This window comes from Callithrix jacchus, chromosome 5, assembly GCF_049354715.1.
Source record: "Callithrix jacchus isolate 240 chromosome 5, calJac240_pri, whole genome shotgun sequence".
Taxonomy (NCBI): domain Eukaryota; kingdom Metazoa; phylum Chordata; class Mammalia; order Primates; family Cebidae; genus Callithrix; species Callithrix jacchus.
This window is the reverse complement of record NC_133506.1, coordinates 35,634,588-35,778,766: the sequence shown is the minus strand read 5'-3', so window position 1 is coordinate 35,778,766 and position 144,179 is coordinate 35,634,588. Positions and strand designations below refer to the sequence as shown.

General features: G+C 40.3%; 1 long non-coding RNA gene across 1 annotated transcript; it reads left to right on the top strand.

Moving 5' to 3' along the window:
- The first annotated feature begins 57,296 nt into the window (after nucleotides 1-57,296).
- LOC118153600 (uncharacterized) lies at nucleotides 57,297-114,804 on the top strand. The gene is made up of 3 exons (XR_004742869.3): nucleotides 57,297-57,443; nucleotides 106,988-107,082; nucleotides 112,814-114,804. It is a non-coding gene; the product is annotated as an uncharacterized LOC118153600 (long non-coding RNA).
- Nucleotides 114,805-144,179: the final 29,375 nt, after the last annotated feature.

Genomic DNA, 144,179 nt, shown 5'->3' with positions numbered 1-144,179 from the left:
ATATGAGAAAGGCGTGAAGATTCTGAATATTTCCCTTGGACAAAATGGACTCACATTTGAAAACTTTACAGTGGATTAAGTGAACATGCACTAAATTCTTTTTTTTTTTTTGCCTCCAAATCCCAGAATATGATGAAAGGAAGTCCACACAACAGTTCAATTGGTCTCCCTGCTCTTATCCAAGCCCCCTCTACTCCACTCTTCATATAATATACAGAAGAAAACTTTATTCAATCTAGCCCATATCTCTCTGCTGCTTCAAATGCTTCAATTGTTCCCTTTGCACTTATATGCAAATCTAAACTCTGGTATCATACCCTGTATGTTTGGTGCCTGAATGCCTCTCTAACTCTATTTCCAACACTCATTCTTGCTCAACCTCTCTAGCCACACTGACCTTTTTTATATTCTTTGAATGTGCTCTGTTCTTTTATACCTTAAGGTCTTTGCCTCTGCTGTTTTTGTTTTTGTTTGTTTGCTTTTGCTGGGAATATGTCTCTCCTGGACCTTTGCTTAATCAACTTCTTGTTACCCTTTAATTGGTGCATTTGCTTATATGTCACCTCTTTGGAGAACTCTCTCCTGTTCCTCCTAAATACTACATCCCTCTCCCTTTACAATGCATCACAAGACTTTGTTTCAGTTCTTACCAGAGCTTATTAAAATCTGTAATTATGCTGTTTATGTTTTTCTTATTATGGCTCTGTCCCGTTTCTCCAATGGATTACATACTCTAAAAGTTTGTCTCATTCGTCTATATCCCCAGGGGCTGAGCCAGTGCCTGATACATTGCTCAGTCAATATTTGTTGAGCCAGTGAGTGAGTCCAGTAGCTACTCAATAATTAGTGGTTTCCATTTCCTTCTCTCCTCTATGCAACACTGCCATACACACACACTGGCACACATAACCTAAAGGAACTTGAATAGGACAATGGAAATAACAGCTCAGTGGTTTTATCTAGTGTGTATCAGAAAAACTAGCTAAGCGGTTGAGTTTGCCACTGTCTTATGGTTTGCTTTGTTTAATTTCATGAGGTTTCTTGGTCTCTGATGCTTCTTCTATTCTGGATCTACATACTCATGGAGAAGAGGAGTTTGTATTAATGATGATATTATGATACCTAATGGTAATAAGCATGATATTTGGACAAGCTACTACCAAAAAGATGCCTAGTAGGGTATAATAGAAAAATGATTCTTTTTTTTTTCTGAAAGAGTTTCCAATACATTTTGAAAGTGGGGAGGAATCAGATAGGTATACTTTATGCTTATGGTGCCCTTTCTGAATTCTTAGTCCTCAACAAAATGACAGAAGGTATAGTAGGAGGAGAGTTCTCATGTTTCCCATGTGCTGAATGAGGAAACAGAATCAAAATTGTTAATCCCCAGGAAATGTCCTAAACAAAACTGGAATTTGCTATGCTAATTTGTATTCAGGAATATCTTTTTAATAATAATCCCATTCTATCTTCCAGTCTGGCTGGAAGTATCAGAGGCAAGGGGCTGCTTTTCAAAGCCCCTTTCTTCTTAGAATTAGGAACAAGCAAACCTAAACTTTTCTCTTGGTGATAGTCAGAAGATTTCATGCTCCAAAGAATGGGCTGTGGTTGATACTTATAAATAATTAGCTAATTTTATTACATTTGAAGGAAGAAAGCAGTTACCTTATGTCTCTCTCTCCATCCCTTCTTTGGCTTCTCCCTCCTTTTTTTCTCTTTCCTTGCACCCACTATGTGCTAGGTGCCATGGTGTGGGTAAGAGATAACGTATGAAATATGTCTTACCTCTTAGGTGTTCAGGAATTTGTGGTGGCAAAAAGCAAGTAAAACGTTGTAGCACAAGATGATAACAATTATGGAAGGTTATGCAAATTTCTAGAAACATAAACAGTGGTGTGCTTATAGATACTTAACTGTCTGTAGGTGGGGGAGATCTTGATTTGTAGCATCTGCTGATTCCCATGGTGTAAATGCTTTCGCCTTGGCAGATTTGAAGCTACTAACCTGATGTGGTTGCACATGGAGGTGGGAAGATGTGTGTATACCCTGCTCCCTAGTTTACAGGGGCTGGCTTAGCACATCCCTAAGAACTATACCTCATAGGGCCCATTTAGGAGTGGGGTTGTAATGTCAGGGGCTTTTCCAGGAAGAGATGACAACGGAGTTGCAATTGCTTATTTGGAAATGGGGAGGGCAATAAGGGGAAAGTTATAACTCTTTTTCTCCTGTGTACATTGAAGAAAACAGAAAATGCAGATAAACCAAATGAAAATGAAAATCTTCTATAATTTAAAAACTGATAAATGAACACTTATTATTGTTATTATTCCTTGCATCTTTTTCTCCATTTTTTCTTCATAGATTGAGTTTTTCTTGCTCTTTCATTAGACTTTAAGTTCTGGGGTACATGTGCAGAACTTGCAGAATTGTTGTGTAGGTATACACATGCTATGGTGGTTTTCTGCCTCCATCCTCCCTGTCACCTACATCAGGAATTTCTCCCAATGTTATCCCTCCCCAACCTCCCCACCCCGCTATTCCTCCCCTAGTCCCCAACCCAGCAACAGACCCCAGTATGTGATGCTCCCCTCCCTGTGTCCATGTGTTCTCATTATTCAACACCTACCTGTGAGTGAGAACTTGCAGTGTTTGGTTTTCTGTTCTTGTGTCAGTTTGCTGAGAATCATGGTTTCCAGATTCACTGACATCCCTGCAAAGAACATGAACTCATATTTTTTTATGGCTGAATAGTATTTCATGGTATATATGTGCCACATTTTTTTTTATCCAGTTTATCATTGATGGGCATTTGGGTTGGTTCCAAGTCTTTGCTATTGCAAACCATGCCACAATGAACATATGTGTGCATGTGTCTTTATAATAGAGCAATTTATAATCCTTTGGGTATATATCCAGTAATGGGATTGGTGGGTCAAATGGTATTTCTATTTTTAGATCCTTGCAGAATTGCCACACTGTCTTACACAATGGTTGCTAATTTACACTCCCACCAACAGTGTAAAAGTGTTCCTGTTTCTCCACATCCTCTCCAACATCTGTTGTCTTCAGTTTTTTAAATGATTGCCATTTTAACTGGTGTGAGATGGTATCTCAATGTGGTTTTGATTTGCATTTCTCTAATGACCAGTGATGATGAGCATTTTTTCATGTTTGTTGGCTACATAAATATCTTCTTTTGAAAACTGTCTGTTCTTATCCTTTGCTCACTTTTTGATGTGGTTGTTTGTTTTTTTCTTGTAAATCTGCTTTAGTTCTTTGTAGATTCTGGATATTCACCCTTTATCAGATAGGTAGCCTGCAAAAATTTTTTCCCATTCTGTTGGTTGCCAGTTCATGCTAATGATTGTTTCTTTTGCTCTGCAGAAGCTATGGAGTTTAATTAGATCCCATTTGCCTATTTTGACTTTTGTTGCCATTGTTTTTGGTGTTTTGGTCATGAAGTCCTTGCCTATGCCTATGTCCCAAATAGTGTTGCCTAGGCTTTCTTCTAGGGTTTTTATGGTGTTAGGTCTTATGTTTAAATCTTTAATCCATCTGGAGTTAATTTTTGTGTAAGGTGTAAGGAAGGGGTCCAGTTTCTGCTTTCTGCACATGGCTAGCCAGTTTTCCCAACACCATTTATTAAACAGGGAATCCTTTTCCCATTGCTTGTTTTTGTCAGGTTTTTCAAAGATCAGATGGTTGTAGATGTGTGGCATTACCTCCGAGGCCTCTGTTCTGTTCCATTGGTCTATGTCTCTGTTTTGGTACCAGTACCATGCTGTTTTGATTACTGTGGCCTTGTAGTACAGTTTGAAGTCAGGCAGCATGATGCCCTCAGCTTGGTTCTTTTTGCTTAGGATTGTCTTGGCTATGCGGGCTTTTTTATGGTTCCATATGAAGTTTAAGGTGTTTTTTTCCAGTTCTGTGAAGAAGGTCAATGTAGCTTGATGGGGATAGCTTTGAATCTATAAATTACTTTTGGCAGTATGGCCACTTTCATGATACTGATTCTTCTTAACCATAAGCATGGAATGTTTTTCCATCTGTTTGTGTCCTCTTTTATTTCCTTGAGCAGTGGTTTGTAGTTCTCCTTGAAGAGGTCCTTCACATCCTTTGTTAGTTGTATTCCCAGGTGTTTTATTCTCTTTGTAGCAATTGTGAATGAGAGTTCACTCATGATTTGGCTCTCTGTTTGTCTGTTATTGGTGTATAGGAATGCTTGTGGTTTCCGCACATTGATTTTGTATCCTGAGACTTTGCTGAAGTTTCTTATCAGTTTAAGGAGATTTTGGGCTGAGATGATGGGGTCTTCTAAATATACCATCATGTTGTCTGAAAATAGAGACAATTTGACTTCTTTTCCTAATTCAATACACTTTATTTCTTTTTCTTGCCTGATTGCTCTGGTTAGAACTTCCAATACTATGTTGAATAGGAATGGTCAGAGAGGGCACCCTTGTTTGGTGCCAGTTTTCAAAGGGAAGGCTTCCAGATTTTGCCCATTCAGTATGACATTGGCTGTGGATTTGCTGTAAATAGCTTTTCTTATTTGAAAGTGGACTTTTCTAATCAAGTTAATATTTTGTCTGATAGAAGTAGTGTGACAATTATTTACTTTTAAATTTCACTTTAACTGATAATTTTTAGGGCTATTTACATTTTTATTCTGATTGAATTTAAGAATGTTTGTTTTCAGATATTTTATGGATATATCTAGAGTATAACTGTTGTGTTCATTCTTCTATCACCTTGATTTAAAATTTATTTTAACATGCCCTTACCTTTTCCTTAGTTTTCTTGCTTTTGTAGGGTGTTTTCAATATCTTTATATTCTTTATTATTGTTTTATAATTTATGTATCCAGCATGAAACTTAGCTCTTCCTGCTTAAGAATTTTATCATACTCTTGCTTTCTTCTCTACCATTTTCCTCTTCCACATTGCAGTATTTTAACAAGTTCCATAATTTTAGATACAAAATATTGGTATATAATTCACATTGTTGTTGTTTTGTTGTTATTACTTTAATTACTGACTTTCTCCAAAATTTTGACTTTGGCACATGATATTACAACAAATATTAAAATAACAATTTAATCTTACCTGCATTGTAATTGATTTCAGTGTTCCCTAGCAGACTTTTTACATCAGTTTTTAGTTCTGGTTTTAGCTTCATCTTTCAACTGGGCGGAGTGCATATTCTTGTAACTTTTCCATAAAGAAGACGCCAGCAATCTATTAGAGAATCCCTTGGATGCTTCAAATGAAATGCGGTTTTGTTAACATACCTCACAAATGGAAATTTAACTGATTGAAGGTAAAAAACCTAATTCAGTCAAGGATCGTAAAAGAAATAACTGATGACTAAAAGCCTTGACACTTTACTATGAGTATGACTCTTTTTTTTTGAGATGAAGTCTCACTCTGATGCCCAGGCTGGAGTGCAGTGGTGAGATATCGGCTCACTGCAACGTCCACCTCCCAGGTTCAAGTGATTCTCCTGCCTCAGCCTCCCGAGTAGCTGGGACTACAGGCACATGTCACCATGCCTGGCTTTTTTTTTTTTTTAAATAGATACTGGGTTTCACTGTGATATTCTGGCTTCGTTAGCCACCTGCCTCAGCCTCCCAAAATGCTGGGATGACAGGGGTGAGCCATCGTGCCCAGCCTATGAGTGTGACTCCTAAAACACAAGTCCCATTTTCTATTCGAACAGATGCGGTTTTGAGCCCGGGCATGGATCTTTATATCTCTCCTTGCTACAGTGCATCATCACATGCTGTCTTGCATGCCACAGGGTCACAGGTCACAAGTCCATCCTAGGCCAGGTCCAGGCATGGCTGCTGTGGGCTTGGGGTGCTTGTTGGGCAAAATCAGGGCCACCCGATCCTGGGCACAAGCCAGAAGAGAAAGTTGGTGATGCAATGGCAGGTGGATCCCTCAGGTGCCAACCCCTGGAAAGCTGCTAGCCCATCTTCTTAGCACCCCTGATGTCTGCCAGCATCCTCGAGGGTTTTGCCTGCTTATGCCTTCTTCTGGGCTGTCTGAGAAGATGGCAAGCCTATCACTAAGACATATATGCAGCAAGTAACCTCTCTGGTTGCTATGATTAACCCCACATGTCTTCATGTTAATAATGCTTTAGGACTTGTGTGTTCAACTCAGTATTTATGTAGTAATTTGCCATACCATTCTCCTGGGTCCTTCTTTACAGAGTGTGAGTTGCTTTGCATTGACAAACTCATGCATGCATCTTAGTATCTCATTATCCCCACGTACAGATGAGGAAGCAGGCTGAGAGAGGTCAGGGCACTTGCTCAGGGCCCTTAACAAGTAAGCATCAAAGCCCATATCAGAACACAGCACTCTGGCTTAGTTTTTGTGGTCTCTCCCCAACTCCATACTGCCTTTTTCCTCATAAGGGCCTCTGACTGGAGAGTTTCCCAAGGTTCCTCTTGAGCCCCAAGGCTGCCTCCAGCCTCTCTGAGATCTGCCCTTCTCTGCTTTTTACATATAAGCTGAAGAGGTGCAGGCTTTTTGGGTTTCCAGCAGTCCAGCTCTATGGGTTCTCCCTTTACTTCCCTCCCATTGAGGATGGAGCAGGGAAGGAGGCTGTCTGGCCTCACCCTGGGTTTCAGCCTCAGGCTGGAAGGAAACCCACCCTCACCCCATGGGTCCCAGAGCTCACCTCCCTTCAGCTTTTATTACCTTGGAAAGAGGGATTGAGGAACTGTTTATAGGCCTGGGAGGAGCAGTAAAAGTTTGCAAGCATTTCTGTCTCTTACTTAATAAACCTTAACGTGCCCTTCATGTACCCATTCACTTAAAAAACCCACATAGATAAATGGGGTGGGGTGGAGGTGAGGTTCAGGTGTTGTCATGAAGCTAAAAATGTCATGAATTCCACGTGAAACTTGACCCAACCTAAGGGGACTATTAATGGGAGGAGAGTGTGTGTTGCAGGAAGGCCTCTCTGTGTGCTTTCCTAAGGCCCAGGACTCTGAAAAGGGGCCTCAGAGGCTTGCTAGGTGCTCTAGTGATGCTGCATTTCCCAAACTCCTGGGCGTGCTCAGAAAGTTCCCAAGTTCTTCGAGATTTGGAAAGATGAGACAGTGGGCAGTAAGAGGTAGGGGAGCGAACTAGCCTTAGCCCAAATAGCAGGCTGTGCCTAGAGAGTCAAGCAACATGACAAAGTATCTGCTGTATGCCTGAGGGATTGAAACCTTGGTTCTTGGCTTGAGAAGCTGAAATTTCATGTAGAGCAAACTTATTTAGATGACATAATACCAGTTACACTTTTTGAGCCTTCTAAACTTTACGTGTGTCCACAAAATCCTTTCAAAATAAGTACTACTATTGTTCCCATCTGAAAGATGGGGAAGAAGCAGGTATTCAGAGAGGTGAAGTAACTTACCTAAGGTTACACAGCTAGTAAAGATAGAGCTGGTATTCAAGTGAAAACGTGTTGGCTTCCAGATCCTGTGATCTGGAGACTCTGTGGTACAGTGTTTCCTGGTCGGAAACTGGCACAGGACCCCAAGGCACTGACCTTGGCTTGGTGGAGCCAGGCATTATGATCTAGGGAATTCAGATAACATGGAGAAGACAAAGAGGGAAAGGAAACTTGCAAGAACTAAGCCCCTCTGTGTGTCGGGTGGCTTTTACTTATAGATCCCCTTCAACATTCACAATGTTGTTCTTTGAGACAGAGGCTATAATGTCCTTTGTGCGGTAAGGAAGACAAGTTCAAGGAGATTAAAGTCATTTCTTTGTAAATGATAAAGGGGCTGCCACACCTCAAAAACATCAATATCAGGTTGTCTTCAAGGAAGAAGTAATTTGTACTTATCATGGATAGGGAGACAAAGGCATTAATTCATTCAATAATTCATACATTAATTCATCCAATACTTGTTGCTAAGCTTTCATCTCATATATCTTCCTGGGAAGCTAAAGTATTCAAAACCCTAAAGCTACAAAGCTATACAAAATTGAGATTGTCTTAGACCGTGTGGATTCTGGTCCTCAATCCTGAAAAGCTCCAGTGCATGCTCTTTGAGGATTCCCGAACAAGCTGTGGTTTCCCATGCCTCTGACAGCCACAACACCTCTCCTTGCTCTTGCTTTAGTTGTTATTAGACTCCGAAACATAAGCTGACTTTCCTAAAAAAAAAAAAAAAAAAAGAGGTCATTTGTATGTTTGTGTGGAAATTTGAGTGGGAGAATTGTCTTGCATATGGAAGGATTTTTCTTGGTAACCTTCCTTAAACTGTCAATGCATTAAGAAAGTATGAAGAAAACTCAAGTCATTTACTTGGAGAAGATCAGGGGTCATTTGTGAAGGATGATGAGCCCTGTGGAAGGCTGGGGTTGTGGATGGAAGGGCGGGTATTTTACAGTCAGGACAGCCAGTGTGAATACCTGTTTTATATCTCTCTGACCTCTTGCACTAATGGCCTTGCTGGAGGTAAGTTTTCTGCTCCTGTTATGTTTTCAAACCTGCACTGATTCCTGGGGGGTGTATGTTAACATCCGTTCCCAATAGTCGTGAAACATGCTCCATGTCTTTGGGAAACAAAGGGCTAAGGTCTGATTTTTTTCATTCTTGGAGAGAGTAGGAGAAGTGGGACAGAAATTAAGATTAAAATTACTAATAGGCTAGGATGACTAGCTCTTCAAGAGACTCATGAATCTGAAAAAAAGCAAAACAAAACAAGACTCACATACCACCGCAAAGCTCATGTTAGAATTTATACTGGGGCATTAAATGATCATAGGTGGAGGTGAATCGACATGTTATCTTTGAAACATGAAGATGGGGAAGAAGCAGCTACATTTTCATAACCCAAATCAGGGCTTTTTTTTTCTTACTAAGAATGTTTTTCTGGCTTATAGATTTGTCTTACAAGGAAAAGTTAAGGGAAAGAATGCTAAAATGTGGGACAACCTACTGGTTGCTGAAGATTGTTGAATATATGACCTTGGCTCTTTAAATAATAGGGTATACTATTCTTGTCATTTTCCTTCATATTTTTGGTGCGGCCTAGGAGATGTCATTTTGGTTTTCTCTCCCACAGTTCCATTTCAAATTTTTTTCTAGCCTTTTAGAAATGGAAAATTTAATCAGGTTTGAAGAATAAATACAGAAGGGTCTAAGAGACACAGTATTCAGTAGTGACAAAGAGCACAGGCTCGGGAATCAGACTGAGTCTGAATTTTGGTTCTTTTTAGTTACATGGCATTGGACAAGTGAGTTAAACTTTCTGAGCCCCAGTTTCCCCATATGTAAAATAGGGGGAATTCTAGAAACCTCTTAGAAACACTCCCCGATGCAGAAAGTGGTGCCCTGACTTGCATACTTCATGATGGACATGAGTTGCCTGCTTTGTGAGAACTCTTGGTCAATGTTCTGTTGAATGTTAGAATGAAGATTTTAGAATCTCAAGACCCAAAAGTGACTTTGAGGGAGCTTGGCCATCTCTCTTATTTTGAAAATGAAAACAGGCTTAGCCTGTGTTCTTGAGAAAACAGAGCCTGAGGCAAGAACTGAGAGTCTTATGCCTTTGACTTGGAAGATGCGAATCAGAAGAAGGAGTAGATGAGGAAAGGAAAGTAGGGCAAGGAATCCTGCGAAGCAATGGGAAGTGAGGTGTCCTCAGGGGTGCTCCTTCAGAATAGGCCAGGTCACCTCAGAGAAAGAACTTTGGTGGATAGGCTGCAGAAGAAATGGAGTAGTCTGCAGGATGGGAAAGGGGAAATTTATCTGCTTGGCTCCCTTCCATCTCCTTTTTCCCATGAGTCAAGATTCAGCCCATGGACAGTTAATTTCCTGATTTCTGGGACATGTCATCTGACCCTTTTGGTGTTTTGTTTGCCAGATGCCAGCAAGGCAGGTGGTGTTTCTGCTAAGTTTGGAAGTGGAGGAGGAGCCAGAAACTCTGGGCATGTGGCTGGTTGGCTCAGCTGGCAGGGGAAGCCCAGGCCCAGGGCTCAGTGTTCCCAGGGTCTAAGAGACACAGTATTCAGTAGTGACAAAGAGCACAGGCTCGGGAATCAGACTGAGTCTGAATTTTGGTTCTTTTTAGTTACCAAAAAGAAAGGGATTGTGTCCACCCATCAGTGACAGCACAATATGGGAGCAGAAGCCACTGGGAAGGATTCTGGGGAGGCATTTAATGTTTGCAGTGGGTGTTCTCAGAGAGGGGAAGGGATTGGTCTTAGTTGTATAGTAAGTCAAAATATAGAATAGAACCCGGATTTCTGCTGTATAAGACTGTACAGGGTAATGGCCAGTTAATCCTTGTCAACATCGGGCTTCCAGATAAAACCAGGTCCCAGATGATGTAGAAGTCCCAGATGATACCTGCCAGTTACATTTCTGGTCACCCCTAGGAGACAGCCCTGATTCCATCTTAATGCTTCTTGCAGGAACATGGCATTCTCACATCTTTATGTTTTTGTACAGAGTGCCTCCAGTGCCTGCGATGCCTTCTTTCTTACCACAAGTTCTACTTTATTTTTTCCCTATAAGACCCAAGCTCAATGTGCTATCCTCTTTGAAGCCTTCACCTTTCCTGTGTTCTTGAAGCCCTGGATATGCATCTTTTATTTTATTGATTATGACTTGGTTATTTGGGTTCTATGAGATCTTTGACAGCTGTTCTCTTTGCCTTCTTATTCCTCAGTGCCCAGCACAGTGCCTGATGCTTCACAGAGGTTTAGTTGAGGAGGGAAAAACAAATAATTACATGCTAGGTATAAAAGATTTGAGTTAAGAAGGGCTTCTAGGGCCGAAATGCTCATAAAGGAGGGAAGCCAGAGATGAGACTTTATACTGACAAAGTGATGCAGAATGTAGGGAGTTGGCATTTACTAGAGAAAAAAATTCACCTGGCCTTCTGGCTATATTCTAGAGGACCACGCACTCCAAAGGAGCTAACTGTTAGCATAGCCAGCCATGTTTAGGATGGAGGAATCTGATCAGTATCTCAGTGCTTCCTATTAATTTCTAGGCTGTTAATTAATTGATTTTTCCTCATAGAAACCCCATAGCAGTAAATAGCCTGTATGTAAATATGACCAGAATGCTGGGGTGATAAAAATATGCTGTGGTCATGTTGTAGTATTATCAATGATCTTATCATCAATGAAATTGCAAGTTTTTTTTAAAAAAGAAAAAGCCTTAAACTTAGCTTGTGCATGTGTCTGAGATCATCTTGTTTGCCTTAGAAAAGTTGCTGATTCTAAAGATTTTTTTCTTTCTTTGTGTTGCAACTTGAGCTTCTTTTGATGTTTGCCTCTTTGGATACTACTTAAATAATTAAAGCAGCTATTTTTGACCTACTTTAAATAGAGAAAGTTTAATTTTTATCATAGAATTAGAACATTATTTGGTGCTACCATATTAAATTGGGAAAAGATGGATATGTAGATAAGTAGATAGAGATTGATCCTGGATTGTTTTATTAAAAATATGGATACTGTAAAATCTAGATGGACATTCAGCCCCACTGTGATTCTCTGCAGCCTCCAGGTGCTGACTCCCACTAACTTCAAAGGGAATTGAGTAGGAAGAAAGCACACTGTGTTGGGAATACACCCCAGGCCTTTGCTACCTGATGAAAAGTAGGTTGCAATGCCCATGTAATTTATTTCTATTTAAGGACACTATGCAAAAGATCATCTGCCTTCATGGGTAGACCCCAGAGCCAGTTCTGTGAGTTAAGAAGCATGGCCACAAACAGAAGCCACCTTTGAGTCTTGGTTCTATCATTTAGCAGCTGGGCAAGTCACCTAGCCTCTCTGAGCTTCTGTTTTCTTATTTATAACATAGAGATTATGAAATTGAACTTTCAGAACTGTTTTAAAGGGAAACAGTTAAAGGGAAAGTTTTAAAGTATGTAACACATAATAGATGCTCGGTGAGTGATATTTAATATCACTATGATTATTGTGCATGAGTGGGAACTCTTGTCTTCCCATCTGAGATCCACAAGTGTCCTTCTCTTTAACCTACTCATGAAATCCAAGCTTTTCCACAATCAGCCTCTCAGCCCAGCTGTCCTATGCTATAGCAGTCTGGAAGAGATCCACATGACTGAATCCAATGTCACTAGCAAAATGGGTCTCCTTAAAGTGTAAAAGATGTTTTGTCACTGATCTTACCCTTTTCTTACTAATTTTCAAAAAATATAGCTTGCCTCACTCAACATACTTTTAACTCTCTTAACATTAGGATATCATTGAAAGATGTTTAAGAGAAGCAACCATGTACTGCAAACATTTCCAATCATTATCCAGAATGGGACCCAGGAAATGTCACGCTAGCTTTTATGGTTGGAGAAGAGGTCCTCTACCCATTTGGAAGGAGTGATCTTCATCCTCACTATCCGTTTTCAGTTTCTTTTTCTTTTGTGTAGTAGACTGGATACTTATCTTGAAGTCCTCTTTAGTTTTCCTCCCCAAATGAAATTTTAGGCAGCCTATCTTCCTAGGCTATGGTGTTCTAGATGTAAGTAATCCACTTCCATTCTTATCTGTGCATTTATTCAACAACCTGCTATTGAGACTGTATTCAACAGACACAGCTCTAGTCTCCAAATAAATCCATGAAAAAAAAGGAATAATAAAAGGGAATAGAAAAGACATTATTCCTACCCTCCGTCAGATATTGATCAAAGATATGACATTACAATTAAGTTAAAGAGATATGAAGAAGTTATACATGATGCCATTAAAGTAAATAATAAGGGGAATTGATTTGGTCCAGGAATAAAGGAAGGCTTCTCTAAGGCAATGATCCCTAAGCTTCTATCTGAAAGATGAGTGCATTAAGTAGATGAAACAAAGGCAAAGACAGAAGTGGGAGATTATTTCAGGTAGATGGAATGCATGTTAAAATGCCCAATATAAGAGGTTATATGGTGTGTGCAATTGAATTCTCCAGAAAATGAGGAGAAGATGCAGGAGACAAGCACGCAGCATCCAGATTGTGGAAGAATTTGTAGGACTGCTTAAATATTTCAGTCGTTTGCCCAATAGCAACGAGAAGCCACTGAAGTGATGTAACTGATTGGAAGAGAATATGATCAAATTGGGACTTTCAGAAAGATGTTATTGGGTCCTTTGTTAATTAGATATCAAACATCTTTACAGATATACTTCCAAGACCAGCCTCTTGGCTGCCTCTGAGACAGGGAACCAGGAGGAAGCATGAGTCAGGGGCTCCCTATAATAGGATGTCTCTAACCTCTGCTGTCCTGTTGGTGATGAATTGAGTGTATCATGATTTCATTGCTATCTTTATCTTGGCCTTTGATGCCAAAGAGTTTTCAGCATATCCAGCTTCCCTCTACTAGGAAGGCAAGAAAATCAACATCCTTGATGCTAGAATAAAAGGGATCCAAATACTGAGTTTGGCCTGATGAAAGGTCAAAGTCATTGGTGAGTTAGTCCCTATTAAAAACTTTGGCAATTTTGAATTTTTTCTCTCTTTTATGTATTAGCAGTAAAACAACTTTTTAATAACTAAACCATATGTTCCATGAAAAATAGGAATCTTTTCTTTACCATTTTATCTTTATCCTGCTGTACAGTAGTTGCTCAATAAATATTTGTTATATAGACATGTATATTCAATTAGCTTTTAATCACATAATTCTAGTTTATAAATAATTTAGACATTGTTTCCAATATTTTCTTATCATAAATATGTGAGTCAAACTCTTAAGTAGTCAGATGGATCATCCTGGGTGTATGCTTTTGGACCCAAGGGATACACACAGCAGTATATAAACAGAAATGTGTACGTTTGAAGCAGTAACACTATAAATGGACAGGGACCAATTTTCTCCAGACAGAGGAAAGAAGGTACAACACACTTTCAAGAGAAGAAAGAAGAAAAGAACAAAGTTTTAGGAATCGTAAATGAACTGAATGTTCAAAATTTTAAATTATTTAAAGCTTTGAGCTGGCTTGAAAAAGGAAACGTTTTTCAGGGACATTAGAGCTTTCAGCTGATTTGATATAGGAAAGTATATGTAGTATCCCTGTTAATGACCCTGGGGAAGCTCTATCTTAGATAAAGAAGAAACCCCTAAAAAGAAGGATTCATTAAAATTCATTATAGTGAGGGGACATACTGATCAGGAAAGAGATTTCAAACTTTTTTTGACTGAAATCATTAGTAAGACATATAGTTTACATTGTGACTTATTATACTTATATATGTGTATGTATAGGTAGATAAGTGGATAGATAGATAAATAGATGGATAGATGGATGGATGGATGGGTGGATGGATGTATAAATGGATGAATAGACAGATCAACAGGTGAATGGATGGATAAACAGACAGATTCAGAAGTATAACAAAACAGATACAGGAGTATCTGTATCTGTTCAGAAATAAGAAAAATAAGAACACTTTTTATAAATTATGTTTACATCAAGAAAACATTTGTATCCTGATATCAAAACAAAATATACCTTTGCTATGTGCAATGCATTTTGATATTTTGTATTCTCTTCTATTTCATTTTTTGAAATTTTTTATTAACCTCAACTTATCATCACAATAGTAGATAGCATTCCACAATTTATAAAACATTAAGATGTAGATATCGCTTAATGTAATAAAGATTCTACTTAGAGTCGTGAAGGAGCAATTTGCTGGGAATGGGTATGAGTATGAGAGGAATGTGTGGGTAATGAGTTTGAATTCATGCAATTGAAAGACTGGTCCTTTAGACCTTGTTGAGATCAGAAGAGGAAATTATCTGGGTTCAGGGACTGCTACAACAGGAAGACATATGTTGAGAGTGTAAGATAGGGCTTAAGTATAATATAGAATGAGTTAGGGTTAGGGATCTAACCTATAACCCATAAAGATATGGGGCCAGGCTGAGGCCGTCAAGGTCTCTTTCATCTTGAGAAAACTAGTGCTTTCAGTGTGGCAGAGCCCAAGGCCATCAGACCAGTGTGGTCTCTGTACTGGTTAAGGTATCGCTAGTTGCCATGATGGAAAAAACCCAAAATCTCACTATGTGACATAAAAGAAACATATTTCTTACTCACATAAAGTATAATTGTGGCAGAACTTGGGCTCTTCATGGGTAATTAGGTCATTTGGGCATTGACACTAGCCATTATATTGAAAGAAGGAGAGAGCTGAGGAAGTGTGTAAGGCTCCAATCGGCCTGGAAGTAGAACAGATTATTTCTGCCTACATTCCACAACTTGGAGCCATGGATGGGTACAAAGGAGCCTGGGAAATGTAGTCTCTTGCTGGGTAACTGCTCTTCAGCTGTCACTTATTGATACGGAAGTGGGCAGGAGTCTTTGGCTGACCATTGATCTCTTCCACCCCAGCTACCTGACAGTGCTGTGGTTGTGAGTCTGGCTGATGCCAAAAAATCCTCAGGGCTTAGAAATAAGAATACTGTTCACAAATTATGTTTACATCAAGAAAACATTTATATCCTGATGTCTTAGTCACCCTTTCCTAACTAGGCTCTCCTTTAGCACTACTTTTTCATTCAAAGTTGACATTGGTGCCCATTTTCATCTGACAAATAAGTTTGGATAAGGAGTCAGAAGAAGTGATGGGGAGAATGCTTTGTTTAGTCTTTCATCCCTTGGGATGGTCTGGGTTTTCCATCCCTTATCTCTTTAGACTCAGTACAGGAGTCAGAGATAATATAACACATTGATTTAAGGTACTGAACTTGGAGTGCCACAGACTTTGGGCAACTACTATAGCATTTTTGAGCCTTGATTTACTTATCTTTGAGATAAGGATACATGTATCTATTTCCTCCGAGGCTGACATGTGAATTAAGTGAGATTATATATACAAAGTACTTAGTGTAGTACTGTATTAGTCCATTTTCATACTGCTATGAAGAAACACCCAAGATTGAGTAATTTATAAAGGAAAGAGGTTTAATTGACTCACAGTTTTGCATGGCTAGAGAGGCCTCAGGAAACTTACAATCATGCTGGAAGGAGAAGCAAACACATCCTTCTTTGCTGGTGGTAGGAACGAGAAATGCAGATCAAAGGGGGAAGAGCTCCTTATAACACCATTGAATCTCATGACAACTCACTTTCTATCATGAGAACAGCACGGGGGAACCACCCCCATGCCGATTACCTCCCGCTAAGTTCCTTCCCAAATACGTAAGCATTATATTTCAAGATGAGATTTGTATGGGGACAAAGAGCCAGACCATATCAAGTTCCTAACTCATTACTATCCTATAACTATTGTGATTACTGTTATTCTTATTGGCCACTTGACACCAACATAAGTGGGGGGTCTTAATCACATAAGAAGAGGAAATATATAGAAAAAAGTGGCTTTGAGAGAAACTTGCTCCCTGAATTTCCAATATATGTCCAAGTCGATGCCTCAGGTGAGAAAGATCTATTCTGGCTTTTGCATCCTGACTCAGATCAAGAACAAAGCTTGTGTTATTAAAAAGTCAAAAACAAAAGATACTGGTAAGGCTGCAGAGAAAAGGGAATGCTTATACACTGTTGGTAGGAATATAAATTAGTTCAGCCACTGTAGAAAGCTGTTTGAAGATTTCTCAAAGAACTTAGAACTATTATTCAACCCAGTAATCCCATTACTGGGAATATATGGAAAAGAAAACCAATTGTTCCACCAAATAGACACATGCACTCACATGTTTATTGCAACACTATTCACAACAGAAAAGACATTGAATCTACCAAGGCTCCCATCCATGGTGGATTGGATAAAGAAAATATGATACATACATACCATGGAATATTACACAGTCACAAAAAGAATAAACTCATGTCCTTTGCAGCGACATGGATGGAGCTGGAGGTCCTGATCCTAAGTGAATTAACACAAGAACAGAAAACCAAATACCACATATTCTCACTTATAAGTGGGAGCTAAATATTAGGTATACATGGACATAAAGATGGCAACAGTAGACACTGGGGCCAACTAGAGGGACAGTCAGGGAGGGGAGCAAAAATTGAAAAACTAACTTTTGGGTATTGTGCTCAGTATCTGGATGACAGGATCAGTCACACCCCTAACCTTATCATCATACAATGATATCAAGTAACAAAACTACACATGTACCCCGTGAATCTAATATAAAAGTTGAGGGCCGGACGCGGTGGCTCAAGCCTGTAATCCCAGCACTGTGGGAGGCCAAGGCGGGTGGATCACGAGGTCAAGAGATAGAGACCATCCTGGTCAACATGGTGAAACCCCGTCTCTACTAAAGATACAAAAAATTAGCTGGGCATGGTGGCGCATGCCTGTAATCCCAGCTACTCAGGAGGCTGAGGCAGGAGAATTGCCTGAACCCAGGAGGCGGAGGTTGCGGTGAGCCAAGATTGTGCCATTGCACTCCAGCCTGGGTAACAAGCGTGAAACTCCATCTTAAAAAAAAAAAAGTTGAAGTTATTTTAAAAAACGAACAAAGTGTGGTACCCATGAGTAATCCACTAACTTGGTGGGAGCTGCAGCCAGAAACTAAGCTCCTTCAAACCTAAGACTGACCCATGGATGTGAATGGGGTACTGGGGGCATTCCTGTTTTAGGAGCAAGGGATGTGTTTTTTGGTGAAGATTTTTGTGAAACTGAACCCTTCCAGTGGGGCTGAGGTCTCGGCTCACTGAGAAGGAAGCCATGCAAGCTAGAGGGCTCAGAGGTGGGGAGCCCAGACAAGACAAGGAGCTATTTTCCTTGATTGACATTTATTTCACTCCATTGTTTTGTCTCCCTCTTACATAGGATCATTGTCACTAGAGTTGGGGATGGACAAAAGATTCTCAGTTGGTCTTAAAGCCAACACAGTGGGAGGTGGGCTGCTGGTAGATTAGAGTAAGGGTGCCTGGTGGATGGTGATGATGAGAGATGTCTCCCCTACAGCCAGGTCCTACCTGCACAGCATCTTTGGTCTGAGATTGCTTCTTCAAGCAAAGCCTGAGAAATAAGAGGCTCTCAGTTTCCACTAGAACAGCCCACCCTGTTCATTGGCAAGTCACAGCTCTGGCCCTGATGTTCATTCTTCAACTAAAGGGGCAAGGAAAATCTGTTTCCTCCTCTGGAAGCTTCTGCCATAGGACAGGGTAATACAGAGGTATCTCCTAGAGTGGGAAATGGACAGATGGTGGTGATGCTTTAGTGTACCGGCTCACTTTCCAGTTATGTCCTCTTTCTCTGGGAGAGGGAGAGAGGGAGAAAGAGAGAGACCGGGGTTGAGGGAGAAAAAAGAGGTTGATGACATGCAGCATGAGCTGTGTACGAGTTCCAGAGAATACAACTACTTATTGGTCTATGGCAAATTCTAAATTAAAAAACAGTCAGGGCTGGATGTGGGGACTCATGCCTGTCATCCCAGCACTTTGAGAGGCTGAAGTGGGAGGATCATTTGAGGCCAGGAGTTCTTGACCAGTCTTGCCAACAAAGTGAGACCCATCTCTATAAAGTACATATATATATATACATGTAGCTGGGAGTGATGGCACATGTCTGTAATCCCAGCTACTCAGGGGACTGAGGCAGGAGGATTGCTTGAGCCTGGTTCTAGGTTAGAGTGAACTAGGATCACATTATTACACTTGAGAGTGAGATCCTGTCACTAAGAAAAATAAAAATAACCCCTCCAAATCTCTTTTGAAAACTTGTTTTATGCCACAAATAAATTGTGAAATGCTATTCCATATGACAGTAATTCAGAAAATTAGATCCCTAAATAAACAACAAAAAATCCAGTTGGTTACTAATTTTAGAAAAAGAGAGTGAAATTTTCTACCCTTATGTCCATGCCCTGCAGTTTCACATCACACAATGATCTGAAATTCTAAGAAATTCTCCTTTCAAGGAACCACTTTACATTTTTTAAAGCAAGTGTTTCTGCAGTTGAATTTGGCAGAAAAGATTTTTTTTCCCCCTAAATGCCTCACTTTGTAGGAAAGGTGGGAAGAAGAACTCATTAGTACTGTGGGGTGACAGGCAGTTCCTCACCTGCACTCCACACCTCCAAGAGTAGAATATCTGGTTTTCCTAGTTGAATTTTGAAATTGCACCATACCCTTCAGGCTTCCTCTGCCAGCCACTCCCTTGGGCCTCTGGATTGTGGACTGGAGAGGAAGGTAGAAATAATATCCCATCATCATCAAGGTTTGCAGGATAGGAAAGCAGACAGCTCCAAATTTATGTCAAAAAGATTCTATAATGAGGTCCATGGAACTATGAGAAGAAGATGAACAAGACACTCGTCTCCTGGACATCTGTCCACCTATTTATCCACTTCGATTCCTTCTTTCCATGGTAATTATTGAGCCTCCAAGAATTAAGGTGTTAGCTGAAAATTAAATACATCCTGTTCTTATTTTTAAGGTACCCATGATCTAGAGGGGGTCGTAGGTAAATAAGCAAGCCATTTTGCTTACTTGGGTTAGATGCATGGTGGAGAGAGAAAGGGCCTTGGGTGTGACAAATGCAGAGGGTTGTAGCCTACACAATCTAAAATGTTGAAGGAAGAGCCAAGAAGACTTTCCCAAGGATGAGCAGCCAAGGTGAGTACTGAATGATCAAGGAGCCAGCTCAGGGAAAGGAGAGGAGATCAGGGAGTCTCTGGCAGATGCTTTTCCTGTGGCTTCTTCGAAAACTCTAGCGACAATGGCAATTCTGAACCAAGGAGGCCACTCTGACTGCGGTGAGAATTGCTGTTGCTTCAGAAAACTCAGTTTTCCTGCCCGCAAAAGTGCCAGATTTAGAGAGCCCTTATAGCCAGTTTCAGTTGGGTCCCTGATGAGGGAGGCAGTAACCTTCTTAATGGGAATGTCTCCAACAGCAGGGGTCAGGGGCACCCAGCACTTTTCTCGTGTAAAATTAAGCTCCAAGGTCAGGAGGTGATGAGTAGGCTCATTAGAACAAATGATTTCTGCTTGAATAAAAATGGCTTTGGGGTTCTTTCCAGATCTTGCCTAAATTCAGTGATTTTGTGTGCCCCATGCTTTAAGCAAACACAGCAGTAAAATAAGTGTGTTTAGAGATAAGGGAAGGGGTGAGAGGAGTCTCAGCTGAGCTGGGTTGGGTTTTCATTTCAGCTGGGGCTTGCAGAAGGGCTAGGCTCATGATTCTCTGGCTGGATTTCTTGGAGGCGTGCTGTGAGCAGAGATATGTCCATTCTAGGAATTATGAGCTGTGAACTGAGACTTGTGCATAGAAGCTTTCAGGAAATGTTTGCTGTCTTCATTATCATCGTCGTAGTGGAAACTGCGGCTATCTTTCCAACATCCATTTTTATAAAAACCTTAATTTGTTATTTAGATCAACACCTCTCCAATTCAAATTCATGTGTTTTGTGAGAAGAAGACTGAACTCTTGTACATGGTTCAGGGCTATTTTAATTAGCAAAACCACATTTTTTTTTTTTTTTTTTGCTACAGTGATTGGTTCAGGGCTGAGCACACAGTCCCACATGGACACATAAAATGTGAAGGCATGATTTCTAGGAGTTTTTTGGACTTCTACTTCCTCATTTTTCTTAGAGAGCTTTTCATGATAACTTGTTCCCCCCGTCTCTTGTCATGGCCTGAGGAAGCGTGAACCTTTCTTGGTTGTTAGAAGACATCAGAATCATGAAGTACAACCAGCCTTTGGATGGAACTAACACCATGCCAAACAGAAGGGAGAGAGAAATGATGACAGTATTGAAGTGCCGACCCAACCAATACTATCCCACATCAAAACCTTCGTTATGCACCCATATATCCTCTTTTTAGTAAATATTACTTTGAGTTAAGTTTGTTCATTATTTACAACTGAAGGCATCTCATAGATATGGGACAGAGAGCTTGATTCCAGAAAGGAGGACACTGTTAGTAACAAACCCTGAAGTATGGAATTAGTTGAGGTGACACAAGGGCGCTAGAGAGGACTCTGGGTGGTGAGTCGGCTGCTCATACACCTTGGGAAAGGGATCATCAAGGCTGTAGCATTAGGAGACTGGGTTGAAAACATAGGGGTATTGCTGCATGAATATGAAGGTTCTGTTAGAGAAACATTTAGGCTGCAGATGACCTTCCCGAACACAGAAAGAGAGGAAAATACAACGATGTTCCAAGAGACCACTTCTGAGAAGCAATATCCCCTTATTTAAGCCAATTTGAATTGGGTTGCATGCTCCTCGCAACAGATTACATGCGAATCATAGCAATCATCAAAGTGTCTTGTGCATCCTTCTATAGAAGCACTTAAAAATAAATATTTGCTTGTATTTCCATTTACTCTGAAATGTTTCCACTGGCATGAATCATATATACTTATCTCAACATTTGCAACATCGAGTATAGTGCCTGACACATAATAGATGCACATATATGCTTGAAGAATGAATGACAGTCATTTAATGACCTGAAGACATCAAAGTAGAGGTCAATACCTGAAATATCAAAATGGCTCACTCAGACAACATGTATTAGCGAACATTTTATATGTGCAGAATTCTGTGACAGATAATGATTCTCCACAGAACTATCCTTCTGGTGGATTTTCTTTTACTCCCTGCTCTTTATTTTTTGCTAAATCACACTCATTAGGAGTAACAGAACCCCTTTTACACCATTCTCTCAATACTATCTGGCATTAATACAAGAGACAGGTGTATCTTTGAAGATATCCTTTGAAGGCTTTTTATAATGAATTGAGATGCTAGAATAACCTTCAATGCCCTTTGGAGCCAACCCTGCAGAATGTAACCACTTTCTCCAGAGAGTTGATCCTCTGCCCAAAGTGCAGGAATCTACTTGAATTGCAAAAGCCTCTGGAGAAGATCAAACTGTGTGGCAGCCATGTAAATGCACTTCCCATATTTCCTTTCAAGAAAGAACCTGGGCCAGGCGCAGTGGCTCACGCCTGTAATCCCAGCACTTTGAGAGGCCGAGGCGGGTGGATCACAGGTCAAAAGATTGAGACTATCCTGGTCAACATGGTGAAACCCCGTCTCTACTAAGAATACAAAAAATAAGCTGGGCATGGTGGCACGTGCCTGTAATCCCAGCTATTCAGGAGGCTGAGGCAGGAGAATTGCCTGAACCCAGGAGGCAGAGGTTGCAGTGAGCCGAGATCGCGCCATTGCACTCCAGCCTGGGGAACAAGAGTGAAACTCCGTCTAAAAAAAAAAAAAAAAGCTGCTGTGAGGAGTGTAGTGAGCACACAGATGACAGTTGCTGAAATTTGTGATCCACTCCTTCCTTCTTTCCTCTTCTGTCTTTAGAGGTATCAGACCTGGTGTCAAGCGTCAGATCTGCATTGCAGTCTGGAGGTTCTCTCCAGTCTTCCGCTTTCTGTTCCTTTTATTCTTTACACAAACTTCAGCAAATAAATCTCTTGTGCATCTATTTCCATTTTGATCCCACTTCCCAGAAGATCTAAACTGATGCACAATGCCCGGGCCGTTTGAGGGCTGGATTGGCAAACTAGGGTATGTAAGCGCAATGCTTGATATACCTTATCCCATGTTCAGAAAAGTCCAAGAGCTGCCCTTCTTGGGATTTATTTCCAGTGGAGGAATTTTCTTGAGCAAATTTGAAGAATGGGAGAGGACAAAAACCAGCTGTGGGAAGTACTTGAGAGAAGGAAAGACAGCAGCAAACAGTTGTGAAAAGAAAATAGCAAGTTTCCTCCTTTTAAATTAAGTTACAAAATAAAAGAGTTTACAGGATGTGCTTTTTTTCTTGTAGAGACAGGATCTCACTACATTGCCCAGTCTGGTCTTGAATTCCTGGCTTTGAGCAATCCTCTCACCTTGGCTTCCCAAAGTGCAGAGATTACAGGTGTGAGCCACTGTGCCCATCCTCTACTCTGTGCTTTTAACAGAGAATGGATATGCTGGGAAAACTTTGAGCTAATAAAAGCTTTAGGTTCCCTGGGCTTTGTCCCTGTAGACACCCCTTGTTTTAGACTAATTTCTTATTCTGGCTTTGTTTTCTATTGCCCACTGTCAAAGCTGGCTATGTGCCACAGCAGAAGGAAGGTTAAATGGAAAATAATACTGATCTGGATTCTCAACTGGCTTTTGCTGTGTGACTTTAAGCCAGAGACTTAATTTCGCAGAGTTTGTTTTCTCAGCATGAGATGATAATCCTGTATTACAGGGTTGTTGAGAAGATGAAACATCACAACATAGGCATTGAAGGTCTAGCACAACTGCAGGCACAGGGTATGTGCTAGGTGATATTCATCAGTGTTCACTGGGGTAAGTTTCAGAGGATGAGGAATAGTGGGGAGCATAAAGTACTCCTGCTCTGCAGTTCGAGAAGGTAAGATGGATCAGGGCTGGAAGAGCCATGGGTTCTGTGGCCATTGGTGTCTTCCTTTAAGTCTCTGGGTTATTTTGCCCAAGATTAACATAACTGCATTTGCTTTAAATTCCTTTCTTTCTCCTTATTTTTGGAGCACTATGGTGAGTATTTTATCATATACGTGGAATTTAATGAAGGATGAGGTGAGGTATTGGAGCTAAAGACAGTTTAACCCAGCATGCTCCATAGAGCATCTACAGGGGAGGAAACTGAGGCCCAGGGTTGAGGAATGGCTTGCTCAAGGCTTTGGTACATCTGGAAGGACTCCTGGTTTTCTGTCTTAAATACACCTGCATCATTCAAGACTTGACTACATCTTTTGGAATGTTTTATCTGGCTGTTTTGAATGGGAACCCTGGTTTTGAGGGCCCTTGTATCCTACTCCTCTGATGCCTTTATGATCTTTTTCACAGTGTGAATTGCTTCTGACAATTTACCTTGTGCATTGTCCTGTTACACCCCTCAATGTCTCTATCTTTCCTTTTCATTCATGGTTAAGGCCATGTTCTGCTTAGATCAGTGTCCTAATGCCTGGGAAAGATGAGAGTGTTAAATGCCCACTTGCTAAATTTGTTGAATTTATATATTTTTATAGTGATGGGTAGTCAGAGGGAGAATTGAACATCAGGAATGAGGACAGGGGCAAAGTATAATTACATTATTTCTCTTATTTTGGGAAAGGCTTCCTGGTCGTATATACATTCCTAAGATCTTTAGCCAGCAGGAATGAGATGCAAAGAGCGTATTGGTCAAGAACATGGACTTTGGAGTTAATCTGCCTGGATTTGAATCCTGACTTTGCAATATAATAGCCATGAGACCCACCCAAAGCAAGTTATTTAATTTCTCTGTGTTTTTCCCAGGGGGAGGATCCAGAACTACTATTCAGGCGACTGAGATGTAGGCAGATGTTTATGTTAGCATGCATATAAATGCATGCGTATATGTAGACTTGCATAGGTATATGTGGCTGTGCATTTATATGTAGGCTGGCACCTACAATTCTCTTACATTCTCACTTCAAAGTTTCTTGGTGAGTTTTGTGACATCGATCATTCACTCAATGAATAAACATGGAGTAAGCACCTAGAAGGTGGCAGACCCCATTAGGAGCTGAGGAATGAGGCATGAATTAAACATGTTCCCTCACTTGAGGTATGCAGTCTCTCACTAGTGAATAACTGCAATCCTGCACGTTAAGGATGGGGCAGAGTCCTCTCCTCTGGAAGCACAGAGCAAAGCGTGAACAATTCTCTTGGAGAGTGGAGGGAGGCCATGACAGGCAAGGAGATTCTTAAGCTGTGTGTCGAGGACAGGAGCTGTGAGTAGGGATGGAGCTGGGAGGATGCTTCAGGTAGAGAGGTATGGAAAACAAAGATGAGGCCGATTGGAGACCAGATGATTAGGTGATTGGAGAATTTCTTTGAATGTATGTGAGTTATTCTTTCAATAGCTGCTGAGTTGTTAAGATATAAATACTGAGTGTTTTGGACCTAACTACCTAATAAAAGGATCAGGTTTCGCTTTTGGCCTAGGCTTGCCAGGAGAATATTACGGAGACACTAAATGTGTAAGAAACTGAAGAAATGTGAGAAATTATAACCTAGACATTAACATGAAGACACTTCCAGGATTTAAAAAAAATATTTGTTTGCCTTTTTTTTTTTTTCTGTACTGAAAGGCTTGTTATCAACTGTATTTACATGTAGTATCAAGATTGTAACAATGCTATTTTTCACCAAGAGGGAAGGTCAGATGATCACAGTTGTGTGTGCAGGTGCACACCACACCTACACATACACACACATACGTAGACAGGCAGAGCGATTAGGCCATAATGGCACCTTCAGAGGGTAATTAACTTTGAGAAATGAAAATGATTAAAAATCAATTAAGACATAATTTCTAGGGAAACGAGGGGAATCAGGATCAGAAATTTCCGGGGAGGGATGATTTCCTTAGCAATGTGGCCTTCCCTTGAGGAAAAGATTTCAAGCTTTCCTGGCCAGTGGATGAGTTGTATCATCATGGTGAATGGAGTGCATGCAGGAATCCTACATACTGACACTTCCAGGGTCTCACACCTTTGTAATCTCATCAGCTTTCCCAACGAGTCCACGATGTTTTTCCAGAGTTAGATTACATTATCCTAGCTTTGTGCTTAGTTTCATCTGTTCTGATTCCTGCCAATGCCCCCAACCTTCCTCCATTGAACAAGACAAACTTGCAATGCTTTAAGACTCAACACAACTGTCCGTCTTCCTACTTTTGTTTTCTGTCAAACATCTTTGCGGTCATCATTGTTTCAAAAACTGGCTCTGGATCTGTCATTAAGTGGCCTTCAAAAACTGTAGACAGGAAAGCATGACTGATGAATAGCATCAACAAAATCACCTGTTGGAACATATTTTCCTCTGCTTTTGGAGTGGTTCATGCCTTAGCTTGCTCACCTTATCTACCACTCTGTATTTATGGATCTGAAAGCTCAACTCTTAATGGAAATATTGACCAAAAATTCCACCTTATTCTACAGCATTTCTTGGCCCCAATCTAGTTGGTGTTGTGACCACAGTGTATATCTAGTCCTGACTTGAGTTTTGGAAGTAATTACCTACCTCTTTCTGAAACATCATCATCTGATTTCTGGAAAGTCTAACATTCCTGATTATCATGCTGTTTCTCTGAGTGCTTCTCTCAGGCTTTCAGTGACCCTTCTCTACTCTCTTTACGTCCTTTCCCTCTTGTGGATCTGAACCATGACCACCGTGGAGACTGATTGAGAGACTGTATCTCAAACCTCTGATTTTCCTCCGAAGGTTTTGAATATGTCACACCATCACACCTGAAAGTTCATCATTTCTTTTGCCCAAATCTGCTCCTTTTCCTGGATTGCTGTCTCTGTTAATGGTAACTCCATCTTCTCCATCTCAGAGCTTTAAAAGTTCAGTTATCTCTCATTTCTTTCTTTACCTTCTCCCTTATTTCCAATATATTAACACAGCATCTGTATGACACTAAGGAATAGAACTAATCTACCTCCTTTCTGTCTCTCTCTGTCTTTCTCTCTCTCCTCCAACTTCCCCCTCCCTCCTTTCAGACTTTCACTAAGCTCTCACTTATGCAACAGACTCTTAGCTGATCCTCCTATCTCTACAAACTATTTTCCCACCTGCTGCCAGATTATTTTCCCAATGCCCAGTTAGAATATTTTACTTCCCTATTTTTTTTTTTTTCCAAGATGGAGTTCTGCTCTTGTTACCCAGGCTGGAGTGCAATGGCGCGATCTCGGCTCACCGCAACCTCCGCCTCCTGGGTTCAGGCAATTCTCCGGCCTCAGCCTCCTGAGTACTTCCCTATTTTTAACACTTTGTAGATTCCCCCTCAGGAATGTCTCCTCCTGCCTTCAAAGCTCTCAGCAATAGAGTCTGTATTGACTTTGCAATGTGTCAACTTGGCTAGGCTGGACTACATTTCCATGGGGCCTCTTTTTATGTTTCCAGTTAAGGTGAGCCACAAGGGAAGTTCTTGTGAGACTGGGAGGGCAGAAGAAAAATGGCAGCCATTTTGCAGTGTGCATGGTTCGGAATCTGCTGATTCATCTTGTTGGCATTAAGCAGCATCTGGGCCTCAATTGCTCTACTTGCCCCTGGATTCTCCTTTAGATTCTCTGGCTCCTAGACTGGCATGTGCATTTAGCTCCCTGATAAAGAGACCTCACTTCTGCAGGACTCTTTCCTCACCAAGGTCAGAAGCGAAAAGAATGGATTTTACTCCATCCTCATGGGGTTCCAGCTCATTTCTGCTTTTTTTTTAATTAAAAAAACCCCAGTATTTTGATATAATCCACATACCATACATTTTGCACATGTAAAATGTATAGTTTATTAGTCTTAAGTATATTCACAGAGTTGTGCAACTATTACCACAATCAAATTTAGAACATTTCATCACCCCAAAAGGAAACTTCATACCCATTAACAGTCACTCTCTATTTCTACCCCCTCTCCCACCCCTTCCCCACCTCCAATCCTAGGCAGCTACCAATCTATTTTCTGTTTCTTCTATGAATTTGTTTATTCTTAACATTTTATATAAATGAAATCATACAATATGTAGCCTTTGCTACCTAGCTTCTTTGTCTTAGCAATTTTTCAAAGTTCATCCATGTTGTAGGTACTTGATTCCTTTTGATTGACAAATAATATCCAATTATGTGAATATACCATGTTGTGTTTACTCTTTTATTTGCATGGTTTCTACTTTCTGGCTATAATGAATAACAGTGCTATGAACATCTGTGAAGAAGTTTTGTGTGGAAATGTGTTTTCTCTTCTCATGGATATATACCTAGGAGTGGAATTGCTGAGTCATATGATAACTCATTTTAAGACACTGCCAAATGTTTTTCAAGGTGACTGTCCTATTGCCTGGTAAGCAAGGCAATAGGATTCTAATGGGTCTACAACCTTGCCAACACTGGTTGTTATCTGCGTTTTTGATTGTCGACATCCCAGTGGGTATGGAGGGGTATCTCATTATGGTTTTGATTTGTATTCCCTAGTGGCTACTGGTGGTGAACATCTTTCATGTGCTTATTGATTATTTATTTATTCTCTCTGGAGAGATGTCTACTCAGATAATTTATCCATTTAAAAATTGTGTTATTTTCTTTTATTGTTGAGTTCTAAGAGTTCTAATCCTTTCTTCTTCTTCGCTTCCTGACTGCCTGCCACTGAGGATTTGAGCTCCAGCATCAGATGCAAAGAAAACCAGCCTTGCAGAGACTGCTTACCCAGCTTCCATAATTGTGTAAAGTTACTTCCAGGTAGCAAGTCCATATATTTTTTACTGGTTCTACTGCTTGGTTGAATCCTTACTGATAGAGCATCAGGCTCACATTCTAATCTCATCTCCCATGACTTTCTACACACACAGCTCTTCTCCAGCCAAATTGTGCCCCAGTGAGCATCCTGTTTTATCATTTTTTTAACCTTATACTTGCTTGTTTTATAGTATGAGTTTTTCCTTTTTCCACTTAAAATTTTACCTATCCTTTGAAACTGCCTCATATTCTCTGTCATCCATAGAAACTTTTCCAATCCCATCACCTTCCTCCTTTGAACATTATAATATAGTTTATCTCCTTGATATCATTTTCTGTAGTCCCACAGGACAGTTGAGGGGAATAATGAAAATTACACGTGGAAGATATCTTTATAGAGTATCCGGCACATGACAGGTGATAAGTTATAGTTAGTTCCATTCATTTTCCATCCCAAGAGCACCTGCAGAGCTCTGTAAATACTGCTCTACATTTTCCAGTTTTGTAGATCTGAAAATGAGGACAGGAGTCTCAGATGATTCATGTTTTTATGGATTTTCTTCTTTTCTGTGGCTTAGGAATCCTTCTGGGACAACTTGCTCTTTGTGCTCTGGGTTCCAGTGCTGGACACACCTTTTCTGTAAAGGTCTGTATTTGTGAGATGATAGTACTGATGATTTCCAGCCATAAAATATTTCCTTTTATCCATCTAATAATTTGAGGAGGTTGTAGATTCAATAAATAGCAATGGGTCTAATTAATAGCATTGGATCTAATTTATAGCCATGTCTCATGTTTGCAACAAGCTTCAGAGCTTCCAACGTCGTTTTTCTCTTTAAGTCCACACAACAGCCCTTGCTGTGAGATAGGCAGGATGGTTGAGCATTTTGAGGCATGGATGGCTTAAGTCATCTAAAGGTCAAGGTGAATAATTAAAACACACAGGTCCTGACTCTCAGGCTAGTACCTCTTTCTCTGCACGCTCCAACAAGCAAAGTGGAAAGGAAAAATGGAGCTATTGCTCTAGTGCCAAACCCAGTTGATCGTGGGTGGTTTCAGTGGAATCTTGAAACTTTGCCTGTTTGATCTTACCCCATCCATCCTTGCACCTCTATTGGTTCCCTCTCTATTATTCCTTGGAATCCAGGATGCTAATCACATGGGTCAGAAACAAGAAACACATTATGTTTGCTAGTTGCTCTATTTTTCTATTCCTGTATAACAAACCACCTTAAAACTTGATGACTTAAAACAACCACAATTTATTTTTGTTATGATTCTGTGGGTTGGCTGGTCACTTCTTCTACTGGCTTCAACTAGGCTCACACAAGTGACTACTTCAGCTGGAGGGTCAGCTGGGCTGGGAGATCCAAGATGGAACATTCTGGCAGGGCACCGTGGCTTATGCCTGTAATCCCAACATTTTGGAAGACCAAGGCAGGTGGATTACTGGAGGTCAGGAGTTCAAGACCAGTCTGGCCAACATAGTGAAACCCAATTTCTACTAAAAATACAAAATTAGCTGGGGCATGCTGGTGTGTGCCTGTAATTTCAGCTACTCAGGAGATTGAAGTCAAGAGAATCATCTGAACCTGGGAGGTGGAAGTTGCAGTGAGCCAAGATCATGCCATTGTACTCCAGCCTGGGCAAAAAGAGTGAAACTCATTAAAAAAAAAAGATGGAACATTCTTAATCCTGGCAGTTGGTGTCAACTGTCATCTGGTATGACTTGGTTTACCTCCATGTGGACTCTCACCTCTAGTAGGCTAGCCTGGTGGTCTATGTAGGGACTGTTGAACATTCTCTTGGACATTCTTAGGTGGTCTCATGGTGGTGGTCCCAAGTCACAAAGCCAGAAGACACAAGGCCTATTGAGACTTGGGCTGGGATCATGCACAATATCACTTCCACCAACACTCTATTGGTCAAAGCCATTGCAAAGCCAGCCTTACTCAAGGGTAGGGGAAATAGACTTCACCTCTTGGTAGGAGGAACCTCACATTCATATAGTAAACACACAGGATGAATTGTTGAGGTTATCTTTGGAAACAATGGTGCATAGAATCATCATATACGAAATGAGGTAGAGAAAGTGGACACAGCTTTCTCACTCTTATCTATATTAGATGTTTTTGTTAGGAGCATCTGCTGTCTTTATATGAGAAGAAGCTTGGTGTTCTCACCCTCACAGCTTTCTCTTCCTCTGTCTCTTACCTGGCAGCCAGACAGCACCACTGCCTCTATCCACCCTGGACTAACTCAGCAGTAGGCAACAGGGACTGAGGAACATTCTCTTGGACATTCTCAGGTGTACTGGTCACTTTTTTTTGGTATTCCACTGACATGTTTAGGTGTGAAACCAATTGGAGCTAATCATTTCTAAAAACGTTTTATCTATCTGACTCTGCAAACGATAATGTAGTTATTCGTTTTATAGTTTGAAGCAAAGTCTCATCATGAAGTGTGTTTCCTATGTACTGCTGTGATCCCAAGCACTCGCTCATTAGTGAACCTAAAGGAAGAGATGTTTTATCAGGTTAAGTATCCAAATACTTTCAAGTTCCCTTTCCATAACGCCATCAAAGAGCTCCCTATTTCACCAACCTCTCTAATATCCGAATATGATTTTTAAGTAACTCTTTTCTTATCTTTAAGTGAGTGCAACTATCTTTATTTTCTGTCTCTTGCTTCTAATCCACAGGACCTCTTTTGATGGAAGAGGCTTAATCTTGTCATCTAAAGATATTAAAAGTACACAATCTGTTTAGACCCTAATCTCTCTCTCTGTGTCTCTCTCTGTCTCTCTCTGTCTCTCTCTCTGTCTCTCTGTCTCTCTCTCTCTGTCTCTCTGTCTCTCTCTGTCTTTGTCTCTCTCTGGCTCTGTCTCTCTCTCTGTCTCTGTCTCTCTCTGGCTCTCTGTCTCTCTGTCTCTCTCTCTGTCTCTCTGTCTCTCTCTCTCTCTCTCTGTCTCTCTCTGGCTCTCTGTCTCTCTCTCTCTGTCTCTCTGTCTCTCTCTCTCTTTGTCTCTCTCTCTCTGCCTCTCTCTCTCTGTCTCTCTCTCTGCCTCTCTCTCTCTGTCTCTCTGTCTGTCTCTGTCTGTCTCTCTCTCTCTGTATCTCTGTCTCTCTCTCTCTCTGTCTCTCTCTGTCTGTCTCTCTCTCTCTCTCTCTCTCTCTCTCTCTCTCTCTCTCTCTCTCTCTGGTTAGTGACTCAGACATCCTTTTTTTCACCTTACATCTAGTGTTTTACCTCTCCTACCTCACTTCCTTGCTGGGATAGCATATAGATACAACAGAGTATGTGCATCCTGTGGTATTGCGAGAGTGACATCTGGTATACTCATTTGAGTGTTTAACTTCTGCCCATTTTGGGGGGCCCACTCTAGCCCACTAGAACTGGAGAGGGAGGTGCTGGTCCTTAACCCTTTGCTCTATTTTCTTTTGCTGTCCTCCAGCAAGGGATGGTTTAAGCCTTCCTGTGTGGAGACATTATCACTTATATGTCCTCCACTTATCCATGTCTGTCCTTGTCTATGATTATTTTTTTCTAAGCTTCACTTCCTAAATGGAAACATATAGTTTAAGGAGGTCTGAGAAGACCTTTTTCTTTGCCTTGAAAGCCTTGGTTTCAAGACTCTTTTCTGTGAACTTCTACGTCTAGATTAAAACTCATAGCTGAACACTGAAGGCTGCCCTTCCTTTCATTGGAGCAGTAAGCCAGCAGAGAGATGATCTGAATCCCCAAATCAGTTGACATTTCACCACCTTTCATAGCTTTTAAAAATTATTGCATTCAGATAGCACTTCACTTTTCTCTAAGTTGTCACACACATTTACTTTGATAGAACGATTTTTCTCATTCCTTTTCATACATTTTGTTAATGACATTTACTTAGCTATACTAATTACTTCCTATTTGTACCTCACCACATCTCAAGATTGTTAGCAGAAGCATGCCTAACACTGACACAAACACACTGAAGTCACTCAGTAAATGTTTAAAGAAACCACTGTGAGCTGTTCAAAGTGATAGAGTGCAGTTTCGTTCCCTTGTGTTCTCCAGGACGTAGCTCTCTGCACTTACATGATTGACAGACTTATGCAGAAATACATGAGCTCTGTTTACATTCAGTGCAATGAATGCATCAGGATTAGCTTGCTTTGTGAGAACATGGGCTTTTAAGAGAGTCAATCAAGTAGCCTGACTATGGGATGATCAACTGTACATCTCGATTCTATTTTGGGTTCTCCCTCTACCTGGAGTCTGCTTGCTTGCCTGTATACCTGCCTGATGGATTTAGCCCATCTCATGGTCTCACTCTGGGGGATTGCTTCCCAGTACAGTGTGATCTCCTTGGGGATTTCAATTGCTTTTGAATTAGTTATAGGCTTAGAAATGAGGAACTCCCATGATTACAATGCAGGTTTTAATATGACTCCATTTCAAGTTGCCAGCCAGCTAGGCAGCATGAACCCATTGTCAGATAATTCTACATGGTCACGAAGAGGATTGACTTTTCAAAAAACAAAGCAGAAAAGCACAAATATGTTCCAGGAGTGAAGGAAATGACCTTTGAAATGCCTTCCATGTATGAAAGCCGTGCCTTATCTGTTTTACCATTTATGAAATGGAGGCAAAACTTCTGATCTCTCTTTTTAAAAGTGAGTTGGGGAGTAGTCAGTGATTACGCTATGTAAAACAATTCACTGAGCATAGTATTCCACTGCATTCTCCAAATTCATGAAGTTACACCAAATTATGTATACTAAATCTTGTGCATACACAAAATGGCCTTATGTCAAATATCAAAAAACTGTGTCTGAAATAAATCGCATTTAAGGAATTGTTTCTGGCATATTCTCTTTTCACTTGTCTTAAAAAATAGACAGAAAAAAAGGATGAGAGAGAGAGAGAGCAGAAAGACTGGAGAAAAATATACCACAAATATCAAAATGTTAACTGTGTCTTACATGGTGATTTCTATTTTTTATTTTTGGCTTTTTCCATATTTTGAAAATATTCCAGGATATGCTTTTTTAATCAAGCCAAATGCTTTTAATTAAAATACAGATGTAATCAAAGAATACCACAAAACATATAACTATAAAACAATAATGAAGATAATAGCCGTCATACTTCGGCTACCCCAAGAGTTGACTCTGAGACTAGGTACAAGTAGTTTATTTGGGAATTAAATCTAGGAAGTGCAAATAGGAAAAGTAGCAAAATGAGAGAGAAGGGAAGTAAGCCAATACAAATGTATGAATGTACACCCATGTACGTTCGTATACCCATGTACCTCCATGGGAAACGGGTTTATTTCTGGGAACCTCTGGAAGATGGTGTAGAACACACCATAGAGTTGTCCCATCCTAGGTCAGGAAAAGCGGGTCTTTGTCCAGCAAATAAACAGGAAAAGCACTGCTGTCTTTCTCTATGTTCAGACCAAGGCTGGTCCTGCAGCCAGAAAAGTCCTTAGGTGAAAACTGAATTTCAATTGCTGGTGGTATGAATAACATTGAGTACCAAAAGAACACGAGCCAGGCATTGACAAAAATCTGCTGTGCCAATGAATCTATTGCCAAAATCCAGGAGAAGATTTAGTTAACTACGAAACTATGACACCAACTTGAGAATCACAACTAGCAGGCAGCCCACCTTGACCTGCTTACAACACAGAAAATCTCATGACTGAAATAAAGTAGAAACTTCGGCCTTGCCGTTTTGCTTGACTCCTGTGTTGCATGTTACATGACTCTTTAAGGTGGTCACACACAAGTATCGGTAGAACTATCAATTACACTGGTTTGTATTAAACAACTTCTGAAAGACACTAGAAACACATAGAGGAAATAGCCTCGGAGTTCGACTTTGGAAACTGGGAGACTGCCTTCGTTTAGATGTCTAATCGTCAAGGCTAAAAATCTTGATTTTACCATCTCCTACTTGACTCCAAGTTTTTTCACCTCAGTAAATAGCATTAAATCCCTCCTCTCAGTTACTTAAGCTCAAATATAGTCAATATTCTTGGTTCCTCAAGTGTCTTCAACTTTCATATTTCTGTAAACTCAAATCCATTTATTTCTCTTTCTTCACCACTACTATACTGCAAACCATATCACAATTATTTTCCGCTTAGATTACTACAATAGCCTTTCTTTCAGTCTCTTCATCTTTCAAAACCATAAATCAGATCATGGACCTTTCCATGTTAAAACTCTCCCACTGGTCTTGTTGTATTGCTGAGAAAAGCCAAACTCCTGCCATGACTTACAAAGTCCATTGTCATCTGATTCCTTCTTTTTTTTTTCTTTGACACAGTTTCACTCTTGTCACTCAGCCTGGAGTGCAATGGCAATATCTTGGCTCACTGCAGCCTCCGCCAACCAGATTCAAGCGATTCTCCCGCCTCAGGTTCCTGAGTAGCTGGGACTACTGGCGCCTGCCACCATGTCTGGCTAATTTTTTTTTTTTTGTATTTGTAGTAGAGATGAGGTTTTCACTATGTTGGCCAGGCTGGTCTCTAACTCCTGACCTCAGGTAATCCGCTCGCCTCAGCCTCCCAAAGTGCTGGGATTACAAGCATGAGCCACTGTGTCCAGCGGATTCCTTCTTATTTATTTGGCTTTGTCTCCCACTGTCCTCCATGCTCCAGCCACACTGGCCTTCTCTCTGATCCTTGAATATATAAATATATATAAATGTCCACTTAAAGACATTTGCACTTTTGTTCCTTGCAGTTGGTCAGTTCTTTCCCCAGATTTTCACATGGTGGCTCCTTCTAATCATTTAAATCTCATTTCAGCAGCTATATCATTGGTCTTTTCTTCAACATCACCTCCTTAAAATTAGTTCATTTGCAGCTAACACATTGGCTTGATATATAATATCCTTAGTACTCAGGGAGATGCTTGGCTCCTGGGAGACTCTCAACAACTAATTGCTGGTGGATGAATTTAGGATTTAATCCTATAAATTGCCAGACAGGGAAGGAGACTCAGGGTGGAGACCCATGCTGGCAGGCTATTTTTCCATGGGTTCCATTGGTCCAGAGTAGGAAAACATCATGCATAATCCAGAAGAGCCATATGGTTTTGGTGCTTTTTAGGCCTTTAGAACTGGACTAAAGCTCTTTTGCTATGGAACTAAGAGTTCAATTTTTTTCACAACCAAGGAGACTTTTGGCAGGTCCAGAGCTGAGTTGTAGTTCTGATTATTATGAAATGTGGTTGTGAATTGTTTTTTTCCTTCTTCAGTGATAATAAACTAGACAAACAATCAAGCAAACAATTCACACACACACACACAAACACACACACATATATTTATTTATATTTATATATATGTGTGTGTGTATTTAAAATTTGGGGAAATGATAGACTATAGGAAATGTTGAGGTTTCTTTCATAGAATATAAAGTATTGATTCTGTTAAATAAAAGTGGAGAGCATTAAAAAGTAAATTATGCTGAGACCAAAAAAAGCAGGAAGAAAGACAAAAAGAAGTTGATTAAAAAATGCTAAGAATGTTTATGAAAAAAATTCATCTTATAGTCAAAATTATCAGAGAGGTAGTAAAAACATAATCAACATGCAAAAAATATAGAAAATATATCCCTAAGAGTAATTAAAAATATGAAGAAAAAGACAAATTGATAAATTGGCTCAGAGGTCAACAATTACAGCCCTCAGGACTGACTCCCACCTGTTTTTATAAATAAAGTCTTATTAGAACACCATCACAGTGGTTGCTTTAAGTATCATCTGTGGCTGATACAAGCGACACTGGCAAATATAATGGTTGTAACAGACCGTATATGATCCACAAAGCCTAAACTGTTTACTCGCTGGTTCTTTAGAGAAAAAGTTTTTGGCCACTGAACCATGTAAAAGAAAATAGTTATGGTGGTAAGAGAATAAAGATTCAATTTTCCAGTGTTTGATATTTTTGGCAAAAGAAATAATAACAAATGTCCTAATGAGATTTATTACAGAAAGAAGGAGCACTTTCCTTATTGGGCAAAGGCTTACATATAAGATAGAACTGAACATATGTATAAAATTATTTAAGCTGTCTATGAGCATATGAACATAATATAACAGTAATCTGAGGTAATACTTAAACTATACTAAATAAAAGTTTATTATAACTAAAAGAGACATGGGAACACACTACAATTATCTCGTTTTATACATATAGTAACTATTCATTTCTGGCGCCTCCTTTCTCTGTCAAATGTCACAGTTTGGATGATAAGTTTATATGATTACTCCTTTCACAGAGGTTATCACTAAGTAATGGGCAAAACCAACTTTAGTAATATGATAAGTTGTATTTTAGCTAAGGTTTTTGGATAAATATTAATGAAAGATGATATTTTGATCAATGAAACGAGAAAAATACCTTCACAACTACCTGATAAGATGAAGGTAAACAAAGTACAGTTTGTATAAATTTTAAAAAGCAGAAAAAAGAGGAGGCTATCAGGAATAAAATAGGACACAGAAATATGATTAACATTTTCATACAACAACAAATGTAAATGTTTAAAACACCACTTTGTAGAAAATCAAGTCTCTTGGTTGTATTAAAAATAATCTTCATTTATATGTTTCTTTGAAGAAAATAACCTGAAACAAAATTACAAAAAAAAAAAAAGAAGGGAGAGAGAGAAAAAAAACAGGCTATGGAACAATTGAGGAGGAAAATATGAAAGAACAGTAAAAAATGATCAGCAAATTAATTTCAGAAAATATGAAAGAACAGTAAAAAATGAACAGCAAATTAAGATCCAAGTCAAAATGCAGTGAATAAGAAAAGGAATCATTTTACAATGATAAGATAAAGAACCTGGTAGCATAAGACATATCTAGAACCCATGTAAGTAGACATTAGGAAAAAAACAGTTCATGTAAGCAAAAATAAAGTAGGGTGGTAATGATTGTCATGATACAGCACATGTGAATATGTATATTTAACCCTCTCCATATAGAATTTTTAATATATCACATAGAATGCCTCTTTTCAAACACAATAATTATTCAATATTATATCAAAATACAAGCCTCTAAATTTCTCACAGAAGAAATTTTATATGCTATTTTTGGATTATAATGCACTAACAATTGAAATTAATTGTTTGAATTTAAACATATCTTCCCATCTACCCACTCTTCAAAATAATTGGGAACTTAAATAAGGAAAAACAACCATATGCTGCAGAAATTTCAGTGCATAGTCATAAAACTGAAGTAAAAACTATTTACAAAATAAAAAAGAATACCATGTTTCATAGGTTATGAGATGCTGTTAAATCTGATTTGAGGGACAAATTCCATATTTGAATCAAATGATAATTCTACTTAACAGTTATAGAATGGAATACAATGTAGCAAATAAAAACAATGAATGAGAGTTCTATACACAAACATAGAAAGGTCTTTAATACCTATTTTAAATGGCAAACACAATAAGGTTTGCAATAATATATTTCACATGATGGCTGTTAAGTTAAAATACAATAAAATTTTATATATGTCTAGAATTTTTAAAAATGGTGATTTGGAAAGATACACACTAAATTGGAAACAGTGTTTACCTCTAGGGAGAGGAAGAAGGGAAAATAGCTGTAAAATGGGACTTTTGCTCTTTGGGAATTTTTGTAATTAGAATAAGTTCACATCCTGTCACAAGGCATATACAAAAATTCTCACGCTAGCTTTGTTCATAAGAACCAGAACCTAGAAATAACCCAGATGTCCGGAAACAGTAGAATGGGTGGATACATTGTGGCATATGCATACAATGGAATACCATCTAGCAAAGACCATCATAAATGCAACAACATGGCTTAATCTGTCAGACATGATTTTGAATAAAAGAAAATGCAAAAAGTTACTTTCAGTGTGATTTTATTTGTAAAAGTTTAAAGACAGATTAATCTGATGAATGATGCCTTAGGTCAGCATAGTGGTTATCTTTGGAAATTAGAAAGGTGTACTCCAAATCATAGACCAATTGGGTGAAAGCTCAGGGAAGCCCTCTGGAGTGCTGAAAAGTTCGACTTGATTTATGTAGTAATTACGTGCATAGTAGCCACATAAGAATTCAGTGAGTCACACACTTAAGATTTGTGTACTCTATAAGTTATATCTCCATAAAAAGAATATACTCATATTATAGAATAAACTGAATAAATAACAAGAAAACTAAAACAAAAGGATTTAAAGACAAAATGTAAAGTCTTCCTGAAAAAGTCTACAAATATGTGCTTTTCTGTTTTGTGTAGCCCCAGATCCACTGAGTTAAAAAAAAATCTATGAAAATTGGCCTAAATGACCATATACCCCTATTCTACTGAAAGGAAGCACAATAGAAAGGATCTCCCTAAAATCAAATGGCAGGGTTACTATGATGAAAATCTATCTGAAGATAACTACAGTATCAAAAATTACAAAAGTACATATACCACCAATAGTAAATATTAGAGCACAAATTGAGATAATAGAGTCATGGTAATATAAAATACCCATGTGTAAGATAACTAAAAGCATATGTAGTATAGGAATAAATATACTATTAAGATCGAGGGACTGAATAAAAGGATAGACTAAATTGTAATAGAATCAAATAAAATTTTTAGCAATAAAAATTTGGGGTTTGAAATTATATCCTCAACACAATAAACAATATATTTGGGAAAAAAAACAAAAGAAAATTAGATAACTGGGAGATATATGTAAGTACCTCAAAGATAAAATAAAGCTATTTAAAACAACTGGGGATAAGGGGGTTGTTCATAAAAGAAAGAATCATACTGACAGCAAACTTTTTAACAGCAATCATAAATTCCAAAACATTGCCTTATAGTACCCTCAATGGGATGAGAGAAAATTACCATCATCCCAGAATCTTATATCCAGCTGAAGTAACATTTTGGTATGATGGTGAATTATGGTGAATTATTTTGGTATGATGGTGAATTATAGTCATAGAAACAAAGACTGAGTGAATTTACTACTTACAGATGTTCCCTGGAAGAGATACAAAAGATTACATTTCAGGAAAAATAAGAATTGAATCCATAAGGAAAGAGAGGACCAGAAGCAGCACTGGTAATCATTGACATTAGTAATCATTTATTTAAGTTAATTTACTTTTTATTGAGACAGGGTCTCACTCTGTCACCCAGGCTGGAGTGCAGTGATACTGTCTTGGCTCACTCAACCTCTGCCTCCAGGGCTCAAGTGATCCTCTCACCTCAGCCTCCCGATTAGCTAGGACCAGAGGAGTGTGCATCCATGCCCAGCTAAGTTTTGTATTTTGTAGAGATGGGGTTTCACCATGTTGCCCAAGTTGGTCTTCTAGGCTCAAGCAATCCACCTGCCTCATCCTCCAAAAGTGTTGGGATTATAGGCATGAGTCACCATGCCCAGCCTATGTTAATTAACTTATAACTAGATCTATAGAAGCACTGATAGTATAAAACAAAAATAACAATGACCACATTGAGTTCTACAAATAGCAGGTGAAATAGAATGGGACACTTGGAGCTGGAGGATTCCAAGTTTTTAAATTGTTTTGGATAAGTGTTGAGATACTAATTGATTACTGTATCATTCCTAAGCCACTTGTTCATATGAAATATTTGAAGTATCCATTCAAAATTAGTAAAAGAAATTACTTTTCCAAATCAATCAGAGGGTAGGAAGACATTGAGAAAGAGATAAAGAAAACCCAATGAAAGGTAAGAAGAAAGGGAAAAGGGAAGCAAAGAAAAAAACATAGTAAATGGAACAAAATAAAATTATAGAAATAAATGGATATATGAGTCACCACAATAAATATAGCAGATAAACTTGTTAGAATGGAGACTCACAAATTGAATTAAAAATTACAAAATTCAGCTAATTGTTATTTATAAGAAAAACACCTAAAATATGATATAGAAAGCTTGAAAGTGAAGGCAAATAAAAATAGTGTGAATATATTAATACAGAAAAAAGTATATTTCAAGACGAAATGCAGTTTATGAATAAATGGAGTAATGACATAAAGATAAAAGTAGAAAACAATGGTATGTAAAAATTTGCTTTTGAGAGCAAATTGAAATATGTAGTAATTTTGAACATGCACATATACTTGTAATTTCACTTTGAGATATATTTTGTAGAGAAGCTATTGTATACGTCCTGAGTAAATATAAGGATATTCTCTACAATGTTTGCATTCTAATAGCTAAGAAGGAGAAATACATCCTTTATTAGTGGTAGAATAGAATAGTTGTGGTTTGTATAGACATTGAAATTCTGTAAAACAATTAAATAATATGGCAAATCTCAAAAATATGACATTAAGTAGAAAAAAGAAGTTGCAGTAGATTACTGTATTGGTTTTACCAAAAACTTGGTGACTTAAAATAACACACATTTAATTATATCAAAGTTTCTATAGGTGAGAAATCTTGGCATAGCTTAACTGGACTCTGTGCTTCAGCATCTTACCAAGTTACATTCCAGGTGACAACCAAGGTTGTGGTCTCATCAGAGGCACCACTGGGGAAGGAATTACTTCAAATATCCTTCAGTCTGTTGGGATAATTATGTTCTTATGGCTGCACAACAATACCTGGCATGCACAGCCATCCTCTAATTTCTTTCAAGAAATCATCTGCAGTTCCTAGAGGTCACTCAAAGTTCCTTGCCACATGAATTTTTCTAATATGACTACTTCCTTCATGGCATATTGCTTCTTCAAAATCAGCAAGGGAGAAAGAGACTCTAGCAAGATGATGATACATGCTTAACATAATCACATGAACAAATCACATACATAGCATCACTTTTGCCTCATTACATGGATCAGAAGAAAATTAGAGGTCCTGCTCACACTCAAGGGGATTACACAAATGTATAAATACTAGAAAGTCTTGATCATGGAAATCATTTTAAAATCTGTCCCTCACAATTACATATATCATTTATATAAATGTGTCAAAACATAAAAATAAAACCAGTAACTAATTTGAATTTCTAGGATATGCTGAGTGAAAAAAATTTTCAAAAGGTGTATAATGTATTATTCCATATATAAAACATTCCTATGATGATAACATTACAGAAACATAGAAGAGATTAATGGTTTCCAAGATTCAGATACAAAGGGAGGCCAAAGGAGGGGGACAGAGGTGAGTGTATCAAACAACAGCAAGAAGTATGCAGAACTACTCTGCATCTTGACTGTATCAATGTCAATAACCTGGTTGTGAACCCTGCACTGTGATTTTGCAAGATGTTAACATTAAAATTCTGGGGAAAACTGGGTAAAGGTTACCTGGATTTCTCTGTATTATTACTTAAAACTGCATGTGATCTACAATTATACAAAAAAAGTTTAATCAAAAGCAAAAAAGAAAGTACAAAAAAATTTCACAAACTAAAACCCAAAAGGCAGAGTACAAATTCTGAATGGTAAACAGAAAGCTGTAAGACAATAATAGATGAAGGAAAAACCGGCCAAGATCTGGTTGACATAAGGAAGCTAATTTTCAAGGAGATAATTAAAACCATTATTGGAGGGAGTAGGGGGTAGAATTTCTCTGCAGAAAATGAAGTCAGTAACTTGAAGGTCAAGGTTGAGGGACTTTCAAAATATAGAAGAAAGGAACTCATTGAATGACTTAATGAGTACACGTCAACCATTAGTCTTCTGTTTATATTACCTTACATAGAAAACTTGTGAATACAAATACAAGTATTGTGCCATATGTATTTTTTTAAATAAATTACTATATATTTTTTTTGAGATGGAGTTTCGCTCTTGTTACCCAGGCTAGAGTGCAATGGCGCGATCTTGGCTCACCGCAACCTCTGCATCCTGGGTTCAGGCAATTCTCCTGCCTCAGCCTCCTGAGTAGCTGGGATTACAGGCACACGCCACCGTGTCCAGCTAATTTTTTGTATTTTTAGTAGAGGCGGGGTTTCACCATGTTGACCAGAATGGTCTCAATCTCTTGACCTCGTGATCCACCCGCCTCGGCCTCCCAAAGTGCTGGGATTACAGGCGTGAGCCACTGTATTGTGTCATATGTATTATGTGATATATATTGACATATATGCATAATATGAGATGCATATTCTCTGACTACTTTTCAAAGAAGACATGAATACTATTCTATAAGGTAATATACAGTTATTAAAATGTATTTTCTTTGAATTACTACTATTATTTAAATTTTCTATTTTATGTTTTTAGATATGTAATTTTCTATCATGAGTATAAATTCTAGATGCAAAATAATGAATGATTAAAATCAGTATAGTTTTGTGCATATTGCACATCTGCAATTATGTAAAAATATATACAATCAAAAAAACTGGAAGGAAGTATTGTATACCAAATGTAACAGTGATTCTGGCTGGGGGACTGGGTTTTAGTTGTTTTTAATTTCTCCACATAATACTGTATAGTTTCCAGATTTTATACAGTGATCAGATGTTCATTTTATAATCATACAAATAAACTTAAAATTAGTATATAAAATTTTATTGGTACTATATGACAGCAAATATATAAAAATAGGCACTGCAAATTGATGGGAGGGAATACAACAGAAGTTCAGAATATTAGAGACAACTTTCTAAATTCTTTTAGGTTTCATGTACTTTTAAAACTTGCATCATGAGCATGTATTATTTTGGTAATGGAAATACCCCTAAAGAAAATGAAAGATTTTGATTAACTAATTTAAGCGTGGAAAAATATTTTCTAAGCATAAAACAATAAAAACATTATGAAAAGAAGGAGCCATCCAAATAGCCAATTACAGGTGGGTGCAAAAGTAATTGAGGTTTTTGCCAATGGAAGTAGTGGTAAAACCACAATTACTTTTGCACCAACCTAATAAAACATGGAAACATATTTTACTCCCCTAAATGCAATTTCCAAACTGAATTTTTTTGGACATGCGCATTCATTTTCTTCTTTTCTATTATATTTAAGTCAAATTTTAGATGATCTGATGGAATATTATGCATGTGTTAAAGATCTTATTTGAGAAAATATGTAGTAAAATGGGAAAATATAATCTTTGGAAAAAAGAAAAAGTATTGTGTTTGCATTTTCTTTTGAACTTATCTAAACATATATTTTTATGAATGAAGAAAACAAACCAAAATGTTCACCATAGTTATATTTTAGGGTTGGGATTTCAGGAGACTTTAATTTTCTTTGTAAATGCCTGTATTTTCCAAATATCTAAAATCAAACCATAAAATAATTAGATGAAATACTAGATATATTAAAATGATATCAAGAGCCAACATATATAAGTTTAAAAGATTATGTTCTTAGCACTGCAATTTCACTAACATAGAGTTTTCTAGAATGTCTTATAAGATTCACTCATTCAACAATTACTTATTGAATGTCTACCATCTGTCAAGGACTATAATAGGTGTCTGGAATAATACAGGAAATCCTGTATGTTATGAACAAATTGAAGATCTTTCCCCCATACAGCTTACCTTCAAAGATGGAATTTGGAAAACCATCTACTTCAAGCCCCGCTTGTGCATAGTTATTGAAGACCCAGCCTAGGCCAAGCACTAGGCTAGTGCAGGGAATCAAAGGGAGCAAGACTGACACAGTCCCCATCCTAATTGAATCTGAGTGCAAAAGAATGTTTCTGACAGCATGGTTTGGTATGCCGGAAAGACATATGGTCATACTGTGAAGTTCAGGAACCTGCATTTCTATGGTTCTTCAGATGATTTGGATGCACAATGCAGTTTGAGAACCACTGTGCTAGTACAGCTTCAATGTCAAAAAGATGGATAATGCATGCCCAGAAGTTTCAGAGAGTGTATTAGTTTGCTAAGGCTGCCCTAACAGAATACCACAGATTGGGTGGCTTAAATAATTTACTTCCTCATAGTTGTAGAGACAGGGTTGGTTTCCTCGGAGGCTTCTCTCATTGGCTTGCAGATGGCGGCTCCCTCGCTGCCTCTTCTCATGGACAACCCTCTGTGCATGCTCACTCTCAGTGTCTGTTTCTCGTCTTATAAAGACATCAGTCATATTGGACTAGGGCTCCAACCTAAAATTCTCATTTTAACTTAATCACTTCTTTAAAAACCTTATTCTCATATGTGATTACATTCTGGATACTGCGGGATCAGGACTTCAGTATATGAAATTTAGGGGGGACCACACTCTATTCTTTAATCATCTTGAGCGACCTCTCATATTCTTCTCTGCTGTCTGTTTGCATACCTCCAGCGATGAGGAATGCAACTGTCTGTAGGCAGAAAGAATCTAAATCTGTCTCTCATAGACCGCAAGGCCCAGACATTTCCAGCGGAACGTGGTTGAGCTCTTCAGCCCTCTCTCTTCCCCTTCTAAGGTGCCTGTGACATTTTTTATTCTCAAAAGGGATTTCTTACCTTCGTTATTACTATTATTTTGTATTTTAACTGACCAAACAGAAAACTTCCTGGTCCCTTTGGGGAGGAATTACAAAGGCAGTTTTCTTAAATCAGAACAACTCAAAAAACTCCTTTCTCTGGCAGCCAGATTTTCACTCCTGGGTCACATGTCACTTCTAATTGTAGGCATGATGCTCCAGTTCCCCTTGGGCCTAAATTTCACCCGAGTAAATACTCTCCTTCAGCAGCTGCAGAACTGTGTCAGGGAGAGTGATCTTCAGGCACACACTTCTGCAGAAGAGAGCAGCTGAGCCTGGCATGAACCCCCGGAGTCAGTCATCTTCCATAGACCTGTTATCGACTCTGACATGGCCTCCCTCAGCCAGACACTAACAAACAGAGACCAATGGGTATAAGAGAAGGAGCTGGAGTCCTGGGGATGGGGTTTTGTTTTCATTTTTAAATAATGGTGAGTGTTTCCAAGAGAGAAAATGCTGAAATGGCTGGGGTAATGAAAAATATCCTGAGTAGAATTCTCTCTGGTTGTATACAGTTTGGTCAAATGTTTTTTGGGGGTCTTGTGATAGATGAATTGATTCTCTAGAAAGCCTCAAAGGTAATTTGCACACCCTGAGGTCTAAAATATCCTCAGGGAACCTCAGACTCCTTTCTAGTGTGCAGCCCTTGGATAGTTATGTGAACCAGAAGCTCCTTTTTACCTCAGCATTTTGTTATGAAAAATTTCTAATACAGAAAAATTGAAAGGAATTTACAGTGAAGACTTGTATACTCACCACCTGGATTCTACCATTAACTTTTACTCTACCTGCTTTATCTCATATCAGTGTATCTCTCTGACCAGTCATCAATCCCTTTTAATTTTTGGATGCATTTCAAGGCAAATTGCAGACATCATTACATTACCTCTAAATACTACTGAATGTAGACAGAGTTCAGTATTTATTTACTTTTTTTCCTCTTAAGAGGTACAATCTGCTTCCAATGAAACACACAAATCTCATGTGCGTTTATTGACTTCTGACAAATGCACGCACCTATCCAACCTAAATTACTATCAATATAGAACAATGTCATCACCCAGAAAGGTCTCTCATCCCCCTTTCCAGTCAATTTCCATTACCTTCCATTTCCCAGAAAAACTTTGTTTTTAAGTTTTTGTACCCCATATTAGTTTTGTGTATTCAGATGTGCACAAAACTGGAGTGATATATTATGTACTCTTTCTTGCATGTTTTCTGTTGCTCAGCACAGTATTTTTGAAGTTTATCCATCCTGTGCATACTACATCAGTAGTTTGTTCCTTCTTATTGCTAGGTAGAATTCCTTTGGGTTAATATACCAGTTTGTTTATCCATTTTTTAATTGTGGATAAATTGGCTTTTTAAAGCTGTGGCAAATATGAATAAAGTGACTATGACTATTCTTTTTTCTTTGAGATGGAGTCTCGCTCTGTCACCAGGCTGGAGTGCAGTGGTGTGATCTAGGCTCACTGCAACCTCTCTCTCCTGGGTTTAAGCAATTCTCTTGCCTCAGCCTCCCGAGTAGCTAGGACTACAGGTGTGTGCCACCATGCCTAGCTAACTTTTTTGTATTTTTAGTAGAGATGGGGTTTCACCATGTTGGACAGGATTGTCTCAATCTCCTGACCTCGTGATCCACCCACCTTGGCCTCCCAAAGTGCTGGGACTACAGGCGTGAGCCACTGTGCCCTGCCCACTATGACCAATCTGATACAAGTATAAGAGCCAACTTTTTGCCTCTCCATATGCACAACATAATATTTTCAACCATATCATCCATCCATCCATCCTTCCATCCATCCATTCATTCTCCCTCTCTTCCATCCATTCAAGCATCCATTGTGTATTCATTGCATACCAGGCACTGTTCTACCACTGGCAATACAAAGTCAGAAAATACTTCCATGTTCTTTAAAGAATCTGGTGGAAGAACTCTGCAGATAAACAGACAATTACGGAATCATGGAATTAGAGCTAAAATGGAGACTTGCAGAGAAAGAAGCAGTTAACCAGGTGAAGAAGAATTAGACAAGACTTCCAGATAGGTCAAGACTGAGGGAGAGAAACAGACTACAGGATCTCCAATAACATTACATGGAAATTTTAGTAATGAGTGTTGTGATGCTCTGTCTTCAATAAAAGTCTTAGCCCTCACGATAGAACTTATTTCAATGGAGGTGATTTCACAAGGGGCCTTAGTGAATTAATTTGCTCCTTGAAATCAATTCTCCTAGAGCTTACAATCTTTATTTGCATACCTCCTGCAGGTCTGTCTCAAATTTTCATCTCATTTGACTTGAAACTTTCAGAGGAAAGACAGTAGTTTGCATTAGGAGGTTATTTTATTCTCAAGTTTATGAAGTTCTTCTGGAAAGCTCTGTGGAGCTGACTCATAGAATTAGCCAGGTTTCTTAAGTGCAACAATTCCAGAATGTACTCATTCTGAAATATAGGTTTCATTTTAGTCACTGATAGGGTTTCCAAATAACATACAGGACACTGAGGTAAATTTAAATTTCAAAAATGATGTTTTAGCATAATTATTTCTCAACTATCGCATGGGGCATAAGTGTGTTCTAAATATTGGATGTGATATATTTATATTAAAAAACGATTAGTTGATTAGTTGTTTCACTGAAATTCAAATTTAATTGGGCATCCTGTATTTTTACTTGCTACATCTGACAAGCCTAGTCCTTGGGGAAAGAGGCTTTCTGCCCAAGTGAATTCTACCCATGTTAAAAACCAATCCTATAAAAGACCAAAAAATAATTATGGAGAAAATTTTCAATTGTACTGTACGTCTCCAAGTCTTTTAATTAGAATATAAAGGCCCAACATAAATTTCTTGATCATCTGAAGTCATTAGTATTAACATCAATTTTTGTGATGTGTGATGTCCTCTAAGGTACTTGGGGTATTATGGGCTGCCTGTCTGTATGCCCCAGACATTTGTGACTTTAGAATTTTGAATCTGACTTTTTAAAATCGTAGCTTTAAATTATAAGACTATCAGTTAAACCTGCTTGTGGCAATCAATATTTATTTGCTCAGAATCTAGAAACACTAAACTTTTCTCCTATCTAAACTAATGTTAAAAAAAAGATCTGAATCTTGCTTAAAATATATAGGTTTATGTATGCTTAAAATATAGAGGTTTATGTAAACTGCTATAGCTTCAGAATTTTATAAAATAATATTTATAATTAGTCATTAGAAACATATATCTTTAAAGATATGTCTTTAAAGGGCTTTAAAGGGTTAGAGGATGATTAGAAACTGAAGGTTAGGCCAGGCTCAGTGGCTCATGCCTGTAATCCCAGCACTTTGGGAGGCTGAGGCGGCTGGATCACCTGAGGTTGAGAGTTCAAGACCAACCTGATCAGTGTGGAGAAACCCCTTCTCTACTAAAAATACAAAATTAGCTGGGTGTGGTGGCACATGCCTGTAATACCAGCCACTCTGAAGGCTGAGGCAGGAGGATTGCTTGAACTGGAGAGGCAGAGGTTGTGGTGAGTTGAAATTGTGCTGTTGCACTCAAGGCTGGGCAAGAAGAGCAAAACTCCATCTCAAAACAAAAAAACAAAGAAACAAAAAAACTGAAAGTTGCCGTAGGAATATTTTATATCCTCCAAACAGTGCATTCATTTAATTCACCTAATTGCATAAATCCACTAAGTAGATTTCTACCTGGCTTCAGGTAACCATGCTAAGCATGGTTAGCTTCAACATTTAAAGTGTGATTTAAATGTTGAAAGCACAGTTCTCTCTCATCTAGATCTTTCTTGAGTGAGTTCTCAGGATACACATTAGATCTAAACTTCTTCTATACATTTAAGTTTGATCTCCTTTCAACCAAACAGAGAAAAAAACAATTTTTTTAGCTACATATTTCAAGACGAGGACTCAGCTTCTAGCTGAGCTGAGCCTAATCCTCAGCAGTACATGGTCTCTTTCTCTGGGAATCCTTGTGCTAAAGAGTCTAAGTCCTCATGACATTTGCCAGGGCACACAGAAGTCACTGCTGGCAGATATTCATAGAAGTTGGGGTTAACATTCTTACATCAAAATTCTTGAAAACGTATCTAGTAGATTACCCAAAGGATATATTCTGCTATAAACATCTGCCAAAGTCTGCTGTAAAGATGCTGCTTTCTGTAAAGGAAATAACCTCACTAGTTCAGTGATAACTCAGACCCGCATATGAATCAGGGAAGAACAATAATTACGCCACGGAATTGTGCATAATGATCAGTCTACCTCCATCAGACTGAACTATTGCTCACTCTTGACCTGGATTCCTGACTTGGGACAATAATATTTACCTGCCATGCTATTTCTGGGCAATGAATTATCCATCTTTTTTTTTGACATAAAAGCTCTGCTAGTACAGTGGTTCTCAAATGGCAATGTGTATGTAAGTTACCTGGAAAGCTGTTGAAAATGTGGGTTCTTGGGCCTTACGCTATAACAATAAGCCAGACTCTCTGGCATATTGAGCCATGCTTTTAGAAACATTCTTCTCTATCTAAGTTCCCTAAGGATGGGAACTGCATCAGTCTTGCTCCTTTTAATCCCCTGTGTTAGCCTAGTGCTTGCTTGGCTCAGGGTAGGCCTTCAACAAATATTTGGTCAATGAAGAAATCAAGAAAGGCTAAAAATGGTAGATGGCGGAGTAGCCCCAGTGAGTAGTTTAAGAAGAAGTTTAGGTGAAGGCATTCCTATTAAAATGAGGGATCAGTTGAAGAGAGTTTTTCTGAAGCTTCATTTTTTCTTTTGAATTTTTAATAAATATCACTTTTTGTGTTAAAGTATAAAACGTACTATGCAGGATGTAAAATATGGTTTCACTGCAATACATTATCCTCTCTCATTCTTCTTACCTCTCTCGCTTCCTTCCTTCCTTCCTCTCTCCTTCCTTCCTTCCTTCCTTCCTTCCTTCCTTCCTTCCCTCCTTCCCTCTCTCCCTCCCTCCTTCCTTCCTCCCTTCCTTCCTTCTTTCTTAAATTTAAAGAATGTTCTAGAATAATGTTTGCTCAATGCTAATTTTTTGAGTAGTAAAGTTTTAGGCATTTTTTCTACTTTTCCATATTACACAACTTTTTTTGTAATAAGTTCATATTATCAAAAGAAATTAAAGTCAATAATAATTTAAACTTTAAAAAAAACCATGCCTTTTGCCAGGCTGGACGTTAGAGTCAATCTACACATTTGATCTCAGAACCCACAAAGGTGAGTCAGAAGACAGAGTGTAGGCATCAAGTCTAGTTGCAATGGCCTGCATCTTCTTCTAAAGAGTTCTCTGTGAAAGCCTTCAATCTATATTTTAGACCACGCCTCTATAGGTCTCAAAAGCTCCCTTCTCTGAACCCATCATCTAGGATTTGCTTGGAAATTACCTGTGCTCGTGACTGATGGACTGTATATTTCAAGCCTTCCATGTGCACACTAAGGGAGCAGTTTTCATGAGGCTCAGGCTGGTAGTGAAAGCTCTTGCATCAAAGAGTAAGCCCTGGATTCACCTGAAGATCTTTAGGTTTCTGACATTGGGGTCTCTCTGGACATAAAAAAGAAAATGGAAAGACCAGCTCATGTTTTTAAATAGGTCAAATCATCCTTTGTAGGAACTTCTCTGGGGACTTATCCCTTTTGCAGGGAATGGAGGCCAAGTGTGTACTATTCAGGAAAGAACTAGCTCCAGTGGAATAGTCCAGCTTGTACCCCAACCGACTCCAAGACCAACTTTCCACTTCTCTTTTCGCAACCCTCCTCCACAAATATCATAGCTCTGCCATTAGTTTTTCTGTCTGATTTCCAAAGATACTTTTCTTGAAAGGCTCTGTTCTTCCTGGTGCTCCCATTGAGGAACAGCCCACCATGTACTTTCAAAGCTAGATCTTCATTCCTTTCCCATGACATGCTTTTCTTCTTGCTCCGTGATAAATCCTATTGTGGCATAACCAATACTGTAATCAAACACACTTCCATTCTCCTTTGAGAATACAGAAAAGTTACATTTCCTAGCTTCGTTTGTCATTTAGTCGAGCCATGAGGCTATTTCTAGCTAGTGTGGTATGGATAGCAGTGATATAAGGCAATTCTTGGCTGACTCTTAAAACCTCTTGAGAGATTTATATTCTGTGTCATTCCTCATTGTGAAGATGAAGGCAATCCACCAAAGATTCAGAAGAATTCTGAGGTCCTAAGGAATCATAGAACCCCTAAATTGATGTGGATGAGGATTCTAAATTACTATGTGAGCAACAGCTATTCAGTAGAGCTGCCTAACTATGAACAACTGAATTGGACTTTGCATAAGCAGGAAATGAACTTTGATTGTTCTAATCCATTTAGATTTAATTACTTTTTATTCCTATAGAATAATATAGCCAACCTTAATGTTAACACTTACTCATACTTCAAAATCTACTTAAGGCATTTCTGTCTCTGTCTAGCTCTCCTGAGTACTGTACACAGATGAGGTTAACCCAGATTAATGTCTCTCTTGGAAATGTCCTTATTATAATGTATCATAAACATTTTCCCACATCCCTTTCTCTCCCACTAGACTACAAGTAGTGCAAGAGCAGGGCATTGACTTGTTCATTTGTGTAAATTTACTGCTGATCATTGCATCTAAAACATTCCAGGCTCTGCTGTAAAAGGGTGGAATCTATACTAGAAGAAAAATCTGTTTCACCAAAATGTGTGTTCTTGTATATTGCTTCTCAGATAGAGCAAGAAAGGGAAAGCAGCCTAGACCCAGTGGATCTGAAGGGCAGGTTCAATTCTCAGCAGTCTCCTCTGGGCAGTAAGAAGGCTTAATATCCTTATGGAAGTATTTGTATTTTTTTTTCCTCTTTACAGTCTCCTGTGAGCATGATTATAGACAAATGGCCAAAGATGGCCAAAGATGAGTACAAACCCTTTGAAGGCATAGCTTGTCTTTCCAGAGATGCTGTCCTTCCTGGATACCACACTGCGGAAGTGACAGTGATCTTCATCTCTGACCCAAGACCAGGCATTAAGCAGTCATAACAGAGATTCCCTGCCCAGTAATTTCTGTTCAAGAACAAAATGCCTTTGGAGCAGCCCAGAAAAGATGGAAGTCCAATGCCCAGCTGCAGAGCTGGAAGGGAGCACATAGCAGTGGCCTAGGAGGATCTGTTCCATGATGCTGCCTTTTCTGGGAAATGCATTGTATGCTTTGCATGGCTTTCTTGGGGTGGAGGGCTCTAATGCACAAATGTGTGCACACAGCAGTTTCTGAGATGTGGGTTTTCTCTCTTTTTACGGTAACTCAAGGAAAGTCAATGCATTTAGAAACCAGGGTGGTTTTCTTCAGATGTTCAAGTTACATTTTTACTTCCCCAGTAAGCTCTCAATCTCCTCATCTAATTGGTCATGAACTTGTGAAAACAAAAAAAGAGAAGGATTATCCTGAATCATTTACCATGAACTGGGACTGAGTCTAAAAAAGTTGAAGATAAATGTAACTGTTAAGAAATCAGAGAGTGGTGGAATTATCATAATATTGCTCCACAGAGCTACAACCGTTCATAAAATGCAAAGACTGGCTCCATGGCGCATGAAGACTGCAAGCACCAGTGAATATTTGCAACGAGCTCCATACAATGAGTCCCTGAAACACACTGTACACACTTATGTAATCTCTTATATTCTGTTTTAGGAGAAGGATGAAAATAGTTACAGTTTATAAAGTATCTACTGTATTCTGGTTACTATTAATTCCTTAACAACTATTTACTAAGTGCTTTCCATAAACTGGCAACTGCAATGTACAAAGTTGAGGAAGATTTGATTCTTGACCATAAGGAGATCACATTATTCAAACTGAAACTTGAAAAAGTTATTTTGCACTGGAGGTTGCAAGATAAGATGACTTGAGAGTAGAAGAGGGGATGAGGGATGTTCTTACCAAGAAATGGGATTTACTAATAGGTTTAGGTGGGGTCTAAGAAACCCAGGGCACTAAGAAATGAAAAAAGCTTGAGACATTCTCCAGCTACTGTGTTTTCTGCAGCATGTTCCACAGAATGCCAATCAGCAGGGTGCTCTGGGTACAAGTGCTCTGTGATCAAATGTGTTTGGGAAAACTTGTATATCATATTATGGGAATTTATTAAAAGACTTGCATGACACAATAAGGACTCTAAGAAGTTTTTTAGGCAACAAAATGAATTACATCTCCTCTCCACCTACCACAATCCAGGGCATTTCAGAAGTATTCTACAATATATTATTTTGTCACTTATAATATTTATTCATAGTTCATGAATTTGGTATTTTTGTCATCTTACTTTTTCTTTTCTTTTTTTTTTTTTAATTTTTTATTGGATTATAGGTTTTGGGGTACATGAGCAGAGCATGCAAGACAGTTGCGTAGGTACACACATAGCAGTGTGCTTTGCTTTTCTTCTCCACTTCACCCACATTTGGCATTTCTCCCCAGGCTATCCCTCCCCACCTCCCCCTCCCACTGGCCCTCCCCTTTTCCCCCCAATAGACCCCAGTGTTTAGTACTCCCCTTTCTGTGTCCATGTGTTCTCATTTACAATCACCCACCTATGAGTGAGAATATGCGGTGTTTCATTTTCTGTTCTTGTGTCAGTTTGCTGAGGATGATGTTTTCCAGATTCATCCATGTCCCTACAAACGACACGAACTCATCATTTCTGATTGCTGCATAATATTCCATGGTGTATATGTGCCACATTTTTCCAATCCAGTCTATTATCAATGGGCATTTGGGTTGATTCCAGGTCTTTGCTATTGTAAACAGTGCTGCAATGAACATTCGTGTACATGTGTCCTTATAGTAGAACGATTTATAGTCTTTTGGATATATACCCAGTAATGGGATTGCTGGGTCAAATGGAATTTCTATTTCTAAGGCCTTGAGGAATCGCCACACTGTCTTCCACAATGGTTGAACTAATTTACACTCCCACCAACAGTGAAAAAGTGTTCCTTTTTCTCCACATCCTCTCCAGCATCTGTTGTCTCCAGATTTTTTAATGATCGCCATTCTAACTGGCGTGAGTCATCTTACTTTTTAAAACACTGAAACAGTTTAACCTGGAACTTAGCACTACCTAAAAAAGACTTTCAGTAATCAAATATGCATTTCATAATGACAATTATTATTAATCACATATATATTTACTTGGGGCTATAAATCACTCATTATGAACTTCTTATCACTAACTCTCAAATATATTGTTATGTTGTATTACAAGACATACCATAGGTGCCATATCAACTCATATGATCATATCATGTGTAATGGGGTGAAAATATGTATTAACAGCTTGCCACCAACATTCCATTTAGGGAATAAAAAAGATCTGGAGAAGTTTCTGGGAGAGAAGATTACACTTAAATATCTAGGTCATCAGGCACCAAAGCAATTTAATCAAGGAACAGATCAATAATTTGGTTTGGACAGAGAGAACGAAGAGCTATGCAGCCCTACTCTGGGACTAGCAAGCCAAATGTTCACTAACAGGGTTTGAGAGAAGTGACTCAAAAGCATGGAGATGGAAGGAGACATCAGTGTCTGGAGTCCACTGTGAAGGGGCTGCAAAGAGCCAAGTAATGATCATAGGTTGCATTCTGCTGGCTAGAAGAATGGAGGCAGTGGCCGTCCTGTTTTGCTCTAGGCTAGCTTGTTCATCCCTCTTCTGCACTTATGCTTCAGGGGCTTGGTCATCAGCAGTTTCCAGAGTGACTGTATAGAAGTTCAGATCTGACCATGTTAGTTCCTCCTTTAAAACCATCCAGTGGCTTCCCATTGCATGAGGAATAAAATGTCCCCTCTTCCTCCTAGTTTATAAGACCCCTCATGCCCTTCTCTTCTTCAGTTCTTTCCCTTGTGCCATGCTTTCTGCCTGAAATGTTCTCCCTTTCCTAATTTCCTTCCTGGTCCAGTTGACGCCTATTAATCTTTTGTACCTCAGTTAGATGTCACTGTTCCAGTTAAGCATTTCTTGACCTCCCAGACCAAGCTGTGCTATCCATTCTCATTCCATCCTCTCTGTTCTCTTCCTGGTGTTTAATTCTCAAAGGAGAACTCACCCCGCACTGGCATATGGTATGAAAAATCTTGGAGGGAGCTCTTCACCCTGAAAGTGTTGGGTGTTCATAACATCCACCAAGATGGCCTCTCTCCCACATTGGAAGAGGGGGTCAACATGTTGGACAAAAACCAAAGATATTGTCAGTCTTTAGAGGTAATTAAAGACTGATATGATTCTCAAAGCCAGTGGTCTTCAAACTGGGGTATATATTCCCTGAAGATTTACAAGTATTTTCTGAGAGCTATGTAAAGAAATTTGGTTTTGGATTATAAACTTCCATATGAACTTTTCCCAAAATGTGCTAACTGATAAAAACCCCACAATTTCTCCTCATTATTTAATAATCTCCCATTTCCCATAAAAAACACAAAAGACCATATCTTTAATCATTGAGAGTCTCATTACTGTGCATTGGACTATCATACAAAACTTCCAGGACACCAAAAGGATAATTCAAAACATTAAAAAATATTTTTGATGTTTTTGTTTCATAACTCAGTTGCAATAATGATTTGAATGACAATGTTTTAAAAAGAAGCTTCCATTTCTATGTAGCTAACTTTGTGAACAAATTTTCTGGGCATTTAATGTCCATAAAAACAAATATAAAGAGAAATAAAATCAATACTGAATCCTCTTTCTTTCATGTAATTTGTCATATTCATCTTCATTAATAGATTAATTTATAATACAATTGAATTATTTCTGCTTAATAAATATTTGTCAAAATTTGTAATGTATGTATCTCACCTTAATCCATGTCTTAGTAATAATAATTATATATCCATATAGAAGAAATTCTTTTTAATACTTGAACCATATAGTCCTAGGTTTAAACAAAATTTAAAATTTAAACATCAATTTAAAAGTCAATTTATGTACATATTGTAGCAGATAGGTACAATCAATTAACGCTTTTATTTTTTTTAACTAATTTAAAGTTCAAGGGTACATGTGCAGATTTGTTTCATAGGTAAACTTGTGTCATGAGGATTTGTCGTACAGATTATTTTGTCACCTAGGTATTAAGCCTATATCCATTAATTATTTTTTCTGATCCTCTCCACATTCTTATGTATGCTCATTGAAGGAGTATGCACAATAGCAAAGACATGGAATCAACCTAAATGCCCATCAGTGATAGACTGGATAAGGAAATTGTGGTACATATGCACCATGGAATACTATCCAGCCAGAAAAAAGAACAATTAAAGATTTTCAAGCATCAAAATATATTACATGAGCTTAAAATTCTGTGAGGGATGTAAAATATCTGACTGTTACAGGAGAGCTTGCTCATGTTTAAATGGGTGATGGTAGGTATGAAATTACTATGCTTACTATTGATTACATTTTAAAGAGTGATAGTTTCGTTTAACACATTCAACATTTGCCATATTAAAAATGATATCCTTTGCCAAGAGACACCAAACTTTTAGAAATTATTCTGGCAAACAAGCAAGTGGAAAGTCTAAGAATTACTGCACTCAGCTACTGCTCCTAGAAAACTGGACTGTCAGCCCAGCTCTGCTTCTTGGCAAAGCATGTCACCTATCATATGTGGAATGTGTGACACCCCAGGAGGGTGACATATCCTACTCCCAATGCCATGCGTATCAATTGCCTCATATCATGAACACTCTCACATTGGAGAATCTTCCTTTATGGTTAGGGTCCTTCAGGTTCTTTCCTTAGGAAATATCTCTCTACCCAGTCCTGGCCAGATCCAGTGAAATTCCTCTGACAAACGTTCTCAGAGCCCCCACACTGTTTCCTCAGCTCACTTATTCTGTTTCATAATTATACATTAAAAAGGCCATGACAAAGTCCAGACCTGCCACTGGAATGTAAGCTCTCTGAGGATAGGGCCTTGCCTATCTTGGTTTATATATTTTTCTTTAGCATCTAGCACAGGGTTGAGAGCTTCATAGAAGCTCAATAATTATTTGTTGAATGAATACATGAACTAAATAAAAAGTTCTTCATTAAAACATAAGTACCATGAGAATAACAACACTTTCAGATTATTTTTAGGTATGTGTGTATTATTCATTCATTTATTGTTTGTTTGCTTATTGTCAAGATTAATCTGAAAGATTATACACTTATCGTGCTGTGTATTAGCTGTGTAACTTGAAGATACAGGCAGGAAAGAGTTAAAAATTTACCCAGTGGCACTGGGAGCATTAATGGCATTCATCTTTGGATGTCACAGTAGCTACAGTGCAGCTGTCTTGCTGTAGAGCCAAGGGAACACCCCTGGGAAGGTGCTGGGTTGTTGGTGACATAGTACAAAGGATTCCTCTATGGACACCAATCCAGAAAACTCTTCTGAATCTAGGAAGGCTTCAGATGACACTTTCCAGACTGGCAGACATTGGGGTTGAGAGAAAAGACCTGGAATTGCCCCAAATTGTGCAAGTACAAATACAAAGAAGGAATAAAGATGAACTGAGAGATAGAAGCTTCTGCAGCAGCAGCAGCAGCAAATAACTATGCTTCTTGGGGTGGTGCTATCTCTTTCTTTGCATAGGGAAGTTGACTAAACAAGAGGGCTCTTTGGAGCACTGATATGCAGCAAGTCAGCTTGGGTCTCTCCAGACAGAGAAAAGTAACATAAAACAAAACTATTCAAAAAGAACATGAAGTGAAGTGCTGGTGGCCAGAAGAAAGACATCTGAGTACAAGTGAGTGAAACTGGTGTTTGAACACTGACTCTGCAATTTCCAGCTGCGTAACTTTGACAAATGACTTAACTTCTCTGAGTCTCAGCTTCCTCATTAGTAAAACGGGATTTTGCAATACTCCCTAAATGAGAGAATAGATATGAAAGTGTTGACTTCATAAGAGGTTTTCTGGTAAATATTTGTCAAAACTTTTTTAAACTAGAGATTTCAAAAATGAGATTATGGCCTAGTACCTGGATATCTTGATCAGAGATTAGAGACTTGGCTAGCCAAGATGATCTTGGGATTCTATGTCATGGATGTGTGTGTAAATGTGTAAGTTTCTGGGTCTAGAACAAGAGTTTACAATCTTGGTACTATTGACATATTGGGCTAGAAAACTTTTCGTAGTGGGTGATAAAGTGGGATGTATTGCAAGATATTTAGCAACATTCCTGGTCTCTACTTACTGGATGCCAGCAGCTCCCCCACCCCAAGTTGTGACAATTTAAAATGTCTCCAGACTTTGCCAATGTCTCCTGGGGGGCAAAATTGCCCCTGGCTAAGAACCAGAAGTCTAGGAGATATACTCACATATAGGAGACTCTGGGGGATTTGTGTGTATGTGTGTGCACATGCATGTGCACGTTTGTGTATGTGTGTGTGAAGAAATGTCTTTTTTATTAGAAGCTAATCACTCACAAATCAAGTGAAAAATAAAGCACAGATGGTTAAAGCACCTTAATTCCCTCTCCTACTTCTCTCCCAGCCCATCCACTGTGTGTGTGCATTTTAACACACACTTTTACAAAACTTCCCACAAACACCTTGGGGAGAGCATCCTCTAGAGACCTATGAATTCCATGATGTGTTGTTAGCTATAACTAGCATTTCCCAGTCATGCTCATTCATTCATTCATTCATTCATTTCATAAATTAAATATACGTATGGGGCTTCCACTATGTATTAGACACTATGTTAACATTGGGGACAAGATAGATAAGGACACAGAGCTTGCATTCTGGTGGGAGGGGACAGAAAATAAGTAACTAATACATAAATTAGATAAGACCTAGGAAATAGCATGGGCGATGACATAGGGAAGTAACTGAGAATGAGAAGAGCTATATCAATTGAAGTGATCAGGGAAGACTGGTGTGGTGAGGTGATGTTTAGGCTGAGGTGCTCCGAGTGAAGTTCCTGGGGAGGATGATTGTGATGCAAACTGGTTCAGGCCATTGAATATCCCAGGTTCAGAGCTTAATACTACATCTGTGTCTTGCTGCTGTCCTAAAGAGCCGCTCCTGGCTGTGAATATGTGACTACCAAGAGAAGTAGTTCTAAAATTCTTAGAGAATTGGTAAAAGTTTTGGACTCTCTCGACAGAAAGGTATGAACCCATGTGCTTGGGAATACTTACAATTTCAGGGGGTTAATGACACTTTCAATGAAGTTTTCTTCTAGACTATTGATTTAGAATCCCAACTACAAAGATTAGTCATAGTCTTCATGGCTTATGTGAATTCCTGGTGTGGATTTGTGGAAGGGAGCTGGGGAAGAATGGAGGATTACTTGCTACACACTTCAGGTGTATTGGTAGTGTAGTAGGTTAGATAACTGTTCCCAATGCTCCACTCTCCCTAGTAGTGGTGTCTAGCCACACCCTTGCTACAGTCTTATGGTGGGCAGAATGTACCTTCTCACTCTTGACATTGGCCTTGTGACATTATTGGGCCACTGCTGGGGCATTGCGTTTGTGCAGTTGGGCTTTCCCTCTGCATTTCTGCCACCACCTGAAAAGAGCATACCCTAGGTGCCTGCTGCCCTTTCAGCCTGGTCTCAGGATGAGGCTGGATCCACACCTGTTTGTCCTGCAGCTTTAAGCAGAACCACCCAAGGGAACCAATTCTAGGTCAGATGAACACAGGCAGCCTGTACATCTATGTATGTGAAATTAAAGGAGAGTTGGAAGACACCGAGTTTGGGGTTGGTGTGTTACACAGCATCTTTGTGGCAAGAACTCCTATCACAGGTTTACATGTAACAACCATATATATCACCAGAAACATATTAAGCATGTGTGGAGTTCTGAACTTAAATGGTGCCTATAAATGGCCCAAGGGATCTCACATGAACACAACTGTCTGATTTAAGTCATCTTCATTTCATAATGCTAGAATAATGTCTGCACTTTTTATATTCCTTGTAAAATTTCTATTGCACAAATTACAGGATGAAAAAAATAAAGTGGGAGAGGAAAGTGAGGGGTGAAAGAGAGATCAAAGTGGTTCCATACTGCAGAAAGTTTGGAAAGGCTAAGGCCTGAGATAAAAGCGTTGGCTACTGTGGAAAAGGGAAGAACATGCATTAAAAAGGGAAATTGAACTAATGTTTTGAGTGCCACATATCATGCCAAATGCTTTACATATGGTGCTTGACTGAATTCTGTTTAAAAACAACAAATAAACTAATAAATTCTTATATTACATCATTTCACAGATGAAAAAACTGAGACTCAGAAAGTTTAAATAAATTTTTCTTGGTCCCTCTGATGTGGAGCCTAGGTTTCAAATCTAGCTCTTGTCTTCAAAAGTCATTCTCTGCTCATGAGTTGATATCATTTCCCCATGAGAATGAGCAGCTTAGCATTTTGTTTGTGGCAGAGTACACACCAAATTTCATGGGGCTAAGAAGGGACAGGGCGGTATAGATGCAAACTATTCTTAGAGTTGAAACCTTTGAAGGGGAAGAGAAAGATAGTGGGTGGATGGTAGTTTGAGCCCATAGGCACTGGAATTCAGATTTAATTAACTGAGCATATCCAAAAATATTGAATTGTTACAGTAACTACCTTCAGATGTGACACTGAGTTACCGATTACTTTCTTTTCTATTTTGATCTATACACTTGTCTTATCCCTCAGACTTGAAGACAAGGGTCATTAACTTTTCTCAAATAGGCAATATGTGCAAAGGGTAACAAAATCGGATAGTATAATAAGCTGTAGTGAAAAATAAGTCTCCCTTCTCCTTCTGTTCCTAAGTTTCACATCTTGAGTTAACCACTATTATCAGGTAAGGGGGATTTTAAACTTTTCATGTAAGTTTGAAAATTTAGAAGCCTTGTTACTTTAAAGAATCTACTGTACCTGTCTAAGCCTCATTCATGCATTAACTAAACACATACTTAGTACATGTCTATTCGGGGCCAGGACTTAGTTTTCCCATCTGTATTGGTTTCCTATTAACACAACAAATTACTATACACTTAGTGGCTTAAAACAACAAAAATTCATTATCTTCGAGTTCTAGTGGTCACAAGTCTGAAATGAATGGCCAGGGCTGGGTTCTGTCTGAAGTCGTAGGGGAGAACATTTCATTGCATTTTCTGAATTCTAGAAGCCACCTGCTTCCCTTGACTCCTGGTCCCCTCCTTCATCTTCAAAGCCAGCAGCAAAGCATCTTCAAATTGATCTTATTTGACCCAGACTCTCTTGACTTCCTGTTTCCCTTGTGATTAGATTGGGCCAAGCTGGATAATCCAGGATAATTTCCCCATCTCAAGGTTTTTGACTTAACTACATCTTCATGATCTCTTCTGCCATATAAAATAACATATTCACAGATTCCAGGAATTAGGATGTGGACATCTTTGGGAGGCCATTACTCAGTCTACCACAACACCTAAAATTGAAATAATTTATATGTCCATGTTTTATTTTAAATGGTATCTCCTAAATAAGTCACAATCCATCCAGATTCTCTCTATTCCACTGACAACACATAGATGTGCCTTTCATTATCTTTGTCTCAGGTCAATGCAAAGCCTTCTCAACAGGGTCCCCTGACACCTAGATCACCCCTCCCATGAATTATTTACACTGCAGCCAGGTGAGCCTTTCTAAACATCCATTTTTTTCCATGCCTTTACCTTCTAAAAATACCTCAATGGTATCCTATAGAGCTCAATCTGATGTAATACCTACTTTGCTTAGTTAATGAGACTTTTCTTAATGTAGCAACTGCTCCCTTGTAGTCACCCTGAACTTCTTCAGATTCCTTAGATTCAGGCCCTAGCCTTTTGCACATGTTTTTACTCACCTTCCACATCTCAGCTTAGGTGTTATCCTCTCCGGGAAGGCATTCCTTCTTCCCAACAGTTAGGCTAGATTAGATGCCTGTCTCTGTGGCCCAACAGTAATTCTGCATCCCCTATTATAACCCTCATGGTGCTGAATAGATGTTCTTGCTCACCTGTGGTGTTTAATAAATATTTGTTGCCTTAGTAACTGCATGAATAAATGAATGAATGAACCATACGGTCACTGTACAAACAGGCACTATTTTGGTCTCCACACACCCTGATATTTATTATCAACCTTGATTCTCTGAGAGCAAGATATATTTGGGAAGACAGTCACTGCTATAGAGGGCTGTGAGTATCAGCTTCTCGTAAAAAGCTATCAATATATAGGTATCTGGCATGTATTTTTTTGGAGGGAGGTTGTGTCCCAGGGCCTTTTAACTGAGCTTTAAGATTTGAAGCCCTGCCATCCTCTCCAGACAGATCAATTAGGAAGAGCTGGAAATCATCACCAGCTAGAAGTGTAAGAGTTCAACAAGAAGTGTTTGCCAGCGTAGACTTTTCTACAAATATGCTGTGTACTCACAAGGTTTTTATGGTCCAGTATTCAGAGACTGGTGTTCTCTGCACCAACATGCATTCTATCTTCCTTAACTTTCTGCTTCCATGGAATATTCCTGGTCATCCTGAAAGCAAGGTACAAGGTTTCATGAGATAAAATTTTCCAGAGAAGAGAAGAGAGTGAAACTGGGGAGTCTGGCAGGAGGACCCCTTCTTCCTGCTCCCGGACATTCCAGGGAAGGCAGTGAACCACACATGAGCTTGTTTTGCTGGAAACAGCAGACCCAGCACAATGTGGTGGCATCTCTCTGGGGTTGGGGGGGGCGTTTGCAGCTTACAAGATTCCACTATTCTAATGCCAACCTGGCAGCCAAAATGGCAAGGCTGGCTTTACTTCCAGAAGAAATCTCTGCTTCACACAGGGGGTGGATTACAGGAAGGATATGGATGTTCAACAGTTCATATCAGGAATTCCTCAGCAGGAGAGAGCAGACAAGGTTGTTTGTCAGCAGAACTTGCCAAGTAAATAGAGAACATTTGATACAGGCTGGTAGCTCACCCCAGCTCTAGGGAAAACTATTTCCTTCCTCTCCTTATCCTAACTTCTCTGGGTCTGCCTGTTTATTAACCTGTCTCATCAGCCATGATACCTGAGCAGGGAAAGTGACCAGACACTTCCTTGTACAGGCACAAGCTCATATCTCTAGTTCCTGAGAGAGACCATCTTCCAAGATAGAGTCAGTCCACAGTTGATATTCCATTCTACTGAATCTTGTCCCAAACTACATGATCTGGCCATGTATGGACAGGGAACCCCAAAGTCTGTTATTTTCAGAGAAAAGCAAAGTGGACTTAACTTGCTTTTTGTCTGGGGGTGGGTCTTTGTACCTAATTCCCAGCCCAACCAGTAGAACTCTCAAGGCCTAGGGGTCTCACAGTTAATGAACCTAACAGTCACGGAGAATATTTGTTAAGCTCTTGGGGCTTTCCCAACCCCTGTGAATCAGAGCATCTTGGAGGTAAGTCTTAAGAATTTGCATGATGCAGGGGGTTAGAGGCAGGGTGGAAGTTCATTGTGAGCACATTTGCCCTAGCATTTAAGATTACAATGCAATATGTGGATGAATTGGTTTGACTTCAGATAGCTCTAGATAAGAATCTTGTTTCTCCTACTTACTAAGCATTTGACCTTGGGAAAATTACTTCTCTCTTAGTTTCAGCTTTCTCAGTGGTAAAAGGGGGATAGTAACAGTATCTCCGTATCTGGGCTGCTGTGTGAGTATAAATTGAGGTTGTTTAGGTGAAGTGCCTGACGCTTGGTAAGTGCTCCAAATGGTACTTGGCGCTGATGGTGTGGTTTTGGGTAGCTATGTTTTTATGTGGAGGAAGGATCTCCCATTTCCTATAGGCCAAATACCCAATTTTACTCTAGGAATGATTGGGTTCCTGGAGTCTACTGGAGTATGTCCCTGTGAGGTAAGTTTGAGGTAATTGACTAGAACACTGAAGTCTAAATCATGGAAGGAAAGCAGGAGGTGACAGACAGATCTGGGTTTGTATCTTGCCTCCAACTCTGGGATTTTGGGCAAAGCTTTCTATCCTTCTCTGCCTCCTTTATTTTAACAATAAAAATCATATGTGTCTTGAAAATTTGTTAGAGATATCAGGTAAAGCATCTACCTATTAAATTATTTAGGGTAACATTTTTTTCATTTTTATTTTGCCCTAGCTTCATTCAGGTATTATTGGCAAATAAAAATTGTGTATATTTACAGTGTACAATGCAATGTTTTGATAGATGTATACATACATTGTTAAATGGTTAGATAAAGCTAATTCACATATCCATCATCTCACATACTTTTTACAGCATGAACATTTAAAATTTACTCTTTTAGCAATTTTCAAGTGCATAATAGATTATTTTCAACTATAACCACCATGCTGTTCAATAGATCTCCAGAATGTTTTTATCCTAACTCAAACTTTATACCCTTTAACAAACGTCTCTCCATTTCTGCTCCCTTTGACCTGCCTCTGAAACCACTATTCTACTGTCTCTGCTTCTGAGTGTGATGTTTTCTAGATTTACATATAAGTAAGATAATAATGTATTTGCCTTTAAAAATTTTTTATTTTAAATTATTGTGAGTACATAGTAGGTGTATATATTTATGGGGTACATAATATTAGATATTATATCTAATATTCACATCAGGGCAAATGGGGTATTCATCATCTCAATTATTTATCCTTTGTGATTCAAACAGTCCAATTATACTCATTTAGTTATTTTAAAATGTACACTTAAATTATTTTTTACTATAGCCACTCTGCTGTGCTAGCTAATACTAGGTCTTATTAATCATTTCTTTTTGTATCTATTAACCATCCCTACTTACTCCTCACCCCCACATTCTTCCTAGTTGCTGATAACCATCCTGCTACCCTCTCTCTCCATGAGTTCAATTGTTTTATTTTTTTAGCTCCCACAAATAAGCGAGAATGTGCAATGTTTGTCTTTCTGTGCTTTTTTTCTTTTTTCTTAATATAATGAAAATTGTTCCATTCATGTTATTGCAAATGACAGGATCTCATTCTTTTTTATGGCGAAATAGTACTTCATTGTGTATATGTACCACATGTTCTTTATCCATTTATCTATTGATAGACAATAGGTTGTTTCCAAATTATGACTACCGTGACTAGTGTTGCCACAAATATGTGACTGCAGATATCTCTCTGGTATACAGATTCACTTTCCTTTGGGTATATACCCAGAAGTGGGATTGCTGGATTATATGGTAGCTCTATTTTAGTTTTTAAGGACACTCCAAACTGTTCTCCATAGTGGTTGTACTAATCTATATCCCACCAGCAGTGGGGCTTCCCTTTTCTCCACATTCTTGGCAGCATTTACTATTGCTTGTCCTCTAGATAAAAGCCATTTTAACTGGGGTGAGATGATATCTCATTGTAATTTTTATTTTTCTTTCTCTGGTGATTAATGATGTTGAGTACCTTTTCATATACCTGTTTGCCATTCGTATATCTTTTTTTGAGAAGTATCTACTCAAATCTTTTGTCCATTTCTTAATAACATGATTAATTTTTTTCCCTATAGAGTTACTTGAGCTCCTTATGTATTCTGGTTATTAATCCCTTGTCATATGGGTAGCATGCAAATATTTTCTCCCATTCTGTGGGTCATCTCTTTGCTGTGATGATTGCATCCTTTGCTGGGCAGAAACTTGTTAACTCGTGTGATCACATTAATCCATCTTTGCTTTCGTTGCCTGTGCCTATGGGTTATAACTCAACTCTTCTTTGCCCACTCCAATACCCTGGAGATTCCCCAATGTTTACTTTCAATAGTTATGTAGTTTGAGGTCTTGGATTTATGTCTTCAATCAGTTTTTATTTGATTTCTATATATGGTGAGAGATAGGGCTCTAGTTTCATTCTTCTGCATGCATATGGATATCCAGTTTTACCAGCACCATTTATTGAAGAGACTGTTCTTTCCCCAACGTGTGTTCTTAAAAATTTTGTTGAAAATGTGCTTACTGTAGATGTATGGATTTATTTCCGGGTTCTCTATTCTGTTAAATTGGCCCATGTGCCTGTTTGTGTACTAGTACCATGCTAACTTGAATACTATAGTTCTGTAGCATGAATTGAAGTCAGGTAATGTTATTAATGTTATTCCTTCAGTTTTGTACTTTTGTTGAGGATAGCTTTGATTATTCTGCGTCTTTTGTGGTTTCATATAAATTAAAAAAATTTTTTTCTATTTCTGTGAAGAATGTCATTGATATTTTGATAGGGTTTGCATTTAATCTGTAGATTGCTTTGGGAAGATTTGTTTGTATCATTTTCAAAATTCCTCCTGGTGACTTCTAGTTTTATTCCATTGTTATCAGAGAAGATGCTTGATATTATCTCAGTGTTTTTGAATGTGTTAAGACTAGTTTTGTGACCTAACATATGTTCCATCCTTGAGAATGATCCATGTGCTGAGGAAAAGAATGTGTATTTTGCAGTAGTTGAATAAATTGCTCCGTAAATATACATTAGGTCAATTCGTCTATAGTGCAGATTAAGTTTGATGTTTCTTTTTTGGTTTCCTGTCTGGAAAATCTGTCTAATACTGAAAGTGGGGTTTTGAAGTCTCCAGCTATTGTTCTCCTGGGGTCTATCTCTCTCTTTAGGTCCAATAATGCTTTATATATCTGGGTGCTCTGGTGTTGGGGGCATATGTATTTACAATAGTTATATCCTCTTGCTGAATTGATCCCTTTATTATTAAATAGTGACCTTATTTGTCTCTTCTTATAGTTTTTGTCTTGAAATCTATTTTGTCTGATATAAATGTAATTACTTCTGCTCTTTTTGGTTTCTATTAGCATGGAATATCCTTTTCTATCTGTTTATTTCAGTCTCTGTGTGTCTTTATAAGTACAGTATGTTTTTTGTAGGCAACAGACCACTAGATCTTGTATCTTATCCATTCAGCAACTTATGTCTTTTGATTTGATAGTTTTGTCCATTTACATTCAATATTATTATTGATAAATATTCCTGACATTTTGTTATTTGTTTTCTGACTGTTTTGTGGTCTTTAGCTCTCCCTCCCTCCCTCCCTCTTTCTTTCTTCCTTCCTTCCTTCCTTCCTTCCTTCCTTCCTTCCTTCCTTCCTTCCTTCCTTCCTTCCTTTCCCTTTCTTTCTTTCTTTCTTTCTTTCTTTCTTTCTTTCTTTCTTTCTTTCTTTCTTTCTTTCTTTCTTTCTTCTATCTTTCTTTCTTCCCTCCCTCCCTCCCTCCCTCCGTCCCTTCCTTCCCTTCCCTTCCCTTCCCTTCCCTTCCCTTCCCTTTCCTTCCTTGCTTCTTTTCCTTTTACCCTTCCCTCCCCTTCCCCTTCTCCTTCCCTTTCCCTTTCCCTTCCTTTCTTCTCTTTCTTATATGTGAAGATGACTTTCTCTGGTAGTTTGATTTAATGTCTTGCTTTTTACTTTTTCTGTTGTATTTTGTTTTATTTGAAGTTACTATGGGACTTGCAAATACTATCTTATAATCTATTATTTTAACCTGATAAAAATATCACACTGTTTGAATAAATAAACAAATAAGCAAAAAGGAAACTGATAAAAACTATAAACTTTAACTTTATTCCCCCACTTTTTAACTTTTTGTTCTATTTATATATTATTGTACTGTCTATATCTTGAAAAGTTACTGTATTACAGTTATTAGTTTTTATTTGTTCATCTTTTAATGTTTCTACTTAAGATGAGTTTAAATACCACAGTTACAGTGTTATGATAGTCTGTGTTTTTTCTATGTACTTACTTTACCAGTGAGTTTTGTACCTTCAGATAAATTCTTATTGCTCATTAATGTCCTTTGCTTTCTGATTGAAGTACTCCCTTTAACATTTCTTGTAGGACATATCTGGTGTTAAGTTCTTCAGCTTTTGTTTATCTGAGCAAGTCTTTATTTCTCGTTCACATTTGAAGGATGTTTTCACCAGATATACTATTCTAGAGTAAATGTTTTTTCCTTCATCATTTTAAATATGTCATGCCACTGTCTCCTGGTTCATAAGGTTTCTACTGAATAGTCTGCTACCAGATGCATTGGAGCTTCATTGTCATGTTACTCATTTCTTTTTTCTTGCTGCCTTTAGGATCCTCTCCTTATCCTTAACCTTTGGGAATTTGATTATTAAATGCCAGGAGGTAATCATCTTTGGGTTAAATCTGCTTGGTGTTCTCTAACCATCTTTTATTCGATATTGATACCTTTCTCTAGATTCGAGAAATTCTCTGTTATTATCCCTTTGAATAAGCTTTCTACCCCTATCTCTTTCTCTACCTCTTTTAAAGGTCAACAACTCTTAGATTTGCCCTTTTGTGGCTGTTTTCTAGATTTTTGTAGGCTTGCTTCTTTCTTTTTTATTCCTTTTTCTCTCTTCTGACTATGCATTTTGAATTAGCTATTCATCTCCCCATATTTTGTGTTACTGATATCACAATGTAAGTCTTTTATATATTTAATATTTTATATATTGTGTATCCATTACCAAATTATTTAACGACTGCAAGTTTTAATACTTTAATTATTTTAGCTTTTATCTTAGACTTAAAAAGTGATTTATGCATCACCCTTACAGTATTAGAGTATTCTAAACTTCACTATATTCTTATTTTTACAGTGAGTTTTATATTTTCAAATGTTTTCATGTTGCTAGTTATCACCCTTTTGTTTCAGTTGGAAAAACTGACTTTAACATTTTTTGTAAGGCAGCTCTACTAATGATGAACTCTTACAACTACTGTTTGTCTGGAAACATTCTTATCTCTTCTTCGTTTCTGAGGACTTACTGAGTATAGCAGCTGACAGCTGTTTTCTTTCAGCACTTTGTATATATCATCCCACTCTCTCCTGGCCTGCAAGGTGTCTGCTAAGAAATCTGCTAGTGATCTTATTAAAATTCCCTTGTATGTGACAAGTTTTCTTCCTTTTGTTGCTTCTCAATTTCTCTCTTTGTCTTTGACTTTTGAGAATTTGATTATGTTTGAGTGAAGATCTCTTTATATTTAATTTATTTCAAGTTCTTTAGGCTTCAAGAGTCTAGATATTTATTTTCCTCTTCAGATTGGGAAACTTTCTAGTTTTTTTATTTTATTTTTATTTATTTATTTATTTATTTTTAGCTTTCTTCCCCTTTCTCTTTCTGTGCTCTTTTGCTCTTTGTGAGAAAGAATTCTATAATGTGTGTATTGGTTCACTTGATGATGTTTCATAATTTTTGTAGGCTTTCTTTATTCTTTTTCTTTTTTATTTCTTGTTTATCTTACTAGTTAATTTTAAATGATATGTTTTTATCTCACTTATTTTTTTCTGCTGCTTGAAGGAGTTTGCTCTTGAAGCTGTCTATGGAATTTTCCTATTAACATATTATATTCTTCAGCACCAGAATTTTTGTTTGGTTCACTTTTATGGTTTATTTTTTTCATTTATTTATTGATTTACTTATTTATTTATTTTTATTATACTTTAAGTTCTGGGGTACATGTGCAGATCTTGCAGGAGTGTTACATAGGTATACACATGCCATGGTGGTTTGCTGCCTCCATCCCCCCATCACCTACATTAGGTATTTCTCCTAATGTTATCCCTCCTCAATCTCCCCACCCCTGCTATCCCTCCCCTAGCCACTCACCCGCCAACAGACCCCAGTGTGTGGTGTTCACCTCCCTATGTTCATGTGTTCTCATTGTTCAACACCCACCTATGAGTGAGAACATATGGTATTTGGTTTTCTGTTCTGTCAGTTTGCTGAGAATGATGGTTTCCAGATTTATCCATGTCTCTGGAAAGGGCACAAACTCATCCTTTTTTGTGGCTGCATAGTATTCCATGGTGTATATGTGCCGCATTTTGTTTATCCAGTCTATCATTGATGGGCATTTGGGTTGGTTCCAAGTCTTTGCTATTGTAAACAGCACCATAATGAACATACATGTGCGTGTGTCTTTATTATAGAATAATTTATAATCCTTTGGGTATATATCCAGTAATGGGATTGCTGGGTCATATGGTATTTCTATTTTTAGATCCTCGAGGGATCACCACACTGTCTTCCACAATGGTTTAACTAACTTACACTCCCACTGCTGAACTTCAAATTTTGCTCAGGTATTGTTTTTATGATTACATTTAGTTGTCTGTGTTTTCTTGTTTCAGTGAAGATCTCTTTGTATTTAATTAAGCTCACTGAGCTTCGAGACAATTATTTTGAATTCTGTGTCAGGCAGTCATATAATTCCATCTCTTTAGGGTTAGTTACTAGTGCTTTATCATGTTCATTTGGTGGTGTCTTGTTTCACAGATTATTTGTTATCCTTCTGGCCATGTGCTTATGATTGCACATTTGAAGAAGTAACCACCTATTCCAGTTTTTATACATTGGCTTTGGCAGGGAAAACCCTCCAGTCTGTCCAGAGATTCCATTTTGTAAGTGCCAGTGGTGGGTTTGCTGCTACAGTCCTAGAGTAGGCTGGCCTAGTGTCTGGGTCAGAATGTGGAAGGGCCTGATACCTGGGTCCATAGGGACCTGATTAAAGCTGAGTCTGTGGGGGTTGGGCCTGGATCCTGGGTCCATAAGAGCTGTCCTTGTGCTGGGATGGGCCTTGAGCCTGAGTCCTCAAGGGAATAGACTTGCCACCTGGGTTCATGGATATAGTCCTGGAGCTTGAGTCTTTCAGGGCTGGCTTGATACTAGGGTGGACCTAGAAAGTTAGTCTGCAGCAGTTAACTGGGGGTAGTTGCTGCAGGTCTAGTGTTTGGGGCTCCTGGGGCCAGCCTGGAGTCTGGGGCTGTGGGGGCTGACCTGGAGCCTGGGGTTGTGGCAGCTGGCCTAGAGCCTGGGGCTGCTGGAACCAGCCAGATGTCTGAGGCTTCATGGGCCAGCCTAGAACTGGGATCTGCAGGTGCTGTCCTGGAACTGAGGAAGTCCTGGAAGGTGAGTCCTTGGGTGTCAACCTGGAGTACGGGGTGTGGAGAATGGTCTGAAGCCTGTGGCCATGGGGGCTGGCCTGACAGTAGGGTAGGCCTGGAGGCATAATCCATGGGTGCTGACCTAGAATCTGGGGCTGTGGAGGCTGGCCTAGTGCTGAATTTCATTAAAGCAGGCCTGGTGCTGGGGTTTGTGGCTTATTTCACTTTCTTTCCCACATGTGGAGGATATCTCAACATGTGCTGCCCAGGCTTAAGGGAGGCGTGACTCAGATAATGTGAAACCATCCTTCCTACCCTCTTCAGTGGGTCTTTTCTTATTTCTGTGCTAATCCCAAGTTCTGTAATCTCTCAACTGGGTTTCCTTAGCTCTGGTGAAATTATTTTTGTGCAAGGATAATTCATTCAAATTGATGTTTCTTCAAGGAGTTGAGCACTGGAAGTCCTATTCTGTCATCTTGCTGATGTCACTCTCCCTATACATTTTAGTTTCTTCATTTTTTAGATAATTTCTTGTTCCAAATGATATACCTCTCTGCTCATAGATTACACATGATTAATAATGTTTAGAGAAAGCAAGTAATTTGATAGCATTAAAATCTTATTTATTGAAGAAGTACATTTTGGCTATGCAAAGTTTTAGGAACATTTGCTGGTGTTTGGGGGACAGACATTATTCATTCATTCATAGTGCAATGCATGGCAAATAAGAAGTACTTATTTAAAAGTACCTTTAAAATTATTATTAATATTGTTAATATAACATATTAATAGTAATAATCACACTGGACTACTATATGAAGAATGTGAGATGTAAGGAAGTCATCACTGGGTTCGTGTTCTAGCAGTTAGAAACAGTCTCTCACTAAGGTACTAAGTTTCTCCAAATCTGAATTGTGTCATCTGTAGGAACAGAAGATTAGACCTATCTTGCTAGTGTGTATGAAAATTAAAATGATACACCATGGTTCAAAGGCATGCAGTAGGCATTCAATACATACATATATTAAACACATATCTTTCTACTTTTCCTAAAATCCTATTTTTTTTAGTTAAGTCTTTCTTATTTTTTCATACAGATAAATTCACCTGCAAGTAGGGAGAATTTTAGCTTTGCTTGATTGCTAGTAAAACATCTTGTTTTTCCTTATCTCATTGTGGGTAGTAGGATTCGTAGAACAATAATAAAGCATAATGATGCCAGTCTACTGTTTCTGCTGTTTCGCCTCATTGGGAATGATTTTATTATTTTAAAAAAAGGTATGATTTTTGTTGTCAAACTCTAGTAGCATTACCATATTCAACATTTTTTCCTATTTTTACTTTAAAAAGGTTTGTTTATCTTTTTGTTTTCTAATCAGGAATGGATATTGAGTAGTTATCTGTTTTTCCATCAGTTTCCAAAATAGCTCTGTTTTTTTCTTATTCTTTCTTTCTTTTTTTTCCCCCTACCAAACTGTATAATTGAAACTGCTAATTCATAAGTATTTTTGAATTATTGGTGGCAACTGTACCTGTTCTATTTGTTAATAATAAACATAAAATGGTTATTCTCCTTATCTTCTAGCCACTGTTCTTACAGCAGCAGTCCATCGGTCTTCTCTCTCTGATGTCTGCATCTCATATTTTTTTGTATAGTGTTTTTAGGGGGAGGGAGAAAATGGCAAGGTATGCCTGCTTGCAAGTGCACACCGAGAGAGATTGCCGCAGGACTAGCTGAGCATTTGAAGAGATAAACCCAGGAGTTCCTGGTCCCTGTTACTGGGAGGTTTGGAGGCCTCTGGAGTCTGTTCTCTAATGCCATTCTGTCCCCTGCAAATTGCTGCTGCAGCAGCCTCTGACCAGCTGCCAGGCACCTGACTTCATGTCCCTCTGACCACAGAGGACCAAAGCCATATCTGCCCAAAGCTGTTTCCATAGAAATGAAAATACATAGCAAGAGCTTCCTCTTCAGACCACCTTATTCCTCTCTTCCCTTTTTGTTTCTAAATGTTTTAAGACAGTAGCTTGGATTTCACAACAGGGAGATGTGTCACACAGTCATGCAGTTCCCTATAAATAAATAGGTTTTCTATTCTCTCTATTATGTTTTGAAAAAATGCAAAAAATAATGACAGATAAACCTTAGAGTCTTCATAAAGAGGTCATGTGCATTTCTATAGGGGTAAGGAGGAAAAACAGGGGCGAAACCTAGTGAGGTCCATGCAGATGGGTCTGGAGTTGGTCAGAAGAAGGGGAGCTTTCATGGAAAGATGGCCTCAATCTTGCATCAGCCTCCAAAGGCAATTAAGACCCCAGTCTTCTGACCCTTAGTGTAGGGTATAAGATTTTTGCCCCTTGGAAGAGAGGCACATCTCCTTCCACTTTCTAGCCTGCTTCCACCAAGTTCAAAGATGGTCAGCTCAAAATATGTATAATCGTCAGGGAGAGGGGAAAACATACTTTTAAGCTTCAAGTTGTGTTAATTTTGAGTTGAGTTGTTTGTATTCAACTTTCTGGAAGACCAGGTTTTGGCAGGGCAGGATGTAAGCAATGAAACACTAAAGACAGAAAGTGTGTTTTGGGTCCAACTGTCCAGAAACAAATTCTGAGATAAGGATTCATTTACAGTTAACTTATGAAGGGAAAGCTGGTAAGGGAGGTGAAAATCAGACTGAGAAGAGTTGGAAGCCAAGCAACGGTCTGATCTCAGGCTCAGACCTGTGGAATTGACTTCAGTCTGATCCCACAGGGAAACTGGAGTGTAAATTAAACCTCAGAAGTGTCTTGATCTGAAATAAGGGAGTTGAGTTTTCCTAAAACTTCACTTGAATCTCAATAGTTAAAAATTTCTAGCAGAACATAATTTCCTAGGAACTTCTGGATGTTTGTATATATGGTCAAGGTAGCACAAGGCTCAAATAACACGAAGGTGGTCCCCTAAAAAAATCACAGGCCCCAAGACACACACAAAAAATAATAAAGGGATCTGCAGGAAGCTGAATGGGCTACTAAAATGGTCCTTCCATGAAGGGATTACTCATGCAGTGGACCTAGGTTAAGTCAGATTCCCAAGTCTCAGTCCGGCCCATGAAATCAGTGTTTTTGGGGGTGGAGCCCACTGCAAAAATCAACATTTCTTGGGGGTAAATCCCAGAAACCTGCACGTTTGTTCAGCTCTGTGTGATTCTGATACCTTCTAATGGTGGAGAACCACGGTTTCATGTGTTGCAGACCAGTGCAAACAGGAAGCTGAGGGCAAAGGTGACCAGAAGCATAGCTCTTGAAGTAAGAAGAGAGAGAGTATGTGAAGCTGAAAATAATGCAGGCTGTGCAGCCAAAACGTCTTCAATTCCTATCCCGGTGATTCTGTGATTTGGAGAAATCTACCTGACTTCTTGGAGGCTTAGTGTCTTTGTTGATATGAATCACAGAGTCCTACACTTAATTCTTAGGTCATATACTTAATTCATGGAGCTCTGAAGACTTCACTTGTTCACTTATTCATTTGACAGATATGAATAGACTGAGCACCTATGTGTTTCACCAGCAATTTTCCTGGGCCCTGGGGACACAGAGATGGGAATGAATAAGGAAGATAGTATTCCTGCCTACTTGGAGCTCAGGGGCTAGACTATCACATGCCTGCCCTGTGAAATCAAAGCCCCACTTTCTTCTCAGACTCTCTTAACATCCTCTCAATCTCCACCTGTGGCTTTTCCACATTCCTAAATTCCTCCAGGTCTGTAGGGTACAGGGACACATACAAAATGGCAGAGATGTTACAATAAGTTTCTTCAAAAAATGCTGCTATAGAAAACCCACTGATATAAAAAAATAGAATAATATAAGACAGAGAGAATTATCTCAGAATGAAGAAGGTGTTTGGAGAGTCTGATTATATGCAAAATGTTAAAGGCACTAAGACATCTAGTATCAAAAAAAAAAAAAAAAAGATGGAAGTTACCCGGATTTGTCAAAAGATATTTTATATTACAGTGGAAAAGACCTTGACATAAAAGTAATTCATTCATTCTTAATTTTTTATTTTTAAATAAAAGATTGTCAGCCTCCCTGTCCCTTGGGATTGGGATAAGATGGCCTCAAATATCCATTTCTGTGGCTCTTCTCCAGGATCTCCCTGAATTTTTGTAATTTTTCTGACTCATGGCCTCCTGGTCTCTGATATACAATCCTTGTGAACCACACTGATTAAGATGTCAGATACAGCCTCTTCATGTCTTTCTACCAAACAAAATCAACTGACATACAAGCCAAAACAAGCACAAGGAAAACACAGCCATGTGCCTCAGTCAGACTCAGAATGGAGGAAGGGTTTCCGTCACAGGAACAAACTAATTTAAAAGAATAAGAACATAACCAGTTTCCAAATGATTGGTACACATTGCACTGCTTCACTAGCTGTGGATCCACTGGGCTGTCTCTTCTTCCCTCTTGCTATATTTTTCCTTCTCTCACTTTCTTCTCTAGTCTTTTTCCCTCTTCAATGTTGTGGGGGGGAAGTCAATACATTCCTCTTTTACCCCAAGCAAGACAACTCCTTACCTTAAGGAGCTGTCTGGACCTACAAGGGACTTATCATGGGTTTCTCACACCAAAACAGTCCCTCCCTCAGGGGAATTTTGACTTCAACTGGCTGGATCATGCAGTTATTTCCATCTCGCTGGGATCCTCTGAATACAGTGAACACTCTTGGGTCCCCTTGGTTAGGGTTTATATTCCCACCCCTAAGAACTGATTTGGAATTTACTTGATCTATTGGGACAGGTTTTCTCATTATCAAATGCAATCTTTCCCAATTCTGGGGCTTTTTGGAATGTGAAGTCACATATATATGGGTACTTTGCACACTCCCAAGAACCAGATGAGTAAGCAAATTGGTCATCAATTTTTTGAATGTGGGCCACTTATTAGGATTCATTTCTATGAGGATTATAGCCCAGCTCCCAGCATAACCTCTTCTCCATAACTTTACTTGATTCCTCACCCATTTCTTAACAAAATAAATTGTCCCATTTTCAGGGCAACTAGAGTTTTAGATACTTCTCCAGAATAACATGTTCTCCCTGGCCTGCTGTTATTAATGCAGCTGGAGGGTTTCTTGAGATACTCCATTTTGCCTTTTTTTATTCTAGGAAACCAGGATTAGTGACAAGGTAATTTTAGCTTTTCTTCCTGCTGAAAGGACAATCAAATCCATACTCTTGGAGGTGCAAGCTCCCCATTATTCTGGGAAGAACTGGAAATGGAGGGTCAGTGAGACTGGCTTGGTAGAGAGTAACTCCCTTTGGAGCCAAGTGCCAGGAGTTGTGGCATTTTGTAGCTGCAGCACTGAAAGATGGCGTGACCTCTGCTGGGGGTGCCTATCTGCTTAGTGGACAGCAGCTAGTTTAGGCTGATCAGTATTTACTTCCCTGCTTCGGGGAACAGAATTTCTCCCCTAGTTATATGGGGAACCATCTCTCCCCTACTTTAAGTCAATGAATTTTTCCAGAGATAGATGCTACTATCACTTCTAAGGATAGTTATGTGACGATGTGGCCGATCAGAGTGTATTTCACACTTCTGGCCTCAGGTTCAGGGATGCGTGTGGAACAGAAGCCAGATTAATGAGGCTCAGTTTCTCACACTAAGAAAATTCAATTCATCCATTAAGATCAGGAACTTTAGCCGCTCTGCACTTTCTGCTCTCACACAGCTACCCCATCATGGAACCCATCACTTGGGACTGTGGCTCTCCTTCCTTAGCTGCCTTCCTTCGGGGCTGTAAAGTGTAGGGGCAAAGACTGGTTTCAAGTCATTGCCAGTACGTAATGGGGAAATGAGCCCATAGTAGATACTTAGTCAATCTTTATCCAATGGGGAGGGTATTGAGGGACGAGGGTTCAATCTCGGCAGCTGGGAGGGTCAGATTGAGTAAGGACAGGGCTGAGGGCTCTGGGTTTTGGCGAGATCACACTTCAGATCTGATCTCCAAAGAGCTTTATTAAGAAAAGAGCAAAACTGAGAATTGCAGTGATGTCTCCAGCAAACCTCTCAGTCCCCATTAATGACTCCTATAATAGCTTTTCATTGCCTCCTCGTTCCTTAAGAAAGTCTCACATTGTCATCCAGGCCTGTTAAACGTTCTGTGGGCCCATTATCAAAATAGCATTTTCAGCTTCACTGAACACATGTAGGAAATGTTGTCGTGTTTAAAGGAAAAAAAAAAAACACAACTCTGAGAATAAGCACAGATTGTATTGGGGTAATTATCTCCTTTCCAACAGCCTTTTTGAAAAAGAGGATATTTCTAATTTTTGGAAAGCCAAGCTGTACATCTAAAAGGGTAAGTTGTCACTGATTAGATTAGTAACTCAACAATTGAAACCTGACATCAAATTAATTTCTCCTCCTCCACCTCCCCCAAGCTTCTCTGCCAACCCTCTCTTCCTCATAATAAAGACAAATTGCACACAGATTTCTGATGGATGCCCAGTGTGAGGGTCATTTTCTGACTGCGTTTCTGTGGGAGTATAAAGCAGGTCTGTACATTTAAAGGAAGAATGGCTCCCACGCTTATGACGGTGACACTGGGCTTTAGACCAGAATCACCCTGGGTCAAAGGCTTGACTCCTAGTCACGTATGGGCTGCATGCAGAGAGGGCAGCTCAGGGACTGAACATGCACAGCAGAAGAATCAGGGTCTTAGTTTGTCATCAGCTCTTTTATGACCACTGTCTCCATCTCTCAGAGTGATGCCTTAATGGTGTCTCTGCAATCCAGAGGAGCTGAAGTGCAGGTCCAGCTCTGCTGTTTATCAGCAGCGCAGATTGTGCTTTGCAAGCCTCGGTGTCCTCGCCTGTTAGAACCTCAATGGCAGTTCAAGCCTCTTAGGTTGGTAGGAAAGAGCAAAGTCACTGATGAATGTGAACGTGTGTAGTGGATGATCAGGAAGGGCCACCTTCTTTTCAGGCCATTATTGGCCCTTCTCCCCACCCTCCCATTTCATCTGATGTGGAAAACCCTGTCTAGATGGCTGTAGATTCCCAAGTCACAGAGGAAGTTGAAATACATCCCACAATGAAAAGCAGATTGCTATAAGTACACAGAGGATGGCATGAGCAGCTCAGCTTTGTGGAACCCAGGAAGGCTTCCTGGAGAAGGTGGCAAGTGAGCTGTACCAGGAAGGAAGGGCAGACATTTCCTAGAGGATAGAAGAGAGAGGTCCTGGGCAGCAAGCTCAAGTGGCATTTCAAGAGCACTTAGGGAAGATGAGGCTGGAAAAGACAGTGGCCCTCAGTCCCCAAGGTGGATCATGCCATATCCCATGATATGTCTTATGTGTTAGTGGATCTCAGACTTCATGGACCTCAAGGACTTGTGAATCATCTAGTGAGTTTGTTAAAAATGTAGCATCCTGAATCATCAGGAATACAAATCAAAACTACAGTGAGATACTGCCTCACACCTGTTCGAGTGGCTATGATAAAAAAGACAAGAGGTAGCAAGTTTTAACAAGGACGTGGAGAAAAGAGAGTCCTTATATACTGTTGGTGGGAAAGTAGATTGGTACAGCTGCCATGGAAAACAATATAGAGGTTCCTAAAAAAGTTAGAAATAGAATTATTATATAACCCAGCAATCCTTCTTTTGGGTATACACCCAAATAAAATAAATAGAATCAGCACCTTGTAAAGATATCTGTGCCCCATGTTCCTGGCAGCATTATTCATAATAACTAAGATAGGGAAACAACCTAAGTGTCCATCAATGGATGAATGAGTGAGGACGCTGTGATTATATTATATATATATATATATATATACAATCACGTATATTATATATATAATATAATCACATATAATATATATATAATATACGTGATTATATATATATATGTCCCCCAAATACACAGAAATATTCAGCTATTAAAAAGGAAATTGTGCCATTTGCAACAACATGGATGAAACTAGAGGACATCATGCTTAAGTGAAATAAGCCAGATAAACCAAGAAGAATATTACATGATCTTACTTATATGTGGAATCTTAACAACAACAAAACACTTAAACAGAAACCGAGACTGGTGGCTGCGAAGGGCTGGGGGTGGTGTGGAATGTGGAGATGGTGGTCACAGGGTACAGTTTTAGTTATGCAGGATAAGTAAGTCTAGAGATAAAATGTATAGCATAAGGACACTATAGTCAATAATATTATATTAAAGACTGGACATTTCCTAGGAGAGTAGGTTTTAGGTTTTTAAAGAATAACTGTGCAGGGTGATGGATATGTTGATTCGCTTGACTGTAGAAACCATTTCACTGTGTGTGTGTGTGTATATATATATATATATATAATATTATGTTGTACACCTTAAGTATATACCATAAAAAAGCATTCTGGAGCAGGGTCCAGGAAACTTTCTTCCCACCAGCTCCTGAGTGACACGGCACAGGTGATAGAAGGAGAAAAGAGACACAGGGATACAGGTGATGGGAGTGAGTGCAGGGCAAGGCAAGGCCCAAACAGTGTCCTCCCCCAGGCAGGGAAGCAGAGTCTGGGGTCTCAGGGTCTTGCTAGACCATGGGCCCTGCATTAGCATACGTGAGAAGCAAATGGGAATACCAGGTTGATTATTACAACTTTGTTAGGAGTGACCATGGGCGCGGTAGAAGGGGAAGGTTCAGTTTCAAGGGTTTCATTTAAGAGACACATGCTGGAGAGAATAGGAAAGGTCAGAATGGGAGGTACAAGCAGCAATCACCAGGAGAAACTTCTCTCTTGAAACCTCCATCCGGGGTGGACTGAAAATGGTGAGGCTGAAGGCAGGGAGGTCAGAGGGGGCTGGGACACTAGCCCAGATAAAAACCACTGCAGTCTGAGCTAGGGCATAGGGCAAAGGCAAGGGGAGAAAGAATCAGATGGGAAATGTCTTGAAGATGGAGAGGACAGTACCTAGTAATGGCCTTGGAGGCCCCTGAGTGGGGGCCTACTCTGGAAGTCATTTTCTCTTCAGTGTAGTCTGGGAGGTCTTTGGTGGAATGATATGGACACTAAATTCACAGCTCGGGATATAGAAGAAAAAGTCTTCTGGAGAGGAGATTGAGCCTGCTCTCTCACATGTAGCCAAGGTTGGGAGGTAAACCCCGAGCATCTGGACACTGCAGCCCCCTGCAACTCTCCTGGAGCCTGGTGCTCAGGTTTGCAGCCTCATTCCCAAAATAGAGCCTCTCTAGCCCAGACCCAACATTTCCTTCAAAGGCCAACACCCAGGCAAAGCACAGTTCTGTTGCCTTTTGACCATATAAGCTTAAGCAAGCTGTTTCCTGTCTCTGAGCAACAGTTTTCCCATCTGTTAGGTGGGCATCACAGTGAACTACGGATTAGCTGGATGTTTCACAAGGCTGCTGGAGTGAAAGCATTGTCTGTGCAGGTGAGGGTGGGAATCATTACCTTTCTTCCAGGGCAAGCTTCTCTAGGTCCTGGGATGCAAGAGCCCCTTTAATTCACAGGGGAGGGCTCTTCTGTTGGCCAGCAAGGTGATGATACTGCCTATAGATGGGAAATATACTAATTGGGAGAATCCACTGCAAATTCCTGGTAATTTACAGCATGATCAATGTTGAAGAAGCTTAAAAGCTGAAAGAGAAGTGTTCTGGGTGTGTGTCTGTGCTGTGTGTGAAGTCACAGTGAATAATAATTGGCTGCTTCGGAGTGTTTTTCACCCTGGATGACAACCAAGGAGGTGGGGGCAGCCAGTCAATATCAGAGACAGCCCACAAACTTCTGCCACTGTCTCAGAGCGAGCACAAGCCCACACCCAGCCCTGCAAGTTCCCTCATCAGCTGGCAATGATTGCGAGTAACACCAACGGGTTGAGTGCTGTCAAGAGACCAGGGAGAAGCGGGAGCATGATCCAGACAGGGCTGCAGAGACTGTAGGGGCCTCGACGGCCTCAGAAGCCTTATTAAGGATTTAGGTGTTTATTCCAAGCACAGTGGGAATTCTTCGAAGTGTTTTCAGCAAGGGGGTTATACAGTTAGTTCTGGGTTTCATAAAGCTCACACAGGCTGCTATGTGGAGAATGTCTTCAACAAGGTAATCCACGTTAAGGTCTTTGCTCTGGCCTGGGCTATAGTAATTGCTCAGGAAACATTATCCAGTCGCTGTTAGTAATCTGACAGTTGCCAAGCCGCCTGGTGGGAATGAATGGTAGCTCAGCAAATGGACCTTGGGCACTTCCCTTCTCCAATAAAGCATTGGGCTGGTTCCAGGCTCAACGCGCCAACTTCGGCTTAGCCTGGCAGGCTTCCATGTGTAGCTGCGGACACTCAAAAGTGGGGCACAGCCAAGACTGTGATAGGAGCAAGTAGAAGCTACCAGTGTGGAGTTCCAGTGATTGTTCCTGAGCAGCAAGGATGGCCCTGTTGGCACAAAGCCCCAGCAAGGAGGATGGTGCCCCATGGAGAGTGGAGGGGGATTCTTGCTTGTTGAATTTGCCCTAGGATCCCCACTTCACAGGCCACATACTGATCTGCGCTACTTGACTGCCTATGCTGCTGGGTTTCCAGGGGGATCTTCTGGGTTCTCAGACCTGAAGAAGGAGAGACAGGGATACCACACAGGGACAAAATAGGCCCTCCCAGGGCAGGAGCTCAGCAGGACTATAATCCTATACAGGCCTCCCTACAGGCCTCTTGAGTTGATTAGAAACTCCAGTGGGGAAATGGATGTGATCCCGCATCCTGAAATCTCTGGCATCTCTCTGATCCTCCTTTAGGAATTTGAATAGCAGGCAGCCTGCAACTGTAGCAGCCATCTACTAGACTTCCTTCTACACAGGGGCACTGCAGCAGGGGCCAGGAGGCCAGAATTCCAGCAGCAGTGCTGCGAGCCCCTTGCTAGTCTCCTTTCTATCCTCAAAGCTGATGGATCCCATGTCTTATCCCTGTAGGAGTTCTCTGTCCAATATGGCAGCCACCAAGCCATGTGCCTATGAGCACTTGAAATGTGGCTTAACTTGAAACATGGTGTAAGTATAAAGCGCACTCTGAATTTCAAAGACAAGCACAAAATGTTAATTATCTCATTATTGATTTTTGTATTGGTGACATGTTGAAATGACAATATTTCGAATACAATGGGTTAAATCAAACATATTATTGAATTTGATGTTACCTGTTTCTATTTGCAATTTTAAAAATGTGTGCACTAGGAAATTTAAGTGTACATGTTTAGCTGGCATTATATTTCTATTGACTTTATCTAGCTTTAACTAGGTGAAGCTGGTTCAACGGAATAAAGAGTAAACATGAATGCTTTTAATGTCCTCTGAGGTATAAATAGATGAGAAGGGCACAATAAATCTCAGTGACTGTAAGAGAGTCATACAAATATACAGAGTCTTGAGGAGATAGAGTGGAAATAAGTGCCAGCCTGGGCATCAGAGCGTCATGGATTCATAACTCAGCCCTGCTACTTCTTCCAGTGGGATTATACATATGTCACTTATCCTCTCTGAATCAGGGTAGGCTCCTTTGAGCAAAAGGTGGGGACATACACCTCACAGAGTTGTCAGGAGGAGATTAAATGAAAGACTGTGCATAAGTATCCCAGATGGAATTCTTGACACTCAAAGAGAAGGCATCAGTATTCTTTAGTTTTTTTCTGAACAAAATGTGAGAAGACCATCCCATCTGAAATTTCAGAACTGGAAGGCTTCTTCTGAAAACAAAAATGATGGTCCTTCAGGTTCTTTAAATTTATTCATTCATTCATTGATTCATTCATTGATTCATTCAATAACTATTCTTTGAGATGGTTAGAGTGGAAAATGAGGTGGATGAGGTCCCTGCCATCGCAGATAAGGAATACTCTTATAACCAGGAGTGGTATTTGTGTGTATGAAGGGGCTGGAGGTGGGTGATGTGCTTTCTTAACAAATGCCAGGAGATCTTTATCTCTTTCTGGTCGATCTCTTAGCTCCTCTTCAGCTCATTCAGGCTCTCCCGTCCACACTGGAAGCAGCTGAACCCCTCCCCAACCCACTCACTCATAACCAGTCCTCTTGTCAAGGTCCGTGAAGCTCGGTCTCCACAAAGCCAGGCTGAAGGCAGCCAGTTAGTGAGAGCTGCCTCCCCAGCACACCTCATTCTGTCTCCAGCTGTTGAAACCCACTTAATGCTCTGCTGGATACTCCCCTGGGATTTCTGTCAATTCATGCTGATCCCCAAGCGATGAGGACCTCTTGTCTGGCCATGTGCCTTCCTGCTGAGAAATTCTGAGCTTCAAGGGAAAGCAAAGACAAGAGAAAGCAGATGATGAGGTTCTGCAGAAATGCACAGGGTACCCTGGCTTGGAGATTCTTTGAGCACAGACAGAAGTATGGCTGGGTGTGAATGTTAGGGTGGGGGCCACAAAGCCCACCATCATCCTCGTGATACTTTGTGCTGAGCACACTGCATGTACCATCTGTCTGAATTTCTCTAACACCCTTTTGGATAGATCCCATATTATCTGTATCTCACTTGACTCACTCAAAGTCTCACATACAAACAGTGATAGAAATTTGTTTTAAACTCAAGTTTGTCTTTGTCAAGAACCCAGCACCATAACTTTTATACCATATACTCTACATGTAGTGGCAGAAGTTTGATAAGAAAATTCTTTTTCATTATCTGACGATTTCATTTGTCAAAGACACAGGCTCACAGGCTGAAATGAGAGTTCAGGGGATAATATCTGAGTCCTTTTGTGCCCAGTCAACCCACATCACTGTGGGAGAATTTCTTTCTTCTCCGCCCTTTGTTCATACTGGATGGATCGATCCACAGGGTCAATCTCTGGGGTACAGGATATGTACACAACAGAGCTATTTGTGTTGCTTTCCACCTTCAAACTATATAGAAAGAAGAAATGCCTTATAGAGTTCATTTTTGTTCAGTGCAGTTGTTGGAAGAATTAAATTTAAAATATTTGGACCTGTGCAAATTATACCAGTGCACCAATTAATAACACAATCACTTTCAAAGAGACGTTGTATGCAAAATGTGCTCACAGAATGCCCAGTTATAGAAGGTATTCATTAAATTCGCAGGAAGGATAGGCTATTATCAATTAGCGTCATCTTAGCAAGAATGGGTTCTATAGTTCTTAATCGTGAGTCAATGAGGGGCTTTGTGGAAATGTGGCCTCCATTTTTAGGCCTTCCTCCCCATTCTGATTCAGAATATGAGTGGGGCCTTAGGCACTGCATTTTTAATAAGCTGTCTAAGTGATTCTGATATGGGTGTTCCCTTTGGGTTATTTTTTAAGATTTGCTGGGCTGGGTTGGTGGATTATATGGCAATTAGACCAGAGATTAGGAGACACATGCTAAGTAACTCATATTGGGGTAGGTATCCAGTGTAAGAAGCATAAGTCTGGATCATGGGATAGAAGCATAGAGGGTATTCCAAGAAATGGAGTGTGAGTAAGGGAAAGGATGGTCTCAGGAGTGGGAAGAAGGCACTTCAAGGGGGAATTGCTGGTAGGAGAATGCACACACCTCTGAGATTTCACGTTTTTCTGATTGGGCCTCTATGTGCCTTGTGTATACTATCTCACTGCTCTGCTGAAATAAATTTTAAGGGTCAGTTCAGCTGTGACCTCTGCTAGCAATCCTGCTATCAGCCTCTAAGGTAATTTAGTTACTCCACGTTTTCAGCACAAGATGATTTCTTTCATTTCTGTATCCTCAATGACAAAAACAGGGCTGGCATATAAGAGAAACTTAATCAGAGGTGGTGATAGCTTATGCCTTTTCCAGAATACCTACTAGAAGCTTTGAGGAGTTAAGCATTGCCAGACTTATTTATTGATTGATTGATTTTTTTGGTGTAAGGTTGCTTAGGGAATTTCACTCTCATTGTGGTTTGCTGATTTTGTAGATTTGGAACTGGGGGTCAGTACATGGGCTCAGTATCCTCAGTGACCTTGCTCTGGGGCAAGGGATGAAGTACTCCTGTCCAAGGGGAAATTTTATGAGCATGGGCCAACAGGGAAAGCAGAGAAAGAAAGAATGAGAAGACTAACCAGTGTGAAGAAAGGAAAAAGGAAGAAAGTGAGGAAAAGAGGAAGAAAGATTGAAGGAGAATGGGAGAGGGGGAGGAGAGAGAGGGCGTTGATGCTATTATTCTTTATTCTGTGTCTAAAACTTTATTTTCACAACATAATGAGAGCAGCCACTGCTCATAAAAATAAGTGGTTCAAGATCCAGTGCTGCACCTTCCATTAAGGGGCAGAGTCAGAATTTGAATCCAACTCTTTGGACTCCAAGGCTGGTTCTCTCTCCCCCACACCATGGAAAGCAAAGTGAGTAGCATATTTTGTTTGTTGCAAATTTCTCTCACGTAGCCGTATCAATTTTCACCAGTAAATCACAACATGCTTTTGTTTGTTTGTTTTTTTGCCATTGAATCTTAAGTAGGACCTTGGACTCTTTCAGTACCATGCGTCTGGAACATACACATTTTTATTGTATTTCACATTTAAGATCAGACCTTCTTGTTACTCTAAGACTGGCATGTTCCAGAGCTCTAGGGAATTTCCTTTCAATGGTTATTTCCATGGAAAACCCTGGGATTTTGACTGTATTTACTAGGGGATTAAAGAAAACATGACAACAACTATAGGGTTAAGTAGTGTCTGATTCCCTAAATCCTGTTATGAGGAAAAAGTAGGTAGGCTATATTGGCAGGGGGAACTGTTAATGATAATAATGAATCATAAATAATAGTACTTGCTATTATTTATTGAATGCTTACTATGAGCCAAAGACTTAAGTAAGTGCAAACATGAATCATTTGCACATTATAATAACTTTAGGAGATTTATGGATGAGGAAACTGAGGTATAGAAAGGGTCACTTTGCCCCAGGTCATACACCCGGAAAAGGTAGTGCCAGAATTCTAAACCAGCTTCCAGAGCTGAGGTCTTCAGCAGAAGACTATACCATGTACAGGTTTTGAAGAAATTGGCATTTTTAGCTACCTCAGATATACTTGACCTGGTCGTCATTTCCCCTCCACCTTCACTCATAAGAGGTCAGGGAGCTATGGGATGGGGTGGAGGCCCCAATCTGGTCATCCCCAAGGTTTATTCAGAAGTTAGTCACTATTTTGTTTCAGCCCTGACTACTCCCTGCTCTGCTGTCATGAGTAAGAAGCCTTATAACTGGGCTTCATGGAGAGGAAGTTGGCACATGCAGGAAATGAGTGGGCAGTGGATCTCGGGGACCCCAGGACGGGTGATTTTAGGTTTCTGTCATCCCTTCCTTCTGATTCCACTGTAGAGTGGAGGAAAAATGAATTGGCATTGAGTGGCTCCCTCCAGGGGCCCTTCAGAACAGTTTCCCCCTAGATGGACTCTCCCATCAGCTCTGAAGTGGTCTGGACAATATCCTGTCTTAATGCAAGCAAGCTAGGGTGTAAGGAGACAGCAGCGATGCAAACTTGTTTTTGTTTGACTCACATTGAGTCTCCACAAGGACAACGTGGGCCTTAGCATCAATGATGAAAAACCAATGAAGAATCAGTCAACGGAGACCATGAAGGCCAATGTGTTTCATGAAATAATTTTGGAGCTTGGGGCCGATTTTGGATGGAACTTTCTGGGACCTCTGTTTCTTCACTTTCCCTATTGGCTTGTAGCAAGGGTTAAATGCAATTGCATGTACATAAAGCCTTTCCCCCACTTTCTGCCATAATCAGGTCTATTGTGAAATTACAAAATCTTTATTTCCCTAGTACTATAGCTTTTCATAAAGATATATGTGGAGCAGAAATTTGATTGGTGTGGCTGCCAATATAAGAGAACACAAATGCATTTATAAGCCCTTACTTTTTGTTCATGAAGAAGGCAGCTTTCTACAATACAATGAAGGCGTAAGAGTTAATTTTTATTTGTCTTCGATGATTTTCTGTATTGCCTTAGACAGAGAAGCATTACAAGTGGCCTTCTGGCTGGAACACACATGCTTCTGGATAAGCAATTATCCTCTTTCCACAGGGATCATGTAGATTCTTGATACCCAAGCTGTGGTAAGGGGACCAACATCAGCATCATTGTGTGGTACCCTGTTAGACATGTAGAATCTCAAATCCCATCCAGGGACCTACTGAATCAGACTGCATTTTAACAAGATCCCCAGGTGATCTGATGCATGTTATAGTTTGGGACATGTTGAGGCAGATGACTTTTTCTTTTTCTGATCCTTTAGTCTCAAGTGAACAATTTTTAAAATTAGATGACAAGCCTATTAGGAGACTACCTGCTAGTACAACATTACAGAGATTAGGGACTGATCACACTGATTGCCAAAGGTTTGAGTGGGAGAGGAATTTCCAACTTTCATTGCTGTGACTTTCAATCTTTTTTTTTGCTACATTAGAAACTTGGTCAGATGTTTCTTGGGCAGAAGGGGGCCTTCTCTAAGATGGAAGAAAAATATCTTCACTCCAGGAATGTGGGTTAGTCAGTTATTGTTACTGATATAATCATTATTGGAACAGCAGCTCCAAATTTTGATGAAGGGGAATCAGTTTGGGCTCAGATTTTGAGGATTAACTAGTCTTTTCCTTGTGACTGAAAGGCCACAGAAAGAAAAGAAGAGAATTGGCCTTTGATATGGGTGGAAGGCAGACAGACTGGAGAAGAAAGGGAATCTAGAGGGCAGAGTCTAAATGGCCGAGACCCAGAGTAGACAAGAAGTAGAGAGGGAGGTGTTTGTCTGGGGAGGTGCCAGGGGAGAAGGCTGACACAGAGACCTCTGGGGAAGAGGGTCTTTTTGGTGGCCAATAGTTGTATTTGGTTAGATTTACAGTCTTCTGAGCTCTGGTTTTCATTACAAGTGGACACTTAGATCACCTACCCCCAGAGCCTTCACACAAGAGGGAATGTGGCTGCTTTTTCCAGTTGCCCTCTCTAGCTAGTGGGAACACTGCCAAATGCATGCTGTGGGTTCTTCCTTCCATAAAACCTTTCCATAGGACTCAACCTACAGGTCTACTGAGGGTAAAACTTTGTGCTCCCAAAAGATATGTTCAAATCTAAACCTATGGCATGGGTGAAGATGACTGAATTAGGAAATAGGGTCTTTGCAGATGTGTTCAAGTTCATGGGACCTCACACTGGACTAGAGTGAACCCTGACCCAATGACTGGTATCCCTACATGAAGAGGTGATTTGGACACAGAGACCTGCAGGGAGAAGAACACATGATGGTAGAGAAAGAGGATGGAGTGATGTTAGCTGCAAACCAAGGAATACCAGAGATTGCTGCCACTATTAGTAACTGGGGAAAGAATGGGTACGAAAATACAGTTAGAATAAGTAAGATCGACTGTCTGATAGCACAACAGGGCAACTACAGGCAGTAATAACTTAATTGTACATTTTAAACTAAGTAAAAGTACAATTGAACTGTTTGTAATACAAAGGATAAATGCTTGAGGTGATGGTGCCCCATTTTTCATGATGTGATTATTACACATTGCATGCCTGTGTCAAAAATTCTCATATACCCCGTAAGTATATATATACCTACTCAACACCCACAAAAAATGGAAATAAAAACTTTAAAAAGAAGAAACTAGAAAAAGACAAGGAAGGATCTTTCTCGAGAACCTTGAGTGAAAGCATGGCCTGCCCACACCTTGATTTTGGACTCAGGGGACCTCTGAATACCTAGCAAATGGTGGCAAGTGCCCCCATGTCTATATTGTGGGAGAGGGTGTCAAATGGAGGACACTCCAGTGCTCAGAAGCACTACCCCTATAGGACAGCTACATAGTTGGTGGTCATAGGGGACCCTAACCACAAAGCAGATATTTGATTTATCCAATTCTTGTGTTTAATCTCTCCACCTCATTATTTCGTATATCTAATCTTGCACATATCTCACAAAGCTCATCGTGATTATTTGTTATTTTAAAAGCTCAGTCTCTAACTTTCTCTAAGGCTTTGGTCATCTCTGTAACTGGTCATAGGAACCCTCTGGGGCCAAAAGTTAGTTTTGGTTTTCCAGCAATTTCCCCTATTCATGATTTTGCAATTGCAGAATGCAGCTTGCTGTACATTTACATAAGCCACTTCATCCTTTTTCTTTCAGGCTCTGTAAGCTACCCAGTACCCTCCACACATGAGTCACACACCACAGCGGCCCTTAGGGTTGAGGTGCCTTCTGCAGCTCCCACACCCTCGCTGACAGACCTTCCTTTCCTCTCTGGAGCTGTGCTTCATTTGCTGCTGGGCAAAACTCAGTCTTGCTGCAAATTCGGCGCCTGCCTGCGTGTGTGTAATTGGGTTGGATTTACATTAAGAGGGTTCCCTGTGGTGAAAACCACACTGCTATTTTCAATCTGAAGCTGCATAAAACATTCAATTTTCTAAGTATCAGTCAGCTGTTAGCAGTGTGGAAAACGTAGTCTGCCTGGATGGAAGAGAGGCTCCCATTCAGTCCTGTAAACCCTCCGCTTATTTGTGCCAAAGGAGGGGATAATATTATATGGTTATGGATAATGTAGCGTTATTCATCTAAGTATCCACTCATTCATTCAAGGAACACATTTGAGAAACTGGCATGTGCCAGGCACTGTTCTGAGTGTCTAATCAGATCACATCTCTCCTTTAAAAGCCCTTCAAACCGGCTTCTTGTTGCATAATCTAAAGCAGGGGCCAGCAAACTTTTTTTTTTTTTTTTTGTGAAGGGCCAGATGAAACATAGTTTAGGATTTTGGGCCATGAGGTGTCTGTATTCAACTCTGCCGTCGGACCTTGAAAGCAGCCATAGACAATGTGTCTATGAATGGGTGTGGCTGTGTATTAATAAAACACTATTTACAAAAATAGGCATGATTTGTAAAAACAGAGAGCTACAGTTTGCTGATGCCTAGTCTAAACATCTGATCTTGTCCTTCTGAGCTCTGTGACTTACTCCTTGTCTCATTCCTTATGTTTACCAGATGTGGCTCTCTTTGGCATTTACTCCCCTCTGATATAGAAACTTCTTTACAGCTCCCAAATCTGAGCTCTTACCTGCCTCAGGATCTTTGCATGTGCTATTCCCTCTGCTTGAAGAAATTCTCTTCTCCTGACTTTCAGGAAAGATGGTTCGTCTTCATTCCTCATGTCATCCATTTGTCTTATGTGATAGCCTCCATGAATTGAGGCTCTTTTGAAAGCTTGTCCTGCCTAAAGTGACTTCCTCCAGTTTCTCTCAGGTTTCTGTCCTTGTAAGGACACGTTAGACACATTAATTATCTTACCATTTACTTACATTTTGGTTTTGGTTTTTCTCCCACAAAGGACAGGTTTTAAGTCCTCAGAGGATAGATTCTTTTTTGTCCCATTCTCTCCTCAGTCGTATACCTTGGCACTGTGCTTGGTGTGCAGGGGTCGCTCAATTTATTTAACAAGCAAATATTTAAAACCTCTGATTAAAATGTTATTTAATCAGTAACAGACAGCCCCCAACTTCGGAGAGCTTGCGGTCAAGTAGGGTGGTCAGACAGACAAAAAAAATCACAAGAAATATGAAGAGGTGGCTCATGCCTGTAATCCCAGGCTGAGGCAGGCAGATCACTTGAGGTCAGGAGTTCAAGACCAGCCTGGCCAACATGGTGAAACCGTGTCTCTGCTTAAAAAAAAAAATTAGCCTGGCATGGTAGTGTGCATCTGTAATCCCAGTTATTCAGGAGGCTGAGGCAGGAGAATCATTTGAACTCAGGAGGCAAAGGTTGCAGTGAGCCAAGACTGCACCATTGCACCCTAGCCTGGGTGACAGAGTGAAACTCCATCTCAAAAAAAAAAAAAAAAATTGAGGAGGATTACAACAGCTACCTGCCCTAGAGAGAAGAAAATATTATTGAGCAAGAAGGCAGCCAGAGATAAGCAGCCTCACCACAGATGGAGGATAAAGTAAGATATCACAGGGACAGACACACAGAATTGTGAGGAAAGGTAGGCAGGCAAACAGTTGCAAGTTGTGCAGACAAATAGGAAAAGAAGGGAGAAGGTAACTGATACTTGGGGTGCACCTGATCCTAGGTGTCAGCTGCTAAAGTGCTTTTAGGCACTTTTGCATACTTTCCTTACAATGTGAATAGCCTGATTGTTCCTATTTTACAGAGGTAGAAATTGAGAATCCAAGAGGGTAAGTGACCAGGCCAAGGACACACAGCTATGAAGTCAGGATTCACACCTAATTCTTCTTTGGTCTATTTCATGTTATCCGAGATGCAGGGGTAAGGAATAAGATATTTGTCAGTTTTCTTTTCTTCAGGAAGATGTTTCCTTCTCTTCAAAGCCTGCCCTAGATTTAATTATCTTTCTTTTCATCTTTCTAATAAGCTGGTAAAATCCCTGCGGCTACTGCTTGCCTCTTCTAGATACCCCTTTCTCGGGCTCAGAAAGTCGGACTCCCTGTTATGCTGAATGAGAGAAAGGAAAGGGTCCTTCCATGAGCGTCTTATCAACTGGATACCTGTGATTCCATTTAATCTTCACACAACCATGTCAGGACAAAATCTGCTGTCTCATTTTACAGAGGAGTTCACTATGGCTCCATGGTATTAATTGCCCACTGTCATCCAGCTACCAAGAGCTGAACTTCTGATCCCCTGCTCTGTGGCTCCCACCAAACCTCCCCGCTTCACAGAAGAGACTCCACTCAGCACCCTGAAGACTGGTCCAATTTCTAGCTGAGTGGGATACAGGGCTCAGAGAGGGTGACGAGGGAGCTGGCTTCAGCTGGCCCTTGTGAGTGGTGCAACTCCCTCCGAAGCTGAGACTCTGAGGGGGAAAAATGAGAGCACACCTGTCTAAGCAGGGACATCAAATTGCCTGAGGAGAAGCTATTAGATATATGAGGAGATTCTTAGTCGATTCTACCAGAAAAAAAAAGTGCTTAGCGTTTTTTCTTCCCCCAACTGAGTGTTCATATAAACCTTATAGGCAATGGAGACGAGAGGATGCTGCCTCTGAAAGCCAGCCCATCTCCTTCTCCCTAGGGGGATTGGGAATGATTTGATTCTGCCGGCTAACGTTGTTCGAGGCCGACTTCATCTCCCCCAGCACTCATCAGATCTGCTAATAGGCCCTTCAGAGCTCATAAAGAGATGACCAAATCTGGGGCTGGGGGGACTCCAGCTCATTTATCTTCCGCAGGCCGATCAGATCTGATTTTGTACCCTGACGGCTCGATGCTCAAGTGTGGTCTGGCTCACTTCTCAGACACCTGCTCAGCATGACTGGGCCTGAGGACCTGCAGGAGGGGCTGAGGTCATCTGACCCGCAAGGGTCTCACTGTCCTGATGTGGCAGACACTTACCTGCCAGCCATATCGATCTGTGGACGAGAAAATAAAAGCATTTAGGCTTGGAAGGGAATGACGAAGCTGACTAATGGGAGCGTCAGTTACCACTTAGGGTACTTCACATACTGCAGAAGCTGTGAGTGCATGCATGTATACATACACACAATCCCTTTCCCCCTTGTAATGCATCTGCCAATCATTTTGCAAACATATGCATGGAGAAGAATGTAAAGCAAACATGAAGTCACAGATGCACATAGATACCAGCCCCTCCCACTACAGAAGCACTTACCAAACCTGTTTCTGCACCTTTTAAAGAACTGATGAAATTCTGAAACCTTATAGACAGATTATTTTTAGTTAAGAGTTGAGCTCATCTTTTTCATCAATATGTCTTATTCATCTAATTAGGAGAGACAGTTTGCACAACAATTAACTAGGAGATTTTCATCACAAAGATTTAACTCATATGTTCTTCAATGAAATGAAATGAAGGTGATGATAGTAATACTCACCAGCGTCTGAGTGATTACGGTATACTCAGTGCACAGCAATTATTTACTCCTCAGAGTCTCTATAGGCAGGCACCATTCCTGGCACCATTTCACAGATAGAGAACTGAGGCTTAGAGAATGTTCAAGTTGGCTATGGCTGTGTCACAAGCAATTATGCAACTTACAGCATAAAACATCTATTTTAGTAAGCTTTGTATTTGGAGGATCCGGAACTTGGTAAGGGCACAGAAGTGCAGTTTTTCCTCACATGATGTCCGGGGCCTTGGCTGGAATTTCATGAATGGCTGGGATAACTTTAACAGTCAGATTGGAAACAGTTGAACTGGAGGATCCACTTATAAGATGCTTCTTTGCTCCTGTGCTTGATGTCTGGGCTGGGATGACTGAAGGACAAGCTCAGCTGGCGCTGCTGCTGAAACATGTACCCATGACCACTCCAGCATGCTGGTCTCAGGATAGGCAGTCCTCTTACATGGTGGCCCAGGACTCCAAGTGTCATAGTTTGGCTCTGTGTCCCCAATCAAATCTCATCTCGAACTGTCATCTCCACATGTCAAGGGAGAGAGCTGGTGGGAGGTGATTGGATCCTGGGGGTCATTTGCCCCATGCTGTTACTGTGAGACTGCATAAATTCTCATGAGATCTGATGGTCTTATAAGGCAGTTTTCCCTGCTCTCCCTCCATCTCTTTCCTGCCACCTTGTGAAGAGGTACCTACTTCCCCTTTGTCTTCCATCATGATTGTAAGTTTCCTGAGGTCTCCCCAGCCATGCAAAACTGCGATTCAATTGAACTTTTTTATTTATTTTTATTTTTTATTTTTTAAAATTTTTTATTGGATTTTAGGTTTTGGGGTACATGAGCAGAGCATGCAAGACAGTTGCGTAGGTACACACATGGCAGTGTGCTTTGCTTTCCTTTTCCCCTTCACCCACGTTTGGCATTTCTCCCCTAGTTATCCCTCCCCACCTCCCCCTCCCACTGGCCCTCCCCTTTTCCCCCCTATAGACCCCAGTGTTTAGTACTCCCCTTTCTGTGTCCATGTGTTCTCATTTTTCATCACCCGCCTATGAGTGAGAATATGCGGTGTTTCAATTTCTGTTCTTGTGTCAGTTTGCTGAGGATGATGTTCTCCAGATTCATCCATGTCCCTACAAACGACACAAACTCATCAATTGAACTTTTTAAAATGAATTACCCATTTTCTGCCTGGGCATGCTGGCTCTGCCTGTAATCCCAGCACTTTGGGAGGGTGAGGCGGGCGATTCACCTGAGGTCAGGAGTTAAAGACCAGCCTGACCAACATGGAGAAACACTGTCTCTACTAAAAATGCAAAATTAGCTGGGCATGGTGGTGCATGCCTGTAATCCAAGCTACTTGGGAGGCTGAGGCAGGAGAATCGCTTGAAGCCAGGAGATGGAGGTTGAGGCGAGCTGAGATCATGCCATTGCACTCCAGCCTGGGCAACAAGATCAAGACTCCATCTCAATAAATAAATAAATAACCCAGCCTCAGGTATTTCTTTATAGTGTTATGAAAATGGACTAATACACCAAGTGTGAGTGTTCCCAGAGAACCAGGCAGAAGTTGCATGGCCTTTTATAACTGAGCCTTAGAAGAAGTCACATAGCGTCCCTTCTACTGAATTCTATGGGTTCAGAGTTAGAGACAGCACAGATTTGCAGTAAGATAATATGACACCAGAGCCTACTCTCTTAGTGACTATGTGATATACTTCAAGTAGCACATTGCTGGACATGTAGTAGATACTAAATTTGTGTGAGTCAAATATGATCCCTGTTTAACGTATGCTGATAGTCTATATGTAGATAAAGAAATGGACAAGGAACATTCTTTAGGGAGTGGTGAGAATCTGGAAGCTGGCTGTGAGAGGGAAGTGTCAGGGTCTTTGCTTTCAGGAGGTTTTTATTACCCGAATTAAAGCTGAGATGCCTTTAGAACACACAAGAATTGAAGAGTTTTCTTTTCACCTAAGTCTTTGCCTTTACTCTGTGAAAATGTTTTTGCCCTTATAGCTGAAAATGCTCAGAGTGACCAAAGCCAGCCAGTTGGCTCAAAGAGTTTTGTGGCTCTGCTTTCACTAACACTAGGGAAATCCAGGAGACCTGAGGCTGGAGGTTGCCTGGAACTTAGGCGATTCTGTAGTTCCCGTGTCTGCAGGTGCGCAACATGGAAACAGCCTTAGGGCTGGCCAAGGGAATGTAGCGTGTTCTCCCAGGACATCTGGGCTGGGATCAGTTTGTGAACTTTGAAACCTGCCTGCAAAATGGAAAGGTCTTTGCTGGGGATAATCCCCTGGAACTCTGCTTATGGGAGATAAATTTTATAGAGTGACTTCAGAGGATGCAAAATGAGTATCAGGCAAAAGATCTACAGGCAGATTTATGGCTGTTGCTTGTGTCCAGTTGAGGTTCTTAATTCAATTTTTGGACTAAGTGCCCCAGCTTTGCCTTTGATTGGCATCTGTAACAATGGAGCAATCACCAGCCAGACCTGTTCTGGGCAGAGCAAGGAGGCTTCTACCCCACCTGAAGAGACAGGCTTATTCCCCAATCTTGCAGACTGCTTCGCTGGAGGCTGAGGAGTTGTGCCAGAAAGGAACACTTTGGTGGTGTCCCTCAGTAGTTTCCGGGCCCACAGCACAAGGAGGCAACTTGGCTAGTAAAACATGCAGGCAGGGCAGCAATTTACTGGCAGGCCTGGGCTGATCATTCTGTGTGATGGACGGCATGTTCCTTTTGTTAGTGTTTGGGTGGCATAGTGAAGTCTTTCCCACTGAGATGAGGTCAGGTTTCTCCCATAACAATAATAGCTCAGTCATTGAATACTGAAGATTTACAAAAAACCTGGAACTATGCTGAGAATTTTGTCTTAGGGTGTGTTCTCTAAGAAATAGATCCTAAGGCCAAGATTATGGCTCAAGTAGTTTATTTGGGATGTCTAACACACTTGTGGAAGTGGGGAAATTATACAAGGAAATGAAAGCAGCAGTAATGAGTTTGGTATCAAGCCAGCTATTGTAGTGATGATTAAAACTAATTTCTCTGAGGACGTTGTGGAATACTGTGCAATACACATGCTTTGGAATTATCCCACCTGAGGTGTGAGGGAGTTGGGGTATTTATACAACCTGTACCATGATCACTGGTTGGACCCTGCTCCTAGCTGATGTAACTCTTTAGCACTTTTGGTTTTCTGTGTGTTTGCATGTGCAAGTGTGCACAGAGAAAGAGAGGCAACAGGATTTTCTGCAGTTGTGACTCAAAATTTAAAAACAGACAAACATGCACACATTCAGGAATATTGATGCAGGTATGCAAGCTGGAAATCAGCTTCAACTTTTAAAAATTTCAAGGGGCTGAGTGGAAGATTGATTGCATCATCTTACTTAATCTTCGTAGCAACCCTAGGAGGAAGGGACTATTTGGTACCCACTTAATAGATAAGGACACTGAGATTCAGAAAGGAGAAGTCACTTTGATTGAAGTTGCACTTAAGTGGCATTGCTGAGGTTTGAACTAGCAACATGACCCATGAGTTAGGAGACCATGGTTTTCACATTGAGATACCATCTCACGCCAGTTAGAATGGTGATCATTAAAAATTCTGGAGGTGGAGGGATAGCCTGGGGAGGAATGCCAAATGTGGGTGAAGGGGAGAAAGCAAACAAAACACACTGCCATGTGTGTACCTATGCAACTGTATTGCATGCTCTGCACATGTACCCCCAAACCTAAAATGCAATAAAAAATAAAAAAAATAAATAAATAAAAAGAGAGAAACAAACCTCAAAAAAAAAAAAATTCTGGAGGCAACAGATACTGGAGAGGATTTGGAGAAATGGGAATGCTTTTACACTGTTGGTGGGAGTTTAAATTAGTTCAACCACTGTGGAAGACAGTGTGGCGATTCCTCAAGGATCTAGAAATAGAAATACCATTTGACCCAGCAATCCCATTACTGGGTATATATCCAAAGGATTATAAATAGATTTATTATAAAGACACAAGACATGTATGTTCACTGCAGCAGTTTACAATAGCAAAGATGTGGAACCAACCCAAATGTCCATCAAAGATAGACTAGATATACAAAATGTGGCACATATACACCATGGAATAAAAAAGGATGAATTCATGTCCTTTGCAAGGACATGGGTGAATCTGGAAACCATCATTCTCAGCAAACTGACACAAGAACAGAAAACCAAACACTGCATGTTCTCACTCATAGGTGGGTGTTGTACAATGAGAACACATGGACACAGGAAGGGGAGCATCACGCACTGGGGTCTGTTGTGGGGTGGGGGCTAGGGAAGGGATAGCAGGGGGTGGGGAGATTGGGGAGGAATAACATTAGGAGAAATACCTAATGTAGGTGACAGGGGAAGGGAGGCAGCAAACCACCATGGCATATGTATACCTATGTAACAATCCTTCAAGATCTGCACATGTACCCCAGAACTTAAAGTAAAATTAAAAAAAAAAAGACAGACCATGGTTTTAACTAAGAAGCTATACTCCCTCCCTAAAAACAAAGTCATACAAGTTAACAGAGACTGGCCCTCAAATTCCCCCTCTCAGACCTGAGCAGACCTGACTAGAGTACAAATCACAGGACAAAGATTATTTGATTCCTGGAGAAAGAGTTTGGGTTAAGGGACCCTCCTAAAAAGTATCTCAAAAGGGAGAACCAAAGGTCAGAGCATACTGGGCTAGAGGTAGATAAGGACCCTGGGCTCTAGCATAAGCAAACCAGCTTTACAAGTAGGGGCAGGAATGGGAGGCAGACAAGATTGGAGATTTGAGCCAGACATTGATAGGAATGGGGACAAAGAAGGTAAGAAATTAAGAACATCAATGCTTGTGAGTTTTACTGGAGGTGTGATGGTTTGTCAGCCTAGCTAGAGAAAGAGGACAAGGTGACCTTCTGTCCCACCCGTCCCTGGGCCATTTGTTGTGAGCCTTGGTTGAATATCAGATCATCGTCACCTTCATTCCAACTCTTCTCTTGCTCATCTAAAACCATTCTCAGATTTCCTTGATCAAGGAAAGGTCCCTGAAGGCCTTCCAAATATTTCTTTTAGCCCCTTAGTGTGCTATATTCAGTTTGAAAATCCTCCTTCCCTCCCCTGCCTCCCTTACTACAGTCTAAAATACAGATGTTGCCTCAAATTAAACTTAGACACATCAAGCCCTTGAGAAAAGTGTGGTTCAGACTGCAGGCCACACACTCTAATAAGCAACCTTTAATTGTCCTCAGCATGCCCTTCTCAACTCTTTCCAACTCATACCCCCATTGACCACTATTGCCATCCCAGCATATCTGACAGCCTAGAACCCCTCGGGGGTTGGCATTAGTTCTATACAGAAAGATGGAGGCTGAAGACTACTTACTAGGCCTTCTTTTTCATTTTTTCATTCATTCATTCATCCATCCATCCATCCATCCATCCATTACCATATTTATCCAGCCATTCAGCCTACAGCATGACAAGTATTGCCATATTAAGTTGAGACTTACCTAAGTGATAGCAAGAAGCTATTCATGTGAAGAAAGGAGAAGAACATTCCAGAAGGTGGAACTCCATGGATGTGGGCCTGGAGGTGTGAAATAACTGGACAAGGTCAGGAGCAGAAGTCCAACCCAGCTGGATTCTAGTGAGCAAAAGGGAAGGTGGCATCAACTGAGGTTGTAAAAGTGCAAAAAAAATTGGTCATGTAGGGCTTTAGGGCCCTTGGATACTAAGAAACTTGGATCACATTGAAGGCAACATGAAAAACTGCTGGAGAATTTTCAGTGTGGTGGTGACATAATGTTCATTTTTTTTTTTTTTTTTTTGAGACGGAGTTTCGCTCTTGTTACCCAGGCTGGAGTGCAATGGCGCAATCTTGGCTCACCGCAACCTCCGCCTCCTGGGTTCAGGCAATTCTCCTGCCTCAGCCTCCTGAGCAGCTGGGATTACAGGCACGCACCACCATGCCCAGCTAATTTTTTGTAATTTTAGTAGAGACGGGGTTTCACCATGTTGACCAAGATGGTCTCGATCTGTTGACCTCGTGATCCACCCGCCTCGGCCTCCCAAAGTGCTGGGATTACAGGCTTGAGCCACCATGCCCGGCCCATAATGTTCATTTTAAAAAGTATCACTCAAGATACTCTATGAAAATTAGGTTGCAGCAAGGAAAGGGTGAACAAAAGAGGCCTCCTTGAAGTCTTTGGCATTTGTTCTGGTGAGAGATGATCGGGAGGCTTGGTGGCCAGGGGCTTGGTGATGGAGATGGAGACACATGACAAATTTGAGATGTATTTTGGAAGGAGAAATAGCAGGATTTTCTGAAAGACTGCCTAGGAAAAAGCTCTATTCTTTGCCAAAAACTGGGAGTCAGGCTTGTTTAGTTCCCAGGCTTCTGAACAATAAGTTGGAAACATGTTGATTCAATGTGATCTGGTGAATAGACAGAAAACAACTAGAGAAACCTTCAAACTTAAATCATACACAAGCTCTCCAAAAAACAAAGGACCATTTCCCTGGAAAACTCACATGTAGACTTACAAAATACTTTGGCATACAATTTCAAGTGACTCCTGGATTCCAAAACACTTTCCGTGGACACCCCCTACTCCACCCACAGCAGACTAGGAGGGTCCTATGTGTCTGGATCCAAGATTAAAAAACCCGTGAACTAGAGATGCATACTGATTCTCCTTATCCTGGAAAACTACACCTTCAAGAGTGGACAATGGCCAGCTCTCTTTCTAGTTTATGTTCTAGTTTATGTTCTCCAGGGACAGGTGTTCTATACATATCCTTCAAGAGCCCCTGCAGTGTTCTGCCATAGTTCAAATGCAGTCAAGTCCTGTTTTCATTCATGAAGTCTCCTGGGAAAGGAAATGGGCCAGTCAAACTGAAGCCTCAAAGGAACATGGGAATATGAACACGTGGTTGTTAGGCTGTTGGTATTCTGGGTCATTCTTTTCCAACTTTGAGTTTGCAGTTTTGCTAGTAGAACATTGCCTGAGCAATACATTTAAGAAAGAACTTGAAACAGTCTGGATGCCGGAAATTATCCCTATTATTAGCTTGAAGGAACAAACACACTACAACAACACTGTATATTCAAAAACAATCAGTAAATCTTTGATTTTTCACCAGTAGATTAATTTTTTCCCATGCATAATTTTTAGTGTGTCTGTTTCCCACATATCTTTCAAGTGGAGAAAGCGAAAGCAAAACCACACATTCCAATACCTGTGAGATGTACTTACCTTATACTTAAACCACCAGAACTTACCACCCTTTCCAAGATGTGTGAGGGCCGTGCCATGACTCCGCACTCTACGTATACTGTTCCCTCATTCTAGAATGCCCTTCCCACCATGTCTTCTTGGGAAACTTACACGTGTTTTTTAAGGTCCATCTGTGAAGTCGCCTCTTAGAGCCTTTTTGACTCCACAGACAGAGGCACTCTTTTTTTTCTCTGCTCCAGTATCCTCTTATCCATCCTGCTATCGTACTACTAGTCATATTTTGGTTTTAATTATTTGTTTCCATGTCTGTTTCTCACTCTGGTTTGTTGTGGGGAGGGGTGGTAGTTTATTTATCTTTTAATCACAGAATTCAGCCAAAATTTTGCACATAGTCTAAGCCCAATAAATTTATACCAAACGTATGGAACAATTCTTATAAGAGGCTCTGTGGTGTGGATGCAGAAGGTATATCATATCCTGGCCCTAGCATATGAGACCCTTACTAATAATTCCAGCATTGTGTTGCTGTTATGAAGAGAAGTTCTGACTAATGAAGCAGAGTCCACTCTCACTGCCTACTCCCCAGTGACTGTTCTCCCAGGCCACCTCTATATTCAAGACTGAGACTGCCTCCTATAGACCTTTGGTCCCAAGTCATAACCTTATCTGTGTTCCTTCTTTTTCATAGCACAGAAATAAAAGGAAAGACCTTTTGTTTCAATTCTTCATGTCCATTATTAGATACATTAGCTGAGAGCTTACTTTCTGTCAGACGCTTACTAATTACATAAATTAACTCATTTTTACAAGAGCTGTATTCATTTATTCCTTATATATTTATGTACTTCAGAAATATTGAGTGTCTATTTTGTGTAGCTATTGTGATGGGGACTGTGACGTAACTAAACAGATGAATAAAGCCCCTGCCTTCTTTGAGCTTCAAGTCTGCATGGGACATGGAAAATGATCTGGTAGTAATGAAAAGAAGATATTTCCAGATGGTGACAAATATCATAAGTGAAGCAAAGATAGTGGCATGACAGAGATTAAAGTAATTGGTATGGCCAGGATCGGAGGCAGAGGAAGAGGGGGCTGGAGGATGGTGCAGCCTGGATGGCTGGATACACCTCACTTCCACTTACATTTCAGTAGCTCAGAATCAGTCACATGATAAAATCTAATGTCAAGCAGGCCAGAAAGTACATTTCCTGGGTGAACCAGATGAAGGATATGAACAAGGATTTTGGAAATACTTCATACAGTATAGTTTCTGACATTTGAGTTGAGGCTGTAGAGATGAGATGGAAGGGTGCTGAAGACAGAAAGGATCCCACATGGAAAGGCTATGAGCTGGGGAAAAACACCTTGCCCATTTGGTGACTAAAAGGGTGTCATTATGTCTGGCACATAATAAGCAGGGAATGGCACACTATAAGATATATTAGGGGAGGCTGGCAAGAGACAGGCCATTTAGGATTTTATTCTGAAAGCGGTGAGAAGCCACCAAAAGGTTTTAAGCCAGGGAGAGTCAAGATCATTTTTAAAAGCTTGTCTTAAGTATAGTGTGGATAAGTCTATAAGGGGGACAATTGGGGGAGAGAGCCCAATTATTAGGTTGTTACAGAATGCCTGGAATAGATGGTAGGGTCAGAGATTTTATTCTCTTTTAAGAAATCACTAAGGTAACAAAATGGATGCTTCAAGCTGGAATCCACTGAAATCCGTCAGGGCTTGGAAGATTGGAGAAGCCACAGGAAACGTGGAACATGCTGAGACTCCAGAGTCGGTGTCTTTATTTCCTGTCTGGGAAGTGGCCTCATGTGATCTACTTTGGGTTTTGCAGAAGGGTTTTAAATTCTAACTAAAATGGCACAGACATTTAAGTCGAGTAGAAATGGATCTAAATCCAGACTTCAACACTTATAAGTGGTGTGAGCATGGGAAAGATGTCTCCCCCAGCTTCAGTCAGTCATTTGTAAAATACCTCATTTGTATCCATCAGCTGAGCTGCAGTAACAAACACCCCCAAGATCTCATTGACTTACAACTTTCATTTGTCACTCAGCTGCAGGTCGACTGCTATGCTGCTGCTCATGCGATTTCTTATCCGAAGATCCAGGCTATGAGCTGAGAGACTTGCAAGCCTCTGAGAGTTTCTCTTAAGACATGGCAAGCAGCACATCTGTTCTCATGTCATTGGGCCAAGCAAGTCACATGGCCCATCTGATCATTAGGGTAGGAAAGTATATTCTGCCTACAGGGCAATACTATAAGTCATAAAACAATGAGCAGGAGTGCATGAAATTTTACAGGGAAGAGAGTGAATAGCTGGGAACAATAATGTAATACAATCTGCCACATCAAGCTTACTGAGTTACTGTAGGAATTAAGTGGATGATACCTACAAAACACTTAGTGTTTGACACAATAAACGCTCTGTAAAGGTATATTTTTATTAAGTAGTTCAATTTTAATACATATATTTGCCAACACAAGATTAAAATGTGTCAGTCTTTGCCTTTTACTCTCCTCTCAACAACCAGCTTCCATACACATTTACATGCATAAACAGTGGTGAACTTGTACCAAATGCACAGCTTTTAGTGGCATGTAGACCTCAGTTTGAAACTCAGTTATGCTGCTTACTCAGTTTGACTGTCTGTGATCACTGTCCTCTCTCAGTCTCAGTCTCCTCATCTGTAAAATAGGAGAAAGCCCACACCATTGGAATGATGTGAGCATTGAAACTCAGAACATTTGACTTCTCTTTCCTCCATAGATTATCCCCAGTCTCTGGCAAGTTCTTATAATTAAAGTGTATTCCAAATATGCCAATTTGAGGCAAGCAGAGGACGTCTTCATGCCAGGGACTTAGAAAATGCAAACTTTGAGGATTTCTACAATAATTAGTAATTATTGCCACTCCCTTCACTAAAAGGATATGTGAGGCTCTTCCCTAACTGAAATGCATAGGCTCTCTTGAGGATGTCTCTACCTGAAATGCCTTTCTTTCACAAATGAAATTGTTTTGGTGAACATTCTAAGATCACCATCCCCACCCGACCATGAGAATTCGGTAAGTGAGTACTCTTGACTCAGTGATTTAAAATTTGGCTTACCTGCTCACATCTGGTAGTATATGTTAGTGGACTAGCATGCTAATCCTTGGTATTACTTGGGTCAAAGTCCAGTCTTCTTGCTTAGCTTGAGAAACCCAGTTGGGATCTTCCTTGGGCCACCCAGTATGAAGTAAGTAGGGGACAGTTTGCTATGAAGAAAGTGCTAAGCACTGCCCAGGTCATCCAGAGATATCCAAAAAACTGTCTGGTGTCAGGTAAAAAAGTGGCACCGTTACATTTGTGTTTTAGAATGATGTCTCTGATGGCTGTGAGAATAGACCGGAAGACAGCAAGACGAGGGAACAGCACAATTGTTCTTACAAGAGATGGTGCCCTCGTTTTTCAAGAAACATTCCTGGGCAATACCGCGTTCCTTCGCTGTGTTTCTTTGTGTGCTAACTGTTGGGTTTGGACAGTGCCAGGATCTTCAGTAGAGTGACTCTCTTTCGATGCATTGCTATGAGAACAAGCCTTTGTAAGACCTCACAAGAATTTAACATCCAAGTGCACTGTCATTCTTTTCTTGTGACTCATTTCAATTTTAGTTATAAATGTATCAGTAGGTAATGGAATGGAATGAAAACAAACGACACTAACATGAAAGCAGCCCTCAGTCAGAGTCCAGGAAGCCCTACCACTGAGCCCCACAGGGAACAGCCTTCTTTGTTTCTTTGCTGGGGTAGGATGATGTTAACTATTTTCCTGGATTTTGATGAAATTAAACTACACCCAAGTTGGATTCCAGGTACTTCTAAATTTTTACTCTGAGGCTGTTTTCTGGGCTAGGATACCCAATTTTTCGCTGATTACAAAACTGTCAACTTTTTATTGGGATGGTGAGGGGTATTTAAATGTTTAACCCCACATTCACACACACATCTCTTCTCTCTCTCTCTTTTATTTAAATTAGTAGACTCTTTTTAGAGCAGTTTTAAGTTTACAGAAAATTTGAGTGGAAAATAAAGACTCCTTTTCCCTGCCACACACAGTACCCCATTATCAACAGCTTCATTAGAGGGGTACTTTTGTTTAATCAATGAGCATATATATATATAAATATATATATCACACACACATATATTAGACACAGTCTTGCTCTGTTGCCCAGGCTAGAGTGCAATGGCCCAATCTTGGCTCACTAGAACCTCTGCCTCAGCCTCCTGAGTAGCTGGGTTTACAGGTGTGCACCACCACACCCAGTTAATGTTGTATTTTTAGCAGAGATGTGGTTTCACCATGTTGGCCAGGCTGGTCTCAGACTTCTGACTTCAATGATCCACCCACCTCGGCCTCCCAGAGTGCTGGGATCACAGGCATGAGTCACTGCGCCTGGCCTGATGAGCCAATATTAACATATCATTATTAATTGAAGCCCATACTTTAGGGCTCACTCTGTGTTGTACATTCTAGGTGTTTGAACAATGTATAATGACGTGTACCCTGCATTACAGTATCATGCAATAGAGTTTCACTGTTCTAAAAATTCTCTGAGCTCCACCCATTCATCTTTCCCTCTCTGTCCCTGAACCCTTGGCAACAGCTGATATTTTTACTGTTTTCACAGTTTTACCTTTTCCAGAATGTCATAAAGTTAGAATCAGATAGGAGGTAGCATTTTTGATGTCTCTTGCACACTTTTCCTTCATGTTTTCATGTCCTTTCTAGCTTATCTCACACACACACACTCATTTACACATGCACACACAGGCGCACTTCCAAAACTGAATCGAAAGTTGAGAAAAACCCATATCTAACTTGGTTCACAAAATTGTTAAGTATGAGAGGGCATTTGGGGGGCCATTTTCTCTCTCTCCCTGCCTTCCTATCGGGAAGTAAACACTGACATTCACCCATCTCACAAGACCCAGGTCTCTCCTCCTGGCTTGGTCTGTTCACTTGTTTCCCTGAAAGCAAAGGCCGCTTTGCCTGTGCTGTGTCTGGGCGGTAATTACCTTGTGTCTGTTCAGTTGCTTTCAAATTATTTTCCCCACCTTCAGAGCAATTGCCTCCTACTTCTTATCTCTACTGTGATCTTCTACAGGGCACAAGGGACCTGTCTTTTGACTCTCATATTTTTGCTTCTGATGTTAAAAAGTCCCCTTGAACTTGCATTTTACAGACACCAGCAAAGCCCAAGTGTCTTCACATAACCTGACACTTCCCGGGGGCAGGGTGTTTGCAATTATAGCCTGAGCTGGCAGCGGGATCAGAGAGTTGCCCAGGCCCAGTGAGGCCTGGCCTGCAGAGCACCTTTGATGAGTGATGGGGTTATTATTATGAATGCTATGTGAGGATTGGTAAAGCCCCATGGCAGAAGGGCTTTTCTCCCTTCGTCTTGCCTTAGCTGTAAAGACAGACAGACATATATATATATATACATATATGCATATACTGGGAGGCAGGCTGGCTAGGGAGAGATGAAGTTAGAGGAAATTCTGACACATTTTGGAATGATCTTTCTCCCATGCCTCTGTCTTCCCAGAGACTCCTCTTTCTCACTGACAGGACATCCTCTCTTAAGGGCCATGAGTATAGTTTACTCCCAAATTGAAGAGCCAACCTCTTTTCCCAGCTTTTGCATTCCAACATCCTTCCTTCCCTTTATTCTTTTCTGTGGAGGCTTAGGATTTCTTTCTTTAGAGGCATTTTCTGCCACTTTGTCTCTTGCAGAGAAAATAAAAAATACATAAGTAGGAGGATACTGATCCTAGCTATTTGCATAGATAGAGTGCTTCTCTAGGGAAACAATTTTTTTTTCCCACTCTTCCATTGTTTGTGTCTATGTTCCGTGCTGCAGATCGTTGATCATTGTTCATTTTGCCTCTGTGGTAAATCTATATCCCTGTGGGTGGGCCCAGCATTCCCTAAAAGAGAGAGGCACACCCAGTGTTAAATGTCTGGGGAGGAGGCCATACTCAGCCAGAAAATATGATCTTAGAAGGCTTGGCAAGGGGCCTCCTAGTCCTTCCACTTTGATTTTAGACCTTCAGGAGACTTGATGCTTTGGGAGGAGAGCATCATTTCAGGGTTTTAAGATGGCCGCCCTGATGGGAAAGTGTGATGGGAACTGGAAAGGGACTCCCAGGCTACGTGAAATGTGCTGAAGGTGAGAAGCCACCCTCATCTTGTTAAATGCCATGGCTGCTTATTTCTTGCCTGTCATTCCCTTCAGTTGCCCTAACCCCTTTAGAAAAGCCTCTTGGGAATCTTTGAAATTTTTCTTTAAAACACTACAGAATCCAGGGAAGAACCTTGTCACGTCATTTCAGGAGAGCAGTAAAGAGGGTGGAATGCCTCCCAAGATCAGCTGGAGTGGCAGGGAATGTTCTGGATCTCATTTAAAAATATGACTTGAACTGAAAACTGTCATCATATGCCTGTCATTATGTTCTAAATCTTAAAACATCCTTACGAAGTGGCACTGCTCTTGCTCCCATTTTACAGACGAGGAAGCAACATTTGGGACTGTGTATGCCAACAGCTGATCCTCATTTTACATTGTTTGTTTTCTGATACCCTTGAAAGATTTGCATTGCATATTAGAAAGAAAGTGGAATGGTTTTGTTACATTTTTACAACTCTCAAAGCACCTTTGTGTACTTGGTCTTTTAACTAGACGATTCAATTATGTGGATAAAGCAAGACAAGTTTTTCCATTTTTGTTTTTGTTTATTTTTAAAATTTTAAGAGCTGGACCCTGCAATCTGGGTTGTATGATTTGTTGGAAACCATGTGTCAATAGATGAGGGGATGGAATTCAAAATTATTGCAAGTACAGGACTTAGTCCTCTAGCACTTGATTTTGGCTTAATTTAGAATCTGTTCATGCATGGAAATGCCAAAGACTGGGAACATAATTCCAATAGTCTCAGCAGCACGCTGGGAGCAGGAGGATCCCCAAGTCCCAGTGGGCTACAAACCTCCTGGGTCAGACTTTCTATGTGTTTGCTTGGGTCACTGGAAGTGGCCAGGGAGACTTCTACGAATGTGTCAGATATCTTGGTGCATCAATTTAGGCTCTGTGGCAAAGTCCAGAAGATGAGGGAAATTGAAATAATTGTGGATACTTGGTTCTACACTTATGGTTTTGACACGGGGGAAACATTTGATGTTGTTTTTTCTGCTTCAAGGATTCCAATGATGTATCTTTCTCTGTTTCAGCCACCATGGGTTACTGACAGACCAAAATATCCTGACAACTCCCGAATGCCGGAAGGAGAGAATGGGTTTATACATCTGAGGACCTTGACTATTCTGTAAGAAGGAATTTCCTGCTAAGTATGGTCTCAGAAAGAAATTCTCTTGGAGGTTGCCTAAGGACAAGTGGAGGAAACAAGCCATAGCCTTTTGGAATTGTAGTAATATTCCAAGACACATGTTTCCCAGGGGCTGGGATTTTACCTTGTATCTGTCCTACAATCAGAGTGTAAGATGGAAGAATGTACTTCCTGTATCTGAGCCACTGTTTCTCATCCATAGAATGGGGAGTTCGGATTTCTAAGATCCCTCATCTCATGCTTTGAATGGGATCAGGCTGAGAATTCAAAAGCATCCGCCCCCTGGAAAGGGAGGCAGCCAGGACAGGACAAGGCTTGTATTAAATAATGAGAAAGGAGCATGGTTACTATGACTTGATTCAGTCCAGAAATAAAATATAAGGGGGTCTGAACTGGGGCAGAAGAGGACGACAGCAGAAATTCTTCTAGGAGTGGCAGTCAAGCCAGGACAGGCTCAGGGCAGGCTGCCTGGTTTGGGGAATGGCATCAGTGTGTGTGGAGAGGTTCTTAAGGCCAGACAGGTGTTGGGGCCCAAGCCAAGTGGACTGGAGGTCAGAATAGGGCTTCAGTTCTAAAAAAGGTGCCTGGCTGAGTGCAAAGCAGGTCTGAGTCAAAGCCCAGTCACCCAGACCTCACAATCATGGCTGGAGTGGCCACAGATAGACCCACAGTGGGTGCAGAGGATCCCGACTTTATGACGATGGCAAGAGTCATTTCATGCTTACCTACTTTTTCAAGGCAAATACAGGACTGAGTCTAGGTTGGAGGGTTAGAGAAACTGAAACAGACATTTTTAGAACCGAAGTGTGATGTTTCCATTAATATGAATACACACCATAGCCAATATAGATGGTGTGCTCTCTCTGTGCCACCCTATTCTATGTGCCTCACATGTGTGAACTCAGTGGCAGGCTAGGATTAGAGCTTTTGCTTATTAATCACTATGGCAACAGGTCATTCAAAAAATAACTAATTACTGTGTTACCAAGATCAAAACATAGTACTATTCACCCCTTCAGCTGTGACCACCACATAGGAGAGTCCAGGCAAAAATACAGAGATCAGAAGGGGCGACTGGAATCCTGTGCAGGCTAAAGACTCTTAGGAAATATGGGCCTTTGAAATGACTTATGTGGGTTTCACTGTCAGCCCTTCTTTCTTTGGCAGGGTTAAGAGCACTTGACCTGTCGATATGCCTATTGCTTTTCCAGCAAGTCCTACATCTTTCTAGTAAGGATTCCATGCTCCTGAGCTGGAGGTGACTGGAGGTGACTCCGGGCACCATTTTTCAACCTCTCCTAGAAATGTTCTTTGGTTTCTTTAGGCTTTGACTTGGGTGACTATGAAGAACCTGACACAGGAAGTTAAAAAGCCACAAGAAGTCTTTTAAAAAGTTTGAGTTACATTGAACATGTGTTTGAAATGCAAGAAGGGGGAAGCCCTCTTTCTTATCACTTCCATCCTTCCTGACCATCTCCCCTGGGAATCAGATGTCCCAGGCACAGCTTAGCTTTCTAACCCTGCTGTATTGCCCTCCACTCCATGATCTCTCTGAATTGCTCTCCCTTTCCCCCTTTACACTAAAAGTACCCTAGTTCTGGCCTTCTTCATCTCTTTAATAATTAAGCTGGCTGACTTACCTTCCTGCCTTCTCGTCGCCCTCTTCATTCTGTCCTTGTCTCTGTCAGCAGCAGCACCGTCCTGCTCAAAACCACAAAGACCTCCTACCACCAAAAGACAGGTAACCAGAATTCACATCACATGTCGAGATCCCTTATGATGGGCCATGAAACAACCTCTCCTGTCCTAGCTTTCACTCACGTTTTCTATAATTTCTGGGCCCAGCAGGTCTGATCTTGTTCTCAACTTCCCTAACTTAGCCTCCTCCATCTGTCAGAAATAGCCTTTCTCTATCTCCATCTGAGATTAATATATCCTGGAGAGTCTATCTCCCTTTTTGGTGTCCATATCAAGGGCCGGCTCCTCCAGGAAGCCCTTCTATACCTCCAACCTCCAACCTCATACTTCATCATTAGAAAAGATCACGTTCTCATTAGAAGCCTAGACCTCAGCATCACATAATGATACGCCCATCTAACAAACCCGCACGTGTATACCCTGAACCTAAAAAAAGAATTAAAAAAATAAAAACAAAATCTACACTGATGAGAAAAAGGATAAAATCCAACTTTAAGTTCCTGATTCTAACTTTCTACCTTTATTTTAGTGCCTCTCAGAATTATCTGCGTTTATGTTTACATAAACCACTGACTGGGATCATCATAAGTGAATCATCATGTTCCCCAAACCAGAAACTGCCCTGGCACACAGGAAGCTTATGTTAGTATCTTAGTGTGATATATATGTATACACATACTGTACACATGAACATGTATCTATGTGATGTTTCCAGAGATATGTGTTCATATCCAAAGACAGTTGTCTTTGAAAGTATACACAAGAAACTCTGATAAACTTCTGGAAAATGGAGGTAGGAGAGTGGAGTGAAAGAGAGCATTTAGTAAGTTTATATTTCTTTATGTATTTCTTGACTCAAAATCAATATATCATAATTTAATACAATTTATGAAAATAAAAAAATTCATGTCAATTATAGAATACATACATCTGTAAAGAAGAATAAATCAAACAGGAATAATTTCCAGAGACTCACAATCTACATACATTCTATTTATATGATTAGGTCCATGTTATTCTTATGTGTCCTTTTTGCCAGTTAGCATTGTATGGAGAGTACTTCTCCATTCTCTATCACTGAGCTTGTAAATTATCAACTACTTTGGAATACTGCAAATGATGAAATGAACATGCATGTACTTAAATCTTTGTGTGCATTTGTTATTATTTATTAGGTTAAATTCTTAGAAGTAGAACCACTGGCTTGAAGGGAATATTATCATTTAAGGTTTTAATCTATGTTGCTGAAAGGTTTTACTAATTATTCACACGAGCATTGTAAGAAAGTATCCGTCTCATGATACCCACATCAGAATTGGGTGTTCCAATTTTTAAAAACCTCCTAAACATTTTCCCACCCCCACCCCTCCCCTCCCCTCCCCTCCCTTCCCTTCCCCTCCCTCCCCTCCCCTCCTCTCCTCTCCTTCCTTGCTTTGCTTTCTTTCTTCTTTCTTTCCTTCCAGACTCTTTCTCTGTCACCCAGACTGGAGTGCAGTGCCAGCCTACTCCTCCGCCCCCGACATTCAAGTGATCCTCCTGCCTCAGACTCCCGAGTAGCTGGGATTAAGGTACCTGCTACCATGCCTGGCTAATTTGTTGTGTTTTAAGTAGAGATGGAGTTTTACCATGTTGGCCAGGGTGGTCTTGAACTCCTGATCTCAAGTGGTGCTGCCACTTCTGCCTCCCAAAGTGCCGGGATTACAGGCTTGATATGGGCTTGAGCCACCACGCCCGGTCCTAACATTTTCTTTATGGATTTTCTCTCCCTTTGATTTATAGTTAGGGCACCTCTACCCTGAGATGAATCAGATGCATCTGTTTGCTTTTTTTTTTTGTCAATTCTTTTATGACTTCTTTAATATTTGAATTTTTGATCAATTTAAATCAAATTAGGTAAATTTTATGAGGTAAAGGAGGGGATATTTGCCTTACTATAATTCCCAAATATTTAACCAATCATCTGTGCCATATTTACTTAGTAATTCTTCCCCATGCTTTAAATAATGTGTAGTCTTATTTTTGTTCTGTGTTTGAATTACTATAGCTGTATAGTATGATTTGACATCTGACAGGGTGGATTTCACCTTTTTAATTATTTATTTTACATCTAGGGTCATTCTCATGCATTTATTTCGTCTAAATGAATCATAAACAGGCTGTCAAGTTTTCAACATAGATCCAAGGGGGATTTAAAATTTTTTTTCTTATTAATATTTGGGAACTTCCTTCTTTTCTTCCTTTTATCCTCTTTCTTCTCTCCTCTCTCCTCCTACTCCTTCTTACTCTATTCTTCTTTCTCTTTTTCACCTCTTCTTCTCCTTCCTTTTCTTACTTTCCTTCTTATCTTACTTCATCATTTTCATTTCTCCATCATTATCTTCTTCTATTTATTGATTTCATTTAAATAATAACTATTTCATAGAGAAAAATTAAAAATAGACATAGTGATCAAATGTTGACATGTTGCCTTTTGTGTATGCTTCAAATATTTTAAAATTGACATCTAAAAGGTTACAGAAACAGGCACATTCTTCCACATACATTTTCCTCTACTCTCAAAAGTAACATTAAAAAATGCTGCACTGTCTTTTTGTGTGTTGCCATTTTGTGCATTTTTAACTTACAATTTCACAACATACTTATTTGTCCATAACAACATATATAGTGTTTTGTATGTTTAAAACTTTTGTACAAAATGTGTCAGACTGAACATGTCCTTTTGCAACTTCATTTATTTTGGTCAACAATAGGTCGCTTTTCTTAATGAACATCCTGCATATTCCTTGTTTCATTTACCCTTGGTTATTTAGAACGTGCTCCTTATTTTCATGCTAACTTCAATTGATTCAAATTTTGTTGATGGCTTATGCAACCAAGAGCCTAAATGAGATCAGTCTTCTGTGGTTTTTCTTTTAATGCTTTCTAGATTAGTCTCACATGCACACCCAGTTGGAAAACACTAGTGCAGAAGAGGGAGAGCCTAATGTCAGCATTACCTAGGTATTAGAAGAATTTGGTTATTATCATATAAACCTGGCTATGACGGAACCTGTTCTGCCGGGAGAAGGCCCCTGCTCAGGACTTCTCTTTCCCTACATGGGAACCTGTGAAGGGGAGTCCTGCTTGTGATCTTCATTTATAAGGCTAGTGCTGGCCACTGCTTGTTCTTGTCGATCCATACTTGAGGCTAGCACTACACCTGTTTGAGCAGAGTTCTGGTCACAGTCTTACTCTAAATTTGATATCTTTCCAGCACAACCCTGAAATTCCCTAACTATACCTCGCCTAGATTTTCCCACATTGTATCTTCATAGATATCCCCAATCTCATCTTAAATCTGAACTGAATCTGTCATAGTGCAGCCTGGCTCTTGTCTTACCAACTATTTGGGGGTAATGTAGTGATTCATTTTGTTTCCACATATTATTTTAAGTTCTTACTCCCTTCTTTCCCCATCTAGGTTCAGTTTTTCCCCTGCTTTTAACACCTTGGTCCAGGCAGCTACATTATCAAACTGTACTAGCATGGCAAAACATTTTTCACACATGCTAACCATGAAAGATTGGTTGTGATTTTATGGGAAAATATGTTAAGAATAATTTGGAGGAAAGATATGTATTCACATAGAAAGAACTATCTGCCATTGGTAGGTAAAGTGATGTTACATACATGTATTCTTGTTGTCACTTATTTTATCCCATCCATGATGAGAACTGATGATTATAAAATCTTTGACTATGAACATACGATGTGAGTAGTAAGCGAAAAAACTGGTAACAAAAATGAAAAATAAAACATTTTTGTAATCAAGGTTAGGGAAGACATTATTTTACTTTTTCCATTACATTATTCATGTATACATAATGGTGTGCAGTATTACTTTCCATGTGTAAAAAAAAATCACACAACAGAGTGCATAGAGAAGTGGAGAAATGGAGAATAGTTCTCAAAGTTATTTGATCTGGCAGATTATCTTCCACAGAAGAGTACAGCTGTATTTTCCATATCACAGGCTCTTCTGGAACATTAAGCTCTTCCCCCATCAAGAGGTGGTGTCTGCGTCTGTTCTCCTTGAATTTGTGTGGCTCTTCCTGACTGCTTCAACCAAGAGACTCCAGTAGGAATGATACTATATAATTTCTGAGGCTAGATCATCAGAATGCCATGTACTTTAATTTTATTCTTTGAGGGTCGCTGGCTCCTGGAACCCAGCCACCATACTGTGATGAAGCCTACACAACTGTGGAGAGGCTCACATGGAGAGGAATCAGTGCCTACTGATCTACAGCCCTGGCTGAGCTCTCAGCCAACAGTCACGATCAACTTCCAGCCATATTGAACCATCTTGAAAGAGGCTCCCCCAGCACCAAGTTAAGCAGTGTGATTACGTTGCCAAAGATCACCTCTTTCCTATCATCTTTCTTCTGAGACTTGTTTAGAGTAAACTTGGAAGCTGTGTTTTGCTCACTCTGAAGATTGAATATAAGAAAATTTGCTTAAGTTTGGATGATGCAGCTGCTGAAGTAATCTGTGATGCACTTTCCTTCAGGAATCCTTATCTATTTGTTCAGGTGTTCCACAAGTCTTCTTATCTTGGAATCCAAGAATACTCATTGTGTGGTTGCTTATTGTTTCCCAGACACCCTGATGCTTTGAGGCTTTGTCTCATGCTTTCAAGTAATGTTCTCATGTTCACCTGCTGATATTCCTTCAAGGGTGCAGGCTGTATCTCTCCAAGTGTGGAATCAAACAATCAGATAAGATGTTGTGTAACAATTCATATTAAAAACGTGATCTTGTCAGTCAAGAAGAAGAGATGAAAACAAACACCTTGAGAGTTCATGAGTAGAAGTATATAGCCCTGCATTTATGATAATATGGTGCAGTTTATCCATACACAGCAATGTAACTGCTTAAAATGCTCCTGAAATTCAGGCAAAATAAATTATAAATATTATTAAGATCAAAGAAGGTAAGAGTCCCTTATGTTTGATATAGGCCAAGCCAAAGTTTGATGTATATGCTCATCTCTTAGCTCTGCAAGTCTATGAAGAAACCATCAGAAAGCATGCTGAAAATAGAATGAGATTCCATTCAAAACAGAAAGCTCCTGTCTGTTTTAGAGAAGGTGACCAGATCCTTTATCAGAAATTTGGTATATTTCAGAGGTACAAATGTTCTTTTAGGTCTTTTGAAGCACTGGATTTAATATCAGAGTTTAGTCTTGGCTCCAATCTCCAATTCTTTGCATAGTCATTCTAGCAATCTTAGGGACCAAGTCTTCCATTAGCATAGTGATCTTCATGCCTCAAGTGTGAGGTATAAATATTCTCCTCATTGACAAGGAACCAGAGATAATATTTCATAGGCAAAATACTCAGGTATGCAAAAATGTAAGTTTTCAGTTAAAGTTTTTTGTACTGAAATTATCTTAGCTCATTAGCTCTCACTTCTGCCTGGTAGCAGGTAATGTGATTTTGCTATTCCAAGTTGACCCATTATTTCTATTTTCAAGTTTAGTTTATTTTAGATAAATTTTTAAATTCATAATGTTTTTTTGACCTTTTATATTCTCTTCCAAAAAAGGTTATTCTAACTTCCTAATGGGTTTACTTTGATAGCAGTTGTTGTTATGTGTATATATGTATATATATTTTCAAAAATCAACTTTATTGGTTTATAACTCACAAAAAATAAAATTCATTCTTTTAAAGTGTATATTTTTTCAATTTCTACACAAATAGCCTGCCAGAATTTTGATTAGAATGATGTTGAATGTAGATCAATTGTGAGAGAATTGTCATTAACAGTATTGAGTCTTCCAATCCATGGACATGATGTATCTCTCAATTTACTTAGACTTTTAATTTCTTTCAGCATTGCATTGAAATTTTAGGTTTAGCGGTCTTGTACATATTTTATTAAGTTTGTCCTAACAGTTTTATATTTTGAGATGATAGTATAAATGGTATTGTATTTTAAATTTTAGTTTTCAATTGTTTCTTTCTGATGTATAGATTAAAATTCATTTCTGAATGTTGAACTTGTATTCTGTGATCTTTTAAAAATCTGTTAGTTCTAATAACTTTTTTTTTTAGTTTCTTTAGGACATTGTATGCACATGATCATGTTGTCTGCAAATAAGGGAAGCTTTAATTGTTTTGTAATCTGTATCACTTTTATTCGACTTCAGTAACAATATTAAATAGAAGTGGTGAGAACTGATATCTTTCCTTATTCCAGAAATTAGAGGATAAGAATTCAGTCTTTCATTATTGATTATGGTTTTTTCTGTATTTCATAGGTATAAGTCTTTCATTCTTGATTATGACATTATCTGCAGATATTTCATGGGTGGTCTGTATAACATTGAGGTGTTTTTATTCTATTCCTAGTTATATGAAATTTTATCATAAAAAGGTGTTAAATTTTGTCATACATATGAATATGTGTTTATACTCCAACATGATTAGATTTTTTATTCTTTATTCTTATTATATAGTGAACTAAAGTACATTTTAAAATGTTAAGCCAGTCATGAAACTCTGGAATCTACTTTTCATAATGCACTACCTTTTATATCTAGATGATTATAATTTACTAAGGATTAAGGATTTTTGTGTCTTTTTTCATAAAGAGTATCAGTCTAAAGTATGCTTTTGTTATAAGATTTTGTCTGGTTTTGGGTAAGCATAAAACTGGCCTCATGAAATGATTTGGAAATCTTCCTCCATACTCTCTTTTTGAAAGAGTTTAGGTAGAATTGTTATTTATTTTATAAATATTTAATGGAATTCACCAATGAAGTCCTCTTTGCTTGGAGTTTTCTTGGTGAGGCAGTTGCTAATTAAAATTTGATATGGGACTATTCAAGTTTTCTATTTCTTCTTGAGTCAATATTGGTAACCTGTATCTTTCAAAGATTTATTGATTTTAGCTAAGTTATCAAATTTATTAGGATAAATTTGTTTATTATGTTCCCTTATTTGTTTACTCTAAAATTTCTGTGGATTTGTAGTGATGTCCCTGTTTACATTCAACTATTGGAAATGTTTCTTCTTTTTAAAAAATACTATTAGTCTATTTAAGAGTTTATAAATTTTATTTATAGTTCTACAGAAACAGCTTCAGTTTCATTGATTTTTCTGTTTTGTCTAATTTTTATTTTATTGGCTTCCTCTCTTATTACTTTCTTACTTCTACTTCCTTCAGGTTTAACTTGCTTTTCTTTTATAGATTACTTAAATGAAAGCTCAGGTCACTCATTTTATATGATTTTTATTTTCTAATATAAGCACTTAATATACATTTCCAGCTACATGCTGGTTTAGCTCTTTCCAAAATTGTTTTAATATTTTCTGATGCCATTATATTTCAGTTCAAAATAGTTCATAATTCTTTTGTGATTTATTTTTTTTCAGTCTATATAGGCATGTGTTGTTGAGTTTGTAAATTTTGGAGATGTTTCAAACAGAATGTTTGTATTATTGGTTATAATTTAATTTTATTATTTTCAGAGAAGATACTCTGAATAATTTTAGATTTTTGGGATTCATTGATACTTGTTTTATAGCCCACAATATAATCTAACACCATATAATCTTCTCTGTGCACCTGAAAAGAATGCATATTCTCTTGTTGAGTGGACCATTCAACACATTTCACTTAGGTTGAGTTGGTTTTTAATGTTATCAAAGTCATCTATATACCTTTACTACTTGTTCTAATAATTACCTGCTGACTTGTTCTAATAATTACTGAGTGAGCAATGTTAACATATTTAACTATAATTATAAATTTGTCTGTCTTTTAAGTTCTACCAACTTTGGTTTCAGGCATTGTTGAAGCTCTGTTATTAGGTGTGTATACAGATTGAAAATGTTATATCTTCTAGATGTACTTTCCAGTTTTTCATTATGAAATGCTTCATCTTTCTTCTGAAAATATTGCTTATCCTGATGTTTACATTGTAGATCATTAATATAGACATTCTAGACTATGCCTAGCGTTCGTTTACATGGTATTTAATTTTGTATCCTTCAACTTATAACCACACTATGACTTTATAGTTAAAGAGGGCTTTCTACAGTTGGCCTATATTTGGGTATTGCCTTTTTAACCTCTCTGACAATGTGTCTTTTAATTGGAGTGTCAAGATTAGTAACATTTAATGTAGTTATTGATATAGTAAGTTCAAATCTATACTCTTGCTATATTTTTTATTAATTGTCTTCTTTTCCGCATCCTTTATTGTCAATTATTGTTTTAGTGTTCTATTATTTTCACTACTGCCTTATTAGCTATCCCTTTCTTTAGTTTTTAGTATTACTCTAGGGAATATAACACACACCTTTAGCTAACTTCAGCCTACCTTTAAATGATATCATCTCACTTCACACATAATGTAAAAATCTTATATACCTTATATGCTTTCATTTATCTCCTTCCATCTTTTGTTGCCAATTTTATTTATGCATATGCTATAAATAGCATTATTCTTTCCTCAAAGATATGTCATTTGAAGAAATAAAAAATGAGAAAAATAGTGTTTTATGTGTACTCACTTATATATTCCATTTCTAATGTTTCTCATGCCTGTAATTTTCTCAGCTGTTCTCAGTTCTCAGCTGGCATCATTTTCCTTCTGCTGGAAGAACAGTCTTTAATATTTCTTGTAGTGCAAGTCTGCTGGTGATGAATTATTTCAGCTTATTTATCAGAAACATAATTTCACCCTGAGTTTTGAATTTTACACTTTTCCGTGTGGAAGGGAACTTGAAGAATTTTATCAGGGGAGTTTATAAATGTCATGCTTATATTTGCATTCCAGAAGTATCCTTTGGACAGTCCCATTTATTTGGCTTAGGAAAAGTCTGAAAGCAACAGGAACAACCAGGAGGCTGTTAAAATAATCCAGGGGATATATAGTGAGGTTTCAAATGAGTCAATGGAGGTAGGGGTGGTGATAAGAAAGCTGGTTTGGGAGATAACTGTGTCATCTGAACTTGGGTATCAAATATAAATGGAGACGATGACTCCCTGTACTTTTGTTATGGCTCTGAAGTAAGGAGAGGCCCTGTGTACTGACGTGAGAATTTGTAGTAGGAGAAACTGGTTTGTGAGATCAGTGGTGCTCATCTTCATGATGGCAAAGGCCCTAGGACTGGGGGCTGTCCCAGATGCCATGCCTGGCATGCAAGTTCTCCATTGAGATGAACCTCTTATCTGTTTGGGGCCCATGTACATTTCCAGCTCTTGGTACACTGCACACCAGAGGAATAGAGACTGATTTTGCCTTTTTACCCTCTCTGACAATGTGTCTTTTAGATTCTAGGTACATGATATTGAGGGTCTCCCATTTCTAGGACATTGGCTCTGGTTCTCTGCTCCTTCTGACCTGCACTGGACAGTTATGGATAATATCCTTAGGCTAAAATAACTTCAGGTCCCCACCTCTGCACAGAGTGCTTGTCCTGTGGCCTCTCTCATTGCATCAGCCTCACCAGGCTCTTGTTCTATCTGTTTCTCCTATCCCACTGTTTCCAGCAAGTTGTACAGCTGAGTTCACCCCAAGTTATGACATTATTTAGACTTTTCCTTTCAACTTGGAATATGAAACAAGGATAAATCATTTAACCTCCGTCGTCCATTTAACCCCTGTGTAAACTGTCTGAGGAATATAATGATAATTACCTTTTTCAGGGGCAGAGTTGGGGGGAGAGTCAATTAAGGCTTGTACTGTGCTTTGAGATCTTTCAATGAAAGGCTCGGGGTTATTACTGTTAACAAGATACCAGAGGGATATTTGCCAGCAGTGACTCCCTTTGAGCCAGCATGTCTGTCATTAGTAATTTGGGGGCTTGGCACAGAGTCATGGGAATGTTTTAATGGCTTCTGTTCAACCCCAGAAATAGATTGTGAGGTTGCAAAAAGAAAAGCTTGTTTTCTCTGCTCTCCTCGACTTCTGTACACGTGGTGACTCTCAGGGGAGATCTCAGGTTCTTTGGCAAGGGCCAAAGAAGTGAGAAACAGGGTCTTATGCTGCCTCAATAAATTCTGACAGTAGACAGTGGTCAGGCCTGTTCCAGGGACTGATTTAAAGAGGAGCTATACCACCAGATAGTAACTGTGGCCTCAACTTCATTTCTGGAGCTACCTGGGGAGCTTGCTAATCCACTGAAGTTTGGGAGTGATCGGTGCATTAATACTGTTTCCTAAATAAGTATGTAGGAAATGTTTGTCAATTTGAACAAGTGATTTTATCCCTAAAAAAGCTCACAAATGCTTTTCAGAGCTATCTCTGTGAGTCAAGAAAACAATGTTTTCTGCCTAGGAGGTGTGGTCTTGTTTCTAGCACCTGGGCGAAGAATATATGTGTCCAACTCAACTTGTGTTTGGCCCTTCATTGGCAAAGTCCATGCTGTAGCTTAATTTTCAGCCAATTAATAAACTGTTCTTTTAAAAACTCCCATCAGTTTCTCTTCCTTCTTTTTTTTCCCTTTATTTTTTACTCCATTCTTTGTTTTATTTTTAATCAGTTCTTTTCTCTACTCATCAAGCAACATGATAGACTGTAAAAAACAGCAGATATGTGGAAATGAGAATTAGCTTTGACTCTTACTGACGGTGACCGTGGGCAAGTCACTTAACCTCTACAACATTTACTTTACCCTCTGAAAAATGTGTTGATAACACAGGGTCCCAGCAAGATGGCTGGGAGTCAATATGGACACAGTTTTTTCAGGTGTTACAGATGCAGAGTCACGTAAACTTGTGAGGCTACTGAATGTAAGCAATAGGGTATGGTGGGGACTCCCAGCTGAAACATCCTTGCCCCGGCCACAGGGAGCAGCTATTATTCTGTTATATCAAATGTTTACCAGACTTTATTTCTTTTTTCAAAGCAAATAGGACACTTAAAAATGTATATAGTATGTCCCGGTTTTTACATGTTGGAACCAATTCATTTTATTTTGCAAAAAGATGTGAAACAATTACAACATGGTTGTAGGCTGGGTTTGACTAACAAGCAACCAATTTGATGTTTGTAATATATTTTATCCTTTATCCGTTTCTGCCTTTTTCCTCTTCTTCTTTGTCCTCTAATACTTTTTCTTTTTTTATCTTTTTTCCCCCTAAAAACAGCATGTTCATTATATTATCCTAAAGTAATACTGGAATTCTTTGCTTGGGATATATTCACACAAATCACAGTTTCCTCATTCTTCCAACAGGCCCACTCAAATTCACATCTCTTTTCTTATAAATAACAATATGAAGACACCACCAAGCCCACTGAGTTTTGAAATAGGTAAGTCTATACTTCCATTCCCAAGAGAAAACTGGAAATAATTTGTCTTCCTACTTTTACTTAAAAAAATAAAAAGGAGCCAACGTGGCTGTTGACAAGATCACCAGGAATGTTAACTCATCGGTCACTTGGGGCTATCTGCGGTTGAGTTTGCCAACCCTTGGCCACATAAATGGTGTCAATCCTGAGCCTGGTGAGAAGCTGATCTGAAGGAGGCATGACTGTGTGGGTCGTTGCCCTTCCAGAAAACTATGCTAAAGAAGCCCCAGCCACTGACTGTGCAGTAGTGAATTGTACATAAAAGGTATGCTCATCACCAAAGGTGAGCATGGTTCTTCCCAATTGCAGGGACTTGACTTCTTGTAACTCTTTTTTTTGGGAGAAATGTGACTACTTTATTTAATACAAGAAGAGACCTCTTTGGAAACAGTGTAATAATACTTTGTATGCATGTCCACATTTTGTATTCCCTTTCTGCTGACAGAAATAACTAATCATCAAAGGCACTCTTCCCACTGAGTCTAGATAGAGCCACAAAATCCTTAATATACATGGCAGCCATGATCAGTCATTTGGGGTAGGCGTATGTGTTAAAATCCAGCATGCCAAAAGGTGAAAACAACTCAAATATCCATTAAATAGTAAACAGGTAAACAAAATGTGATATATCCAGGTTATAGAAAGCAATTTGCCATGAAAAAGAAATGAAGTGTGGATACACATAACAATGTGGATGAACCTTAAAACATCATGCTAAGTGAAAAATAAACAGACACATAAGACCGTGTATTATTAGTCTACATATAAAAATATCCAGAGAAGGTAAGTCTATAAAGACAAAAAGTAGATTGCCATTTTCTGGGGGTAGGGGTGGGATCAGGTGCTGCTTATAAATGGGGTAATGATGTGTTTTCTGGGGTGGTAGAAAGATTCTAAAATTAGATGGTGGAGATAGCTGTACAAGTTGATAAATTTACAAAGAGTCATTTAACTGTACACTTAAGTGAATTCAACATTATGTAAATTATACATTGAAATCAATAAATCTGTTGACAACACATGGAGTAGGCTTGCCTGTTGGTCAAGACATTTGACTACCTGGAGTCTTGGCGCCAAAGAGCACAAGTTACTCCAGGATCTTCCCCTGACTTACAATGTACTATTAAGAAAGAACTTCCTTTCTCTGTCTGAATTTCCTTCATTTGTAAAGTTGATGTATTGAGCTGATTGATGCTCTTTCAGGAACTTTTAAATTCCAACAGTACCTGAGAAGAATAGTTACTGAAATATTTAACCACAAAATAAAAACAACCCAAATGTCCATCCTACCAGGCTGTCAACTTCTGGGAAGGAGCAGAGATTGGGGATTCATCCCCTGCCAATGTCTGGCTCACAGCTCTACACAGAGAGTTAAACACTGCCGTCTATTGGTATAAGGAGATTAGAATATGAATATTTACTAACCTTCATATATAGTATTAAAGGTATTTTCTAAGAAGTGAATATCAGCATGATGTATGACAGTGTGACATTCCTGCTCTGTCCAATGTGTCTTTTAGTATTCTTAGAGAGCGTGAAACATTGGGAAGAAAATATCACCCTCTATAATCTAGTCTAGTTGTATAATAGTTGCAGTGAGAAAAAGAGGTGTGTGTGTGTGTACCCTTGCTTTGGGTATGTTGTATTGGGTGAAGACAGGCTTTGGAGTCAAACAAACCTAAGTTTTCTCCCAGGTTCTGCTATTAAATCCCAGTGGGATCATCACTTAACCTCTCTGAGCCATCTGTGACATGGGAGTAATCTAATTTACCTCCCAAGGTATTTAGAAGTCCTAGGAGACCTTCTATGTTAAACAGCTAGAGTAGTTCCAGAAACAAAGTAAGTGTTTCCCTAAATGTTTGTTTTTGACCTTTCTGCTCTTTCTCTTCCTCTCCACCACCTTCAAGGTCTGTTTGGACATGGCTGGGTCTAGATAGTAGGGATTCAAAATAAAAGTAGCCCACTTCCCTCGGTAATTAGATACACAAGTGCCATCAGCCAAGGGCGTGTTTGTTTGGAAGGGGACCTGGCTATGTTGAGTGACTGTTTGTTCACTGTCTCTGGAGATGCTCCTCTTGTCTTGCCACTTTGCCCTTCTTCACTTTTCTCTTGGTCCTTAAGGTTTTCTAAATTAGAGTTATGACTCTTTGGTAAGAAACTAGGTCCATGATAATGAATATTCGTTGGCACTGAGGTCATGGCAGAGCCTCAGACGAGAATTATTTCTAAGCTAGATGTTCCAGGAGCCTACTCACCCCTTTTCAACTTTGGTCGAAGCATGCAAGTTTCTGTTTCTGTTTTGGAGCAAAAACATGCCTTTGCTTTCTGTCATGCGTCCTTTTAAGACATAGCCAGGAAACTGCACAGTCTGACGGCTGGGTGCCATCAGATTTCGCAGGGCCACCCACACTTTTAGGAAGATTTTGCATATTTTTGAATGTCTTACTGTGGTCACAGAGATGCGGATATGTGACAAATATTCTTTAGGGAAAGAGAGAGAGAAAAAGATGAACACTTGTGGGGCCTATTTTATGTTTGGCATGCAAGATGTTTATTCTTCTATTCACTTATTTAAGATAAATGAATAACTTTGAGTGCATTTTTGCATAAAAGAAAATATAAGATTCTTTGTCAAAACAAATTAAGCAATGCAAAAGGGCACAGGGCAAAAAGTAAAAATATTCCTACCCCAGCAACCACACTTCCTTCTCCACTTACCCTTCCTTCTTGAAATTTTAATCTCAAGTGGAAGTAACCACTTCTAGTAGACTAGTATGGATTCTTCTCTTGACCCTTTCTCAAGCACTTTGCCATAAATACAAATTGTTCTGCAACCCCCTCATTCTATTTATATACCCTGCTTGTCTTTCTGTGTGATTATAGATTGAGTTCTCTCACTCTTTTTAATGACTATCTCACATTCTATTTCATGAAAGGACTCACGTTTGTTTAGCCATACCCCATCCATTGTCATATGCATTATTTCTTGCTGGTTGTACGTGTAACCTACATGTGTTCTATTTGAAAACACTTGCAAGTAATTTTGTAAAACAGGTTCTTCAAAAGAATTTATTGAAGAAAGTGTCTACCAGGCAGGGGACTGGGTGCTGTAAGTACAGCAGGGACAAGATGTAATTGCTTCCTGCCTCCACGGGGTTTGCAATCTAGTCTGCTGTTGTATTCCAAATGTCTACTCCATCTTTCCCCCACCTCTACCCTGCTTATTAATGTAGTGATAATTAGTCCTGTTTATAGATAAGAAGCCTTTGGCTCAAAGAAGTATATGAACACTAGCAAGTTCACCCAGACTAATAATTGCATAGTTGGGAAACATCTCCACGTCTAACTCCAGAACTTCTATGCTGCCCATTACCTGGTCAATGACTAGTATTTGGTCACTTGCAACCCATCCAAAATGTGTCACATTTACCTATCTGGTATTGGATTTAAAGCATTAGAGATCCAGGTGAATTAGAAGCAAAGAGATGAGTTCCTGCTCTTTGTAAAACCATGACACAACAGCTCATGAGGAGAAGCAGAGAGACTCATGACCCCCATTATTTATGGGAGGGTCTGTCCTGGGGTCAGGCATATCAGATTTTGAATTTCATGTCAGCCACTTTGCATCTGAATAGCCTTGGCCAAGTCATTTCTTCGTCATTAGATTCAGGTTTCTTCATCTGTAAGGTGGAAAATATCAGTATCCACCTTTCCAGTGGTTGTGAGGTTTTGATGAGCTCATGTGTATCAACTATTTTGCAAAGATCCTAAGACAGAGTGGGAGCTTGATAAATGTTAGCTATTGTTACTGCTTTCATTTTAATGTTTTTTTATTGTGCTAAATCTGATTGCCCTCTGGAGTCCCTGCTTGTTCCACCAACTCTGAGCCAAGCACCTGCCTTCTCATCACCTTTGCTGTCCTCAGGAGCCCTTGGGAAATTCTGGGTATGGCCTCAGTTGCCATCAGAGGAGAATGTGAACATGATATGTCCCCAATATAGTCCAGGATGCAAGGAGCCTACTAATTAGAAATGGAAAGGTGGGCATGGTTAATGGTTTTCCGAGGAGTCATTTACACTCACAGTTCAGGAACTGGGTGTGATTTCTTCTTAGAATAACTCCCTGAAGATTTGTGACCTGCTCTGATCCTGTCATCTAATTTCCCGAGTCTCTTCTGTCCTCCGAAGGCCCAGCTTTGGAACTCAGCTCTTTGGCCCGGCTCTTGCTGCCAGGCTTGACAAGCACAGATGCTACTTGTCAGGCTTGCGCCAAGTTGCCAGGCCGGGACACTCACCACGGGGCCAGGCCATCCCTTTACCGAACTGGGCTCTCAGCCATGACTGGAGAGGTGCCAGAGGGAAGGAGGCAGGGCCTGCGTGGAGCTGGAGTGGGTAATCATTGTTGGGAGCCTGAGATGGCCTGCAGCTACAAGGGCAAGATTAGTGACATCAGCCCTTCCCAGGCAGCAGGTTCAGACAGGAGGAGCAGGAGGCCGCCGGCGCCCGGGTCAGAGGGGGCATTGGCAGCTAGGAGGGTGGGCCCTCCCAGGCCTGGGCTCCTTGGGACCTGCCTGCTCTGGCGTGGTTGTTGGGAAACCTGTTGGGTAAGCTCTTGTGTGTTTCCCTGTAAGGCTAGGTCTTAACAGTCAAAGCAGAAAAGTGGGGTGAGGGGAGGGAGCTCTTTAATGGCTCTGACATATACTTGAGAAGCTGCCAAAGGGTGGCTTATGTTTCTTAAACAGAGATGTGTTATGATAGTGAGGCTGCTTCTGTGGTGGTGATAGCTGAGCCCTGCCCGAGGCGGGGGCTCCCTGACATGCTCCTCTGCCAAGACAGGAGGTGTCATGGTGAAAGGAGTGGATTGCCAGGTTTGGGGGGCAGCAGAGGTAGCTGCCCCAGTACACAGAGTATATAACCTTGGGGTAATCAGATCATCTACCTGAACTCCAGTTTCTCATCAGCTAAATGGAAATAATGGTTTGTCCCTCACAGATCTCTGCAGCTGCATGCTCTTAGCTGCATACTTGCACTGCACTATTCGAGGTATTTTGCAAATATCTCAGTTACTCCTGTAATGACTGCATGATGCAGGTGCTATTATGGGGCTTGTTTTACACATAAAGCGCAGGTATCAAATGATTTGGGCGAGGTCTCCTAGCAAAGCTGGCAGAGCCGTGACTGGACTCTGAGCAGATGTCTCTAACCATAACCACTGTGCTATGCTTCCCAGAACGTGCCTAGGACCCTGGTCCTCCCCAGCCAAGCACTTGAGTCATTGTGGGATAGCACATTAGTTCATGTGATTTTTTGGTGAGTGCCCATTTCCTTAACTGGATTCTGAGCTCTTCACCTTGGTTTTTGCTCATTTCTGTATCCCCAGCACCCAGCTCTGGACTTAGTAAGGATTCCCCTGCAGTACCTGTGTGAAAGGCTGCCAGGAGGACCAAGATAAGGAACTTGAAATATTTGGTGGCTCCCTATGAAATCACCCAGCACTGCTCTGAACTTACAAGAGGCGCTAGGGAAATGCTTTTATCCAGGGAAGATATTCTGTGGGGGCTGGGTTTACTTCAGTGACTTTGTTCGGGGAGAGCCCTCAGTGGGCATGATCAGTCATTGATGGAGTCACTCCCAAATGGCAAACTTCGGAGCAATCTATTTGACTCACTATAAGAAGAAGAAAATAGGCTGGAACCATGCTGTTCAGGCAGGCCAGCACTGTGGTCATGTGCTTCATAGACCTCCCCTTGCACAGTTGATCTTTCAGAAAGCATCATCTCAAAGCAACTACCACCGAAACTCAAAAGGTGGTCCAGCCCATCTGTCTATCTCGGGGAGAATTTCTCATTTTGTTCAGCAACCTAACCCATCTTCATTTTTAGACCCAAAGCAGAAAATCTCTGAAGTGCCAAGGGGTAAAATGCCTTCAAAGAAAAAGGAGAAGAGAAGCTCCTTTCGGGTTGCACATTCTCTCCTCTCTCAGCAGTCTCTTTGTCTGCAGAGCCTGATGGGATAAGAAGAGGCAAGTGCCAGCCTCAAATTGTGTGCATTGTGGGTGTGAAAAGATGCACCCAGCATTCCTTCTCTGACACTGATGAATCCCACACTTGAGGGAAATCTATTTTTCCAAAATGTTTGCTAAATTATCCATAGTATGTTTGCCTTCCCTTATGCTCTTCCTGAGTTTCCTAGCCCGTGCTCCTGAGCCCATTGAACCCTACCTTTGGACATGGCTAGGGTTGTTGTTTGGCTGGTATGCAAAGATGCTACTGACAGACAGACAGACAGACAGACAGACAGACAGACACACACACACACACACACAGAGGCTGAAATGAAAGCATAGGTCTAATTGATCTCTATGTTGGAATGGGTAATTTGTTTAGATTGCATAAAAAAAGAAACATCTACTAGAATATTATTACAGTTTGATGTGTTCAACTCCTTTAGCAAAGAGAATATTTTAGAAATGGTCTGGAAACAACAGTGTGCAGAAGTATCATCAGGTAGTGAACAAATGGCTTTGGTTTCTTTGCCCAAAGTGGAACCCAGTTAATCAGAAAGCCTCTGCAAATTTATGGGGAGCCTATTATATACCAGACCCTGTTTGGGGACTAGAAACATCCTTCATTTGCCCCCACACTCAATTCTGTACCTGGCATGATAATAAAATCAGAGAAAGAACATGTCAGTGTGAGAGATAATTCTTTTTTTTTTCTTAGTGAATGCTCTAGTTACCTGCTTGCAAAGTTCACTGGGCCGGGACTGGCTATTTAAGATAGAAAGTTACCTTACCTTGGGAGCAAGAGAGTTCTTGGCACTTTTGGCTGAGGCCTTTATTTTTCAAGGAGGTGTCCTTGTTTGCTAAAGACAATTTCTTGGCTCAAGCAAACCAATTCAACAGTCACCTGCATTTCTTGACAGGACTATTGCTCCTGAATATTGCCACACCTGGGGTGTGTGCTGGGGCCCTAGATTTGAAGCATGAATATCTTTATCCATTCAGGATGAGGTGGTGGCAGTGTGTACTACACTCCCCACAGGTGTCTTGGCTCTGAATCAAGCCCCTTTGATTCACATGGAAAGTCTTTTCAAAAATTACTGAGAGCTGCTTCAAAGTACATGTCCTATTGATGGTGGAATCACGGGTCTCAGAAGATCTGGGCTAACCTAATATCATGAGTCTGGTCCATGTCCTATTGATGGTGGAATCATGGGTCTCAGAAGATCTGGGCTAACCTAATATCATGAGTCTGGTACATGTCCTATTGATGGTGGAATCACGGGTCTCGGAAGATCTGGGCTAACCTAATATTATGAGTCTGGTACATGTCCTATTGATGGTGGAATCATGGGTCTCAGAAGATCTGGGCTAACCTAATATCATGAGTCTGGTACATGTCCTATTGATGGTGGAATCACGGGTCTCAGAAGATCTGGGCTAACCTAATATCATGAGTCTGGTACATGTCCTATTGATGGTGGAATCATGGGTCTCAGAAGATCTGGGCTAACCTAATATCATGAGTCTGGTACATGTCCTATTGATGGTGGAATCATGGGTCTCGGAAGATCTGGGCTAACCTAATATCATGAGTCTGGTACATGTCCTATTGATGGTGGAATCATGGGTCTCGGAAGGTCTGGGCTAACCTAATATCATGAGTCTGGTACATGTCCTATTGATGGTGGAATCATGGGTCTCGGAAGATCTGGGCTAACCTAATATCATGAGTCTGGTACATGTCCTATTGATGGTGGAATCACGGGTCTCGGAAGATCTGGGGCTAACCTAATATCATGAGTCTTGTACATGTCCTATTGATGGTGGAATCACGGGTCTCAGAAGATCTGGGCTAACCTAATATCATGAGTCTGGTACATGTCCTATTGATGGTGGAATCACGGGTCTCGGAAGATCTGGGGCTAACCTAATATCATGAGTCTGGTACATGTCCTATTGATGGTGGAATCACGGGTCTCGGAAGATCTGGGGCTAACCTCATATCATGAGTCTGGTACATGTCCTATTGATGGTGGAATCACAGGTCTCGGAAGATCTGGGGCTAACCTCATATCATGAGTCTGGTACATGTCCTATTGATGGTGGAATCACGGGTCTCGGAAGATCTGGGGCTAACCTCATATCATGAGTCTGGTACCTGTCCTATTGATGGTGGAATCACGGGTCTCGGAAGATCTGGGGCTAACCTCATATCATGAGTCTGGTACTGTGTCCTTAAAAATGATATGTATTTTATTGAAGATTTTTGCATCTATGTTCATCATGGATATTGGCCTGAAGTTTTCTTTTGAGTTTCTGCTGGGTTTTGGTATCAGGATGATGTTGGTTTCATAAAATGATTTGGGAAGGATTCCCTCTTTTTGGATTATTTGGAATAGTTTCAGAAAACCTAAAATACAACAAAAAAATGATATGTAAATCTGTGTGTGTGATTGAATGTATAACTTCATAAGACTTTTTATATATGTGTGATTCCAAAATTAAACGTATTTTGTCAGGTTATGTTGACTTAAGAAATAGTATCATTCAAAAAGGAAAATGAGAGTCGGTTGTTTTAGAAATGTTAGAAACCTTGCTTGTGGAGGAATCAAACCTACTCATGCTGCCTTGTTGTTTGTCTTATTTCTCACTCGCTAGAGAGTATAGATCTTTATACACATACATGTATAGGGACACACACACATTTCCTCTTCTTCTTGGTCTCCTTGGATAGCTTTCATTTTCTTTCTTTCTTGCTAAGTAGCTCTGAGTATATTCAACTCTCTAGCCATTGATTCTTTTGGGTCTACAGACTCACATCTGCCTAGTCAGAATTCTTTAACGGGAGCTCTTTTGTTTAACTTTTGGGGTCCCAAACACCCAGGTTTCTAGTTTACAGAGGTGTCCTCAAGACATTAGGGCATCTGTCCTTGCCTGCCCTTACTTATTTCTTCTCTCCACCTGGGCTATCACTTCAGCCCTTAACTTTAAGCTGTGAGTTCTGCTCAACAAGTCCTCAGCTGCACACAGGAGTCACTAGAGGTTGCTCCTCCTTCCTTCAGTCTGGCCAACATCAAGGCACAGTGAGGTGCACAGTGCATGCCAATGATTGTTGAGGGGAGGTGCATCCTTAGTAGCAAAAGGGCTGGGCTCAGCAGTGACTCATGCCCACACTTGCCAAGGGCATGACAAGGGAAAGCCTCAGCTAAAGAGCCTGAATCTTCCAGCCACATTACCAAGCAGGTTCTAGGGAGCAAGATGAAGGCGGGATGTGGCCATGGGGAAAAGTAGATGGGGATGGGTTGAGCTCCTTGAGCCCTGAGCCTTGCACAAGTACCTGGAGGGATGTTTATATGCCAAATGCCATTTGAGTCAGGATCCTTGGGTTTCAGGCTGATTTTAGAAAACCATCTATAGTCCCCATTAATGGAGAGAGTGCTTGGATAGCATGTGCAATAATATTATATAGTAGTCACAATAATAACCATCATGTTGTTTAGCCCTAACCATTTGCCTAACAGTGTGCTGGATGCTTCACTAGATTGGCTCATTTAATTATTTCATCAACTTAAGGTAATAAATTAGTATTCCCTTTTTACAGAAGAAAAAACTAAGGTACAGCTAAATTAAATAACTTGCTCAGAGTTCCATAGTTAGCAAGTGGTAAAAGTGTGTTTAAACTCGGGAAGCCTGACTCCAGATCCTGTACTCAACCACAATAGTCTAGTGTCCCATGACGGTAAAAACTAGGGATTTGCATACCTTTCCTCAGACAGGGCCAGATAGTAAATATTTTAGGCTTTGAGGTCATATGGTCTCTGTGGCAACTACTCAACCCTGCTGCTGTGGCAATCAGTATTTATTGACAATGTGTACATTAACGGTGTGGCCATGTTGCAATAAAGCTTTGTTTATAAAAAGCAAGCCATGGGTTGGATTCAGCCTATAGGCAGTAGTTTGCTGGCACTTGGCATAAACGAAAGAGGACACGGAAGTTTCAGATTTAACAAACACTCATTGGAACACTTACTATGTTTCAGGTACTTCAATTAATTTATTTTATTGACGCTCAAAAGCTTTAAGGTAGAAAAGGAATTCCCAATCTACAAATGAGAAAACTGAAACTCAGGGAAGTTAACTTTCCTGGAGACGTACAGCTAGTAAATGGCAAAGGAGAACCGAACATAACTCATCACAACTCAAGTTCCTTTGTCGTTTTTCTCTGTAGGCTTTCCAAGTAGACTGAAGCCCCATAAATAATCAAGTCTCCAGAAGCTATGCTGCCACTTTTTTCTTTTTCAGGGAAGTGTGAACGTGTCATAACTTGGCCATGACTAGCTGCAAGGCATGCTGGGACATCAGGCACAGGAGGCGTCTGGAAGAGGAAGAGGCACTGAGATGAATATGGAGAAAACTTGTCGTGATGGAAAATTGGCCATTGGTAGAGGGAGGGGTTCTAGTTGTCCAAATATGTGGTGAATTCTGGGGGGTTCCAGCTTAATTTAATCTTTGTGGTGGTGGGACATTGTGGGGGTGGGAGTGTGAGCAGAGAGATCAGGAATCTCCAAGCTGTGATAACAATGGGGTGGCATCTTAATTTGGAGCAGGGTGCAGGTTAGAGGATCCTGGGAGGAAGGAGCTGGAAGGGGCTGGCCATCATTGGAGTGGGCTGGTTCTCAGAAATAAGTTTTAGGCTATGGAAGCATCTGGAGTGAGAAAAAGAAATCCAAAATGGAACACACACTCATATAACCCAGGGAGACACCTGCCTTAGCCTTTACACCTCAGATTAAGGGCATCTCTTTACAGAGAACTTTGCTGAACACTGCAGTAGACACCCCTTGCTCTTCTTTGCTATTTGACTGTGTTTTTCTTTACCCAGATACACTCCTGCTTCCATACCTTTCTACTTGCCACTCACTTTTCTGGGAATGCTCTTTTTCCAGCTATCCTCACGCCTTGCTCCCTCGCTTCTTCAAGATTCTCTTTCAAAAGTCATTTTCATAGGAGGCATTTCCACCTGATTTGAAATTTCAAACCCCCTATATCCCCCAGTATTTTATTTTATTTCACCCCTATTTCCTGCTTTATGTTTTTTTCTCCTTAGAATTTACCACTAACCCATAATATATGTTATTTTTTTTTTCTTCTTTCTTGACTGCTGTCTAGAAGATCTAGGAAGTCAGAAAAGGTATGTGGCTTTGCTACTGAATCTACAGTATTTAGAACAGTACCTGGGACATTGTCGGCACTCAACAAATATCTGTCAAATTAATGAACTAACTTATCACAAGCTGTAATTACATATATAATTATGTATTATCTTTATCTCCCACTACACTGGAAGCTCTGTGAAAATGAAGACCATGTTTGTGTTTTTATTACTACATCCTCAGTGCCTAGATTATATGAGGTGCTCAAGAAAAAAAAAAAAAAAAACACTTGAATGAAAGAATGAGTGAGAATTAGGAGGATTCTCCTGACTGGCATAAGATGCCCAAGAACTTGTATATCACATCTTCCTAACTCTTATCAAGGAATTTACGTCTCCCACTGATCTTATATATTTTTTAGACAGAGTCTTGCTCTGTCACTCAGGTTGGAATACAGTGGCACAATATCAGGTCACTGCAACCTCTGCCTCCTGGGCTGAAGCAATTCTCCCTGCCTCAGCCTCCTGATTGGCTGGGATTACAGGAGCCCACTACCACACCCAGCTAATTTTTTGAATTTTTTAGTAGAGATGGAGTTTTGCCATGTTGGCCAGGCTGGTCTTGAACTCCAGACCTCAGGTGATCCGTCTGCCTTGGCCTCCCAAAGTGCTGGGATTACAGGCGTGAGCCACCCCACCTGGCTGTAAACTTAAAATTCTTTTTTTTTTTTGAGCTGGAGTTTCGCTCTTGTTACCCAGGCTGGAGTGCAATGGCGTGATCTCGGCTCACCGCAACCTCCGCCTCCTGGGTTCAGGCAATTCTCCTGCCTCAGACTTCTGAGTAGCTGGGATTACAGGCACGCGCCACCATGCCCAGCTAATTTTCTGTATTTTTAGTAGAGATGGAGTTTCACCATGTTGACCAGGATAGTATCGATCTCTTGACCTCGTGATCCACCCGCCTCAGCCTCCCAAAGTGCTGGGATTACAGGCATGAGCCACCGGGCCCAGCCCACTTAAAATTCTTTAAAGGATATATGTTGTGTCTTATTCGTGTCTGACCTCAAGATCCTTAACAGCAATTGGCACTTAGTAGGTAATAGTTAATTATCTGCCAAATGAATAAAAGCATGCTGCCATAGTAAAAGCAAGGCTTGGGAGTGCAAAGCTCATTTGAAAGCTCACTGTCTGGTGAGGCTGAGACCGCCTTGTTTAGGATGGACACAGAGTGAAGTCCTTGTGGCAATGGAGAGTCTTTGCCAGAGTGACTTAGATGTGCTTAGCCATGAGGCAACCTCAGATCCCCTGCTTTGGTCAAAACTTGCACAGAGGATAGGGTAGGTAGTGTTGAATCCACAGGGACAAAACTCAGACCTGCCGCTGAGAGTAATCTGGGAAGGCTGGGTACTGATAGTGGAGCAGGGATAGAATGTACAATTAAGTCTGGTGGGGTGGTTTACACCTGTAATCCCAGTACTTTGGGAGGCCAAGGCAGGCAGATTACTTAAGATCAGGAGTTTGAAACCAGTGTGGCCAAGATGGTGAAACCCAATCGCTAACAAAAAATATGAAAACTGAGCCAGGTGTGGTGACACATACCTGTAGTCCCAGCTACTTGGGAGGCTGAGGTGGGAGAATTGCTTGAACCAGCAGGTGGAGGTTGCAGTGAACTGAGATCATGCCACTAAATTTCAGCCTGGGTGACAGAGTGAGACCCTGTCTCAAAAAAAAAAAAAACATACAATTTAGAAAAATAATTTGATGTCAAAAAGACAAAGATTAGAAGCTACAGAACCACTTGGGTGTTATTGTACATGTTCAGAAATAAGCATTATGACCTTGATTTAACAGGAGTAGTAGAAACAGAAGAGAAGTGGGAGCATATGAGAGACGTTTAGAAGGAATAATTTATATGATACAATCACTAAGTGGATATCCGAAACAGAAGAAATAATGTCCTTATGTCTGGAGTAAAAGAAATATAAATAGTGGGTAAGCACTACATTCAGCCTTTTCTATTCAGTGTCTCGCTTTATCTCCAAAACTACTTTGTGAATACCTGCCAGAGTCCCTATTTAGAGATAAGAAAACAGACTCAGAGAGGCTAAGTGACTGGCACAGAAGGCTGGAGGTAGACCAGTTACTTCTGCTTTCCAAATCTAACCTATTTATACAAAGTGACTCGAGAACTCTAGGGGCTGCCTAGATTTGGGAACCTGAAATGAGCATTCAGTGGCTGTGAAATTGAATGGACTATGTTAAACAAATATCTGGCTTCTTTGAAAAAAGAAAAAAACAAGGAAAGAAATAAAAAACAAGGCAGAGTGCTGAGTCATTCACCCCAAGCAGCCTCAGGGAGGTAATTATAAACAGCTGGAACAGACATCATGGGGCTCCACTAGAATAACCAGAGGAGAAGCTGGAAGGGACTGGCTCCGGAAAGGAGAAGGAGAACTAAAGCAGGGAAGTTACTGCCGAGGACAGAGCATGACCAGACACAACCGGATAGAGCCAAACAGAGCAGGGGCCTCCTGTTCCGAAAGAAAAAAAAGTCCAATTCTAAAAATGCAAGAGTTCTCTGAGCTGTTATCTCTCTGTAAACAGTAAAGTAATAGACACAGGCCCTGAAACCCTGAAGCCTTGACTCTCCATCACATGAAAATAAGTTTGGGTTGAGGTAGTAAGAGTGGTAGAGAGGCCAGTGAAAAATCTATAGGTAGAAGGGCAAAGCTGGATGATGAAGGGCCCCATAGGGACTTAGAGGTTATTTGTTCTTAGGCTTCTTTCCTGTAGGTACTGGTGACTCGTTTTTCTTTAAAGCCTAAGTAACTAATGTCTTTTATTGATGAATGACCACTTGCCTTTTGATATACAACCACTGAGTTAATTTTCCCTTCCAGAATTTGCAGCAGGTCTGAATTGTGGTGTTTACTAAGACACCCCCATTGGTGACCCTGGGAACACCTGGGCAGCTCGTGAGACCCAGGCCCAGCCGGGGGAGGACTTCCACAGCCCTGGCCTTGAAATCTCAGCTACTGGTAGAATATCATTCTACCGACCCTTAAATGAGAAGTCAAGAGGGGAGGTGGATTGGGAACGTAAGGTGAGACATGCTCATTTGCTGCACCAAGTCACCATCACTGGCACCTGCTCTACTCCATGGACTTAGCTACAGGTCCAAGGACAAGTTGGCTTTCAAGCATTAGCTTCAAGTGAGAAGGAGATAACATAAGTGTTCTGTAGTCTTTTTGACTTTGGTGCATAGAAGTCTGTGAACAATTGGATGTAAAAATGTTAATTTGCAAATATGAGCAAGTAGGGTCCATTTGCAAATGGAAATGATACAGGGCAAGAAATAGTACCAAGGAGCATGGGAAGAATCATCCCTTGTTTTCTGGTGAGAATGTAAAAATGTGTAAGCCTGATGTTAGGCATCAGAGAGAGTTTGAGTACAGACAAGGTTTTATGGACGTGGATCAGAACAGCAGTTCTTCACTTCAAACCTGTGTGAGATCAGGTAATATCTGACCTCTCTGAAATTCATCTATTGACAGGGCTGAAACTATGTAAGATGAGGATGAAACTAGATTAATGCTTGTAAAGTATCTAACGTAGTAGCTGGTACAAAGTAAATTATCAGTGAATATCAGTTTCCTTTCTCTTTCTTCCAAGGTGCCATATTAATAAATAAAGATACTGTGGAATGCAAAGCATCTGCTTAGAGCTGGGTTGAAAAATTCCATATTTGTAACAATGTAGATCAACAAAAATCACTACATGCCAGTCATAATAATGGCAAAACCAAAGCATAAGAACATAGTTCATTCAAGGTCATAAAACTTAGGTGGACCTAAAATTCAGTCTCCCAAAAGCTGCTTTGAAGGTTGGCCCCGAATTTTTCTTTCTCTAGCTCATCTTAAGGCCCATGTTTTTAATTAAAACCAAAATACTTCCACTCAGTGAGCAGACCTCAAATCTCAGCAATCATTAGGAGCTCAATGGGTCCTCCCCTTGTCTTAATAAGGTCAAGACAGAAACAACAATAGCAGCTGCTGTCCTCCCCATCTCCCCTGGCTCTGGAGCTTGGCGTCTCCTTCTCTCTGGAGAGTCTATGAGTCAGAATTCATTCCTGGGGACCCTAGCCTAGGAAGCTGCACTCAGTTTGCCTGTGCATGCAGAGTACCCAGCCCTCTCAGGAACTCTTATGATGAGGCACTTCTCAGGCTCAGCACTGAGCCTGGTTCTTGGACTGTCTTTAGTCCTTCAATTGCTGTCTTCCCAGCATTCAGGTGATCACTCTTGCCCAGGGTGTGTTATGGGTAACGGAATGAATGAATTCACACTCACGACTCTGGTAGTTGAGCAGATGCCTTTTGAGTTTACTCAATGAGGAAGGTAAGGACCCTCTGCAAAGACTGGTGCAGAGGAAGGGAGCCCTTCCTCCCCATCCCACTTCATCTTTTTTTTTTTTTTTTTAATCACACAGAGACACAGAATAAGACTTCTGTATTACTTGAGCTCTGGTCTTTTTTCTACTACTTAATAATTGACAAGGTCAATTGTCCATCTGAAAAGGGTGTTGTTTAGTAAGCTTATCTTTTTCTGTTGGAACTTCTGACATTTGATGAGCCTGGAATAGGACTCAGGGAGACACAGAATCCACTCTGGATCAAACAGACCTGGATGAAAAACTCCAACTCCTATACTCACCAGTTATTGGACCTTGGAACATCTTGAGTCTCTGTTTTATCAAAAGATATTGCATGATGGATGGAAATGCTTTACATATGGCGCAGGTATACAGTGCATGTTCAAAAATGGCATCTTAAAAATCTCCCACATATCATCTCAATGCATACATATACAAAAGAACATATATGCCCTGCCCTACATTGCTAGCAAGAAAGTTCTACCTCAGAGCCATATTCTGTTGTTTCGGAACAAATACAACATATTGTAAATTTTCTGTATTCCCTCTGAGGCAGCTCCAAACAGAAGGCAGGGCTGCAGGGAGCCAAGGAGCTGGGAAAACGCATAGGATTTTTGGTTCTGAGGTCTGTTAAGCAATAGGAAAACACCCTTTGGGGATGGTTGCTGACAAAAAGCCCTTCCTATTCCAAACTGGAGGCATAGAATGGAGCAGAGAAGGAAGTCAGCCAGCAGTGGTTTCATTTGGGACCAGCTTGCTCATCTGATGAGGCAAAGACCCAGTGCTGGGCTCTCCTCCCACTGCCTTGCATTCTGTAGGGGAGCCATCAGAATGGGAGGTCGCCATGTTGGCCAAAGACTTGTCCCGGGGGACTTGGAGAGTGACAAAAGTGGCACAGAGTCCTTTTTCAGGGTGGTCTCTGACGGGGACAGAGAATCCAGGAAAAGTTTTGTTGATAGAACATTAAAACAGAAACACATTTTTGGGAATGACACTTCCAATTTGGGGTCCAAACTCCCAGACATTATTGAAGCCTTGGTATAAAGAAAATATTCAGTCCTTCACTTTGGGGTTCAGACTACATGGGTCTCCTCCCTATTACTGCTTTTTTTTTCTTTCCGTGAACGCAAAAGGAAGTTAAGTGCTGCATTCCAGGATGGACCCAGAGAGAGAACGATCCATTTATTAAGAGCAGTGGAGATGGTTTCCAGAAGATCTGCGGGAAAATGCCCTTTGCCGGCAGCCCGCGGCGCCCAGGCTGGGCTAAGCCGATTAAACCTCCATTCAGAATTGCAATAACCCAAAAGATAGGCTGGGGCAACTGATGGGCCTCAAGATTAGCCACTAAATGGATAGCTCTCTCTGGGATTGTGGCTGCTGTATTTTTGGAAAAGGGGCACTTTCTTTTCTTTCTTTCTTTTTTTTTTTTTTTTAATTTCTATTTTCTCATGGCTCTGCTTGCGAACCTCATTAATTTCCCAAAGTCTCGGCAGAAGAACAATTGCTCTAATTCCATCTGGCAAGGTTCTAAAGGCTGAACATTTCTCATATAATGTAAAATATATGGAAAATGAAGAGACACACTTATATATGACCCCTGTAATAGATGGCCCAGTATACATAATAGGCTACACCCCATATGCAAACACACACATATGTGTATATAAATATTTTTTTCCATGCCTTTCTGCCCTTATCCTGGAATTTTTAGCAATTTGGCCTGTCCCTGCTTATTAATGATGTTTCCAGAGCAGAGCTCATTGGTGCATTTTCAGCAATGGGCTGATTAATAGGTGGGCACGGGGGAGCTCTTTGGAAGCCAGGGCATTGCTGGCTTGTTGACCTTGATGCTCGGGGGGATAGTCTTGCTTCAACTATGGAATCTCAGTTAGCATCATAAATTGTGGAGCCACTGGTTTTATTGCCCTTCTGCCTCCTGCTGGGAATGTTGTTTCTCTTTAATAATGGGCTGAGCAGCAGCAATGAGCACTTCCCCTCCTCCTCCTCCCTCCAAGACTTGCCCTGTGCATGCTTGCTTTCTTCTCCTCCACATCCATTCTCTACCTCCCAGCCCTGATCACTAAAGCAGACACATGACACACACACACATGCACACACACACACTGCACACACAAGCACCAGCTATGCACACTTGCATCCATGCAGCTCTCATATGCATACCCAAGCCCTCACAGGCACACACAATATTCATGCACATGTGCTCATAGGATCACACACACATATGTGCAATAAACATACCCATGTAAAAACAGAGACCTATCATCCTCCTGTCTTTTAACTTCAGGACTTAGTAAGGACACACCCCTTCCCCCACCAGCCGCTCGCCTGCCTGTCTTTACGAGGCAAAGCTAAATCAGGCAGGGATTTTCAAAAGGCACTTTTCTAAACATCAAAGAAAACCAGAAAGTAACCAATCTGAGAAAATATGAAGAGGATAAAAATAGCCTTGTTTTCAAAATAGTGAATTCTAGAATATTAGTAGAAATAGAGAAGGGTTGGCCTGCCTTCTAAGCAGTGTTCTCAGAAGAGCAAAGATAACTCTCCTGCTTCCCCATTTCCCCATCCTCATGGTCTCCAGGAGCCATCTCACTCCTTGGGCCTCAGGGACAAATCTCCATACTCAAGCTTGTCCTGGAGATGAATCCAAGGAAAGGTTCACTTTGCTGTCTGTCAGCTTCTCCCACTTCTAGATCATCCTACTCCCACACCTAGTGAGCTCCTGCTCATGCTTCAGCTCTCTGTTCAGATGCCACTTCTTTAAGGAAGCTCTCTGGGGCCTCCCCGTCAAACCCTTCTCTTAATATCCAAGAGTACTACGTCACTTGTCCCTTTCACAGTAACCATCACAGTGGTAAATGTGTGTTTATTTGTGAGAGCATTTGGTTAATGTCTGTCTCCATAGCTGGAATGTAAACTCCTTCAGTGCAGGGACCCCACATCTGATTGCATTCAACCCTACATCTCTAGCATCAATCCCATTACCAGGAATGTAGTTTATACTAAATAAATATTTGCTTATTGAATAAGCAACTCTTCTGTATTGGATTACAGACATAGAGAGGTGACTTCCCAAGTCTATTTTAGTTCAAATATCTAGTATGACAATCAGTTTCCATATTGTAGTAGGGCTGTTTGTGCCCTGCTCAGCTCCCCTTTGCTGGGCTGGTGGACCCATGTCTCAGCGTACTCGTTGTTCTTGACTCACAGCTGGACCCTTTAGAGAATTACTCAAGATCAGGAGCTGTGTCACCCAGAATGGCCTTGGAAGCTGCATTCTCTCCAGAAGTCCGTCAGTAGCCAATGGCCAACTAACACAAGGGTAGAAAACTTTGGCACCCTTGCCTCAAGGTGGGAACTCTGTGGTTCCACGCAGGCTCCAGAGCTGCCTGAGGGATGAGGCTGAGACTAGACTTCAACTGCACCCTCACCTTCTGGCTTCTTCCTCTGCCTTATACTACTTCCGTCACTCTCTTACAAGTTTTATTTGGGGGCACTCTCTCAATAGCTCAATTACATATGAATCTCAGCTTAGGACCTAAACCAAGACACATTCAATATTCATAACAAAAGGGATACTGATAATTTTTTTTTTGAGACAGAGTCTCACTCTGTCACCCAGGCTGGAGTGCCATGGTGCCAGCTGAGTTCACTGCAACCTCCGCCTTTCAGATTCGAGTGATTCTCTTGCCTCAGACTCCCAAGTTGTTGGGATTACAGGCGTGTGACACCATGGTGGCTAATTTTTCTATTTTTAGTAGAGATGGGGCTTCTCCATCTTGGCCATGGATATATATCCATATATCTAATGAGGTATATAATGATATATCAAACTCCTGACCGCAAGTGATCCTCCTGCCCCAGCCTCCCAAAGTGTTAGGATTACAGGTGTAAGCCACCACACTTGGCCAATACTGATAAATTGATTCTGTGTAAGAAAATAAAAACAACAATGAGCAACAATCCTGATTTGTAGCATTTACTAATTTCTTGGTGCAAGTAACTCCTACTATGACCATTTTCAAGCTGCCAGTATGACATTGCTGAACACAAAGTTGAAAAGACGTGCATGTAATTGGCTCATGGGAGTCAGTTTGAGCCATGTCTAAAATATCATAACTCATGATAGACATAATTTAAAAGTTGTACACATAAGATTAATATACAAAGTTTTGAGACTTTGCTTTGGAGTCAGAGATGCAAAGCACTTACTACAGGACTTGGTACATGACTGGAAAGTGATATATCTAATGAGGTCCCTTCCCCTTCCTTGGTCCAAAACTGTTAATAGATCATGCTGGAAAATTCCAGTGCATTTATGTTCTGGTGGAATGGTGCACACAGGACATCCAGGCCTGGAGGTTATTCATTCACCCCTCAACGCCATCTTGTGGGCAATGAAAACTTTGCCAGGGTTTGGGGAAGCCTGCTCAGCCATTGTGTGATTTGACCTTAAAATCAAAATTGGATAATCTATATAGCTCTAGAAGAAAATCTAGAGATTATCTCAATGTGCAGAAGTTGGATTTAGGAATTCAGAATAATGGAGTCTACTCCCGGGACCTTCGGTGATATTGATGTATGACAAGATGCCTGATTGTGGTTTCAGTTCTCAGCAGAGGCTGTGGAATCAGGCAGATCTAGGCTTGACTTTTGGCTTTGTGGCTGTGTCCTTGGCCAAGTCACTTGACCTCTCTCCATCAAGTTTCCACATTCGATGAGTGGAAATAAAAGTCATGCTTATTTTACTGCCTTCTTGAGAAAATATAATGAGATGATTTGTGATTAGCCCTTTACTATGCATTTCAAATGTGCTCATCCACAGTAGATGTTATCAATATTATTGTGGCTATTATTACTGCTTTCAATACAGGCCAGTTTTTTTTTTTTTTGCCTTTTTTTGCTTCACAGAAATGCTATCTTGATGATTATAGACTTGAAACTCTAAATCAAATACTAGGAGTTATTAACTGACGTACTTTCTTCCTTTTCTGTTGGAGAAGACCTCAGGACAAGAATCACCTCTTTCTAAGGCTGGGACGGTGGATGAATTAGGTGGTTGTTAATTAGAACAGAAGACAACTTACTGGGTATTTAGCACCTGTAAGTCAGTAGGCACTGAGCAGGAGGGTCTGATAATTTCCCTGAAACACACATCTATTGGGTATTTTTTGTATATAAAGACATGAGGAGATTATTAAGGAATAGATTAACATGTCTCATCCTTTGATAGTCTGTCGAAAGCTACCTGTCCTTTGCTCTGGGAGCCAGAAAGAACTAGATAGGCTTTAACATGCTATTTTTACTTTTGATTTCTGGCTAAATTGAGCCATAGACTTCATTATTACAAACTGTAAATTCAGCTGGCATTTATCCAAGACCTGCAGTGTGCCTAGCCCTGGGCAGTGGTGGAATTGGACCAAGCTCATGCTCTTAAAACATGAGTGTTGTGCTTGAGTGGCAAATCCAGAACTTTACAGACGACAAACCAGAATTGATCAGGGACACCAAGAAGGGGCCTTTTGAAGGGCTATGGGCTGAACATAGAGGGATAGTCATGTGTGTAATTTAAATAGCCATTCCGTGGCTATTCTGAGTGGAGTTATCGTCTCGTGGTCAGCCTCAATTTCATATTGGTTGTGAGTCTGAAACATCCAGATAACCGTGAGCTCAACCTTTCTTCCTATCTCAGCTTGCTCTGCGTTTATCAGAGAGGCAGGAGCATATGATAGCTGGACTTCACAGAAACCCTTTAATGAGCCAAGCACTACACTAATGTTACAGTGTAGAGGACATTACTCTAATCACTCTACTGAAGAAAAAACTGGGGCTCAGAGAGTTTAAAAAATTTACTCAGTTACACAGGACGATGGCAGTGTGTCTGACTCCAAATTCCCGGTTTTTCTGTTACACAGGCTGATGGCTGGTAATGTAGAAAAAAAATCTCACTGTAGATACAGGCTGGAGAAGATTCATCAATGCCTCTGCCCTCAGATAACTCATAGTAAAGTAAAGAGGTTCTTAACCTTTTAGGGGGAAGGGCAGAGTGTGGGGATGTTGTGTAACTTTGAGACTCTCCCTCGAAAAATGCTGAGAATCTTGCACCCTGCTTCAGAGAAATGTTAGTACACCCTCCCTGTCCCATCCCAATCCCCAGCAGAGACTCTGAGCTCAAAATACCCTGGAAGCAGACTGTTACTAATTCCAAGGTGCCCTGCCCTATGGAGGAAATGCTGCTAAGTATTCCATTGGAAACTGCACGTACAGAAATAAGTGCCGGCTGTGTGGAAATCTCCCCTTCCATGCTGGCTACTGCTGCAGAGCTTAGAAGGAAGATACACAGGACAGCAATACTAAAGGACTCAGACCATTCAGTCAGACACAAGGTTGACTTCTGAATGGCTATGGAGAACAGCCACTGCTAATGCTATGGATCTGTTTTGTGTAATCAACGTGACTCTCCATGGGCTTTCTTGGGCAAGCTGGAGATGAGGTGCAATTCCCTTTGCAGAACAGATCTACATGGAAAGTGTGCCAGAGAGTATAAACCCACATGCTGTATTGCAGTTCCTTATTTGTTTTCCACCTTAATTGGAAAGGTGTTTCTTGGGGTTGGCAGAGATGCTGAGATAATTTTTTTTAAATTAAGAGTTAAGTATGATCAGGACTTCTAGGGTGCTGGTATGTTCTATTTCTGGATCTGGGTGCTATGTACACTTGAGAATGCATATTATACTTTTCTATATGAAGATGGTATTTCTTTGTGTGTATATGTATGCTTTATGTATATATTTCTATATATTCTATTTAATGTGTATATGAAAGTACTTTTTGAAAAGAATGAAGCAAGTTACATAAGAACTAACCTTTTAAGTGAAAAAATAATATAGTCATCTACATAATTTAAAGTACTCAGTTACAATCAGCCAGATGTCTGCCATATTAGTTTAAAGGTCCCATGAAACGGGACTGAGACACCTCAACACATCTTAACACATTGAACTGGGAGTTCCAGAAAGATCCTCCAGCTTCCTTCTGCGGGATCTTTGGACGCCTTGAATGACTGGCCCCTGCTCCTCTCTGGGGCCCTGCCTTCTAACTTGTGGCTCCTTCCAGCTGAGCCCTGGCTGCTACTAGAGACAAGATCAGATTCATCAGTCCTAATGTGAACGACCTCACAGGCCCACCGAATTGTGGAATGAGAAAGGAGTCTTCTGCCAGGTCCTTGTGTCTTTTGCATTGGGACATTGGTGTGTAGTCTGAAACTGCTCCCCTCCCCAATCTCCTACCCTTTTTCTGAGCTCCATTTATTCACAAGCACTTAGATTTCAGTTCACTGAGCAGCACTCCAGTGTCCTCTTGGAGCCTGCCCCTGCCCACCTCTGGACGATCTCTGTCCAGGAAAGGGCTGGTTCTAGTTCCTCCAACCCCCACCCCGACTGCAGTCTGATTGCTAGATTCCAAATTCCACCTTCCTTAATACACCCTGGACTTTAAATATGAGATGTCAACTGGACATCCAACACAATGGCTTGTGTGCCCCACAATGCTCAGTGTCAGGCACTTGCTTTAATCTCCTCTGGGCTCCCACTCCAATCCTCCCTTTGGCTCAGCCTCTGCAGCCCCATTTCCATTGTGTTCCTTTCTTCCCTCCCTGCCGGCTCCTGCTGTGTGGCATCTGAGTTATGACATCCTGTGTCCCAATGCTTTAGGGAGGCTGTTGATTTCAGAAATGGGAAGGTCTGACTGAAAGGCAGGAGGAAGGGAACCAGAATCAGAGCTGAGACCCTAAGAAAGCAGCAGTGGTCTGTGAAGCTGCAAGAGAGGGCAAGTGTACTGGGTCACTGGATGGAGGACACACAGCAACCACGGGGAGGGGAGCACAGTCCATGCTATGGCCCAGGCAATCCCTGGAAACTCAGTCTAGTTTATCTGTCTTTTGGGGGTAGGAGGAGAGGATGGGATGTAATGACACACAGAGTTGTGTTTATCTGCCTTTATCTCTCCATCACTGTGAAAATGCCCCAATATCTGGTTTAATTCCCTATGCATTTCTTCATTTATTCACTTCCAAAAAGATTTAAGCAAGTTAATGTTCCCCATGTCATGGGTTATGTGGATCCAAAATGCCCCTCTAAGATCCGGCATAGCACATAATTTCTGAGAATGTATTTCAGAAGACACAATTCTCCAAGGCCAGGGTCAGGGAGAAAAAAGCCAGTGTGTTGCAGGATGTCAATAAATCTGCAAGACCTCAGACACATGCTTTTGCCTCTCTGATCCCATTTCCTCCTTATCTGTAAATGGAGATAATGATCGGGCCTTGCCTGATTCTCTGGTGGAGAGTCCTAGACAAGATGTGAGAGAGCTCGTTGTAAACTATAAAGTGAGGAGTTATTAGGAGCCAAATGTGCACAAATTTCAGG